Source organism: Rhamphochromis sp. 'chilingali' (assembly GCF_963969265.1).
Source record: "Rhamphochromis sp. 'chilingali' genome assembly, chromosome: 16".
Classification (NCBI taxonomy): domain Eukaryota; kingdom Metazoa; phylum Chordata; class Actinopteri; order Cichliformes; family Cichlidae; genus Rhamphochromis; species Rhamphochromis sp. 'chilingali'.
Window position 1 is genome coordinate 2,708,800 of NC_137943.1, and position 144,179 is coordinate 2,852,978.

Consider the following 144,179-nt stretch of genomic DNA (forward strand, 5'->3'; position numbering starts at 1 on the left):
CAGGCGGCTCTCACACACCAAGTAGTCTCCATGGATACTGACTTTAGGTATATTTTACAGCCTGCTGGAGCAGCTCAGGAGGGTTTCCTACTTCATGGCTGGCTCTCTTTTCAAAGCCATACTCTTTTGGTCTGCAAGAACAACACATATAATGTTGGCGCTGGGGCTTTCTGTAAAAGTAATTGGTTTCATTGGAAAGTGGATAAATAGCTGTGGCTGGTTGTGGAGGGCGTCCTGCCGAGTTTGACCGCTCCTGGGTTAATCGCAGTCCTCTGAGGCTGGAAGCTGTCCCAGTCGGCACTGGCCACCAGCCACCGAAGATCTGACTTACATCATAGCTGGGTTCAGCTGCAGGCAAACGAAAAAGAAAATGTCTGATGACTACATTTAAACCCATTGATGATGACAAAGTTTTTTATTGCCTCACATAGGGTTCGGGAAACATATTCTTGGTGCACTTTTACTTTAATATTTCTACTTTTTAACTTGCACAGCGCAGAAGTTCATTTTCCTTTATAACCGGAGAAACTTCTTTCACATTACTCTTTGCAGTTTGAGTCAGTGATTCTTGGAATTGATTACGAGACAATAAAACACAGGATTACGCGCGGTGAATACATATATATATTTCCATAGGTTTTGTGCAGCCTCTGATTACATCAATGTACACTTTGAGATATGAGTCTGGTTTCTGTACTCCGTGAACGGCACAGCGCAGCACAGCACAAGACTGGGGGATTTTGGGGTTGTTGTTGTTGTTGTTGTTGTTGTTGTTGTTGTTTTGTTTTTTTTTACAAAAAACAACCAAACTGTAACCTAGCTGTTTTGATATAATTTTCTCTTTTTCGCTGATAACTCTGCAGATCATTTAGAGACTAAAAAACTTAGTTACCTCACACTCTCAGTTATGGGTATTTACAGTGTTGGTGCTTTTATTTCACCTCTTCAGCTTATCCAAGTATTCAAAAATCACCGGTACTACACTTTCACCCCCACTGCTTCCCCTTTTCATACAGAAAGAAATGCGGAAAGAATATCTGAATGTGTCCGTCGACGCCAGAGCAATGCCACTTGACAAGCTGTGGATGAAACTGATTTTTTTTTAATCACCACTACCAATACTTTACCTCCAGTCTTTCCAATCCGACCAAAAATAAGCTGCCATTTCAGCACCATAAACTCATTATTTTCTGCATGCAGGCTTTTGTTTTTGATTGATTTGACGTTCGCATAATGCTGACTTTCTCCATCCCATCGGCTGACTGAAACGGCCTTTTTGTGCCACTTGACTTTCTCTCTCACACACAGCTGCATTTGTCTTGCAAATCCATCCCCGCTGCGTCGCGTTCAGGCGAGGAAAAGAGAGCAGTCGGACATCAGTGAAGTTCAAGCCAGCGAACAAGCGGAGAGGCTGTTCCATAGCAGCAGCTTTTGTCGATATCAAAACGGAGAGCTGGTGAAAAATGATGCATGCTTTTGCACCTCTGAATCCTGGCAACTGACAGAGTAAGGGATGGGGTGGAGGGTCCGGGGTATAAAAACTAAAAGAAAAAAACCTTCCCTGGAGGCTGAAAGTGAACAAAGAATCTCGGACTAAACGGGTTGAGTGTCCTCTAGCGCGCGACGGGGATCAGCAGCTCAGAATGTAGGAGATGGATGGAGACGCACACGTATAAACGGCCATGACTGAAATTAGCATATTTGTAATTTATCACTTTTTGTTGAGTTATTCGGGGATTTTTTAAGAAAAAAAAATGATAATTTACGATCATTTGTCAGCTCATGTAGGCTGAGCAATTACAGCTTTTCCTCTGGACATCACACAGCCTCCAGCATCCCAACTGAATTCGAAGACTTTTAGATTTCTCCGAAAACGCAAGAAGTTGGTGCCTTCTTGTCCGTTTATAAGTTTCGATTCATCGTCGCCATGACATTTTCTTCCAAGTCAGTCCAGTCTGCTTCATTTCCATATCTTTTCAAAGGAGCTTCCTTGTGAATAGACTGTAATATTTCATGATGGGGCACGCAAAAGCTGTGCACAATGCCGCTCATATCCACTTTGCTTTCAGGAGCAACAAAGATCATAGCAAGACGTCTTTATGGCTAATTCAGTCAAAGGCGCATCTCCCGTCCTCCGGCGCGGAGGTCAGGCCGCCGTGTTCCGTCCACCAGGGGGGTTTTCAGAGGCCAGAGACGGCCAGCTGGCTCCATCACGCGCGCGCGCGCACACACATACACACACACACACACACACACACACACACATTTATTTATTTATTTATTGACTGGACGACAAATGCCCATAAAACCAAACAAGATCGAGTTTTAGTGACAGCTGACATCCCCGAGCAGGAGGTGAAATAGTGATAAGTAAATTAATGAATAAATGTCTCGTTTTCAACAAATGCGTGTATCATATGGAGATACCCACAGCTCCCATCAAAATGCGCTTTTACGCTGGTTTTGAAAAAAAAATTAACACGCGCTTTGCTTCAGATTAGACACGTGAGTTTGTAGAACATAACAATTCAAGCAAAAGGTCACTTTAAAAACTCTTCCTAAAATGTGTACATTGTGTCTCTTCGGTTGGTGACTGCATTCCAAGTACGTTGTGTGATGCATCGTCTTACGAAAGACACCTGAAATCACACCGAGGTCAATATCAGCTGCCTCCACCAGGCGGATCGCTACAGTTTATTATTCAGATACTTCTCGTAAATATTTTCATGGACTTACATGAGCATTGTCCTTTTCGGCTGAGCAGTAAACGCTCCATTGCGCAGTAAAACCAAACAGCAAAGGTACCCTTTTACGCACGAACCCGACGAAACCAACTGCAGGGTTAATACCTAAAGTGTGAGTTAAACGGGACGTTCGCAAGGAGGTTTTTGGATTCGAGTTTATTTAGTTACAGCTTCTAACTGGAATTGGCGGCTCATTGTACAGCGCCATCTAATGCACTACTCTGACAAATACAGTTTATCACAGGCGGCTGCTAAAGTGCCATTTCTGTGTGACTCGTCTTATTTGACTCTAGCGCTGTAAGACAGTTGAAATTACTCCGCTCGTTTCAGCTCCAGTCTCTGCGTGTACTGTTAGTAATATTCATGCGCCAAAATAACACTTCGACCCCTTTAAATTCTCCACTCTGCGGTCAAAAATGGAAAATAATTTTTCTTAAATGTACACCAGGCGCCGCCACAAAGAAATACAGTCCAGAGGTAATAATTTATCCACTCGGTCTTCTGTATTTGCCACCCTGCTTTCTCAATTGGGAAAGCTGTTCGTGCGCCCCGGAGCCACTTGTTGCCAGCGCATAAAGTTAGAGCTTTTGAGAAGTTAAATATCCAGGAAGGAACACAAGTTAGTATCTCAAGGGCTTTACGGGGACAAAAGACCAGCGCCTTAGCACCATATGCTTAATGGCTACAGCCGTCTAGCCTTTATTAAAGGCAAAAAGTGGTCCTTTAAAAGTTGGAAAGGCTCCTTTATTTGAGTTAGATGGAGCACTTGCGCACAAAACCAGAAGCGCGCATTGCCATTGACTCGGCCCCTTTCTCTTTCTTTCAGGACTCTGAAGCGGCCACCGTCATCGCCCGTTTCACTCCAACATAAGCTTTTCATCACCAGGCTTTGTTCTCGGTGAAAGTAATGCTGCGAATCAAAGACATGACAATATTTTCCATCAGCTTGGAGACCCTGGACAAGAGCCCTCGAGCTCTGGCAAAAATCAGGGCCGGTTATTCATCCTGTCATTCCGCACCTGTGGTCCTGCATTCAAAGTATACAAACCTGTCCCTATTAACATTAATTATTCACAAACAACACAAAGGCTGAAATAGAGCAGGTTGAAGTCTGTTTATGGCTCCTAGATGTTTTATTCCTCTGAAGATGTGCCCAAAGCTTTTTTCTTCCCCTCTCTTGCAACCAAGTGTCCGTCTCTCTTTCAGTCTTGAGTAGCCCTACAGTTTGGATTTTACAATCGCAGCATCTGCTTAATCTCGGGGGATGAAAATATGACACAAAACATAGCTAATCGAGGATTTGTTACATCCCGGTAATGAGTGATCGAAGCGAGAAACAATGGTGCGGGACTATGACAGCCGCATGATTCAGGCCCACTTGGTTTACTCTCTTGTGGGGAAAGCACCAGGTGATGGTAAGAAAATCGTCGGACGAGTAGAGAACGCAGCTCTTTTCTCTCCATAGAAAAAATAGAAGACATAAATTTAATTGGCTTATCAAGGCGCGGCGACCAGGCCTCGCTGTTAATTGACTGCGGGTGCACAAAACAAACGCAGGGATGTGTTTGGCTCGTCCGGCCCGCGCTGCGCTTTTAGCCCAGTGTCACGTCATTGAACTTGTGCTTTATTATTGCAAAACGTCATGCTTTACAGTGGCCATATTGTATCGTGGACAAAGGGCGATGGAACATTAAAGACGTGGAAAACGGTGCCAACGCCGTCTCGAACAGTGCAAGGGCCTCTCTTTTTGCTTGTTTTAAAGCAGCTGCTGTTCAGGGACTAGCAAGGAGGAAATCAAAAGAGACAAAGTTTCAGCTACCAGGTGCATCCTCGGAGAAAACGGCGCAGACAAGTCTCTGCCAGCGTGACAAAGAAAGCCTCATAAAAGATGCCATTTAGACCGAAAGGTCACGTCTGAAAAGAAGAAGCACCGGAGAACGATCTCAGCTACCTTCCCTCATCTCCGCATTCAGAGCCGAGCCAGCACAAATCCACTGAGCACCTTTGACTTACCTTGCGCGCTGATCGGCCACCTTGGCGAATCTATACCAGTGGAAAAGCTCCACAGCCGGCACTCTGATGCCATGCTGAAAGCACAAAAGCTCATAATCCGGTGTATTAGAATGAGTCCTGGGGCTTCATTCCCCGAGCGAGATAATCTGCAGATCAAGCCGATCTGTGGTTCTTCTTTGGCGCTCACATGCGGGTTCAAACCGGATGTGAAAAAAATACAGCGTATTGGACCCATTACTCTGTGTCGGTCGGTGCTGGTAAACTAAAGCTCCGCACTGGTGTCTTTTTAAAACGGCGCCATAAACTGGCAGCAGACTTCTTTATTAATTGTTAATTCACTTTCAACCTTCGGTGCCATGAAATAAATATTCAAAGTCACCCGTGCGTAACAGTGCAAGTGTCCGATGCATGAAGCCATTGCATGATCTTAGCAGACGCAAAGCCAGGAGGATAACGGCTCACTCATAAATGTCCTGGCGAAAACAGTGCTCTGTAGCATTGTGCCATCTATTACAGCAGAGACTGTGTTCATTAGAATTACCCTGCAAACCTTCAACAATCCACTTACAGATGCAAAGAAAACGAGCTATCAAATCATAACTAAAAGTATGAGTTAGCGTACAATAGAAATATGGATCTGTTGTTTATGGCGACCTATCTCAGCAGTGATGAACACGTTCAAAAGTTTTAGTGAACCGTCTTTGCAGCTTTATGGCTTTCGTCCCAGAAAATCAGATTTTTGTGACTGATTTAAATGTTGGAACTCTGGAAAGCATCTGGTTATTTTCTGAATTCTGTGCTATTCTTAGAAATCAGTTTGTCAGACAGCTCGCTTCTACCTCGGACGACTCGCACTCGTTTGTACTGCAGCAGGATGTAAGAGCGCGCCGCGTGCCTGCGCTCAGTCTGCAGATCCTTTCTCAACCAAATCGCTATCTGTGGCTCAGAAAGTTCAGGCCTGCGCAGAACTAAAGGAAATCAAACTTTCCGCGCCAAGCCTGTAGTCGGAATGACAAGATAGCTGGGAGGATTTAAGCCTGGCCGCGACCGCACCAAACGACGCTGAGACGCGCTTTGCGTTGCGACACTAAAAAGCGCGAGTGCGACACTACAACGTCTGAACGGACCTGCAGCTCTTTCCAAGGAGGTGAAGTTGCATTAACTCTCTAACATTTGACTTTCTAATGGCTGCAGCAGGATTACATGCTGCTGTCGGAGGCACAGAGGAAGTGGAAAATCGGCTAAACAGAGGCTGAGAGAAACAACGTAACTGTCATTAAAAGAGGAAAAACGAAGGAAAGACGAGTTGTGCAGCTGAAGAAGAAACAAGCATACCTGCTCTGCTGCAGGTGCAGCGGGTCCTCCTCAGCCTGTGTGCGGCAGCTTTTAGCCACTCATGCTTCATATATACGCCAGCGTGTCGGCAGAGGGGGCGGCCGCAGAGAAGGCCGTGGGGACACATGTTCCTGGGATGCCGCTACCACGGGAAAATCTGTCCCGACAGCACCTGGCAGCACAGAGAGTATTGACTGCTTTCCCACCATACTGTTGCACGCCCGCGTGCGCTTTAAACACCTTCAGCTGTCTGTGGGTGTACAGTGCGCCTCATTAGCATTCATTTGCATATTTATGTCACAGCATTAGAGCGCTTTCTTCTTTCATTCACTCAATCACACTTTCAGGTCAAAGCGCGTCAGCTTCCAGCGGCCACTGCGCAATTCCACGGCAAGGAGGATGCTCCCCTCACCCATTCATCGACTAACACGCATGTGTGTATTTTAAAGATGTGTTATTGTTATCTGAGAGTTCCGAATTCACGGTGATTTTTAAAATCTGACGATAAAAAGTTTGGGCAAACAAGCAATAAAACTGCGACTGGTTGGATTGTTAACTGGTTCAAGAACGGACACATTTGTGCTGCTCTCTACAAAACACATCGTTAGTGTGATAATCCAAAGGCACAGCTCACAGAGCTCACACTTATGCGCAGCAAGCCGTTTTCAGTAAGACTGGCGCTAAACATTTACATTCAATAGTTTCATCTTCTGTGAACACAGAAATGTTTAACGCACACAGCAATAATAATAATAATAATAATAATAATAATAATAATAATAATAATAATAATAATAATAACAATAATAATAATAATAATAACAATAATAATAATAATAATAATAATAATAATAATAATAATAATAATAATAATAATAACAATAATAATAATAATAATAATAATAGTCTTCTTATCAGTTGGTTCTTTTATTTGAAGAGAGCATATAAATAGAAATCATTGTGGACCGATATAAAAATACATTTTGTCTTACAGTACATTTAAATTAAAACATATATTATCACCTGTGAAACAAAATAAATACATGATTGCCAGCTGCTTGAATTACAAAAATAAAATTATCAACATGATAAAACTATGTACAGCACTGAGGCCAGTATGTAAAACTGTAAAATCAGCTCACATGCTGCTCCTTTTCACATTAACAGACAATAGCGTGATACACTTTACAGTCGTCACATTTCCATGGCGCAAGGCTTGTGCTGCTGTTCAGGCCACCAGGTTGAAGGGAGGCTCGTTTTCGATGTCTGTGAGGCCCGGTTTACTGTGCAGTTTTCGGGGGTCCTCCGGTGTCCAGACTTTTGCTGTACGGATGATGTTCTGCTCCCGGAGCTGCTTTTCATCCGACCAAGACAGCGAGTGACCGGCCAGCGGAGGCAGGCCGTAGTCGGGGTCGCTTGGCGAGGGGGACCCTGGAGGGGGAAAAGCAAAAATTAATAAAATTTTCACAATTGTTTATTTTAATTTCCGCACCACTTTTTTGGCTTTGTTTTATTTTGCTTTTTTCGCACCATGACACCATAAATCTGACTCTGACGATTGTCTGATTCAAATTAGATGCGCCCACGAGTCTCTTATTACGCATAAAGGCAGGCTTGGTTCCATTACGACCACTGTAAAAACAAAGGCGCACTCACTTGTTCCTCTGTGGCAGATGATTACTTTCTTGGGCTGCGCGTGCATGTCGCTGCTGGAGTTTCTAATAGGAAGGTCAGACTGCACGAGCTCAGCCAGGAAGTTGATGTAGCCGATGGCCAGCCGCAGAGTGTCCACTTTAGAGAGTCTCTTCTCGTAGGGCAGAGTGGGGATGTGGGAGCGTAGGCCCTCGAACGCGTCATTGATGGACTGCATCCTCCGCCGCTCCCTGACGTTGGCCGCCTGCCTCAGCTGCTGCATCTCCATCTCAGACCTCATCCGCCTCCTGCGCTTCAGCAACGGCCCGCCGTGATGGCCCATCCGAGGAGACAGCTCCGGCGTGCTGTCTGCGCAGCCGTAGGAGAAGACGGAGGACGAAGAGGAGAAGGACAGGTTGCCGATGTCGTAGTCTCCATCGTGAGGCGGTGCTCTGCCGCTGCCGTCTTTGCTGTAATAGTCTTGAAAATTACCCGAGAGGAAGTCCACTTCGTCATCCAGAAAGTCATCCGTCTCCAAGTGTCCATCTCGAGAGGACTGGTCGGTGAAAAACTCGTCATCGTCGAAATAAGGAGGGGAGGAGAAAGAGTCGAGTCCAGAGAAAGGGTCCAGCACCCCATCCATGTTTGTTTTCTTCCTGCTGTTACTGCGGAAACAATCACACCCGTCTTTCCTTTGACACTGTGCTCGCGCTCTGCACTAGCTGAACTTTTAGCTGAAGAACAGGCACGCGAGGGTTCTTTATAGCGACATCCATAGTCGCGTGCCGTTTGCCAGGCGGGCCAACCAATCACAGCTCGGTCCGTGAGGCGCACCTCGAGATAGTCCCCCAAACCACGCCCCTTGTCCCCGCTGTCCGAGCTTGCTCTGACGTCTTAACTGAGCTCCACCAGCTGGACCGTGCTCAACAGCCCCACGCTGTCACCTGTGCACGACAAAGAACGTTTATACAGTGCAACGAAATCTTTTTTTTGGCACATGTTCCATGAACACTCCATTTGCTACAACATGTTTCATAAAATGCGCAAATTGACATCTTAAACCCGTCACAATTAAGCAGTTACAGAGAGAGGTGTCTTCATTCCTTAATTTGTTTGTTCGTTGTCTAATTAAAGAATCACAATTAGCAAAAATAAAAAAATAAAATAAATAAAAACAAGTATTAGAAGATGATGAGCAACAGTCTGTACAATCCAACATTCATGAGCTCCGTGACTGGTTACTGTGCAACAGGCGCGCGCTGTGGTAACGCCACGAATGACAAAAAGATATCTAAATTATTATTATTATTATTATTATTATTATTATTATTATTATTATTATTATTATTATTATTATTATTATCCATCAATCAGTTTTTTTCCACTAACCTTATCAGGGTCGTGGGGAGGGTGGGGGGTAACCCCTGTACAGGTGGCCAGTCTATTGCAAGGCTAACACAGAGAAACAAACAACCTATTGTTGTTGTTGTTGTTGTTGTTACAGTCACAATTTCCTTTTCTTAACAGTCAGTTTCAATTGAATGAATTTCACTTAAATTTCAATTAAAACAGACAGGCAGGCAGCGTATCACAGGCAGCACGCGACAGCGATGATAATCATAATAATATCTTTTTTCCGTCACGCTCCATTTATGGCCCCAGCTGAAAGTCACTTTTAGTCTTCCTTTTTGGACGGAGCTGCAGGGAGACGGTCACACACGCTTGGCTTGTACTTGGTGAGCTTTTTCACAAATGGAACTCTGGCAGGTTTCAGTCGCTTTTCTATTCCCGCTCTAACAATGAGGGGAAACCGTGCGCGCGCGAGTGCGGCTGTGTCATTTATCCAACAGTAAGTGGGCAGCGCTGCCGCAGTAAATAAGTGCACCAGCAGAGCGGTCGATGCGCCACTTGTGCCAGCCAGTGCGGGTTTGACTGGGAGGACTGGTTGACAAATAAAAGCACAGTGGTGGGCCCCGGAGCGCGCGCCTCATTGACACACGCGACAAATGAGCGCACCCCGGTGTACCGAAGAAGACTGCCCGCCGGTCTGTAAATGCGCGTCTATTCACGCCATTCACTGCAAACACTGACTTTGTTCTGCGGACAGAAGGGACCTTCTGCAGGCAGGCTACGTGCGCGCGCACTGCGTGTGTGGACATCGGCGGAGAGATGGAAAGCCGCGGCCGTGGGAAGAAGGCCACTTGCGTCCTCATCGCCTTCAATGCAACACGTCGCGTTGTAAATGAGACTGTGTTGCTGTCTGCGTGATGAAGCTGTGGGCCCGACACTTCCGCACGCGCATCCTCTAAAGTCGTCTGCAGGACGCGCGCGCTCGCTTCTGGACTGAACGTGGGCCTGCTGAGCCGAAAGCCGCACAGCTCCTTTACGCGAAGTCTGTTTGTGAAAATGTGTGAACAAACGAAGACCTGCAACCAGGCATTCCGGCTGTTCTCTAAGCACAACTTTCATCTTTCTTCATTTAGCTGGATCCTGTGTGGAAATCCACGTGACGAGCGTGGATTGACTGCAGTTAGATATGAAATCGAAACGAAATTTCTACTTTGTGCTTTAAGGCTGTTGACGTTGGCGAGTTTCGGCTTCTGGAATTTGCTTGTGTCTCGCTAGCAAAGAAAAAACAGTCCTCCCTCTCGGACACCCCACGATTACCACTTTGTCAGTAAGACAACAGTGCCTGTGTGTTTGCACTGACATACTACAAAAGCGTGTGTGTTTGTGTGTGTGTGTGTGTGTGTGTCACCCCTCCCATTGCTGAAAACCAAATGATGAACCGTGCAGGTTTTTAACGCGCCGTGACCGCGCGCTCCACGCAACGTCATTGATAAACGCAGAGTGGCTCTGAACGGGCCGACCTGCGCGAGCGCAGCAAGTGTTCAAGTTCCCATGCGGTCCCTCGGTCTGCAGCATGCAGCAGACTGGACGGTGCATTAAAAACCGGCCACACCGATCACGATGTGCATGCGAGGAGTAGTGGGTGTACAAAAAAAAAACAAAACAAAAAAAAAACAAAAAAAACGCGCACCTGCTCGTGACGTAAACCTAACAGAATCTAAAATAGAAACCAAATTAAATAAATGACTCGCCTGCTTTTCTAGCGTTTACATCTGATTATTATGAGTCAAACTTCTTTATTATTATTAAACGTCCTTTAAGTCAGCTTAAATAAAAACAGCATTAAAAACGGATTTCTAGCCTTAAAAATATGAAAAATGAATAAACGGTTAACTCTCTATTTATTCATCATTATTATTGTTATATTTGGGGGGGGGGGGGGGGGTATTGTTGTTTTCTAATTTTATTTTCTAACACTTTTAAGTTTCCAAGACAGACACAATTTAGGACATGACAGGAAATCATTCGTTATTAAGAGGAATCACTTTCAGCTGGATCCATTCATACATCACATGATTTCATCCATTCTGTGAGTATCAGCTGTCAGGAAATAATTTCAATCATTGTTACATTAAAAAAATGACAATGTTAAAATAATTTTGTTTTAAGTAATAAAAAAATTGTAATTATAATTTTAATAATTTTTCAAGTTAAATTATATCAGGCCTAATCAAACTCATCCTCTGAGTCTCTTGTCAGACGGTACATGTGTTGCCCTAGTCTTGGTGCCGCAGTGCCAATGAGCAGCGTTCTGAAGGTGAAAAAGAAATCCAGAAAGTGAGCTGTGGCAGATGAATGTGTGGAGCTAATCCTGCCGCACAATGATTCAGTGCTTAATCCTTGTAATCTCTTCCTACAGGGGATTATCCATCTGGATGACTAAAGCAAATTAATGGGATTTACTGAGCAGTAATTTAACAACTTGATCAGTATCTTCAACCATCAGTGACCTTTGCTTTAGTACCCACTTGAAGGCAACTGCTTTCATCTCTCCCTGGCTTACTCGATTTGGAAATCTATTTTGTTTGGAGTTATTACCTCATCAAAATCATTTGTTGCAAATATAAAACTCAATTAGCTTTCAGAGTATATTAATCTCAATGTGACATTTAGATGTTTTTGAAACATCATTCATGGGACATGGGCGATGTCCTCTGCAACATGTTAGAGGATTTTAGTATTTTTAAAGCGGTTAAGCATTTATACAAGCTGATACTGACAGTAAGTTGTTTGGCTAAATATCTGTTTAACAGAAGATTAAAGTTTGAGTAAAATATTAACCCATGACTTGGCATTTGATCAAGAAATGCAGAGACCACAATGTGTGTGTTCTAATAAACAGAAAGTTTAAGTGAACATTGTCAGTGCACCACTTTTCAAATACAACTATACACCAATTTATAACATTTGTTTTGTATTATTGAAGGTTTTTCTACTGCAAGAATTTGGACTTCTAACCTTTCAAAGCAATGAGAAATGGACTGCTCCTTATAAACACATCCCATCCACACAAGCACCTGTAATATACATCTAAGTGCTTTTTTATTTATTACTGAATGTGAGATCATCAAACAAATTTTAGCCTTCGTCAAAGATAAGCCAAGTATGCACTTTATAAATGATTTTGTTTTTTAAGAGGTAAAAAATAGTTATCCAAACATCTAATTGTGCGTGGAAAAAGTCATTGCCATAAAGACAAAAGTGTGACGAATATGTGAAAAGAAAGAAAAAATATTGTAAGGAAGAGGGCAAATACTTTTTCAGCACTGAGCACTGTGTGGCGTGGATCTAGAAGAACCTTTGCTTCATTCGTCTTTGAAAAATAAATTCAATTTCAGTTGAGATGTACTTATTTGTTCATGCAGTCCTTCTCACACAGGTGAAATCAGCAAGAAACCTGTAGCTATTACAAAGTATGAGAAGTAATTGAATCCAGAGAGTAACTTACTGAAATGATAGGACAGTCAGTCAAAGGTGGGATAGGCTATACACCCCCCCCCCCCCCCCCCCCAACCCTGACAAGAAGAAGTGAGGATGGCTGGAATAGAAAAGTCAGATTTCTTCGTGCTCAATGAGATACTGTATTAATTGGCATTTATGGTAAAATCAGTTTTAAGTCATTTGACCAAACAACATCTTTCAGAGAGGACAGTGAAAAAGAAAAGCTATGTGAAGCAGCAGCATTCTTACACATCTGCAAACCAAACACATGTTACAGTCTATGATGCATCCTTATTACCGCCATTCTGTCTCTCTTTCCATCCCACAGGCTCAAGCATACATATATGTGCACAGTGATAAAAGCAGGTCACAGGGTATCAGCATGTGAGCTGCTGCATAAGCACCAAGGAGGCCTGAGAGTCTCGCCACATGTAATCAGAATGGAAGTAGTGCATGGACAGACAACTCTAAAATAATAATAACCTAACATTGCCATGTGAGCAGCACTTGGCAAGAGTGGGAAGGAAAATCTCCTTTTTAACAGGAAGAAACCTCCAATACAACCATTCCCAGGGAGAGACAGCCATCTACAGCAACTGGTTGGGGGTGAGGGGAATAAGCAGACAAAGAGACAAAGGAGAGGAGGGAGGACAAACGATGGGAGAAATTGAATGACATTAGTGGGGTATAAACACATGGGAAAGTATTTTTCCAGGCTAAATGGGGACCTGATGAGGTATTGCAGAGCCGTTTCATCTCCAGTTTATGAGCTTTAAGGCATATGTATATGAGTTACACCAAGAAGTCAAGCATCTCTGCTTTGATGTTTTCTATTTGGATGTCACAGTATTAACAAGACTTCAATGCGTCTGAAGTCACAGATAAAGTGCCAGTGAAAGTTTGCAAACCCTAGAAAGTCATTTTTCCCAGCTCCAGCCATTACACCACTGCCTTTATCTTGGCAGGATCTGCTCACAACTGACCTTTATCCATGATCTATCAGAGGAAAGAGACTGAACATAGAACTCATTTCTTGCCTCTTACATAATTCAAGACTGGGGGGAAGTGGACCTCATGCTCTAAAACAGACCTAAAGAAGAGGATATCATCAAGGTACCCAAACATTCAAAAAAATTCATAAAGTACTTCTCCATCAAGGCCCTTGCAGGCATCACCAGGCTGTACAGATGGCTCGTGGGTAATAGAGCCCCAGGCAGAAAGTCAATGCCACAGTCATAAAAACTTTATGGCTGAAGAGAGAGGGCTAAATCCTTGAATACTTCAGCAAGGTCAGGGACAGAGGTTAGATTAGGCAGCTCAGCAGGGGAGGACTGAGTTATAGCCAATTCTTTTGGCCACAAACTCCAGCCAGATATCCTGCCCTTCAACAAGTCTATGTTGGGATTGTGTGTATTCAACCAAAGGAACCCAAGGACCAGGGGAGTGTTGGGTGCATCGAACAAAAACAGACTATTTTTCCTGGGAGCCTGGTGCCATTCAAGGTGGAAACTTGCAGGGATTCTGAGAGGGGGATAAGAGAAATGCTGAGCTCTTTAACCAATGATCGATCATGTTTTGTTCTGAGTCAATAGGTTCTTGACAAGAGTGAGTGTGAGCGCTTACAATGAGTTTAGCTGAACACATAAGTTGTGCTAGGAAGATATTACTTATCTTGCCTACCAATATTCCTCCAGTTACTGGCGGGCAAAAGATCACGCCTGCCAGGTACAGGAGTAAACAAAGTGTCCTTACCACAGGATAGACACTCATCAGAGACCATCCACCTCCTCCTCGCAGTAGGTGAGCGGTGAGCCCGACCAAGCTGCATTGGTTGTTCTTCACAATCCTAAGGCTCATTTCTTCTGGGACTGGAAGAGGTGGACAGACAACGATAGCACTTAAAGAAGGAAGAGTAGGCAGATTACGATACTTTATGTGACTGATTTTAACATAAATTCTATTTCAGCTAGTTGCTGAAAAGTGGAGCTCTGGAGAGAAATGTGACAGTATAAGAGTCAGTTTGAAGCTCAGGTAGGACTGGCTGTACCAAAGGCAGCAATCTAAAGGTGACCTCCATATTTGGAACAATTTGTCTGAGTGGATACCAGTCAGTGTTTTGAATTACATCTCCAGCTTTGTTTGATTCAATCATAACTCAAATGTATCTTTATTGTTTGGGCTTTAATTTTTGGCTTTATGTTTGACTTTATCCTTTTAATGGTCAAACCTAATAAAAGTTATTATGATTATGATTGGGATTATTATTATGTGAGTATTATTAGATCCCTTTTCTTAAACCTAACCAAGTTGCTTTTTAACTGTGATTAACGGTGCCATTTCCACTGCTGCAAATACCTTCCTAGAACACTACATACCTCCTTTACGGTCACTTAGATTAAACAACTTATCATGATTCAAAGTAAAACTTACTTTGGAACTTAATTGAGTAGCATCAAACAAATCTGGGGTGGCCCTGTTTGTTTTGCTTGACCAAATGACTAAACATGACATTGCTTTAGTAATGAAAGTTCAAGTCTGTGTTTAAGTATACACTGTCTCGCTTCCAGACAATATCAAGTGCATGGCAACTTTATTATAATCCAAAAAAAGTCCTTCAGGGTGGGGTTGCGGGGGGTGGGGTGGGGTATTCATCTACTGTAGCTCTAATTGATTTGGGCATTAATCTGATGTTAGAGGCAGACTAATATGTCAGGAGACTGGAGAGAGAGTACAAGTCTGCCTGGAGGCTGTTGATGACGACAAGAAGGATTGGAGAAGATTAAAAAAGATTTCTGAGTGTTATTCAGAAACAACTGGGCTGAATGGTTTGTGTGTTTGTCTGTCAAAGCAGCCTTCCAGGCTCAGTCCTACTTCTAAATGCACACGTGAAGACATTAAAGATATATTAATGACATTATTTATTTATTTATTTATTGAGAAAATTGCAGGTTTCCAGGGTAATTTCCCTGTAACGCCACATGTTTAAAAATTGTACCATTAAATGCACACATTGCATTTAATGTAAATAGCATACAGAAGGCAAAAGCACACCTTAATCATTTTTCTTTAAATCAATGCTTTAAATGCAGAGAAATGCAAACGATGCATATCTGATTAACTTGATATAACTAATTGTTACAATACATGGATGTCATATTCTTTAATATCTAAACAAATAGATACATTTCGATATCTGCAACATTTAGTGCAGCCTGCACTTTGTACAAATACAGAGCTCAACATATGCGTTTGTATTCTATCATTTCTGTAACCCATGTACTCCCAATGGACACGAGGTGTAGTGTTTGCTGTGTTGTGCTAATCCCTCTGGAGGACAGTCAGGGTAACGCTGCAGCAGAGCGGAGTTATTTAACACTCAGTGGTCTACTGCCATCATGTGGTTACTGGGGAAAACGCAATTCCAGTATGCAGGCTGATGGCTGCATTTTCTCTCCCTTGTCTCACCAAATATGTACTGATGCCCAACAGTGTGACAGTGTGTGGCAATAACATCTCCTATGTTCATGTAAATCTGCAACCAGAAAGTTAGATTATTTTGAAACATGCATAAATGCAGGAAGTAGTTTAAAATTAAAAAATGATCAGGATTATTAACCTGCTACAAATGGTATGACGTTTTGTTTCCAATTGAAACCTGCAGCCAGTGTTCATTTGTTAGAAATATGGCTCTGCTTAGAATCTCAGGGCACCTGGGTGTACATGCCACACGGAGGACTGACCAGCACTGTGACAGTGGTACAGCGAGGCGCATAGCAACAGGAACTAAGTCAAGTCAGATTATTTTTTGGAACATAGAACTTTCTCAATTTAGACATTAATATCAAAACACAAACAGGAAAATCAAAAATGAGCATGCCAGGAGAAAATGGACAGATGAAGCTGAATATGCATCACAGATGAATATTAATCCAACACATGACATCTCTGGTTTCAAATTACTCCTGAACAATAAAGGGTTGAACAACCAAAACTGGTTCACAGGTATCCTTAACGTTCTTATATATATCAGGCATTAGGACATGTTGCCTAGCAACGTCCTACTAACACCTAAAATGAGCTCTTTGTACTTTGCACTTACAATACCTTATAGTTTGTTTTATCATTTTCGCTGATGGTGTACAGACCCTGCTTCCAGGTCCAAGCTCTTACTGCATTCATTAATGTGTTGTAATGCGTGATCTGTGGTACCAGCACCCCAATACACACTCAAAAAAAGGAAATTGGGTGGTTGTTACATTTACAAAAGTCTAACTTGTTATTTGAACAAAACACTTTCATGTTTCTATGGTGAACATAATGAACTCATGTGGGATCTGCATGAAATTCAACAACTTCATTTGTTCTTGTTAAGATGACATGATACAATCTAGTAACAGTGGTTACAGTGGCCTGGACAAAACTGACAAGATCACATGAGATTTCAAACCACAGGAAAATCATTGGAGTTCTAAGAGGCAGACAACCACACACACACCGCGTGTCTGCTACTGCTATTAATTGTGGTTTAACATGTCAAGGACAACACGTAAAGAAAATTCTGCATCAAGGCTTACCATATGGAAAAGAAATAGTAAAAACTTATATGTGATCATGAAAGTGGCCACTTTCTCATTACTTTCATACATTGTTTTAGTAAGTATCCAAAACATACAAGTTTCATTATATAATTTTTCAAGGGATCTTATATCTGTTTTCACTCTTATATGCTTTTCATACAAGTTTCACACAAGACAGATACAAACTTTATTCCATATGGGTTGAAATCATAGCTTTCCTAATTTTGTTCAGGTGGGATCGACAACTCGGTGGCGCGGTGGTTTGCACTGTTACCTCACACTCAGAAGAGTCTGGGTTCAAATCCACAATGCAGCTAGTTTATAGTAGGTTCTCTCTGGGTATTGTGGTTTCCTTCCACAGTCAAAAGTCATACAGTTGTTAGAGTTAGGTTCATCTGTGATTCAAAACTGCCCATAAGTGTGAATGCAAGTTAAATGGTTGTTTGTCTCTCTGTGATAGACCTGCAACCTGTCCAGGGTGTACCCTGTCTCTTATCACATCTGGCACAGGCCTCCCAACCCCGATAAAGATAAGAAGATGGATGGAGCAGAAGTTTTTGTAAATCCATTAACCTTTTATGCTGACCAGACTCTAGACTTTGTTGAACGTTATGCAATATGAAGATAACATATAATGTTTAAGTGACCAAGTAGTATTGGGGTAAAAGTTACTGAATAGTGTTGGAATAAAATGAAAAGAAATTGTGAAGGACTAAAATATTCCAAGAGCTCAAATTACTTCATTAGTCATGTTTTATCAACAAAAATGCACAGGTTTATTAAATCGTTTAAGTTGCTGCAAAAGCAAAACATCTGTGTGCAACTAATGTCCACTATTGAATTAAATCCAACATGTTTTTTTAGTGCAGGAAATTGGGAATGGCTCCCTGGTTAAAAAATCTATTGAACCTACTCTGAGCTAATGTTGACTTTGTTCTGATCTTTGTGACGCAAAGGATTGAGCACAACCTAATCTGAAGATGCACTTATCCCTGTGTCCCTTGCTGACAATAATAGTCCAACAGGAAAGCAGCATCCCTTGGAAATCCAGTCCCCCAGGAAAACAATGGAAAGCCAAATCCTCTTGAATCTATAAGGTAACACGGCAAAAACCAGGAGAAAAAACAAAATTACAAAGAAAATATTTGCAAATTCACAGTTTGGGCAGTGGTTGATCTTCTCAACTGCTCATCTCACAGAAGACATCCCCCCCCCCCCCCCCCCCCCCCCCCGCTTCCGAGATAACATCTGGCCTCATAACTCCTGTGATATCAAATCAATGTTGTTTACATTTAGTCACCTGATGTCCAGCCACCTTACCATCCTCTCTCTATCTACTCAACTTTTCCACAAACATGATTTAAAATGAAGGTTAAACTTCACTACTTCACTTCATTACATTTTCTTCTTTTTTATGTTGTACTTTGTTATGACCTAATCATTCAACCACATATGAAGGTACTTCACTTTGTGCATCATTCAGTTTATGCATTGTCACCTTTAGATTTATCAGTAGGTCAAGTGTCACATGAACAAAGGCCAGACTCTCAGTGAGACAATCGTTAATATATTTTCTTATTCCTTATGTTGATTAAACTCCACCTGATTATATTTAAGAAATTAAGCACGACCAACTATCAGCAAAATCACATGTTGATTATAATTCTGTGTCTAACAAGTACAAAACACAGTTTCTCTCATTCAGAATCATGTACAATGATGGGTTGGTGATACATTTCTTATCTTTCCACCTCTCTTGGCAAATGCTTTGGATCTTGTTTCATTTATTACAACAAAGCCTTAAAAGTAAACAGTGGTCATTGTCAGCCTCTCTGGCTTTTTATTGACACATCTGCAGTGCATCTTTAAGTTCAGTTTTTCAGACCTTACAATATAACTACAGGTCATTGGCTCAGGGTTCACCAGACACCAAATACGTGAATGGTTCAGGAAAAACTCACTATCGGGCTAGCAACGACTTCAGTGGGTAGATGAAGCTGAGGATCAGGAATTTTTCATACAAGCCATGCAGTAGCATATTAATGACTAACCTAGCGGCTTCTCTTCATTGGCTCCCTGTTAAATCCAGAATCCTATTTTCCACCCCCATCAAAATCACTCGAATCAGCAGAGTTCAAACATCATAACAAAGAGTGTCGATGAGGTGATGAAAACTCAGCTCCCAGTTTCAGTTCAGGAGACAGACATCCGTTAGGCTGAAAATGTTCCTTTTTGACAGAGCGTATAGTTGGGGCTGGATTGGATGACCTTGAATTGTCCCTTAGTTATGCTGCAAAAGGTGTAGACTGCTGATGATGCATTCAGTGTCTCTTCTTCACTCACCCTTTTTATTCATTATCAAAATCTAAGTCAGCTTTATTGTCAAAGACCATATGTGCAGTCATACACAGGAACTGGAAACTGCAATGCTCCCATGGCCCTCAGTGTACACTAAGACAATATAAAGATAAACAGATAAAAATAAAATAAATCAGGAGATCAGGAGAGATCTTCTGAGATGTGCACACACAGGGAGTTGGTGCGGCTTGCCCTCTCCACAGCAGCACCATTGATGGTTAGTGGAGCATACATGGTGTGAGCTCTCCTGAAGTCTATGATGATCTCCTTAGTCTTCTCCACATACAGGTTGTTGTTGCTGCACCACTCCGCCTGACTTCGCTCCTGTAGTAGGTCTCATCGTTGTTGCTGATGTGACCTACCACAGTTGTGTTGTCTGCAAATTAGATGAAGAGGTTGGAGCTGTGTGATGGTGTGCAGTCGTGGGTTAGCAGGGTGAAGAGAGGTGACCTCAACACACATCCTTGGGGAGCCCCTGTATTCAGTGCTCTTGTGCTGGAGGTGTTGCTGCTGACCCGTACTGCCTGCTGTCTTCCTGTCAGGAAAACCAGCAGCCAGCGAGGTGCTGATCCCCAGCAGATCCAGTTTATGTCTGAGTTGCTGGGGAATGATCATGTTGAATGCTGAGCTGAAGTCTATGAACAGCATTCTAAGGTATGAGCCTCTAGTGTCCAGATGAGGCTGAGTGAAGGGCAGTTGAAATGTCATCATTGGTCGAGCGGTTTGACCGGTATGCAAACTGAAGTGGATCCAGGTTGGGGGCAAGAGATGTTTTGATTTGATGCATGGCTAACCGTTCAAAGCCCTTCATAATGATGGGGGTGAGTGTGACCGGACGTTAGTCAAGAAAGCAGGGGGGAGATGACTTCTTCGGTACAGGAATGATGGTGGAGGCTCTGAGGCATGTGGGGACAACAGTCTGGCTCAGTGATGTATTAAAGATGTCCGTGAAGACATCTGTGAGTTCTGCAGCACAGTCCCTTGGTGCTCATCCAGGGATGTTATCAGGACCTGGGGCTTTGTATGTATTGATCTTGGCAAGGGATCTCCACACACTGTCTGGGGATAGTGTCACCACCCGGTCATTATGGGGAGTCTTCAAAGCGAGTGAAGAATTTGTTTAGCTCATCCGGTAAAGAGGTGGAACTGACAGCGGTCTGCAGTGTGCGCTTGTAGTCTGTGATGGTTCGTATTCCTTGCCACAGCCTCTGAGTATCTCTGCTGTCACTAAAGCTTTGAGAAATCCTCCTGGAGTACTGACAAGAAAAAGACACTATACCACACTGCATACAGTCATTATTTATTATTAATCTCTGGATCTCTTCTACAGAATGTCTTTTTCCCGTCTTCACCTCACCCAGTTATGGCAGATGGCCCCGCCCCTACCTGAGCCTGGTTCTGCCGGAGGCATCTTCCTGTTAAAAGCGAGTTTTTCCTTCCTACCGTTGCCAATGTGCTTGCTCAAAAGGGGTCATGTGACTGGTGGTGCTTTGTCTATTGTGTGGGGTCTTTTCCTTAGAATATAAAGTGCCTTGAGGCAACTCTGTTGTTGTGATTTGGCGCTGTATGAATAAAATTCAATTGAACTGAACAAAATTAAGTTGTATTCACTGTGTGTGTGTGAATTATGTCTTATGTCTTAGCTAATAAAGCAGGCTGGATCACCTGTGGAGATACTTTACTAATAAAGCTCACTGGGCTTGATTTTCCAGTCCTCTGATGTCTACGAAAGATATCAACACAACCATGATGATGATTTGTTGTAAATAGAGATCAGTCATGGAAGAGTCAATAGTTATTTTATTATGGGCTGATCAATAGTTATGGACATATAATCATCTCTCTACAATACAACATAAGATCATAAGAGCATGACAGACCACTTCAACAGAATTTCATATTTTAGAAAATCAATAAATAAGATCATAAATAAACCAAATACATGTTTTCAACTTAGATATAGATTCGTAAGTACTAATATTGTGTCTGCATGCGTTATGAAACACCCTTATCATTTTCTGTACAAACACCAGAAATCGGTTGCAGGGATAAGTAGAGAGTTAATTTACAGAATGACCCAATGAGGCTACCAGACCGTACAGAGGGAAGGCCCAACATAGAAAACAAGAGACTCAGGAAGCACTTTATAGAGACCTTGCATCCAATGTATCTTCGACATGGTTTTATATATATACAAATGATACACATCCAAATTTCGAATGCACACACACACACACACACACACACACACACACACACACACACACACACACACACACACACACACACACACACACACACACACACACACACACACACACACACACACAGACTGTGATTAACAGATCAACATGTCTGGGAGACCCTGATTTTAAAAATGACCTGTTCTTTCCCGTTCCTTCCTGAGGAAAAACGCAGAGAATCAGGGAGCTCAAATCCGCCACTGGTTGGAGTTGCAGAGATGTTCAGCATCAGTATATCTAAAGTTGAATGAATGTCCAGAACTATTAAAAAACTAAAAAGATACATAAAACAGAAATTGCTAAATCTTTATTTCTTTTCCCATTTAATTCTATATTCTGCTACTTGGCCACACTGTATAGAGAAAAAAATTCAATGACAATCAACTCTTTAAACTCTTTTAAAAATAAAGGTATTTTCAATTTCTTTAGTAAAATTCAACTAAATATTTACAGAATAGGAGTCATCAGTCCTATTTGATTCTAATCTGACTTTTCAGGTCACTCGGTCCTGCTCCTACCACCTGAGGAATATCACTTTCTTTACATTTATGATTCATGGGTTTATTTCATTCTTTTAACAAACCAGAATTATTATATCTGAGGGTTTTTTCTAATTAACGTTTATTTCATTCTAACTTAGTTCCCAGTTTGTCTTAATTGCTTGAAAATATTTGGGTTTATTGTTTCTATTTGTCTGGGTCTTAATTTTAGTCTTCCTAATTATTATTGTATGCCAGGCACATATCAGAAACAAGATTTTAGAAAATCAAAATAGGTGTTACAATAAAAACACAGAGAATTTTTAAAGTGGTGACTCACTCTTATAGAGTCTTAGCAAACACATCCATCAAAGTCTCATCAGGCAAGCTGTGATATCATTTGACCAAACTAACAAATATTAATACTTCTTCTGTATTATTTATTCCATTTTAGTTCATTCATTTTTTGCAGATCTATTTTCAGTTTTTAGTACGTTAAATATAAAACCCTTTACCAGATATCAACCACAAATCAATAAATAGATTCTAAACTGTTCAGAATGTCTGGCTCCACAATGCATTTTGGAACTGCTGTGCATACAAACCAGAGTGCAGCGAGCGCTCCTCACCAGCAACCAGGGAGCTGCTCCCACTTCACGCTTAAAGACAATTTGCTGCACTCCTCAGTTGTAGAATGACCTGCCTGAGCAACTCCAGCACGCTTTCTTTCCTTTTAGAGAATCATTAAAATCATTGGATCTTCTTGTGAATTTTAATATATAGCTTTGACCTGCTAATTTGCACTGCTCTCGAGTGGTTGTCATTATTGAAATTAACTTGTACTGCCAGTGAGTTAGTGCAATGTTAGCAAATCAGTCACAGAACATTCTCCTCTTGTTTGTCATGTCTGTTTGTCACAGATACAACAAAACAGAGATATTTTCTTTACATTTTCTCTGGCAGCCCTGATCTTCCACAGCTCTTTAACATTTTTGTTTTTATCACTTTTAATAATCTTAGTTTAGCTTTTATTTAGCAGTCATTTCTGCATGTCCAACCAACACTTTAATTTGAGAAACGTGCAAATTTTAATACAGGACATTAAAAATGTATGTCTCCCTGCTTCCTGCTCACATTTGTGTCATGTTGTCCGCACTCAACACGTCTCCCCAAACTCACAGACAGTAAGCTTGCTACTGGAATACAAAAGAAATGATTCTGTAAATGCAAAAACCAAAAATCCAAAGCATATTCAATCTGCAGTGGTATGGCCCTTTCATCTTGATAAGAAAGGTGTTTTACGCTGAATATGGCTCACTGTCATTATCATTAAAACACAGAGGTAATCAAATCCTGTACAAAATTACGTTCCTTCACCACACACGCTAACACACACACCTCATCATTACAAAAGAAGAAAATAATACAGAATACTTTCATTAACAACACTTCATCATTATTATCTTAGAATCATCTGCAGAATTCTCTGAATCCTACTGATGATTTCCAGATTGTTGAAGAAATGAATGGCAGTTTGTTAATAGATACATGTTGGTATACATAGCAGTTGTAGTAGTATAAATGTCATTATCACAGTTTAACAACATGAAGTGGCTCAGAGAGAATCAGCTTGGCCCTAAACATTTTCCTTTGTCACTGATGAAGCAGCTTCTTAGCCAAGAAGTCAAATCTAAGACCCAGATGAAATTGGAATGTCTTCTCATTTTAGTACCCAGGTCAAAATGTCTCATTATGTGTAAGCAGTAACAGGCAGCAACTTCACGTCAGTACTGAGTTATTTCTGTTGAAGGAGAAGTCTGCAAAAATGTGATCAGCCCAAACATACTGAACTTAATAAGCTTCAATCTGGTTTTTCTGGGTACTCCAAGACTTTGGCACACTGACATATTTTAATTCCAAAGAGACAAAATCAGAATCAAAGCAACGTGGATTCAAACCTTTACCCATTAGTATCAGACAGTGTCTCTTTGTTAACACCACCAAACGATGTGTTTTTAACGAGCCCAAACTACGATAAACCTGATGACATCATCAGGGTTATGATGCATTTCACCAAACTTTAAGAAAAGTATTCATAAGGTGCAATTACATACAAAGTCTCTGTAATCAGGCAAACTGAAATGCATTTGGCAAAACCCATTAGATGGAATTCAACCGCTGACTGTGAATTCTCTCCCGAAGCTTCCAGACGTAGAAGACAAATTTATTGAGCGCAGCTGGAACCATCTGTTTCAAATATCTGATGTAAAGATAGCAAATTTAAAAAAGGGCATAGAGGGCTTCATGATAAGGTGTGAAAATATGTTTCTTTCTCTTGATTCCAACTATTGTCTGTACTTTTCCTCATCCTGTTGGCTAACAAGGGCTAATATTTGAGTTGCTAATGCAGCTGAATTCACAAGTACTTTCACTTTGCATATGGTGCAAATGCCCCATTGAACTCAACTTGGGGCACCAAAAGGTGAGCAAACAGCTTTTCATGAATGAAGTAGCTGCTAGCTGCTTCTGAGAGTTTCATGACAGAATCAAATGGCTTACCACCTCTCTTCAACCCTCAAATTACAAACTTCTATTTTAGTTTTGCAACTATAATCCAACAAGAATATTTTACATTGTAGATTATTAACCAACCGAATCATAATTTCTGCTTCTGGCATGAATTTGTTGTGTTTTGTAGTCAGAATCACATGCAATAAAGTTTACTTTATGGCCTGGTAACACAAGCTAGAGCGTTAACATCCCACACAAGATCACTGGCTGTCAAATTTTTCTATTAGTCATACACTTGAACTTTGTTTTCACTCACTGTTTGACCAGGCACTAAACCTACTTAGCTACTTGGCTATTTTAGGAAAAGATAATAGTTGTGGTTAAAATAAAATATATATGGCTATCACTGGATGGCTACTGAAAACTAAATTTTGAGCCCCTTCTGTCCAAAAACGTATGATACATTTTTGAACAGCTCAGGTAAGCTTATATCAATGTCATTATTGGTTTTAACCCAAATAAATTTCAGTATTTTACCTCAGTGAATGTAAACAAATGTAAAGGGTGATCAGCTGAACACTTTTAGTGCATAACTACTGTGGCTTTACTTCAGCTTCAAATCATGGCAAGGTCATCTGTTACAGTTGAGGTTAGAAGTTTGCATAAACTCCTCATGGGCATAAATGTAATGGAAATTTTGAGCTTTTCATGATCACAATTCTTTCTTTTTTCTACTGTTCTTTCTTTTCCGGAATTATTTTAGAAAACTAAAAAAAGAATTGAGTGCACAAGTTTGAATTTATTTTGATTTTTTTGTTTTCTCTAATCCAGACAGGGTCATGGTACTGATTGGAAGGTTGGTGGTTCAATCCCTGGCTACTCCAGTCTCATGTCTAAGCATCCTTGGGCAGGATGCTGTCTGATGCTGTCTAATGTGTGTATGAATGTAACATAGAAATCACTTGTATGTAGACGTAGATGATGTGGTAAGTTGTATAAAGTGCTTTAAGTGTTCAAGTAGAGTAGAAAAGTGCTAAGAACCCGTCCACTTACATATCAACTTCTCATTAGTGATCATGTCTGACAGTGGTAGTTGTTCTTTGAAGCATAAACATTATTTTCCAGCACCTACTGGATTGATGAATAGTTAGAGCAATGGTAAAGTCTAAGGAACTCAGTGAAGATCTAAGGAGAATTATAAATTTATACAAGTTGGAAAATCTGTTAAAACTATTTCTAAACCACTACAGTTTCCAAATCATCAGTTCAAACAACTGTACACGAGTACAAGTTATTCAGATGTGTTACCACCTTCACCCTCAAATGAGAGGAAATTACTCAGGATGTTCAGGAACAACCCAGGAACCACTCAGGCTCAAGCCTGGCATGAGCTGTAAACTGCTGGAACACCAGCGTCACTGTCCATGGTAAAGTGTGTTTTAAATAGCTGGGGATCAAAGGCTACTGACCAAGCAAAAAGTCTACTCTCCAAAATTGAAACCTTCAAGCTTGACTGAAATTTGCAGTTGCCCAAATGGAAAACCTTCTGGTGAACGTGGCCAGGGAGACATTAGCTGAGCAATCTGGCCACAATAACGAGAGCTATGCTTGGAGGAGTAAAGGTGATGCTTGCAGCGTTAATAACACTGTACCAGCTGTTAAGCATGGTGGTGGCAGCATCATGCTGCCAGTGGTACATTGCACAAAGTGGATGGAATAATGGAGGACAACCTCCAAACCTCAACTTCAACTCGAACCAACAGCTAGATGGGTGAAAAAAAGACAATGATCCCAAACACAAATCAAAACTTTTTGGAATAGATAAAGCAGGAAAACATTAAGATTCTGGAATGGTCTTCCCAAATCCCTGGACTCGAACCCTACTGTAAATGTGTGGACTAACTGATTAACTCATTTAAATGAACTTTTCCAATTCTGCCAAGAGCAGTACTCAAACATCATCAAACATTGTTTATGAGTACCAAAAGCGTCTGGTCGAGGTGCAGCTTGCTAAGGGGACATTTAACCAAATAACACGTAGGAGTACGCGTTTGAGGTTGCATGTATAATTTTGACCCTGTGTGGATGAAAGAAAATCCAAAATAAACTCAAACTTGTTTTTTAAGTCCATTAAAGATGTATGTGGCACGGGCCACCCTGGAAAAAGAACAGTTAAAAGAAATGAGTAAAAGCCCCAAATTACTGTGATATTCATGCCCATGATGAGTGTCAGTAAACGTCTGACCACAACTGTATGTACTGTATCTCTCTCAGCACCATCAATGCACTCTGCCCAACACTGTTTCAGTACCTGGTAAAAGACAAATCACCTTGAAAGCCAACAAGGAGAAACAAACTAAAGTCAAACCAAAGAAAGGGAGGATTTGCAAACCTGTGCACAGGTGGTGATACAAACACTTTTATGACACACTGCTGCCTTTCTGACAGTATGAGCACTTAATAATTCATGCGAAGGCTTTCTGCTTACACAAGAAGCATTAAAATAAAATTCTGTTTATTTATAAGTTGGTTTTTTTGTTGTTGTTTTGGTCAGCACAGCATTGAACTGCAGAGACAGAGCAACCATGTCAGACAGGCTTGAAACTACTCAAATATGGAAAAGCTCCAGTGAAGTTGTCTGAAGGCTTGTGTTAGCAGTGTCTCTGTCTCTGTTTGTCCACTGAAGGATGTCCAAACTATAAAATTGTATTGAAATTTGCAAAATAACAGAGATCTTCTTAAACCATTTCAGTCATTTTTAAGAGGGTTCATCTAGAGGAAGGAAATACTAGTTGATAATTACGTGGAGATGGAGAGGAAGATGAACAATCGTGATCACGGCATTCTCCAGAGGGGGGAGTGATACGCTGTTTTATACGACACCAGTCTGCAGTGTTCATTCAGCCACAAGACCAAAGAAATTGCCTGTGAGCACTCATGTGTTCATTATGTATGAGTGGCATGTGAAGTATTTTCATGTCACACAAGATTATTATTACTTCTGTGTGTTTATGTAAGATTGTCCATCACTTCTGTGCAGTACTCATTTGTACAAGTTAAAAAGGCATTTAAAAGACACCTGTATGATCTGACCAAATCTGTTCAGCTGATAACCCCAAACAATTAAAAGAATGAATGTTTGGATTTCATAGCGTCACCATTCAGCGGTGCAGATTTCAGGGATCTGACCCCATGCCTTCCCGTCTCCTGTGTGGGATCTACAGAGGCTACAAAAACACAAGTAAAAAACATAAAAGGTGCTAGAATGAGTTTTTCTGTCCCTGGTTACTATTGCAATGCAACATGGCAACAAACAGCATAACCACAGTTACTTCACCCACTGGATTTTGGGCTACCCTTATGAAACCAATCACCACCTTTGTTACTTTGGAGTCAGGAGTGATCGTATTTGAGCAAGTGTCTGTGTGAGGCCTAATATGAACTACCTGATTCAGCAAGTCCTTTCAAAAGTGATAAAATTAGCTAATATACCATGATAACTTTTGGAGAAATTTATTTAAGGGATTTAATGAGAGGAGTTGACACATTTTGAACACGAGTCTAGTGGAGCTAAAGATTAGGTTGGCTGATTTCATTTTTGTGACCTGGAAAGCACAGCCACTCATTTATAGACAGTGCATGAACGTGCTATACCCCGTGGAAGAAGACCTGCTTCCTCTGTAGATATGTAAACTTGTTAAGTCAAACTCGTGTTATGGTTCAACACCTGATTATGAGATAGATCCCACCTGTGAAACTCCAGTCAGGAGAGTGTTCCCTACTATACACTCACTCTGTGAAAACTGATGAATATAAACTGAAATTTTAAAACCAATTTTGGGGTGTCTGCCATGTAGCTGCTGTAAAGAATGTTTAAACATGACCGAGTTTGGACCATGTGGACCATGAGTTTGGATCCAGAGGAAGCATGGTTACATTTACAGGTAACTAAATCAGTCAGGAGACAGGTGAGCATTGGGAAAGGGCACATGTTCCATCAATGTTCCAGCTCTATTTATCCTCAGAGTGCATTGTGCATAATGAAATAATATATCCAGATGCGTCTAAACCCTTTTCCTTTGTGTGGACAACCATACATTTGTTGTGTTCTGTGTGAATGGTGTGTACTGCGTGTCAACCCTGTGTGGCTCTGGCAGTGTCCTCATAGCCTTGTCTGAGCCTCAGGGATGTAGATCTCGATGCTGTCAGCGCTCTCTGTAGCTGAGTTTTGTCGTACAGATGCTGCTCTCTTGGCGGCCATCAGGCGCTTCCTGGCCTCCTGCCGCTGTTTCTCTGAGCTTTCCAGTGAGCGGTCTCTGGCCAGAGGGGGGTGATGATGGGGCCCCTTGGGTGGCTTTTTTGGCACTGGAGGTGGGAGCCGCCTCTCCTGGGAGGGGGATGGTAGGAGGGAAGGGCAGAACATTTCAGGAAAAAGACATACTTATTTGTGTGTGTGTGCGTGCGTGCGTGCGTGCGTGCGTGCGTGCGTGCGTGCGTGCGTGCGTGCGTGCTAATGTATGCCTAGGAATGAGAATGAGTTAAGATGACTTCCATTCTGTAGAATTCTGCATGAGTCACCCACTGATTATCAGAATCTTTCCATTTTCTCTTTCAAATAAGGTTTTTTGGTTGCTGTGTAACAATCTATATGCTTGAAGACAGCTGAAGTCATACCTCTGACAGAGACATGTATTTGTCTGAACAAACAAGGCTTTGGCATGATTGTAAGCTAGATATGTTCAAGTGAGAAAGGGTCCTTTTGTCTGTGTGCATGCATCTTTCCTATCTATCATGTGGCAAGGACTGCTCCTGCACATATGACATTTTCTTTATTTCCTTGCAGGACTGATATAGCTCCAATTTATTCAATATTTAGATTCCACTCTATGGCACCATAAATGTCCTGAAATAATTATTTTATAGCTCTGTGCTTCAGTCTTTTCTCTTCATTTTTACACTTCCTGCTGATCCCAGCTATTAAAATGCGAGTACCGTCTCATTTTAATTGCTAAAAATATGAACTGAAGGCGGGCTTGAAAACAAAACTTTCGACAATTTTGCTAAAATTATTGCTGCTCTTTAAGCTAGCTAAATTACAAAAATCATATAATTGAAATGATACAATTAATGATGGCAAAGGCAAAAAACGTTCCCTTTTTGAACGTGGTCGGGTTGTTGAACTGCATAAGCAGTGAGGTGGGACGCAGTAAGACAGTCATTTGGACTTTCTTAAATGATCCTGGTGGCTAAAAAGTCAAGTGGAAGACCCCAAAAAATGTCTCAGCACTGAGCCAGACAATATAATTGGCTGTCCATCAAGGCATTGGACGATCCTCGACCCAAATTAAGGCCGTTACTGGTGCAGCCCCATAACCATCAGACTGCATTTGAGACTGAAGGGCTTCAAAAACAAAACAAGGCCTCGTCTCCCTGAACGCCACACAACTGACCCTTTGCACCAAACATGGGACACTGAAAGGTGGAGGAAAGTTTTATTCTCTGATGAGAAAAAACGTAACCTTGATGGTCCTGATGGTTTCCAACGTTACTGGGACGACAAGCAGATCCCACCTGAGATGTTTTCTACACGCCACAGTGGACGGGGGTGCCATAATGGTCTGGGGTGCTTTTCCTTCAGTGGAGCAATGGAGTTCAGGGGTGCAGGGGCGTCAAACGGCCACTGGCTATGTCCAGATGTTGCAGAGCATCCCTCATGACTGAGGGCCCTCGTCTGTGTGGTAACAACTGGGTTTTTCAAAAGGACAGTGCTACAGTGCACAATCCCCGCTGGACAAGGGACTTCTTCCAGGAGAATAATATCACCCTGCATGTTCCCCTGATCTAAATCCAATTGAGAACAGTAGATGCCCTTCGTGCGGCCGTCTTCACCACTCACTTCATGGAAAAGCTTGCATCAAGCATGCCGCAACAAATTTCCAAGTGCTCAACAATAACGGTGGAGCTACTCATTACAGAGTTCATGTTTGGAACTTTGATTTCTGTTTGGGGGGGGGCTTACAGGTTTTTTGGAGGTGTGGGCCTAACCTTTTGATCAGCTGTAAAACAGCCTGTTCCAGTTTTAGTGTTGTTTTCAATAAATTGCAGGCTCAAAAAATGTTTTGCTCCCATTTCTTCTTGTTGCATGTTGAAGCTCTACTTGGAACCTTGTTAAGATCCAACCATGCAAAATATGATTTTTGGCCATTTCTTAAGTGGTCTTAAACTTTTGATCGGGACTGTACTAACTAAATGGAAAGATATGCAAATAAAAATCTGCTATTGATTGAAGTAACAGAAGAATGAGAAGACTTGCTGTGTACATTGGAAATAAAATATTTGAATTATACTTCAATCATAAAGGGTTAGCCTGAGCTTCATTTCCTTATAAATGCACCTACTGTGAACTGGTGTGTAGCAGTTTGATGTCCTGTAAAATGTTTTAGCCACACAACAAACAAAGCAAAAAGCCACAGACAGGAAGGTGGCTGTAAGTGAAAGAAGGAAGCAAGAGCAGAGAGCAGCATGGATAGATGGATGGAAAGACAGACATGATGAATCCTAGGAGGCCCACAGGGGTCAAGGCCTTGTGCTGTTGGCATTGCTCTTATGTTGACTGATGTTTGCAAGCACCTTCACTGTCAATACACACACAAAAAAACACACACAAGAAAGAAAAAGACAACAATGAGAGCAAATTAAAAAGCCAGTTAATATTCACAATGATGCTGAACATCTGCAACATTTACAGATCCACTCACACGTATGCACAGGCAACAGTATCTGTATAACCACAGAAACCTCAGCTGTCATTCACATTAATGATAAAAGTTTTTTTCTTGTTCTTTTTTTTCAAGTGGGGAAGGGGGCAAAATTGTCAGATGCTTTTGTTTTTTGTGACTTTTGTTAGGACACCCTGCCAACTTTACATGGATAGAGATTTTAAGCCAAAACATGATTTTTTTTCCTGACATTTTCTCAGTTTTTGTAAACAAGGAAAATCAAAACATGATACCAGAGTGATTGCAAAAATAATTCCACACCTACACTCTTTGGTGAAAGTACAGTAATTATGCTGTTATTGTTATTTAGATAATCTCTACACAGAAAAACCCTTACACAACCTGTGAACCTTAAGGGATGTTCCAAAGTAGGTCACCATACAAAGTAATGAGTAGACGCTCCTATTTCCCCTACTGCTGCCTTCACTGAGTCTGACACTCAAAGACTGTGTTCATTTTATTCTGCTAACAGTGAAACATTAGTGTAGGCTCACCTTACATCTGAGTTAAAGGTGTGAGAGTGTCAGCATAACTTATAACTTCATGACTGGTATGAATGCAATTTGCAATTTGTACACTGGCTGTTTAATGTGTAGGTTCCAGGTTGGACTCTCTGTTGCCTTCAGAATTGCCTCAATTCTTCATGTCATAGATTCAACAAGTTTCCGGAAACATTCCTCACGATATGTGGGCCCCATTCTACCACATGCTATATTAGATTGAGATCTGGTGACTGAGAAGCCCATTTGAGAATACATTCAAATCACCTTTCGTCCACATTCCGATGCTCAGCAGGACATCTTGACCATGTTGACATGTCTACATGAACTGAGCTATGTGATTATCCGGTTAGATATTTGCAAGGAGTTGAACAAGTATACCTAATAAATTGGTTGGTAAACATATATGAAATAAATGGACTGGTTTCTTTTGTTACTCACGATCAAACATATTAATATGTCATACAATTAACATCAGTGGATGCACGTCTGAGAGGGGCTTAAGAACACACATGAATAAGGACCTTAAAATGAACAGTTTGTGTAATAGTAACTGTTAAAAAAGGCAAAGTGCTTTCAGTTTGCAATCTTGTAAACCCTGGACAGATTAAATCAAGTATAAGAAACAGATCCTGGTTGTCACACTGAATATTTTTTCATTTTTATCTGACTGTGTTTGCTCATGTTCAGTATTTAAGCCTTCCAACAACTTTGCAGGCACATTTATGTCACTAAGCAGTCTGACATCATCACACTCTGACCCCTGTGAGTTCAACAGTTAGATGCTTAAAACAAACAGATCCAGCAACATTTAACTTTTTGGATCTTCAACAATCATCATGACTTTTTTACAGAACATGACAATAACAAGGACTGTACTATCATAGAGCCAGATGGTTTTTTCTGATTACAGTCCTGGGGGAGACAATTGTTTTAGTGTTGCTTACTTTTCTCTGATGTCAACACAGTGAACCAAGTTTTTATATTATTTTTATTTTTTTAAATCATTAAGTCGGACATGAAGTCTGACAGAGTCACATGAGGTTTGCTTTAGGCTGTAACAGAGGCACGTCACTAGAAGGTTATCTGTAGCTTTCAGTCATTTGAGAGTTATGGAAAACTGCTTGCTCTAAGATTCTGTGCTGTCATGACTCAAACCTTTATTTTCAATATTTACACTTAGCTTAAGGTTAATTATTTTAATTAAATGCAGGTACCATGTCAAGTCTAGTGTATTGTGTATATATCAACTGAACTTGTGTAAAACTGACTTAAATAGTATTTAAATATATAAATAAATATAATAAATGCATTATTATTATTATTATTATTTTTAATATTATAAGTCAAAATCATGATGTGTAGCCACACATATTAGTTTTAGGAATGTTTTGAGCAGGAATCTTTGACCTCTAATGTGTCAGCAGTGAATGCTTAAAAAGGTTTGAAGGAACCGACAGAGGTCATCTTTTGGCAAGTAATGCAGTGAAAGAGCTGGATCAGCAATCATGTAGCCAATGGATGATGGAAGTTGTGAATGTACCTTTCTGTCTGGGGGATCCAAGGGCCGCCAGTTGTTGGCTCTGAGCTGGTGAAGCTCATCAAATTTGAGGCTTATGTTCTCGATTGACAACTGAAGCATATCCCAAAAACCGGCCAGATCTGAGGCTACTGGACGAGGGTGGGCTTTGGGGTTCTATGACAGTAGATAAGCAGGAAGAATAGAAAAAAAACAAGAAAATGAATAAAAAGTTGTTATACACACTCTCATGTTAAACTTTGTATATATAGTATCTCAAAAAACTTGTCTGTGAATTCTGTCTGTGTATTGTAAATATTCTCATTCTTTTCTATTCTTACTCTATTTCTATTCAAGTACAACACTCCCGTACTTATTCTTAGTTTATCTTATTTCTGTATGGTTGTTTAAATGTATATTTGAATTTTTTCATTTTCATTTTATTATTTTTACACACATTTGATCCAGGAGGACAATATTTCGTCCCACCGCATACTTGAGCGTATATATTGTTGGGCTGACAATAAAACACTACTTGACTTGACTTGAAATAGTAAAAGATACTGGTATGCAGTTATAGAAATATATGATGACATTTTGTATGATAAGCTTGGCATTAATTACCATTTGCCATTACTAATATTTTATTACATTCAGTTGATCAGTCAATCAAATATTCACTGTATAATCAAAGTAAAGGTTTTTTCTTCAGTAAATGAAACAATTTAAAAGGTTAAACATTAGAAAACACAAGAAAAATATTGGAAAATTTGAAATTAAAAAGCTCATTAAAAGGAAAAGGAAGAAATGAAATTAAAAAATTTTTTTTTTTTAGTTAGGCTTAAGTCTGCTACACAGAAACAAAACGCTTTCCACTGCTTCAGACTCACCAGGTTCTCCTCACACAGCTCCCTGAACTGCTCAAACTTCTGGGACATCAGAAGCTGAGCACTTCCCATAGCACTTCTCATCTTCTCTAGGACTATAAGCACAGACACAGAGCTTAGAAAGAGACTCTTCTACATATTGATCTGTTCTTAACATGCACATACTACAACATCACTGATTGGCAACTAACAAATTTGTTTAAGCCTCAGGAGCTTTTCTGAGAGCTTGACATTTGAACCTACTCTGATTGTGGGTGTAACCCTGTCCCATTAAATGCCATTGCTCTTGATGCTCAATTTTATGACTGTTTGAATTTGTTTTACATACCAGAGCTGACTACCTGGTCACACACAATCCTGAGGACTATATTATTATTTACAGTAGTGTAAAATTAGAATATCTTGGAACCATTCTTATTTTTCTGATTTTAACGCAGAAAAGTAAACTGTCACATAAACTACATTCATTACACACAAAGTACAATATAGTCATTGCATCAATGGCTAACAATAACTATAATAAATATAATATATATACAATATATTTACACTACCAGTCAAAAGTTTTGGAATACTTTTCCAATTTTTTTCTTGTAAATTATGCAGTTTAGCGTCTAATTGCACTCTGAAATGAAAGCAAATCACAAATAAGCAATTGGAGTTAAAAATAATCATGGAATCAATTTATAGATCAAAGTGTATTCTAAACTTTTGACTCATCAAAGTAGCCTCCTTTAGTAGATATAACAGCTGTACACACCCGTGGCATTCTTTCTACAACAGAAATCAGATATTCTTCAGAAAGTTCTTCCCATATCTGCTGCAGAAGTTCCCATAAATGTGGACCTTGTAGGTTGCTTTGCTTTCACACTTCTGTTCATCCCAAATCAGCTCGATGGGGTTTAAGTCCGGAGACTGAGACACTCCGTGTTTTCAAGCTTACCATCTTCTTTTTTCCTGAGGTAGCTCTGGCATAGCTTGGACTTGTGTTTTGGTCCTTATCTTGTTGTAGGATGAACCCCTGACCAACTATAGGTGCATACCAGAGGGTCCTGCATGGGCCTGCAGAATGCTGTGGTAGCTGTTTTGGTTCAGGGAGCCTCTCACTCTGTACAAGCTGCTGACCCTGGATCCAGCAAACAGCCCCAGACCATCCCACTTCCCCCTCCATGTTTGACAGTTGATGCCACACGCTGTTGAACCATCCTTTCACCTCCTTGTTGGCGTACAAAAATCCTGCGTGGTGAACCGAAGATTTCAAATTTTGCTTCATCACTCCGTAATCCAGTCTTCAGTAGTGTAATGGCGGTGTTTCATGGCCCAGGCACGTCTCTTTGTCTTATTCTGATGTCTTAGCGATGGTTTTCTTGCTGCAACTCGTCCTGTTAAACCTGCAGCTCGGATCCTTCTCTTCACAGTTGAAACTGAGACTTGCTTATTACGAACACTATTAAGCTGTTATTAAGCAACCTCAGTCCACCTCTTGTGAATCTCTCTCAAGTAATTGACACTTTTCTTGGCAATCTTCCTAAGGCTGCAGATGTCTCTATTACTTGTGCACCATTTGCTAGCAGACTTTTCCCTTCCATTAGTATGCTTCCATACAGCACTTTGTTAACAACCAATCTTTTCAGCAGTGACCTTCTGCAGCTTTAGGACCCAATATACTCGCTATATTGGTCATGTTACCATTTATCGAGCACTGAGGGCAAAAGTACTTTTCCAGAAAGCCTAATCTTATCAAACTGTTTCACACTCTGTGCGCTATATAAATAAGATTTAATTGAACTGATATATCATCACAATGGAGGTAATACACTGTATTTATAGTATTTCAGTAGCAGTTGACTCAAACGCAACTTATTGAATGAGATTCTAGGAAACAATCAAATTTATATGTTGCCTCCTAAACCTCTGGAAGAGGATTCAAGCATTAGGAAAGCACACACACACGAAGGATGGGGTCTGAGAGAGATTTTTTGACATGAAGAACAACAACAACACACACACACAAAGACGTACTGTCCTCAGGCAGGTCATTCTCCCGCTGGTCGAGTTCCATCTGTCGACACCAGCCTTCCATGCGGTCGGTTTCAGCCTGCAGCAGCTTCAGAAACCACCGTCCGTCTCTCTGGCAAACTGATCTCTGCACCACCTGCCATTTAAATAATGAAACTCACTACAGAAAACTGTATACTGTACTTTCTACAGGGTTGATAAGTTAGTTGTAATTCACGTCACAAGAATTTAGCCTTGGCCATGAGGACACTCCTGAAACCCAAGCTGCCCCCATCTGTATGTGCACGATAGAGAAAGTGCTGTTTTATTGTGCCATGTTAAATAAATATATAACATATAAAATCAGAGAAAGTGCATCTACATACATACACAAATAAATACGCAAACAATAATAATTTCCCACTTGCCCAGTTTGGGGGTCACTCCCTCAAGTGCTAAGATTACCAAGGGGACTCCAGTTGCCTTGACCCGCCACATCTTCTCTAGCGTTTCTCTCTGCCCTTAGTATTTGGTAGCGAGCTTCTCAGGATCCTTCTTCCTAATGCTATCACTTAGTATAGATACAACTATCACTTTGGCCATCTTCCTCTGCTTGTCCACTACCACTATGTCAGATGGCTAATCCATCACCAGTTTGTCCATCCGTATCTAGAAGTCCCACAGGACTCGGTCATTCTCAACCACCCTGGGGGACGTCTCCCATTTTTGCCTCAGGACTTCCAGGTCATACTCGACACAGATGTTTCTGTATAATATCCAAGCCACGTGGTTATGGTGTTACATGTATGCCTTGCCTGCTAGAATCTTGCCGTTATGTGCTGGATTGTGTCAGGGTCTTTGCACAGCTAGCACCTAGGGTCTTGCCTGGTGTGGCAGACCCCAGCCTCTACACTTATAGGTTGTTGCTGTTTTACCAGGGTGTCTGCTGTCTTTTAGTCCAGCTTTGTCCAGGAATTAGTAGGATATTTTATATCAACCACTTCTACCTGCTGGTGGTACATGCCATGCAGGGACCCATTGATGGATTCTTATCTTAATAAAGGTTATCTTAATTCAATTCAATTTTATTTATAAAGTGCCAAATCACAACAACAGTCGCCTCAATGCGCTTTACATTGTAAGGTAGACCCTACAATAATACATACAGAGAAAAACCCAACAATCATATGACCCCCTATGATCACGCACTTTGGCGACAGTGGGGAGGAAACATTTTATTAACAACAAGAAACATCCAGCAGAACCAGGCACAGGGAGGGGCGGGGCCATCTGCCAATCAAGTTTAAAGTTTCAAAACTCTAATTTGCAGCAGTCTCCTTAGATTGAAACAGCACCACTGTGAGTCAGTCTGAGCCAGAAAATACTGAAGTTTAATAAAAATAATACTTTTATCGATCTGTGTGTTAAATCAACAGATTAAACATGAATAAATTATTCATTCCATTCAATCTAAAAGACTCAAATTAGGCTTAAAACGTTCCTTTTTGATAAAGCATAGAGTTATGGTGCAATAGGTGTAGTCTGCTCAGGGTTTCCCATGATGCACTGAGTATTTCTTATTTGCTCAACTTTTTTCACTCACTATGTGTTTGCACACAATTCTGTGTTTAATCATTAGTTATTATTAATCTCTTGCTCTCTTCCACAGCATGTCTTTGTCCTGTCTTCCTCCCCTGATGCCATAGAGAAAGAAAAAGATTTATCAAAGGAGCTGTGGGAGAAGATAACTTGAACTTTATAAAACAGGAAAAGGACGTAAAAAGGTATCCAGACAATTGTAGTGTTCAAACTCTAATTAAGAAGTAGAATTATGGTGAAACCAAGCCACGGACAGGTACACCAACAAAAGCTTCAGCCAAAACTGCCAGAAAATTGCAAAGAAAAACCCACAAATAACCACAGCGGACATACAGGACTCGCTGAAAAAAAAAAAAAAAAAAAAAAAAAGAGGGGCACTTGAAGAACAATGGGCTACATGGTCCCCAGATGAAAACCACAACTGCACTAATGCCCCAAAGCAGCCTATTTACAATATGCTAAATAACTCGGAAGCAAGCCTCATTACCGGGATGGATTACTTACATTGGGGATTTGGGGATGTATGAGCTACACAGGCACAGGGAACCTGTCCAAAATTGATTTCAAGATTAATCCAGCATGTTATCAGAAAATACTGGAGGAAAATTTGCACTCCTCAGCCCGCAAGCTGTCAATGGGATGCACATGTACATTCCAACATGACAATAATCCAAAACACAAGACTAAATCCACCTTAAATTCTTACAGGATAAAAAGTAAATATTCTAGAGTCGCCATCCCAGTCTCCTGATTACAATGTCATTGAGCCACTTTTGGGATATCTCAAACATGTAGGTCATGTAAGACAGCCCAAGGATTTACAGGACCTGGAGGCATTTTGCCAAGAAGAATGGACAGCTTTACCATCTGCGAAAATAAAATGCATCATCCACAACAACCACAAAATACTTCAAGCAGTCATTGAAGTTAAAGGAGGCAATACACACTATTAAGAACTAGGGTATGTAAACTTTTGATCAGGGTCATTGGGGTAGTTGGGTAGTTTTTTTGACAATGGTGTCATCCAACCACTAACCATTAGTGAAAGAAAAGCTTTTGTATTAGCATCCATATTCTCTAGAGGAGGGGTCGGCAACCCTGGGCACGTGTGCCAGCTAAGGGTTAACTGATGGCACGACAATAGCTGGATTGGCCATCGGGCATACCGGTGGCCAGTCCATTGTTCAGTTGTTTGGTGGTGACTATGGCTTCCACAGAGGCAGCAGGTGGATGAGGGAAAGGGGAGGCAGGAGGAGGAGAGCCCCGAGGCAGCTGCAGGTCCGAGTGTCAGGTGAACTGAACTTCAGGTAAGAAGTTATGACCTGCAGTCTATCTGGGTCAGATATAAACCAAGTTTAGGTGGAGTTTATTTTCGTTGTGCTGACTTTTTACAGTCAGTTACAATAACTCGTACTGCGTGCTAGCTAGCATGACGGAGTTTCCATACAGCTGGGTGGGTGCGATAATGTTACTGATAGTGAACTTTATTTTATTCATAAGGTTAGTTAGTAGAGTTGCCAAATGTTCCGTAAAAAATGGAATCGTCTCGTATTCAGAGAAAATATTACGCGTTTCATGTTGAGCTGAAAAAGAACAGTTTGTCCCGAACTTCAGCTACAATGAAAAAGACACAAAGCTGGAGTTACTCTGTGTTTACGCTGCACAGCTGCCTCTTCTTCTCTCATTCTCTCCCCTCTCTCTCCTGTTGCTACTTTAATCATGAAACTGATCAATGATCAGCTGATCGGCTTTTCTCTCTTGTTTATTTATCGCCCACTTTGCTCCAGAAAGAGGAAACCAGTGGATGTCGCGCTAAACAACAGCAGCACGTTTAAGCTTGATCAGCTGTTGTTAGAATTTATTTAATATTACTTTCTAGTATCAGCTGATGTTTGCTGGAGCCACAGCTGTAAAGCTGCTGGTCATGATGTCGGTTTGGATATGTGGTGAGAGGGAAACATGAAGATGAAACCAGGAGATGTCCTTACTGAACCATCAGAGCTGAACAGGTGATGGAGAAACAGGTTTACCTTTTAGGTGACATGAATGAGTTGAAGGGAAGTTATGAACTGTTTCTGAGAGACAAATAACACCAGGATCCTTTTTTAAGCAGCTGACAGCTGGTAACTGTGCAGGGGCGGGTCTAGCAAAGTGTTGCCAGGGGGGCAGGTAGGGCATTAACAGGGAAAGGGGGGCACAAAGAAATACTTTCTTATTTTCATTTAAAATGTCTCGCTTTTATTAAATAATTATCTGAAGCTTACAACCAAAGTTTTTATTAGATGTAAAATGTATAGAAATCATACATAGACCAACAAGACTGTGTGCATTACCAGAGCGTTCTCACTCCCGAGGCGTAACATGTCGACGTTTTGTCACGTCCCGCGGCGTTCCTGAGGAACGCGAAAGGAGACCTTCGGCGTTCTTATGGTACGCGGCGGGTTATGGCTGGAATCCAGTGCAATGACGCTCCCGCGGTAGTAGACGTTCCAGCCCTGTATTCCAGCCCTAAACCTAACCTTATCCCTAGCCCTGACCATAACCTTATTCCTGACCTTAACCAGGACTTTAATGATGTTAAATAGCGTGTTTCTAAGCGATTTGAAGAAAAAGAGCGAACATGTGTAGGTTCAGTCCAGACGGTTCTCATATTTCCTCTTTTTCCGAGGTCGTCATTTAGGAACGTGGTGGGTAGCCGAAAACGTAATATGGTGACGATTTGTCACCTAGCGTAAAATGTTACGCTTTGGGAGTGAGAACGGGTTGGCATTACTGTCACAACAGCGTTTGTTTTCATTCAAAGGGTTCGTGGCTTTTCCTGTAATACCTGGTGGGCCGGTCTCTAGTCAAAATCCCCGGGCCGATGTTTTGTCCCAGTCCAGCCCTCGGCACAACAGGTGTATTAGGTGTATGGACCAATGTTTTCTTTTCTAATCAAATCAAAAAGCTTTAATGAGCAGCTGGGTTTGTCTCGCATTAACTGGTTGGACACAGAGGACATCGAAATGCAGCTGATTGAACTGAAAAGCTCGACTCTGTGGGGGCCAAAGTTTGCAGAACTACGAAAGCAGCTGGAATCCACAGCTGTGCGTGTTCATGGAGCTGCATGTTCATCACTACCTGACAAGGTTAACTGTCTTCAGAACATTGCAGAGGCTTTATTGACAGTATTTGGCTCTACATATCTGTGTGAGCAGATTTTCTCTCACATGAGTCCTCAGGTCGCCGTCTGAATGCTGGACACTCGAAGACCTGTGTCTCTGAGTGGGAGACCAGAGATCACATTAACATGTGTGTCTCTGTATTAACAAACATGCCATATTGGCCCAGTTTATTTTTCTTATCATTGTTGTGAGGAGGCCATAAACATAAAAAAAACATAAAAAGTCTTTTTTTTTTCAAAATAGCTGATAACTATTCGCTGATAGCTGCCAACATCTGCCAACAAATATAATTCTATTCTAAGTTTTTCTATATATTGTGTAACTGTTAATATACAGCGTTATTACATCTATTGCTAATGCAATCATATGGCACATTGACTTCTGAGGGAATTTTAGATGGCACTCATCATCAGAAAGGTTGCCGACCCCTGATCTAGAAAATAGGCAAAACTTATGAGCGCAACTGTAAATGTAATGTAAAACTAAAGTTAACCAAATAGTATCACTGAATATTCTCCCACATACCTCCAGTATAGCAGAACTGTTGAAACTGACATCAAGTTGGTCATCTGTTACACTGTCTATCCATGGGTCTGGAGGGGGAAGGATGGATGGGTCAAAGCCCACATCCTCATAGTCATCAGAGGCACAGGCATGGTAGTGGTTCCCTGAGCCCTGGATGCTGACGGTGGAAGTGGTGGCATCGCGGGAATATTGCCGAGGGATGGCACGAGATGACAGTATTTCCATGTCAGTGTCCGGGGAGTTTATAGGTGTGTCTAGTAGGTCTGGCATGTCCAGATCTGCCTGGATGGAATAATGAGTACAGAAATCAGTGGATTTGTGAGCAGTGCAGGTCTGTTATACCTGTTTGCATTTGTTGCTAAATGATGTTCACCCTCATTTAGAGATGAAGTGAAGGGGCCATAAAAAAAAATCAACTGACTTCCTCAGAAACAGATGATGTTTTTTACAAGTGTAATATGTTTAATGAGTATAACGGAGTAGGCCCAAATTTGGTTATTTTTATTAGTTTTTTGGCTTTTTTTACTTTACTTTTGAGGAAATTTTCAAATGAAAAGACGATTTCTACTCGATTAAAACTGCAACCAAATACCACCGCAATCTCAAGCCAAAATTGATCTTTTTAAAGCTCAACATTTGTTCTTAAGTAGCTTTGAGCATCAATAATCAGTGTAGCATCATGTGCTATGTCATAGTTTCAATACCAAAACTGCACCAACCGAATGTCTGTCATGTCAACTAACAGAAAAAAGCACTGATGCCCTCAATAATTAATTATTTTATGACATTTCATCTTAAAAAAACCCAAAACTGCATTTTGGATAAACTTTTAAAGAACGATATCACCATTTGAGTTCGGTGCCTATATTCTTGTTTTACATTTTGTTGCCAGGCTCATCTTCAAGCTGTGATTGATTGATTGTTTGAAGGTTGAGCGCCTTCAAATATTGCACAAATACAAGAAAGCAGTCCTACATATGTGTTTATTATATGCACTGAAGGGAATGTACTGGTCAAAAATTACTCCGAAATTCCTCACAGTGTTTCTGGAGGGCAAGGTAACGCCATCCTGCGAGTATCCAGAAAGTAAGAAACGAAAGAAAGGGTTTTGTTTGGGTATTCCTCGACTACAAGGACTTCAGTAAAAGACTGTTATCCTTTGAATACTAATAGATAAAAAAAGGCTCTCAGAGTAGGTAATCCAGCACAAAAAATGTAGCATTCATAAAGCTCCATAATTGGCTGCAAGTGAATACTATGCGAATTAAACTGTAAATATATATATTTTCTGATTATAACAGAAATAGTGACAAACAAACAAAAGACATATGTGCCTTTTTAAATGTAAATATCTCATAAGCTAAGAGGCATCATTGATCTCAAGCAAACTGCCAACTCTTGGACCATGTTCTGGTTCAGTATAGTATTTCTCATGTTTTTAAAATATGGGTGTTTTGTTAAAATATAGCCAGTGCATTTCTTTTACCTTGCAGCTCTGGTGCAGGTTTTTCTTTAGCACTGCTTTAAACTCAAAGCGACCAGTGTGTCTCAAGGAAGCTGCAAGCATTATTTTGTATGGGTGCAGTCGGTACCAAAACTTACCTGCACAGCTGCTGTCACACTATTGGAGCGCTGGAACCGACGATACCTGAGCATCAGAGGGGGAAAAAAGAATAAATACTAGAATAAAATTTCTGCCCTCTGCTTTCAGAGAACATACGTCTTCACATACACATCTTTAAAATGTTGTAAGTTTACATTTGCACTAGTCTATTCTTTTTCCATCTAACAATTACTACTTTTTTGTTTGGAGATTTGAGGTTCCCTGTGACTCTAGGATGTCAGTTGTGAGAAGAGGTGTAAAATGAATGCTACCAGAGGTTATAAAAGATTTTCTAAATGCATTAGTGCCATCTGAGCTTAACTGTTCAGTGCTCCAATAAAAGAAATAAAAAAGTTGCAAGTAGCGCAAAATAAGGATGAAGTAGCTGCTTGTAAATTAGATGCATCATAATCTGGGCTGGCTTACAGTTTGACACTGTCAGTTTTGCTAAATCAACAGTCTTTCTCCACCATCATGACAGAAAAAGTTATGCTTTTCCAAACTGTTTAGATACAGCTGAATGTTTGTATCTTGGTCACATCCAACCTGGAGACCCTGAAGCAGATAACACATGCTTAAATGGTCTTAAGGGGTATCAAACTAGCACATTAAATGGCTACAAATACACAACCCATGTCCACTAGTAGATGGGATGTTAGGATGCTGAAAACCTGGATTATGAAGGATTCTTCCAGACTCAAAAGACAGAGGATGAATGAATGAAATAACTTGTGTAAGTACTGCTTCCCTTGCTTGCACTCTCAGAGGAAAAGCACACAGAAAAAAACATGCTGGAGAAAACAAAAGAGAACATTTAAAACAGTCAACTGTTTGAAATGTGCTTCCCAGTAATAGCTTCAAAGAAATGTATAAATGACAAAAGAAGTAGAAAAGAGGGCTATTGTGTTATTGTGTTTAGATACATTAGGCTAAATCCAACAAAAAAAGTCTCACCCTCTGTCATCTTCCACTTGCACACCTACAGAGGTGAACTTGGAGGGGTCCTCTGGATCCGGAACATCCTCTGGTCCGTCAACCTAGAGGAGGCAAAAAGAGCAAAACTAAAAATAATCACAACAATAAGCTTCATAAAAATGAATATGCATTTCTTTATGTAAAGGAGACCCAAGACAGATTACAGATTAATAGCAGATCTAGAATTTTTAGAAAAATAGTAATAGTCATCGTAACAAAGAGGTGAAACAGACCCCTACTTTGTGTGAAGCTTGTTAAATATTCTCTATCCAGCAGGGTAACATGTGGTTCTTAGCAGAAATGAAAACACAGATAAACAAGCTCCACATAATTTATAAGTAACTGAAGCTCAATATTTCGTTGACCGTGATCTCACGTATACCTGGATGCCTATGGAGAGACATTTTCCCTTCCTGAACGCATCTTTCCTATAATCATCCCGGTGGTCTTCAACTACTTGCCCCCTGCTCAGGATTGAGGGGATGGTGGTGTTGACTGTCATGGTGCTATTGTTGACATGCTGACTGGCTGGTCCGTGGACCTATGCAAGAATATTGAGAACACTGTAAATACAATATTCAGTAAGACAATAAAAATACAGTGTATTCTAGCTGAAATTGGAAAATATTTGTGGGTGTTTATTACGACGATGCTTACAGTAAAAACTAAAGCACTAAAGCACTGACCTGAGCATTAGCAGCCTCTATGGCAGCTGTCAAGGCCTTCATGCTGTCAATGCTTTCTGTGGAGTTACTGAGCCCTGATTGGATGGTCATGTCACCTCTAGGTCCCTCTTCTTCCATGTAGGCATCCTGGTTAGTTTTAGAATACACAGTCATTTTAAGACAAGTTATATCACACACCTTCATCCATCCATCCATGAATAAAACCATGAATGAGCTGATGAACATTACCTGATGCTGCTGAAGTGAAGCAGAGTAAAGTTACATAGGTCTTATTAGAGACACAGTTAAGCATTTTGCAATTTGGTAGAATTTGTAAAAGTTTAAATTTCTTCGGTATTGAACAGCAGAAATTAGGCATTCTTGTTGGAGGTCATTTTGGGGGAAAAAACCAGCAGCCAACAGCACCATACACAACAGTAGACTGGTGCTTAATAAGCAGGCGAATAATGCAGAAAACAGAGATTTGAGATAGTCAACTGTTCTTGAAGTACAAGAAGCTGGTGGTGGAAGCGAAACGGCAAAAGTTTTTAAAAGCGCAGTTTTTATATTCTTTTGTGCTGGTCCAGTGAATTTTGGTCAGAGAGTGACAAAACCTGCAAAATCTGTGAGATATCGCCCTTTAGCACCCGACGTGCCCGTGTACACGCCGTTGGGTGAACGGGGTGACCGTGCTCTGTGTTTACATCTTTTTAGTGGAATCCGTTACCTGCTCGCATTTGCTGTTTTAGCTGTTTGGCAGTTGTTGAAATAGTTTTGTAAGCTTTAGCCTGAGATTCTGGCGTTTCTGGCAAAATACATTTATATTTAAAAAATTATTCAGGATTTAATGAATTGAAATCGCTTTATTCAAACTAAAATCGATTTGAACCAGGAAAATCCATTTTTTATACCCATCCCCAATCCTGGTACCCCATGCACTTATGGACATCCTTATGTTCGAACATGGTCTTCGTTATGGACAAACTGCACAAAAGACCAGTAATAAAACACCACCAAGATTCAGATTAGTTCTCTCAATCACACCACTCCACATCTCGCTGTTGTTGCCCATGTGAGCGTTGAAGTCTCCCAGTAGCACAAGGGAGTCACCATCAGAGGGGATACTCCCAAGAGCATCCCAATGTACCCACAAAGGCCAAGTCCAGTCTGGAACAGAGTCCAGCCCTTGTCCAGGAAACTAGTTTCAGAGCCCAAGCCATGTGTTAAGCTAAACCTGACTATATCTAGCTGGTATCGCTCAACCTCATGCACTAGCACAGGCTCCTTTCCCACCAGTGAGGTGACATTCCATGTACCAATAGCCAGCCTTGATTGTTGGGGATTGGACTGCAGGGCCTCCTTCATTACATGAAGTTCATCGATCATCAAATTATTTATCTGTTATTGGGGCCAGGTTCTTAGTATTTGTGCCTCTGTGCATCACCACAGTGAATTTTAAACAAGACCCTTAGCTTTAACTCAGGGGATTTACCAAAAGTATTGTATTAACAGATTAGAAACTACATTCCCCTATTTTCAGATACCCGAAAATAATTGGACAAGCATGTTCAAGTGAGACCTACTCCCTCATTAGTTTATAACCAATTCAGAAGATAAGAGATCTGGAAATGATTGCACTCAATAGCAATCATTTATGTGCAGGAACTCTCAACATGAGGTTCATGCACATAAAGGAGGCCATCACTAGGCTGAAAAAACAAAATAAACCTATCAGAGAGATACCACAAAGTTTAGGAATGTATAAATCAGGGGTGTCAGATGGTCTGCTGGAACAAGTAATGCACTGCCCAACTCTGTAACCAGGATGACCAGATTATCCAGAAAACATCTAAAAGTGCAGTTCTGTAAAAATAAAATCTTTAGACAGATGAAACTCATGAACAACTCATTGATTCAGTTCTATTTCTACTGGGTCAATTCACAGCAACAGTCGCCTCAAGTCATGAGCTAAAGAAGATAACATCATCTGTCAACCAGGCAATGTTATGACATGAAGATGTATGTCTGCCAGTGGAACTGAATAAATAGTGTATATTGATGAATTATGTGACTGCTGAGCAGGGGTATAGTCAGATTTAGACTAATGGTACAAAACGGATTGGATGATTTTTCACAGTGGAAATTAATAATGACCCTCAAAGCAAAGAAATAGAATATTCTTCAGTGACAAATCAGTCATCTGATCTCAACCAAAGAGGACAAAACTGAAGGCAGACGAGACCCACAACAAGCAACAACTGAAGGTCACTGCACAAAGGTCTGGCAGAGCATCTCAAGGAAAAAAATACAGCACATGATGATATCCATGGGATCTAGACTTCAGGGAGTCAATGACCTGAAAGGACTTTCATCCAAATATTAAAATTAATTCCTATGTTTTAAATTGTGTTGAAAATGATGGACTGCGTATAAAAACAGTTAATGCAGGTTTTTTCTTTTTTTTACTAAATTCCAAATTATGGACGAAACTGCACAAGACCTAGTGTGAATGCAAGCACTATTACTCAGGAAACAATGAAAGTACGTATGCTTCCTTTATGTTGCTATGAATGACACCTCCATGGTACACATAAGGATGTAACCACACAAAGAGCAGATTAATATGATGGACAAATTCTTTGTGCAGTACCTGTGCAGACTCTGTGCTGCTCTGGGCTGTAATGGAGATGTATGGCTTGGAGGCTGTGGAGCAGGTTGAAGTTCTGGGTGGCACTGGAGGAGGAGTTTTCTTGTAAGTGGTGATGCAAGATGAAACTAAAGGAACAAGAAAGAAGAAAAGAAAACGGGAAGATGAGGAGACAGGATATGTTATAAATTAGTTTGATATACAAATACTGCACCAGAATGACAAGATTTGAGGTAACTATGCCTACAACCAAAGTTGTATTTTTACATTTGTACCCAGATACAATACCCACAGAAGATAACTGATCACATTTTCGATACCAGAAAACCTACATCATCTTTAAGGACATCTTTTATTTATTTAATTCTAAAAATGGATGTGGATATATCAGAACTATGACACAATATTAAGCCACATTTTCACAAAAGTGAAAGCTATTTTTTATGATGCTGAAAGGTGCAAGTTCAATAATGCAACGAAAAACTATAATCCTATATACTCGGAAGTAAAAATTAAAAGAAAAATGAAAGAACAAAGCCAGTGTAGCCAACTGAAAGTGGCTGGGGTAGATGAATATAAAACCTAAGGACATGTTGTGGACTTGTGGACAGGAACATGTGTCCTTATAACTGTGTGAAACAGATTTGTTTAAGTGATGTATAAATAAGCCTCTGCTTTATTACACGTTCCACACAATGGATTTAATGTCACAGGTTCAATGCTGGGTGACAAAACAACAGACAGGTAGACAGTTTTGCAAGGGTACTGATCTAGAGCTATCAGTTTAGTTTTTAATTAAATATAAATAGTGTGCAGGGAGATATGCATTGTGAATAGGCCTCCAAAATATGTAATTGACCAATAATTATGTAATCACAAGGGATAATTAAATGACCAGTCATCTTAAGTTAGTTTATGTAAGAACAACGTTTCCTTAAAAACATGCAGTGGTAGATATTTATGCTTGACACACACTAGGGGAGCAGTTAGGGTGGGGGCACAACAGTCTAATCCCCAGCTACTGAAACTAGGTTTTAGAACATAGAACACCATTTCATACTGTGTTATACCTATTCTAGTTATAACTGAGAAAATATTGCCTTAGTATATTTTAGCCAGAATTATCAGACTCTTCCATCACAGTAGATGGTAAATGGACTGGTTCTTATATAGGAATTTTCTACTCTATTTGAGCAATCGAAGGGCTTTACACAACTTGCCTCTTTTTTTCTATGCAAGTGCTTTCTATCTAACATTTGCATGGATTCATACTCCAATGGATGCATCAGTGAGCAACTTGGGGTTAGTATCATGCCCAAGGCTATTTGGCATGCATACTGGATTGTCTGTAGAAGACGATCAAATCAACTTCCGGTTAGTAGGTGACTTGCTCTACCACCTGAGCTACAGCCACCCCAATAAGATCTCACACTTGTAAGTTGGTGGAATAGGTCTTGGAAATAAAAATATAATGATAAAATACAATCAGCTGTAAGTTTAACCAATAGAACAAATAAGAAAATATCATGTATAAAATGATTCTTACTCTTACTGATAGTCTGACCATGGAGGCTAGGTATGTGTGTCTGTATGTGTGTGGGTGTGTGTTGTAGTGGCAGATTTCCATACTCTATGCATTGATCACGTTTGAACAATATCACTTTAGTAATAGTAAAATCACTTTGTCTCAAAGTTATAGATATGTAGGATGTTATCACAAGTGGGCCTTGTGCTGATTACACTTTCACAGTGGGGCCATTGTATGTAGGTTAGAGACATCCAGGTGCCACATGTAAGGGAGGTGACGGGTGGTTGTAAATTTCCCTTTTGGAGGAAGGGTTTGAGGATGAGCTGAACTGGGAGGTATAGAGCTACGTGATGTGCTGTGGAATTTCCTTTGTCTGAGTTTGGTCAGGTCGTATTTAAGAGTTCAGGGCGGTGCCCATCTTTAGAGACCTTTTGGTGTGTTACCTGAGTGTTTTCTCATGTTCATGTGAAAATAAGGTAATGATACATGCAACTGAAGTAAGATTGCATAAACTGAATAAAACAGAAGGATATACACATGTGACTGAAAGTTCAAATGTGATGGAATTACTGAAAAGTCATGCTAAGAATAACATGGAAAAGAAGATGTTATACAGTCATTTTAAAGTTTGTTTTAAATTGTGTATGTAGAAAAGTCAGAAAGAAAGAGGATGATAAGTCGTGATATCTTCTGATGTCATCTCAGAAGATGTTACATCCAGAGAGAGAGGAGAAAGGATGACCTGGTACAAAAGTGTTGCGCAGAAGAAATAAGCTGCTCTTCCCTTAAGTGAAAATACATTGATGTTGGTTTTTTTTTTGCACTAATAAAGTTGTGGAGTTGTAAAGTATTTTGTCTAGTGTCAATTATATCATCAGTTATATCATTATCGCAAATTTTCAAATGTATATCGTGACAAATATTTTTGGTCATATCGCCCTGCTCTAACTGTGACTACTGGAACAAGAAGGCATAGGTGGGCAAGAGATAAAATCAGGGCACTGTCGGAATGTCACTACACAAGTAACACCAGCGGAAGGGGTTACATGAAGAGGACAGGGGACCTGTGGAATCTTTGATACACAGTATCATGTCTGACGACGAAACAACTACTAGCTCAGTGTTCCAAAATTCAGAAGAAGGGACTGCTATCACAGCTGGAGATCGACAAGGTACAAAACAAATACTATGGCAAGGGGGAGGTAGGATGGGGGGGGGGGGGGGGGATATCATCACCCCCACCCGAGATTGGGTACCAAAGCGACAAGTACGATGGAAGAAGGAGAATTGAGTGTGAGAGAAACTGACCTGAAAGAGAGGATGATTGCAAAGATGGCAATATGGAGCAGGTTACCAAGACTATGTGAAGTACCCTCTGAAGGTCTACTAGAATGTGTGAATGCAGCACTATGGACAATCCCTACTGTGACCATCACCAAAACCAGTCAGCTGATCTATACCACGGCAGCAGTGATCAGTGAGATGCTTGGCTACAAGATAAACCGCCACAAGGAGCAGTACCCTCCATGGAGAAGGAGACTAGAGTACACCACAGCAACCTCCCTAAACAGAAATTATCACAGTGGCAGACATCCAAGAAAGGGTCTCCAGTTTGAAGAGTTGGACAGCACCAGGCCCTGATTCACACCTGCTGGTAAAAGAAGCTGACTGCACTCCATGAGCATCTGACAGCACAAAAGAACCAGCTTTTAATCAACAAGAGACACCCAGAATGTCTGACTGAAGGCCAGACAGTCCTGTTCCCCAAGGATCCCCAGAAGGGACTGGTCCAATCCAACAACTGCCCAATAACCTGCCTCAGGACTGCATGGAAGCTCCTGTCAGGCATCATAGCGGCCAACCACTGCCACTGCCTGGATTGACTACAGGAAGGCCTATGACTCAATGCCCCACACCTGGATCCTGGAATGCCTAGAACTGTACAAGATCAACAGGACCCTAAGAGCCTTCATCAGGAATACAATGGGGATGTGGCGTACAACACTTGAAACCAACGTCAAGTCCATAGCACAAGTCACCATTAAGTGCGGGATCGACCAAGGAGATGCTCTGTCTCCACTGCTGTTCTGCATAAGCCTGAACCCTCTCAGTGACATCATTAATAAGACTGACTATGGATACTGACTACGCAATGGAGCAGTTTTCAGCCACCTCCTGTACATGGATGACATCAAGCTGTATGCCAAGAGTGATTGAGACATTGATTCACTGATCCACACTACCAGCATATCCCTGACATCGGAATATCATTCGGACTGGAGAATTATTTTGAGCAAAAAGTTTAATTTGAGTGAAAAAAATTCATTGAGGTGTGCAAGAAATGTATTTCACTGTTTGCTATTATCCATATACACACACAATAACATGTTGCTCAGTTGTTGGCATTTGCTCTTGCTCAGATCGTAGGCTTCTGTTCTGCTTGTGATCCATTTATTCTGTGCCATTTCTTCTGTTCTTGGTTTAGTTGATAGGTTTGTTTATTTCTTTTGTATTTTCATTCGGTTCCTTCTAATTTGTCTTCTCACTGAGTCTTGACGTCTGTTTGTGTCAAGCATGTGTGTCTTAATCTCGATTTCAATGTTAGTTATTTCCTGTCTTATATCTCTTGTCCTGTGTGCTTTGGGTTTAGTTCCATTTTCCCCAGTTTCATTATCTGTGATAGTTTCAGCTGTGTTCGTGCCTGTTGCCTATTCCCTGATTATCCTGTGTGTGTATAAATTTTCTTCGTTTTTTATTGCTTTTTGTTGTGTTCTCCCTCTTGCTGTGTGCCCTTTGGGTTTTTTGATGACCAGATGAAGCCTCGTAAAACCTTGAAATTTTCTATGACTCCCACCCTGTCACTCATCAAAACCTTTTGTCATTTCAACTATTTGTAACAGCTGCTTTGTTGCGTTGCAATAGTGTCAAGCATGGAAACAATCACTGCCAAGAATAGAGTTAAAAACGCCTTCATTTCATTTTGTGTGGTTCATTCATTGATTTAATCTGTTTTTGATTTCATTTAATTTGGAATAGTTTCAAAATGTCAGAAATTTGCCTTGGTTAAATTGGCAACTCTATTGACATATTTTTTTCAGATAGTCTCAGATGCTTCATACTGTTAGTCCACAGCATGCTAATCAGGTTTATGTCAGAATAAATTTTAACAGCACCAATATACTGGTCTCAGCTGGAGTGCTGTGAGCATGAGCAACAACCTTAAAATAGCAACTTTAATAACAGTGGTCAGGATTATAGCAATACGACTGTCCTCAGTCTGTGTTCTCTTTGAAATTATTGGAAAAGCTTAAAGTATGACCAAGTTAAGTTGTTGCCTTTCTCTGGTTAGTTTTTCATGTTGATCAGTCATTAACTGAAGTCATTAACTTGTAGTTTATAGGTAGTATAAGGAATGTAGTCCTTTTATACATCCTTGTATGTTACTGACAAAATAACCTTAACATTTCCCGTTGGAGACTGGTAGATTGGATGGAAAATGCAGCCAATTTAAAGGAACAAGTTTAACTGTGAAGACATTTTATTTATAATTTAAAAAAATTTAAAATCCTCCAAAATGTCAAATCTTCAACTACATGTTCACATGGTAAAAGTTCTCATGGTCACTGAATTGAAATGAAACCCTTATCACTATCTTCTGCACTTCACTACAGTCGACAATATTTGCTCTTAGAAATCTGTGGTCGATCTTGAAAAATACATCTTTTATCTCAGTAAGAATTTAACCTGGATATATAAAGCACATAGAAATTGTGCAAAAATAATATTTAACAATAATATTTGATCCTTGGATCAAAAGGAGGGAATTCTGCAACACTAAGTCAAAGAACTGGCTAATGAAGGACATAATACACATAGATGATGACCTGTGGGTCTGGATATATTGGTCTTGGGCTCAGAAAACAACACTAGCCTACTATTTGTGTACTTAATTCTCTGCCTTAAGACTTATAACTTTGCTGCAAGCATTCAGGGAAAAAAATAAGAAAATTTGAACTTTTGACCTCAATTTAGGGGATCCAGTTGGCTCTGTTAGCCACTTAAGCCCCACGCCCCGGTACCAGGGGCAAAAAGGAGGAGATCAAGTTTAATCGGTTATAATGTGGGGTGAGAAATTTAAGTCCCACGTGTGGTATCCACAGAGACCTCTGAATCTCAGCCAAAATCTCATATAAACTATTTCTACAACCACCAAACACAGCGAAAACAAGCCATGATTAAACGAGCAGTTGCGTAAATGCGCACAAGTCCGCTAAACAAACAAAACCAAACAAGAAATTCTTCAAACTTCATGTAACCGGCTAAAGAAAGGCTAGTTATCATGCAGAGCTATTACTGACTCCAAACACCAAGTTTCATCATGCTCTGACCAAAGTTCAGTGAATGAGCCACAACCACAAAAACACATAGCTGCGCAAATGCGCTAAGACAGAAATTGGCTTACCGTACCGATTTTCTGCATTATTTTCGCCGGTAGCCACATGATTATCAGCAGCAATACTCTAAACACAACAGGAAAGCCACAATTTCGGTGACTTGTAAACATAAGTACAAACCAATGTTCCAAGCCTGAAGCCAAAAAGACCCTGGAACTTTTTTACTGTAAAAGATGGACCGGTTCACAGCTATTTGGTCCAGTATAATTCGTACCTATCTTCCTTTTATCCATGTTACTTAGGTGTAAAAACAAAAAAGAACAAAAAACAAACAAACAAATACTGATAGATAGCGCAGTGGTAAGACTACAAGCCTTTTGGGTGGGTCGTGGGTTCAACTCCCAGCTAGCGTCTGCATCCAGTAAGGGTCCCTAGGCCAGATCTTCCATGCTCACCAAACCTACCTTGGACATGAGTGAGAGACAGAAAAATGAAACCATACTCGCTTGGACGTTGCCCAGATTAACAAGGTCCACGTCACGTGTTGAGGAACCAACACGAGTATATATAAGGAGCAGGGGCGGAGCGGGGGGGTGGCTTACGGGGCTTAAGCCCGGGTTGTTTTGTCAGAAGCCCGGGGTATTTTGGAGTGTAATTTTTTCATAGTTAGATGCCTGGCTGACAACTGTATAAAACAAAAAGTACACACAATATTCGAAGCACATAGTGCACACTGTGGGAATTTACGACTGTGCGTGAATCCCCCCCTGATATTGGTATGATCCAAGCTCAGGCACTAAGCGACTGAGCGAGGGGGCGGGGCAGCTGCTGCCCGTGAGTGCGCTGTTGGAGAGACGGAGCCAGCCATACTAAGGAGAGCTTAAGTTTGAGCAGGTACCAAAGCAAATCATTCGTACCGTACAAATAATGTAAATATGACGGTGCATCACGAAAGATTGATATCAAACTGATCACTTGACCAATATTACGTTACTTGCTCTTCAAGTGAATCAACAAATGGCGAAATGAAAAGCCGAACAAATGCTATTTTTTTTTAGAGTCTTAGCTTACGTGTGTTTATTTCATATTCTCAGTTCTTACCCTCCCCGACTAAATCGGTTTCAGTTATGTACTGAAACATAAGAATGGACATTAGAGGGTTCTTTCAAAGAAAAAACTCAGGTAAATGTTATTTTATATATTATGCTTTGTATGTTGTTCAGTATATTTCTATGCAAAACAAGAGGGATTTCAGTACACAGCAGGATATTCACATTTGTAACCAGATATTTACATACACTTTAGGGAGAAAACATAAAACATTTTTACTGTACAACATCAATTTAGAGTAAACTTTTGTTTTAGATAAATATTGAAATATATTTTGAATTAGTTAAATTTCAGAATAAAGAGAGACAGAGCTATTTTTATCACTTTCATCAAATTTAGGAGTACATGTACACTAAATTTATTGTTAATTAATAAGAAAACTCCAGACGATTCCATTCTGAGCTGAAGAAGCTTCTGATAGGTTAGTAGAGTCCATGTGAGTAAACTGGTGGCACAGCTGTGGATGCATATAAGGCAAAACACAGAGCCTGTTTCTTTGACATGGGAAAATCAAGAGATATCAACCAAAACACCAGGAAAAGAACTGTGGAGCTCCATAAGTGTGGCTCAAGTTTGAATACAATTTGGTGCCATTTGCAATTAAGAAATACAGATAGTTTCTCTCTTTACTCTTAAAGTTAACAAATATGTTTTTATATTTATCAATCTAAAGAAATAAACATTTAGTCTGATTTGATGTTACAATTAAAAAAGTGTTTTTATCTGAAGAGTAAATATCTGGTTTCAACTGTATATTTGATGATTGTCAGCACAAAGAGGGAGAGAGAGGAGAACGAGGACAGACAGGTCCTCATGTATCTCGTACCTAGTGTTTCTTTTTAGGTTTGTTATTTTTCAAATTCTGTATTTATTAAGTTCTGCAGGCTTGTTTGCACAACAAGGCTAAATAATTATATAAACTTTTCTCAATCTAAATAGTGGACTTTGGTAGAATTAAAAAAATAAGTGTAGTGCAGGTCTATGATGATTTTTAGTGCTATCATCTAGTTCTGATTCTGGTTCTGTCTTGGTTAAGTCCTCAGTAGTCCTGATTTTGAACTGTTGTAGTCCTGTTTTAATTCTGGATCAGTTCTGGGTCTGGTTGAATTGGGGTTTAGTCCTCATGTCTTGATACAGCCCTGACCTTGTTCTGCCTTGCTGCTTAATTAAAAAACTAGTTTAAGGTGTCCTGCACATGTGATATATATTTTTCCCTATATGAAGTCATTCTTTTTTGAACAGAGCCTATTAATCTTTCAGTCATTTCTACACCCCCCCCCCCCCCCCCCCAAAAAAAAAAAAAAAAAATCCCACATGCATACTACTCTTTGGGCTAAGCCCCAGGTGTTTCAAATGTCTGGCTCCGCCTCTGATAAGGAGGACATTATGTGCTGCAAGTGGGTAAGTTATGTACATTATATAAATAGAAATAGAACAAAATAAAACAATCTGGAAATTTACAGCTTGTGTACATTGCGTGAGGAGGGTGTTAAAGTGTCTTGTGCTATAGCGAGGCCAGAAGGATTCAGGATGATATGAGAATGTGGTAATGAGTCCTGTCTCAGTCACTTAAGGATGATGGGGGGGCTGATTGAACACACGAATGGCCTGAGGATAAAAACTCCTCTTGAGCCTCTCTGTTCTTGTTCGGATGGTGTCGAACCTTCTGCCTGATTTCAGAAGCTGGAACAGTTCGTTGCTGGGATGGGACGGGTCCTTCAAAATCTGTATCCTTGACACAGCTATTTCCATACCAGGATGTGATGTTCTGTGTGAGGATGCTCTCCACAGCGCCTGTATAGAAAGTCCTGAGGATCACTGGAGAGACTCTGAACTTCCTCAGTTGTCGTAGGTGGTACAGGCGCTGCCTAGCCTTTTTTGTCTGGACCTGAATGTGGGCAGACCATGTCAGATCTGAGATGTGGACACTGAGATACTTGAAGGACTGCACACTCTCCACTGGAGCTCCATTAATTACAATGGGCTTGTAGTCTCTGTGCTGACTACTTCTGAAGTCCACCACCAGCTCCTTGGTCTTCCCGACGTTCAGCTGGAGGTAGTTGTCCCGGCACCACGATGCCGGATTCTTCACTTCATCCATGTAGGCCACCTCATTGTTGTTGGAGATGGCGCCCAACACCAATGTGTCGTCAGCAAATTTCACAATGGTTTTGGAGTCGTGGGTGGCCACACAGTCTGAAGTGTAGAAGGAATAGAGCATTGGCGAGAGGACACACCCCTGTGGCGCTCCCGTGCTGATGGTGATGCTGTTGGAGATGCACCTACCCACCCTCACCACCTGAGTTCTGCCAGTGAGAAAGTCCAACACCCATGCACACAGACAGCTGTTGAGTCCTAGATCCCTCAGCTTTGTGAACAGTCTACCGGGCACTATTGTGTTGAGCTGTAATCAACAAACAGCATTCTCACATAGTTACCCTGTTTCTTGTCCACGTGGCTGAGGGTAGTGTGCAGGACGTGGGCGATGGCGTCCTCCATGGATCTGTTGGGTCAGTAGGCGAACTGGAAGGGATCTGTGGTGTCTGGGATGAAAGAGGAGATGGTTTTCTTCAACAGCCTCTCGAACACCTTCATAACCACCGAGGTCAGTGCAACTGGCCGGTAGTCATTCAGGCATGAGGGCTTGTTGTTCTTGGGGACAGGGATGATAGTAGATCTCTTGAAGCATGTGGGGACCACAGACTTAGCCAGGTACTCGTTGACAATCGAAGTGAACACACCTGCTAGCTGGTTAGCACAGCACCGCAGCAGACAGTGATGCCGTCTGGCCCAGCCGCTTTCCTTGTGCTCACTCTCATGAGCGCTGCTTGAACGTCATGCTCTGCAATGCTGATCGCCGGTCCCTCTCTGATGACATCACTGACCTCAGTTGTCAGGCAGTCATTAGAATTAGCCGCCTGGCTAACCTCGAAATGGGCTGAGAAGTGGGCTACTAGAACAGGAAGGCATACGTGGGCAAGAGATGAATATAGGGTGCTGCTGGAATGCTACTACGCAAGTAATCCCAGTGGAAGGGGTTACATGACTAGGATAAGGGACCAATGGAATCTTTGATACCCAGCATCCAGATTGAAGTAGTAGCTCAGTGTTCCAACATTCAGAAAAAAGAACTGCTCTCACTAGAGATTGACGAGGTACAGCACATATGCTATGGTGAGCCAGGACTGCAGGTCAGGGGGGACTCGTCACCATCGTCCCCACCCAAGATTGGGTACCAAGCCCCAAGTGCAATGGAAGAATGATCGTTGAGTGCGAGAGGAACTGACCTGAAAGATAGGATCATGGCAAAGCTTGGAAAGGCCAAAGAGAAAGACAGCCGTAGTGATAGACAAAGCGACTTTTCCAGATTACTTACAACCTCCTCTTTCTGCATAAAAACAGTGTTGGAAAAAACATAGATACCATACCCCCGTAAGCATCAGTAAAGCAGTATTACACTGCAAAAATGGCATAAAAAAGGTAATTAACAATGGAAGAAAGACAGACCATCATACAGTCCCGATCAAAAGTTTAAGACCACTAGAAAAATGGCAAAAAATCATATTTTGCATGGTTGGATCTTAAAAAGGTTCCACGTAGAGCTTCAACATGCAACAAGAAGAAATGGGAGTGAGACAAAAGATTTTTTGAGCATGCAATTTATTGAAAACAACGCTTAAACTGAAACAGGCTGTTTTGACAAAATGTTTTGTCTCACTCCTCTTTCTTCTTGTTGCATGTTAAAGCTTGACTTGGAATTTCGAGCTGCAGGTTTGACAAAACAAGTTCCAGCAAGAAAGCCATTGGTAAGATGTCAGAATAAGACAAAGAGGCTTGGCAGGGCCATGAAACACTGCTATTGGACTACTGAAGACTGGAAGAAGGTATTATGGACTGATGAATCAAAGTTTAAAATCTTTGGTTCATCATGCAGGATCTTTGTACACCGTCGAGTAGGCGAAAGGAAGGTTTCACACTGTATGGCATCAACTGTCAAACATGGAGGAAGAAGTGTTATGGTGTGGGGCTGTTTTACTGGATCCAGTGTTGGTGACTTGTACAGAGTGAGAGGCACCCTGAACCAAAACAGCTACCACAGCATTCTGCAACACCATACAGTATCCTCTGGTGTGCACCAGTTGGTCAGGGGTTCAACTTACACCAAGATAATGACCCAAAACACAAGTCCAAGCTATGCCAGAACAACCTCAGGAAAAAAGAACAAGATGGTAAGCTTGAAAACATAGAATGGCCAGCACAGTCTCTAGTAGGGCTGGGTTTAAAAAATCGATTTCTGGATTTTAGTCGCCAAACAGCTAAAACAGTAAATGAGGGCAGATAAACGGATTCCACACAAAGAAGTACACACAAAGCACGGATCCCCCCATTTACCTGATGGCATGTACATGGACACACCATTGGGTGCTGAAAGCCAACACCTCACAGATTCTGAAGCTGCAGGTTTCATTGAAGATTGAGCCCCTCCCAAATGACCAAGCTCCTGATTCTCTTTCTAAGGTTGAATCCAGATACAAGAAGCAGAAGAAATTAGTTTCTGCTACTTGTATGTGTAGTCTTATTTGTTTGATCACTACAAAAATGGAACATGTAAATTTACAGAAAGAAAAGCCTCCCTCCTCTTCCCTGACTTTGTTGGGTCAGCTTTTCAGAGCAATGAGCCTGTCTCCGCTCTTCCACTTCTGTTTGGATATAGCGTATTTCAGCACAGATTTTTCGGGTTGCTTTTAGATGGGGTCAGGGCACTTCATCAGATGGTTTTCAATGTATCAGCAGAATGCTAAACGTTCACTGATGTTTGTTTTTAGAAGCATACTCTCATTCTTTCTATTCATACACTCATTCATTTTATTTCTTTTTATTTATTAAGTTACTTGTGTTGTACGTAGTGCCAACGTAGGACAGTTTTCCAATTTCGTTGCACTATTGTACTAGGTGTGACTGTGCAATGACAATAAAGAGTTATCTCTCTTATTTCTTATCTTTAGCCTCTTGCTGTTAGAAGCCAGTTCTTTTGGTTGATCCATGACTTCGGATAATCTGGATTTCTTTCTTCTACATGTTTAGGGATACAACAAACAACGTTGCATATAAAAAAGAAAATGTAGATTAGGGCTAGTAGGGGATAAAATACGTGGATATTTATTTCTCCTCTGCACTTCAAAATATACATAGTGAATGTTGTATTGACAGATCTGGTGTTTTGCGAGGTATTAAAATCTACAGTAGTATACAATGCAATCAATACAATGCAATGCAATCAAATTAAAGGATACCCTAAACAAAATCCTATCTCTGGTACTGGAAATGGGTAATACTGTAAAAGCTCTTTTATAGCTAAGAGCAAAACAAAGCAAAAACATTTGTAACAAAATTTTCTTTTACTAGTACAAAACATCAATTTAGCCATCCTTTTTATTAACCACTTCTAATATAATCTTAGAAATATGTTATTTAACCAGATGTTTACTTTGGATAGTGTTATTTTGCCCTCCAGTAACACTGTGAGGAATCTTAATTTTTGACCAGGATATGTTGTAAGTGTCACAGAGATGGCTTATGTATAAAGAAGTTTAATAGATAGTTCCAGCAGTTAAAATGTTCTTGCTTGTACATTTCTGTGGACAATATTGTAAAGGTGCGTCTTCTTGTACAAGCGACATGTTTATCTTGTCACAAAGAACAAGTTTTTGTTACACCGCTATTATCGCGAGGTTTGGGGTGTGATAATATAGGCTGTGAGCCCACGTTTAATAATCATGCTAAGGAGTTCAGCGAGCTATCTGCAAAAGCCTGGTTAGTCTACCAGCTGTTCAAGGTAGTTGATATAATTGTATTGTAATACTGTGAAAATTTGTAATGTATGGTGTTCTAATTATCCTGTACATTCTAATTGAAAACATAAAAATGTTTTCAATTAGAATGCACAGGACTGTAAAGTTATTGTTCCAGGACCTCTGAAGTGGCAGGCGGCCACTAGGTAATTTTTTTTGTTGTTAAAACACAAGAGTTACTTTTGATAGACTGAAGCGCTTAAAGCCTTTGTGTTTTATGTTTGTAGTTTTCACGGCGTTCAATAAATGCAGCGAAGCACCCGTCTTGAAGAAGCTGTGCCTGTGTTGTCATTTCGGAGTTACATATGTCCTTCAATGTGCATATTAAACAAATATGTAGGACCGCTTTCTTCCATTTGCACAATATCTCTAAAATATGAAACATCCTGTCTCAGAGTGACGCTGAAAAACTAGTTCATGCATTTATTTCTTCTAGGCTGGACTGGGCTTGAAATTCATTGTTATCAAGAAGTCCTAAAACCTCCCGTTCCCATGTTTCATTCCATGTCTCCCCTTTCTGTGTTGTGCGTTCATGTATGTTCTCCCCAGCCCGTCATGTCTCTCTCTCTCTCGCCCATGGGTTGAGTGTAATAGTCTGTCATGTCACACGTGTGTCTCTCGCCCCTCTGTGTCTTGTATCCACGTTTGTATCTCTCTGTGTCCCTCTCTCTTGCTCACTCATCCCTGTCAAACCCACGTGTCTTAGGTCTATGTCTCAGGGTTTCCTGTTTTACTTTGACAGTATTTTGTCCTGTGTTCAGTGTGTTCAGTTTTGCTTCCTCCTGGGTCATTATGTTTATTCACCCCAGCTCTGTTCTCCGTGTGTTCCCTCTTTCCTTGTCACCCTTGTGTGTATTTATGGTGTGAGCTGTCATTTGTTCTTCGTCAGCTTGTCTGTTAACATCTGTTAACGTAGCTCTGTTTCCATGGTTCTTCTACATACTCCACGTTTCAGTTGTTATACATTTAGTTTTCCTACTTCAGGTTTTTCAAGAGAGCGCAGTTGCAGTATTGGTAGTGATGGCCAAATGAAGCTTTCTGAAGCATTGAAGCTTGTATTGAAAAACGGTTCATTACATAAAGCTTTCAACACAGTACTTTTTGGGGACATCTGATGGCCAAAAATATGAAGAGCAGCTTAAATCTACAACTTAAAATAAACTGCTTCATTATAATTGCCCACTTTATAGAGCTGAATTATTTACAACTCATGTTTGATATCATGTCACAGTTCTGTCTGATATCAGGCTGATATGGTGCTTTTAACATGTATTATGTGTGTGTGTGTGTTGCACAAATCCTGCCAATGATTCACTTCCTTATAAACTTCCTTATACATTTACTTCCTTATAAACCATTAAATCAGGTACTGAAGCAGTGACATGCCGAATGAAAATTTGGACGTCACTGGTCACGTGACTCTGTTCAGACAAACCAAGCCACAACACAGTGTTTCTGAAGCAGCTTCAAATGTGCCATCACTAGCTATTGGGCACATGATCCAGAGCATGGAGGGTAAGCTAACACGTAGCAAGAGGCACCTTGCAAACTGACTCGACAGTGGACGTCTAGGCATGGTTTAAGTTGTATGCGTCACTTACTATGAGTACACATTAATTCCTGCCTGGAAAGGACAGTCTTGAACCTTTTGTCATTTAGGGAATCAGCTTGTGTAGAAGTGGAGTGTTTATTAATCTGTTCACTATGTGGCTAGTTCATGCTGCTAAGGCTAGCTGTTATGTTACACACTCCTAAGCTGTAAGCTAAAATGAGTTTGGTGTTCTGCGATGTATTGGGTGTATTTACAAAATATATAAGGCACCGTTTGGTTTGGTGAGTAGACTAGGAAAGTTGTGCACAAAAATGATAAAATAAAATAACAAAAAAATGATACGAAGACCCCATTTAACGAAAAATTCAAGTTACGAAGGCACTTAACGGCAATATTTCTGCCCTGCAAAATGCCCGCGTAACGAAAATGCCCGTACATTAATTAACGTAAATGTAAGTTTTAGTTTTAATGTTTAGAATTAAATTCCTTAATAATATGTACATGTACACGTACGTATGTATACTTTCTTCAGCCTCCACCACCTCCGCCACCTCCTCCTCCACCAAGAACTTCGTCTTCAGCCAGCATCGCCTCAGTCGACTTACGAAAATTTTGACTTACGAAAGACGCTTTGGAACAAATAAATTTCATAACTTGGGGCTCCACTGTACAGGAATTTTCATTTATATTTCTGATTATACTGGAAGAGAGTTAATGAAGCATAATTCATGACTTGAATGTTTATTATAATCAGCACTCTGTATATGTTTTGTTTACAGCCCACACACACACCCACTCCCACACCTACAAGTTTTTGTATGACACACCTGTAAGCCTGTGGTTGCATTACTTGCATTAACACAACATTATCTGTTGTGTTAAAAAATTACAGTAAAGAAGAAATAACTTTATTCCTGTGGTTCTGACGGACACTCTAAGGTGAACACCACTGCTATTCAACCTGTACAGCGTGTGACTCTTGTATGTTCACGTCAAACAGAATTTCTCAGAAATGTTTAACTTCTGAGCTGGACAGTGTTGGACAGATTTTTTTGTTTTTGAACAGGATGTTTATTGTGACTGTGTTTCTGAGTGTGATTATAATTCAATGAATTTTTGTTTTTACAACTTTCTAAGTTTATTTTTGAGTCTGATAATGAAACCAGTGAGGTTATTGCATCTCAGGACTAGATAATTTTCAAGGTGATTGTTATGACCTTGTTAGGCATGAGATTGAGTAACAAGTCTATAAAAACAGAGACGGAGTTCTTAGTCCCCTTAGAGACAAGAGACAATGGGACCTTATCCCCCACGATGAGGTAGCTAATCGGTACCTTATCATCCCAAGGATCGTCCCAAAGATTGTCCCAAGGATCGTCCCAAGGATCCCAGGTTCTTATTGTTATGTTATCTTGGGCCTTTTTGCCCCCTGGTAGGGTCTCCCATAGCAAATTGATCCCGGGTGAGGGACCAGACAAAGAGCGATTCAGAAGACCCCTATGAGAAGACGATCGAGGGAAAAGTTTACCCTGCCCGGGAAAGGGTTACCAGAGCCCGCTCTGGAGCCAGCCCGGGGAGGGTGCCCGAGGGTGAGCATCTGGTGGGGGGGCCTTAGTCCATGGGGCCCGGCCAGGCACAGCCCGAAAAAGGGACATGGGCCCATCTTTCTGCAGGCCCACCACCCACAGGAGGCAACGTAGGGGTCAGGTGCATTGTGGTCCTGGCGGACTGATCCCCAGCCACAGAGACTGGCAATTGGGACATGGAATGTCACCTCTCTGGTGAGGAAGGAGCCTGAGGCAGCACACCTCCGGGTTGGGGAACGGATCCTGACTGTCGTCTGCGCTTAGTGGCAGTTCAGAGTACCCAGCCTTCTTCGAGTCCCTGGGTGGGGTACTGGAGGGTGCTCCGCCTGAGGACTCTGTTGTCCTACTGGGAGACTTCAGTGCTCATGTGGGCAACAACAGCGAGACCTGGAGGGGCGTGATTGGGAGGAACGGCATCCGGGATCTGAACCTGAGCTGTGTTTTGTTATTGGACTTCTGTGCAAACCACAGTTTGACCATAACGAACACCATGTTTGAATATAAGTGCATGTGGCACTAGGACACTCTAGGCCACAGGTCGATGATTGATTTTGTAATCGTATCACCAGACCTGAGACCATATGTTTTGGACACTTGGGTAAAGAGAGGGGCTGAGCTGTCAATTGATCATGACCTGGTGGTGAGTTGGATCAGGTGGCGGGGGAGGATGCTGGACACACCTGGCGCGCCTAAAAGTACAGTGAGGGTGTGCAGGGAACGCCTAGCAGGGGCCGCAGGTCCGCAAGATCTTCAGCGCACACCTGCGGCAGAGCTTCAACAGCATTTCGAGGGAGGCTAGGGACATTGAGTCTGAATGGACCATGTTCAGCATCTGCATTGCCACAAGATGGTTGGTGCCTGTCATGGTGGCAACCCCCGAACCAAATGGTGAACACCAGAAGTGAGCTGAAGAAGGAGTCCTATCGGGCTTGGTTAGCCTGTGGGACTTTGGAGGCAGCTGCTAGGTACCGACAGGTGCGGCCAGTGGCTGAAGCAAAAACTTGGGTGGTGGAGATGTTTGGAGAGGCCATGGAAAAAGAATTTCGGACCGCCTCGAAGAGATTCTGGCAAACCGTCAGGCGACTCAGGAGGGGAAAGTGCGCTACCTGCATAGTGTATAGTGGAGGTGGTGGACTGCTGACTTCGACTGAGAAAATTGTTGGGCAGTGGAAGGAATACTTTGAGGACCTCCTTAATTCCACTGGCAAGTCATCCGTGGAGGAAGCAGAGTCTGGGAACGAAGAAGATGACCCGCTGGGGCGAGGTCACTGAGGGAGTTAAACAACTCCTTGATGGCAGACCCCTACGGTGGATGAGGTCCGCCCTGAAGGCTCTGAATGTTGTAGGGCTGTTCTGGTTGACACGCCTCTACAATGTTGCGTGGAGATCACGGGAGGTACCTCTTGGTGATTCCCATCTTTAAGAAAGGGGACCGGAGGGTGTGTTCCAACTATAGGGAAATCACACTCCTGAGCCTCCCTGGGAAAGTCAATGCCAGGATCCTGGAAAGGAGAGTCCGTCCGTTGGCCTCAGGTACAGGAGGAACAATGCGGTTTTCGTCCTGGTCATGGAACACTGGACCAGCTCTTTATCATCTCAGGGATACTTGAGGGTGCATGGGAGTTTGCCTAGTGTGTTAGTCTACATGTGTTTGTGGACTTTGACTGTGTCCCTTGGAGTGTCCTGTGGGGGTGCTCCAGGAGTATGGAGTGTTTGGCCCATTGCTACGGGCCATTCACTTGTTATACAACCGTTGCAAGAGCTTGATCCGCATAGCCGGCAATAAGTCGGACTTGTTCCTGGTGGGTGATGGGCTCTGCCAGGGGTGCCCTTTGTCCCTGATTCTGTTCGTAATTTTTATGGACAGAATTTGTAGGCATAGCCAAGTGGTGAAAGGCTTTCACTTGGGCGACCTTAGAATCTTTTCTCTGCTTTTCACAGATGATGTGGTTCTGTTGGCTTCATCGGGTGATGGCCTCAAGCTCGCACTGGAACAGTTTTGTAACCGATTGTGAAGCGGAGGGAATGAAGCCATGGCTCTCGGAATAAGGGGGATTGCCCACTCGGGGTCAGGGACAAGTTCCTGCTCCAAGTGGAAGAGTTTAAGTATCTTGGTTGATCTACGTCCCTACCCTCACCTATGGTCACAAGCTGTGGCTAGTGTTATGGCCCTGGGCCTTGGAGGGAGTGAGACTGCCTTTTTTTTTTCATGCAAATCCAAGTGTGCTATGACTCGTGGGTGATTGGTTTCTGGGAGACCCATGCCAGCCCTCTTTTATGCAGAATGAAGTGTGCCAGACCACGCGGACGATTGGCTGCCTGGAGATCCCATGACACTCCAAGAGAAAATGACTGGCTGTTTGTGTGCACCTGTGGGTATAAAAGGCTGAAGATCCTTCACACTACGGGGACTGCTGCTCAGAAGTGAACATGCAGTGTCCTCGTCTGCCTCGCGTTTCAACTTTGTTTGTCAAACCTGTTCGCTGTGTTGCACTTTGTCTGTTAAACCTGGTATCAATGTTCCCTCTAAGCTGATACCAATTGTGCACTGCTGGCACGGTCTCTGCGCAGAGAAAATCTGCGTTGCGCACAAAAAAACCCAAAAACCTCACCCGAATTGAAATGAAAATTAATACTTTAACAATTCTGTTTTGCAGAGAGACTTCCAACTGCCCTCCAAGGTGCTCAGGAACTTTTACTCGTGCACCATAGAGAGCATCCTGGCGGGAAACATCTTAACCTGGTTCGGGAACAGCACCATGCAGGACAGACGAGCTCTACAGAGGGTTGTGCGGTCAGCTGAGCGCACCATCCGCTCCGAGCTCCCTGACCTGCACTCAATCTACAGCAGGCGGTGCTGGACCAAGGCCAGGAAGATGGTGAAGGACCTCAGCCATCCCAACAACAGACTGTTCTCTCTGTTGAGGTCAGGAAAGCGATTCTGCTCCCTGAAGACCAACACAGAGAGACTGAGGAGGAGCTTCTTCCCGCAGGCGATACGGTCTCTCAATCACACCACCACACAGTACTGACCCACACATATGGTTCTTACACACACTGGACTTTCTGGACATTGTTTTTGCACAACACTGGTCACTATATTCTTCATTTCCAGTTAATACTTGTACAGCTGCTGTTATTGTGTATATATTTATTTATATTTAGATTTCTTCATACATTCTTATATAGTTCTATATTGTGTATTTTGTTGTACAGTTATTTTATTTTCAACTTTAATTTATATATTTTATCTTATTCTTCCCAGTTAAATTTACCCTTCATTCTAATTTGTGTTGTACAGTTATTTCATTTTTAACCTTAATTTATATTTTATTCCTTCCTAGTTAAATTTACCCTTTTTAATTTTTCATATTTATTTCCTATCTTATTCATAGCCTTTTCCTTTTTTGTTTTCTTTAGGTCACGAGCAGTTGTCCAAGCATTTCACTACATATCGTACTGTGTATGACTGTGTACGTGACAAATAAAATTTGAATTTGAATTTGAATTTGTTAGTCAGTAAGTGACTGGCTGCTCCTGTATGGGATTAGAATGATGTCACCTTATCCCATAGTCCAGCCAATGATGCGATTCACACTCGTATAAATGCTGCTAATCAACGTCGTTGACAGGCTATGACAACGTCCTTATGTGTCGACACTGTTTTAGCTAGCAAAGCGGCTGATGAGGAGTGAAGCCACGTTAATGACAACGTGTACAACCATTGGAGATGTGAGCAGGACAGACGGAACAATTGACGGAAAAACTGTGGACTTTATACCAGTTTTTAAATTGTGTTGATAGACCACGTAAAACCAGAGTTATGATAAAAATGTTTGTTTTTTTCCTGAATACTATAGTTGTTTATATTTACTGCGGGAAGAAGTGGTAAAAACTGTTTTATGAGGAAAATGCTCAAAAGCTCCGCCTGTGAGCAAAAACAAAACCAAAAAAACCCCAGCCTTTCCTATTGGTCGAAAAATGTACAATGTCGACCAATCAAAAAATGATATGGCAACATGGCATGTAGTTGTTTAGGAAGGGAGGAAGTTTTAGGAGTGACGGCGGTGTTTTGAGATGTGGGAGATTTGCGACGTTTAGCGCAAATCTTGTGTAGTTAGTGTGTAGTGTAGTCAATAGTTTTGTTTTGTGTCAGAACAATGAGGCGACTGCTGAATGTTACAGGTGTTACAGTAGTGATACATCTCCTGTTGTCAGGCCTGCAGGTATCAGGCTGCTGTTCTCCTTTATCTCATAGTGGACAGAATTTTTTTTTTTGGAGTGGCACAAATAATTTGTGTGGCATCAAATTTGATGCAGAACAGCTGATTGTTCAGTAAATAGTTTGAAATGTTTATTTAAAAAATGCCTTGGCTGCATTTTTAGGTAAACAGCTGCAAAAAACTTTGTTGTTTGCATAACTCAGTTACTTTTTTGAAGAAGTGACTATATAATTAACTGCCCAACATTGGTCATTATTTACTATTTATTTACTGAGTTACAGGACTCTCTCCCAGACCACAGACTCATACTCATTATACCAGTCAGAGCTTTATTAAAAAAAAAAAAAAAGAAAAAAAAAAAAAGAAAGTTGTATTTTCAAAATTGGAGTTCAAGTTATTTTTACTTCCAATAGTGTTAACATACTACACAGGTCATGATTTGAGGTCTTCTTTTTAATTTTCACTGTACGTGGGCTAAAGCAGTTAATTAAAAGTAGTTTAACATAAATGTAAATGCTCCAATTTGATTATTTTATTAAACCATGTAACTTGGATGGATTCGATGCTGGTGTGACCACAGTGCATACGTCTACGTTCACTCAGACACATGAAAAATTAGAGGGAACATTGCCTGGTAAATAGCTGAACTTAGTTTCATTAGAATTTTGTGATGCTGGCTTGCCTTTGTTAACCCTTAGCTTTTACTCTTGACCGTTTTTTTCTTTATGTATTTTGCCCAGTGGTCTGTTAAACAGCCCTGTTGGTTTTCCATTTAAAGTTTGTAATAAAACCTGTTATTTTACTCAGTTTTTGTGTGGGGGTTTGTGTATGTTACTCCACTCACACTAGTGACCAAAAGAATCAGATTGCAGATACAAGCAGCAGAAATGGGCTTCCTCTTAAGGGTGGCTGGGTCTCCCTTAGAGATAGAGTGAGAAGTTCAGCCATCTGGGAACGGCTCAGAGTAGAGCCAATTCTCCTTCACATCGAAAGGAGACAGCTGAGATTTTTCCTTCCCACTGTCGCCAAAGTGCTTGCTCATAGCGGGTCATATGATTGTTGGGTTTTTCTCTGTATCTATTATTGTACGATCTACTGTACAATATAAAGCGCCTTGAGGTGACTGTTGTTGTGATTTGGCGCTATATAAATAAAATTGAATTGAAATTGAATTGAGGTGGTTTGGGCACCTGACAAGGATGCCTCCTGGGCACCTCCTGGGTGAGGTGTTCTGGGCATGTCCCACCAGGAGGAGGCCCCGGGCAGACCCAGGACACGCTGGAGAGATTATATCTCTCGGAGATATAATCTACCCTGCAACCGTACCAGTGCCTCGAGTGAGGGTGGCTGGGACTCAACTGGTCTGGGATCGGGAACAGGGACTCTCACTTGTACCTGTTCCTCAGGTGGGGACAACGGGCACCCAGTCGTCACCTGTGCCAGTCCCAGCTTCCAGGATAAGGGCAGCCATGACCCAGCTTTTCCTTGCACCCTTACCAACTCCTCGGGTGGGAGTGGCTGGTGTCCATGTACTTGTGTCATCTTAGTCTAATACGTAAATGTTTCAGATCATCAAACAAATTTAAGTGTGAGAAACATACAAGGAAGGGGGCAAACACTTTTTTACACCACTGTATCTTTACAAACTCAACCTTCCATCCTTCATGAAGGTGTTTGCATTGTTTTAAAAGAACTTGTCATCCAATTATCACACTTGAATGCAAATGCACTTTTTTTTTTAAACTTTTTAGGACTGTTCCTTAAAGTGAATAGTTTGATGTTAAGAATGCAAATGCCTGAAGTTCCTAATCTTTGCAATTGTTGTCTATGAATTACTTTGTCAGCTATAAATGTGTTGAAGAGCAAAAGCAGTCAGCTCCATAGTTAGTTCATGGACATCCATGTTCATTTCCAAAAGTTGATTCTGTTCATCTGGACGTAGCGTTTTCAGTGGGAGAAACGTTTCGTCACTCATCCAAGTGACTTCTTCAGTCTCAGCTGACTGCAGGTTTCCCCACTCTTATAATGACTGAAACCAGCCCACTGAAGGAACAATGGGCTTTTTTCTTTCTGAAATAAATATTATATCATTGATGTCATGTGTAACCTCAGTAGCTCAAAAGAGAACACAGAGAAGGCTAATGGGAAAGTTTGGCTATGGGAGGAAGTACAAAGAGAGGAGGTGATTAGCTGGGCTTACACAGCACATCAGCCTCCTCTGCTTAACTCAAACTGACCTCATTAAATTTTTTTCAATCAGGCCTCTCAGTCTTCTGTTCTCATTCATTCAACCACAATGATACTTACTTGAACTTCTTCTTTGTCTTATTTCACTGTCTTATTTACTACAAACATTATCGTGCTTCAGCTGTCATATTGCTCTCTTGCTTAAAAGACAGCATCAGGGAACTACAGCACAAAACCTTTAAAATGTAGACTAGTGACAACTCTAATCATCTGAACTGTCAGCACTGAAGTGATATCATCCGATTTTAAAATGCTATTTGCTTAACATTAGGTTTCAGGAATTTTAAAAAAAAAAACACCTGACCTGGTCATTGTATCCCGACATTTTCGCTTTGCTTGAGCTTTCTGCCTAATTATCTAAGCCATGCTGACTAGTAATATATTAGTGATATAACACATCATACATGTGCTGCAGTCCTAAACTTGTCTAGACATTATTCAGTAGAGGCTCTTCCATTTAAACAGTCTCTAAAATTTGAAATGTACCGTCTCAGTGACGCTAAAAAACTAGTTCATGCATTTATTACTTCCAGGCTGGACGACTGTAATTCATTATTATCAGGAAGTCCTAAAAGCTCCCTGAAAAGCCTTCAGTTAATCCAAAATGCTGCAGCAAGAGTCCTGACAGGGACTAGAAAGAGAGAGCAGATTTCTCCTGTTTTGGCTTCCTGTTAAATCCAGAATTCAAAATCAAAAAGATTATGTAGTTTAGTTAGTCGTAGTTTTTCCTTCTAAGTGAAGTATACTCCCGGTTAAGATTATCAATGAACACAGAGCACGAGATGAAAAGGTCCAGAAAAATAAAATCATTAAAGAACTAAACTGTCTAATTAGTTATCTTGGTGTTTTTTTTATCTTGTGGTTACAGATGTATGTGTTAGGTTCTATTGTGTTTTTTTGTTTTTTACTCATTCTAAATAATGTTTTTATTAATCCATGTATGTATTTATTATTTTGTGGTGGTGAGGAGGAGTGCAATGGGTCTGTGTGGTCTAAACCCCTCTCTCCAAAGCAAATTTCTCCCAAGGGAGACAAACAGAGAGACTATGACTTTTGGGTCCTCCTCTTTTTTCCACACGATCTGCCATTGCATATCATGACACTACCTTACAATATAAAATGCCTTGAGGCGACTGTTGTTGTGATCTGGCGGTGTATAAATAAAATTGAATGGAAAAGAGCCCATGTAAGAATGCATGCGTGAGAATTCAATATTACAACAAGAAAGCCCCTAGAGTTTATGAGTTCAAATGCTAGAGTAACTTTTATCATAACCACCCCAGCCATGTGGAAGTGATGCTGATCATCCACTGTACTGAATTTAGAGAAATGCATTAAAATGTACTTTAGGGAAAATATTTACATACACACTTTTGCATGTCTGTGTTTGTGTCCATGCATCCTCTCTGTTAACTATCGGAAATCCCAGAGCAGATTCAAATGTAGGTTAACTCCAGTTAAACATAAAAATAAAACACACATGAACACAGCCTTTTACAGTGTTATCCTTGTGGGATTTCTGGTTCATTGTTTCATTGCTGCAGTTCATAAAAAACTGCAGTTGTGCACATAACTATATCTCAAAGCATTTTCGTGTGTGTGTGTGTGTGTGTGTGTGTGTGTGTGTGTGTGTGTGTGTGTGTGTGTGTGTGTGTGTGTGTGTGTGTGTGTGTGTGTGTGTGTGTGTTAGATTGCACTACGGTTTATTAGACTGTGGGTTCTTGTTTTCAGTGGGCTGCCTCTGAAAACAGACCAGGACAGCGACTAAACCAGAGCACATGATGGAAACAGCTCCTTAACTGAGCAATTTTAACAATTTAGTCCATGACACAATTTGGAGTTTTTCATTTTCTCATTTTCATGATAAAGCATTTATCTTTTTATTTGTTAAATTATACACAACGTTGTTTAATAACAGTGGTAATAAAAAGTTCTTTTCCCTGACTGATCCCTGTTAAACCAATAGCCTACATTGTTTCTAGAGGAACTGTGTGTGTGTGTTGGGGGAAAACTCTGCAAAAGACCCAGGAGAAATAAAGACACAATGAGACAGAATTACTTTTGATGCTTTAACGTGCACACGGGTAAGCTGTTAAAAACAACTCACACCGTGAACAGAGGCTTGGCACTTTTTATAGGAAAGACAGTGAGAACAGGATAAGAAAATAATAAACAGATAAAATAAACAACTCCATATGTGGCGCTAGTCTCGTCAGCAGAGAGCTGGGAGAGATAAAACAATCTAAAACAATATGTCCCAAAACAATATGTCTTCGCTGGGAAAGTCTAAAAGGATAATTCTAAACTAATCTAACCATAGACAAAGGGCAGAGAAAAGGCATCTTTGTACATTTAAAAGAAGGTAAAGAAACATAGAATCATTTTCCACTAACAGTGTGTGTGTTTGTGTCTTAGTTTATTAACTATACCCCCTCTACACAAGCATTATCTACAACAGCTTTTGGACTGATTAATGTGGAAGTGCCTCTGAAACTTAATTTAAGATGGAATTGTCATGTTCAGAATAACATGGCTGTGGTAAATGGAAGCTTGTCCTACAACTCCACAGAAAGTTATGTGAAAATGGAGGTCAGATAACTGTCATGTCTGCAGAGAAGACAAAGGAGCTGATTCATTTTGCTCAGAATTTTATCATACATCTGAACAGTATTCCCATATGAAAGCAGTGTGGCTATTTCTCATAATGTACCAGCCAAGTAATTAACATGTAAACAAAAAGAAACACGCGATGATTAAAGAATGGAGAAAAAAGAAAAGTGAGAAGGTCTAAAATAACAGGGTGTAAGTCCATGAAATGTTATTTTACTTTCATATATCATACCATATTCATGTGTGCCCAATCAGATGCACATTTGTGGTATTTAGTGCACACTAAGTTCTGAACAACTGAACAACTCATCCCTGGCAATTGTTGTTGTTGCAGTCTCTCACCCTCATTTTGAACCATGTTTTATGACAAATGCTCATACACCTGGGGAACCAACCTGGCCTTCACCTTGTCTGCTCCAGCATAATACCCACTCTGATAATAAGGTCGATAATAAAATAAAATAAATAAACAAAACAAAGATTAACAAGAGGAACCTACAGAGTCCCATAATGCTCCTCTTGACAAAGTGAATGTGCTTGGCACAACAGAGCATTCAGATCATGATTCTGCTTGATGAAACTGCCGGGCAGGACAGTTTAAACAAAAGAAAAACATGATCGGCCCAGTAGAGGTAGCTCATCTAAAGCCCATACTCCACAAAATGTATCTCCCCTTCATAAGGCTTTTCAACCGATGAGTGTTTATTTTATGGAACCAAACACAATATGAAACAAAAACCTAAGTAATCAACCAAAAGTTGACGATTGGACTTTATTTCCAGGATAGTCATAACAAGTGTAGACAATGATTGTTAGGTGCACTGCATCTGTAGAAATGTACAGTGGAACCCCGGCTTACGAAGACCCCACTTAACGGCAATATTTCTGCCCGTGGTTCGGCCAAATGTCCGTGTAACGAAATCCGCTGGCTGAGCCCAGAATGCCCAGAATGCCTTCTGAATCATGTGATAACTCCTTGGCTTTCGTACTTGCGTTTCGCTGCTCCACGTGAAAGACGTATTGTTGTTGCAGTGCTATTTTGTGTGCTTTTCATTTGCAATTAGCCTATCGTTCATTCATAATGGGGCCAAAAAAACTTCATGCAAGTGATTCGAGTGAAAAGAAGAAGCGTAAAGTGCTCTCGATGGAAACAAAGAGAGAAATTATAGATAAATATGAGCGAGGTCCTCCACCAAGAACTTCATCTTCAGCCAGCATCGCCTCACTCAAAAGGCGATGGAAATAGGTGCCTCGACTCATGAACACTTTGACTTACGAAAGACCCTCTGGAACGAATTTATTTTGTAAATTGGGGTTCCACTATTTCTAATCTTCCTAAAATTCTCATTTGTGACTTGTGACAAAGCGTGAATAACTTCTGGGGGGAAAATTAAAAAGAAACAATATATATCCTTCATGAAATCATCTCTGTCGATGAATAGTGATGTCTTTCTGTTTCTGGGGATTTTATGCTATGGCAATCTTTGTCCAGGGGGACCTTTTAAATGCCAACGAGAAACTATGGTTCTCGTGGACCCTTTCTGTCCCTCAGTGTCAGGTTGGTTAAACTTACTGACAACCTTGGTCAGAATATTGAAAGGCTATGTTCATCACAGCACTCTTCAGGTGTGGTTTTGCAATAATATGCCTCTTTTTACAAAAGGTGTGACAAATCTGAAAAGTGAGAAACAGATGCTAACCCATGACCAAAGATTCAAGTGATCCTGAAAATTCCTGTTTGGTTATGATAACATGAAAGATATGGCATTGTCTAACATCTTTATAGTTTTATGACAGAGCCTTTAGTGGTCACAAATGTAGCTTCACTATAGCTTTATTGTAGGCAAAATTTGGTCTTGTTCTGATCCATTTTGACTTTAATATGAATATTTTATAGATATCATAATTGGGCTTCTTAAAGCTTTGTGTGATATTTCACCGTAAGTTCCTTCAGATTTAACTGTACATGGGAGAGGGGCACAAGTGTCACCTACCAGCTGAGATGGTTAAAGCCACCTCCCATAGTTCTAGACTGGACTGGAAGGCAAGATCACTAGTGATGTGCGATACCACTGATTTTCCAAGTAAAATTCAGGGTTGTATCGACGATACTGATCCAATACCGATACTTTGTACAAAACGTATTTTATTTATTGTATCGTTTCTTGTATCTCAAATTATAGCTTCATAACGATTACAGGACATCAGATTACTTGTTCTTATCGCTTGACAATGCAGAATTATCATATAGAAATAAGAACCTGAAGTTGTGCTATTTGAACACGTTGCCTGCCTGCAGCACTTAAGGACTCCGTGAGAGACGTCTGTCTCGCCCTAGCAGCACCTGTCCGTCTCCTCCTCTTCAGTTCACCTCAACATACGCTCGTCATATTCTGTGATATGATTTACTGTGAGGTGTTTGATGAGGTTAGTGGTGTTGCCACAACACCTCACTGTCTTGCCACATGTATCGCAAACCATGTCTCGGCTGTTTGTGGAGGTAAAATGCGTCCACACATGACTCGATTTACGATCAGTCATTGTTGTGAGTGCGCAGGCCAAGGGGCTTGTTAGGTAATAAATATATGATCTTAAATGCTTATATGCTGATTTATATAAGAGAGGCCCAGACTTCAGTGTAAAACTAGGTTGCAGGCTGACACGAAATTACATGCTTTTGCAGAGCGTGCTTTTGCAGCTAGAAAGTGAAACCAACTCGGCTGTTTGATTGAAACTTGAAGTGTGACGTAGAGAGCAAGTATATAAATGACTAGGCTCCCGTTTGTGCTTCAGACCTGGGGTTGTGTGTTTTGTGTTCAGGTCTCCATATCCCAGATATGTATAATAAGGATCATTTTTTAAAGTAAAAAGACCACTTTTGAGCCGTGTCTTTCTTGGCCCTAAAGAATCCAAAAGAACCAAATTTAATACTTGGTGCCAGTGACCCGGATTCTTGTGCGGCTGAGGGGACTAATATGGACCTTAAGGTACGATCTGATATGAGGCGGACAACAGACCGGTCTAAAGGAGTATATGTAAGCGCAAGCCTGTAGAAAATTGTGCACATTGGATGAATTCTAAATTGGTGTGTTATGTGTGTGTTACGTCAGCCAAGAAAAGAGATTAGATTAGGACATTTGGTCAGGGAATTTTATTCCCACATTGATTATAGGGTGCGACCCGAGCATCAGATAATAAACTGGCAGTTAGAGTCCACAGTGATGCTTCCAGAATTATTTAAAGTACTTAGGACGGGAAGTTGGACTTCCTAGGGGTGCAAAATGTTCTAAGTGTTATGACTCCATCTTGCGGCGGACGCGCTGCAATTTCCTGCAGGTGACAGGTTTAATTCAGGTGATACCCGCGACAGGTAGGGTTAATCAGTGGTCAAGCACCACTTTTCTTGCACTGTTTGACCGACAGGGGCGGGGCCCCCGGGCATGACCATTTTAAACGTGGCTCACATGTAAGCTTTACGTAAAGCTTCAGGCACCAGCAGGACGCTGGGCGTTCATGAGGTACATGTCGAGCTGCGGGAAGCGCTTATAGATTAAGATAGGACTTAGTAATCGGGCCGCTGTCCCGGACAGATAACGGCTACAATTGACCAGCAAGGTGGGCGAACCTCTGCTTAGATGCTTTTAAATTAGTCGAAATGGTAGGATGACTAGTACTAGAGGAAGATGAAGCGAAGTTGTGATATGGTAATGGAAATAATTTATCTTGGCAGGCAGTGGCAATTTTTGTTCTATATAAATGTGTGAATGTATAAGTGAAGTGTAAAATTGTTATTTGGATGAAAGATTAAAGGTGCACATTGTGTTGAGAGAAAAAGGGCATGGTGTGTGTGTGTGTGAGACAATTTATTTTATTTTATTTTATTTTTTAAGGAAGTTCAGGGAGGAGTGTAACATGCTGATGAAAGTATTGTGTGGATGATGCTACAAACTGAGCTGAAAGAATGGTCCTGATGTCTGAAAGAGCTCTGCTGAGCACGTTGAAGACTGTGATGTGAATGCTTGCAAAACCAAAGAGTTTAGTATATTTAAGTGTGTGTGCGTGTAATAAGGGTGCATTGTTTTTAGATCAAGACTTAGAGGGTGTGTAGACTGTAAATACAAACAGGAAAATATGAGTCTGCGCGGCTGTGTGTGTGACAGGAACTTTGCATGCCCATAAAAGGAAACTGGCTGGTGTGTGAAGTGTGCACCCAGAGAGAAACAGACAAGTTAAAATCCAGGCAGAGGAAGCTAATGGATGTTTTAAGAAAAGAAATGAAAAGGATATTAATTGAAGGTTTTAGTGTGTCAATACAGGTGGACTCTACTCAACCTGAAAACATGAGTACAGCGGCAAAATGATAGATTAACAGAATTGGGAGGAAAACAGGCCAGACTTTGGCTTAACATTTGACAGCTTCACCTCTCATTGTCTCCTTATCCTGAGAAGAACATCGTGTACTTGAAGAGTTAACAGCAGGCAAAAAGACAGTGCAACTGAACTATAACACTGACGACTCCAGCAGAGGCATGTAAGAAAACATTTGATGGAACATGCACTCTGAACTCTAAACAACTGTGTGGAAGCACTAGACACTGATTTTAAGATTTGCCATGCTGGGAGTAATCCTCAAAGGAAAGACTGAAAAGATCAAGAGAGAAGGAATGGAGAGAAGAAACAGCTGATTTGGGCCTGTGTTGATCTGCGAGGCCCCACAGGAAACTGTGAGAACAGTGAGAGGTGAACCTGGACGTGATATAGTGAATGTATATGGGAAAATTGGATTGAAGGCTGAACTTATGAAGGTTTAGAAATGTTCACCACATCACAACAATGAGGTTAAAAAGGTAAAAAAAACACATATACAAATGGTTACATTTGAGATTATTTTTGGGGAGAAGCAGAATTGAGATAGTTTGAATCCACAGCTCAGTGCAAAGAGGCATGAGTTAAACCTGATGATAAAATACGTATGCAATGAAGAAGCAGCTTACACTCCATTAACATGACCACATAACATGAACGCAAGGAAGAACACGCTTATATTTATCAAGGTGAATACATGAAATAAATTGGTTTTTTTGCAGGAGAGAGAGAAGTGAGTCGTTTAAGCACTCATGATAATAATGAAAATGTCTCAGTTTGTCATTTTTAGGTGTAAAGCAGACCTGGATCAATTTTCCACATGCAGTGGTCAGAAGAAAGTTATAGGTTAACATCACTGGAAACCTTCAGGCCAAGTTTCTGGTTGAATTGGCTGAAGACAAGGAATGCTGTTATTTAAGGTGGGAAATCAAAATTTGGGTTTGCAAACTTGGGGAAGAGAAAACTGACTGGTTAAGTGGGAAAATTATGAAGGAGTCTGAAACACTGCAAAAAGAAACATACAAAATCACACACACACAGAAGATGCATTAACCTTACAACTACGAGAGAGCTCATGAGGATTAGACGGCATGTTGAGCCTGTGAGTCTGTTTATCAGTGTTAAAATAGTGTGAACACACTTAAACCCTGAAGTTGAGGAATAACTCAGGAAAGTTTCATGACAAGAGAGTGACATTGATGAAAATGAAAAGTGATTAAAAGCTTAAAGTAGTTTTAAAACAGTGAATTGGAAGTGCTCTTGTGTCGAGTGAACAAAACAAGTGATTACTCTAGGAAGGAAATAAAATAATTTAATAATGTGGTAAGATTTAAATCTGTCTTTCTCTTGTCATGGTAACTCCTTGAGATATGACTCAGTATGCAAATTAGCTGAAATGAGTGGTGAGAAAGAAGCTTCCTGTGTGTCTGTGTGACTGAGGCTTTGAATGGAGGAAACAGAGCAGTGACTGAGGAGGATTATTTGGTGAAAGATATAATGGTAAAGTAACAGGATAACTAAATAAGGTGGTCAGGTCTGTTCAGAAGGGCAGATTTGGACAAGAAATGTATAATTTAGTGAGGACACATTGTTATAACGGGTTTACATGTTATGCTAAATCTAAGTATGTTAAAGCGCTTAAAGGGGAACATTACTGTGTGCAAACTGTGGCTTTTAACAAGATTTTTTTGTGTATTTAGCAGGTGAAATTATGTCAGTGACCTCGGACTCTCAGGACGCTGTGGAGTCTGAGGCCGCTGAGATATGATGTGGAGAAAAATGAACAGAGGGAGTGATTTTAAGTCTGATCTCAGACTATGTAAGTATTAATTAAACCAAGAGTAGGGCAAAGCTTTGTGGCCCTGAAGTTCTAATCCCAACAACATATTTATACATTAATAAGCAAAGTTGTTCTGTGTTTAAGATCTTTGGGGTTGTTGTTTGAGTGATGGGGTGATTGTGTCAGTGTGGTTTGGGTTGTTTTCTTATTTTAATAGAGGGAGTTTAAACATGGACATGTCTAGAATTGGGCCCTTTGAAATTGTAACAGTGCACTTGATGAGCTAATAATCAGCTCTCTTTTTTCTCATTTTTTGTAAGCAGGCCTGCAAGATTGAATTAACAGCGCTGAAAAAATTTTCGGGACAGCAAATATAAGGTGAGCTTTTCCAGATTACAACTGGCTGAGGAGAAGCCACCTGTGGGAACCTGGAGTTCTCGTCTAAAAGGATTGCTGCGTGTCAATCCAGACCAAAAATGATAGACAAGTGTTTTTATTTTGGGTGAATGTGTGTGAATGAGTGAATGAGGGTTAGCATGAATAAAAGGGGACAAACAATTGACGAGGTTGGGGAGAGAAAGGGGATGCTTTGCAGACTTAATGTTTTGGCTGCTGATTTTGGGTTGCTGATGTTTGCTTTAAGAAAATTCTGTTTTATTGACTGGGTTTAGATTATGGTACTAGATTATACTGTTGGGAAAATGCCAAATGCTAAAGGGGAGAAACGTTTTGATAGAACTCATGCCATTAACAAAATAGGCCACTGTAGAAGTCAATTAAAGTTTATAGAGGAAAATAACTAACACAAAAGTAATATTTATGAGTCACAGAGGAGATTGCTAGACTTTTCATATAAAATGCAGTTATAGAATAACAAACACTTGTCGAAGTGACCAAGGTTTTTCCTTTAAAACAGGAGCAAAGTAAGGAAAGCACATATATTCTGGTTAAGTCTGATAACGTATAATTAGAATGTAACGTTACATTAAGAGAAGCAAAATGAAATCAAAATATGCTGAATCAAGAACAGGTTATAACGTTTTAGTAGCTGGCTTTAGTGTATTTGACACATGAGATGTGTCAAGAAGGGGGATTTTGGGTTTAATTTGAAGAGAACAATTGATGAACAAAATAAGTTAGGGAGGTGTAGTAGGGAAAGGTGTTTGTTTCCTTTGCAGGAGATTTCGGGACCACAGCGACCACGGGGGTGGCGAGACTCCAGGGAGCACCGGACCGAACGGAACCACCAGAGAGGGGCACCCAGAAGAAGCACACAGCTCCACAGTTCAAGAAAATGTGTTGTTTAGGAGATTAAAGGCTTGTTAGGGTTAAATGTGGCCATAAAAGTAATAAAGAGTAATGAGAGGGACTCTAGGAATAGTTTGAAGGATTTCTATTTTATGTAAATTGCCCAAGAAATAGTGTTAAGACCAGATTTATGTGACCCGTAGAGGGGGTGGGAAAAGTTAACTCTATAGAGGCTGTTTCCAAAGAGTGATAAATGTAAGTAGGTCCTTTTACCAGGAAAAACTAATTATATCTGTTGTTAGTAAACAGTAGTTATTGAGGGAGTCAGTTCATTAGTTTAACTAATAGAATTAGTTAAAGAGGGGGTCTGTTAGGTAATAAATATATGATCTTAAATGCTTATATGCTGATTATATTGGTTTATATAAGAGAGGCCCAGACTTCAGTGTAAAACTAGGCTGCAGGCTGACAGGAAATTACATGCTTTTGCAGAGCGTGCTTTTGCAGCTAGAAAGTGAAACCAACTCGGCTGTTTGATCGAAACTTAAAGTGTGACGTAGAGAGCAAGTATATAAATGACTAGGCTCCGTTTGTGCTTCAGACCTGGGGTTGTGTGTTTTGTGTTCAGGTCTCCATATCCCAGATATGTATAATAAGGATCATTTTTTAAAGTAAAAAGACCACTTTTGAGCCGTGTCTTTCTTGGCCCTAAAGAATCCAAAAGAACCAAATTTAATAGGCTGCAACACATTTATACAGCCGGCTTATAAATTTGAATTAAAGAATTCTTGATGAGAATCTGTAACTTTTCAGGAATCTGGCTTTTAAACTGGACTCAAACACGTCAAAACACGTGTTTTTCACTTTTCCTTGGAAAACAAATCAAAAACAGTTACTTAAAACCACCATTATCTTCTACTAAGGGTTGCAAAACACAAAGGTTTACTTGAAATTGATTCAAATGTCTTTAACCATTTCCACGTTTAACTTATTACATGTATCATTCTGTACACCCCTAAGAAGCTTCTGTGCCCCTTCATAACTACCAAGATGATCATAATAAGCTTTTTCAAGAAAAGTTGCTCTAACTATGTAAACAAATCATTATCAAACCATCAGTTTATTCAAGAAAATGAATGCTTGTTAAAATGTTACTTTACTTTTTAATTTTACTGAACAGCACACCGGTAGAAAAACCCAATTTAAAAACACTTGTTTATAAAAAAAACAAAACAATGAGAAACAATGAAAACCTCAGCAAACTAAGAAGGTTTTTATTTAAAAAAAAAACTTTTAAATGTTTATTAACCTAAACTAAAACAAACTTCTAGTAAAGGTTTGTGTAAAAATTGTTGTACTTCTCCAAAACATTAAACACATTTGCTCACATCTATAATGTTAGGCTCAAAATCAAAAAGGGCTGGCACTAAGTCTTTGGCTTCTCTAAACCTAAATATATGAACTTTGGCTGCTCATGGATCTGGGAAAAATCCCTCCAATCCCAGAATTTCTAGGAAAGCTGTTATAAAATGTACTTACCAGAATCTTTTACATAAATGACCATAATAGTGGACAAAACTTTATTTTTCCAAAGAAAAAAAATAAGAATGGCATTTTTGTTTGGGATGGGCAACCTCACAGTCTTCGCAGATTTTGAATTATTTAATTAAATTTTTTTGAATTATTGCATTAATAACATATTTATCTGTCAGTTCGATAAGCTCTAAAATCATGGTTGGGAGTAGACTACCTGCCTCTTCTCAAGCATTAACATTCCCAGAAGTCTGCAGTTGCCTCTGTGGGTTCAGCGGTCTATACGTGGGGTTTTCAGATGCCCACATTTTCCCCAACTGAAGCCGTGTTTCAGGCCCAAAGATGTCTCCATAAACCCTGTATGCTGAAAATCAGGCTGAAGGTCTGTTACAAGGGAGTATCATCGCCCCCCCACCAGCTTTTTAATATTGATCAGCAGCAGCCCCACATAAATGCTTTGTCATTGATCAATGTTATGAACATCCCCTCTTTGAAATGAGAGGACTATTAATTTGTTTGTTTATTTGTGTTTTTGCAAAACACTTAAGAGTTACATGGAACAATGCCTAATAATTATTTAATGAAATTTAGTGACAGTAGGGGAAAGGGCGCTAATGCTCGAAGTGAAACTAAACTCTCCAATCTCTGTCTGCTTTGGACTTTTTCATGTCCAAACAAACACAACAAACACACAGTGTGTAAACTGTTAGGACCTCCTAGACCAGGGGTCTCAAACTTAAATGAACTGTGGGCCACTGCTGGCACTGTCATCTCATGTGAGGGCTACTTCAGTGTTCAAGTAGTACAAAAAACCCAAACAAACAAGAAAACAATCACAAACATTTCCAAAAATGTAGTGTTTTCTTTGTTTGTTTGTTTTTATTTCAAATATTGTATAACAAGACAAAACTGCAAACGTGAACGCATTGTTTTTGCCTTACTCTTAACTAACTGAAGTCTTTCATTGAACTACCAAACTGAAAACACATCGGTCCTCTCTTTCTGCCCACACACGTGACAGCACTTCTGCTATCATTTTGTTCGTATGTAACAAAATCAAAATGCAGACATAAGTGTACACATTAGTTTTGGACCGTCTCACTCAACTAACACAGACAATCCCTCAGCATGTTTGTACTCTCTGCTCATGTTACCTTCATATTAAATCATGTTTTGCTTTTAAAAGAACTTATTTGAACATTGCAGTTAATTCAGTTCAATTCAATTTTATTTATATAGCACCAAATCACAACAAAAGTCGCCTCAAGGCGCTTCATAGATACAGAGAAAAACCCAACAATCATATGACCCCCTACATTTAGTTAAATTACTTATTGAGTAATTAAGTTACTTTTCAGACACAGTAATTAGATAAGTATTTTAAATACAATATTGATTAAGTAAATAGTAATTAATTACTTTTTTAAAGTAACACCCTTGTACTAGAAGCTACAGTGAGGTTGACAAATAAAAGACCACAATAAAGCTATTAAGTTGTCTGCCTTGCCAGCATGTCACCCCACATAACTAACCACAACAGACTGATTACAAAATAAATCCTATTAGCTATTTTTTCTACCAGTCTTGAAATCAAAATCTTTTATATTTTTGTGATAGCAAAAAAAATAACAATAAGTAAATTGTGTGACACTTCCACAGCAATGCAGAACAATTTTCAACGCTGCACAAAATTCCCTCTAGTTTCCTCCAAGCCAGGATTTTTGTGAAAATGGGAAAATATATTACCTTGGTCAAACAAAGGTCACCTCAGTGATGCACTTCAAAGCTTCACCACAAGACACCACTGACCTTAAAGCAATTCTTCAGCATCCATTTTCCCTTTATGAGTGATATTTACTCTTCAGCAGCATTTGAAGTGATTAAATCATATCACAACAGATTTCAACAAACAGTACAAAGAGATTCACACTTTTTCATTAACATAAAGGCTCAAAGCCAAGGACTGTAGGGTTTTCTCCCAGTGGTCCCTTGTATGGAAAAAAAAAGGTAAAAAATTCCCTACCCGTGCTGCTCTGGATGGTCCTGACGGTGGTTGCAGATGTACGTGGTGGGGAGGACGGTAACAGAAGCAGTGGTCTCCCTCCTTCTCCTTCCTCCTCCCCACAGCCCTGGTCAATCGCTCTTACATAGCTGTGGCTCCGCATCCGGAAGCATCCCGGCATAGGCAGTGTGTCCATGGTGTCCATGCTGTCCATGGCAGCCTCCATGGCCTGAGACTGCATCTCACTGTACACCTGCTCACACACCTGCTCAATCTGCCCATTTACTTCCACCTCACTCAGCTGATGGAAATCAAATGAAGAAAAGGACAAACAGAGGGAATAATTTAGAGTTTAGATTTAGAGGACAATGAGGAAACCTCTATACAAATCAATTTCAAATCACTGAAATTATTAAAGTATCGCATGGTTCAGGGTAGTATTGTTGATCCTGCAGAAAAGTTTATTTGCTGCCACTTTTAAATGGCAGTGCAATCAGTAGAACAGTTGCCATGGGTGCAGCGATTGATTGGATGTTTAACACCATTACTGTTTAACCATGTGAGATCTAAGTCATCACTTGTGATGAACCCAACCATAACCTAGTCTAAAGTCTTAAACTAGTTAATCACAAAAACCAAAATAACCATGTTAACCGATTTACATCAAAACTATAGCAATAAAAAAAATCTGTTTTCCTTTCCTCTAAAGGAAACATCTAACCTCTGGGAGGTTAGGTGTGGGTTTAGGACCTAATGATGACTGTGATCACCATTGCTTGTGGAGCAATGGGTCTTTTACCACATGCTACCACTGGGTAGGGAATCTTCCCACCATATGGTGCATTTGACATCCATGGCAAAAGATACTCCTTCAAGGTTTAACGATGGGGCTCTAAAGAAAATTTAGGGTATTAGATCCTTAACATGATATACAGTTTGTGAACTATGAGCATGACTCTTGGTGGGAAATGGCAGTTTGCTAACTTTCGTGAAGATGTGAACCAGAAGCAGAGGAGAGTTGCAGAAACAGCAGGCTGAAGTATGCTGAAAAGGAAACAATGGAAGCAACATGAAAGACATGTATGTGTGCGCACATGTGTGTGTGCAAGCATGTGTGCATCAACTGCAAGGGGAAATAAAACATGGATCATCTGCAGAATCCCTAGAGCTGTCGGGTACTTTTTCACACTCTCATTTCGAGTACTGCATTTGGGTCCTACTCCTGTTGGCCATGTAGCCAGTCTTGACACCAAGTGCCTAATGATACAAAAACACAGATTCTTTGCTAAGTTTAGACAAAACATCAGTTCATCTCTTGGGTTAGGTGCCTTGTTTTGTTTGAACTATTTGAGTATAAACGAGTGAAAAAGCAGACAATGTCCAATGATAAACATTAAAAGATCTCCAGAAAGCCTGAAGAACTATTGCTCAAGACAACTTTTGAACCTATGAAAAGTCAGCCAGTGGAAAAATATGTCCACGTGTCCGTGATGTTTTTGTAACAGCAACAGTGAGATCCTAGGAAACCGCAATGGTATACAGTAATGGAATTAGGATGTGTCAACCTTCAAAGATGAGTCTTTGATGGTTTGACATCAAAACTGTTTGATGTGAAATGACTGAATAGGGTATACAGTAAATATAAAGACAGCAGTGATGCCAACCAACCTGACTGATGGTGCTCATGGCTCTCATGTAGCTTTCATTGCGTGAGCGGTATTGGGGTGAGGACAGCAGTGATTTGGGGTCGAGGAGGGTTTTGGGGTCCAGGGTGTCCAGGCTTCTATTGATTGAAACCTCACTCACCGCACGCAGGTAACTGTGGCTCCTGATCTGCAGTTTGGGGGAGTGCTCAGCTGAAATCCTGCAAACACAGGTGTTATATACAATGTCTGACTGTTATAGGTTGACTTGTTTCCTTTCACCAACTACACTAGATACACACACCTATGTACACAGATAACCTCATATAGGTGTAAGCATGCAAACACACAATATAGACACAGGCCTTAGGGAGACGCACACGAGAGACAAGCACATACCAATGGACACATAACAAACTTCTGTCTTTGGACACGTTTAGAGGCTTAAGAAATCTTTCTGTTTTCTGTAAATAGAACTGAGCCTAACGTACACATGTCAAGGTTAGGATAGGGGAGCATGTGAGACATATGTGGACCCTGCGACTTGGAATATTTTTGGAAAGGAGACAGCAGGTCTGAGGGGAGTCGAGGTCAGGAGACCCCCAGCAAGAGGAGGCTCTCTTAAATATAATCATATGTGGCATCAGATGCGGAGAACCAACAGGTATAAATGTAAAGGTAGAGAAGCTGTGTCTTTGTCTGACTCTGTAGCATGGGAAAGAGAAGACGTATGCGTGAATAAATATCTCAAACCACCTTGGAATAATCTTCATTGTCTAAACCACCATCATGCCACTCCCTTTAGACGTGGCTTTGGCAGATGATCTGCCTCCATCTCACCCATCCCCAGCATCCTCTTCTGTCAAACCAACGCTCTGCATGTCCTCCTTCACTGCATCCGTCTATCTGTGTAGTCTCTGTCTTTGACTCCTGCCTAGCAGCTCCATTTTCAGCATTTTTATCAACTATCCCTTCTCAGCATACTTTCAAACCATCACAGCCTAACTTTCCCTCCAAGCCAGTCACCCTAAGCTAATATTATGCAATTTATTTGCAATACAAAATGACAGATGATATAAGAAAAATTACACATGATGTAGTAGATTTCTTTAAGAAAGAAATTTCAAAAAGTATCTTAAGCACTGTTATCACCTGTTTCATAATGTCTAATAAGCTTCATACAGTTGAGCATAATCACTACATGACAGAAACACAAGCTTCATCTCTCTCTTAATAAAAATAGTTTACATGTATGCCTGAATAAAAACAAACAGGTGAGATGTTGGAACGCTTTTATTTTTATCTTAATAAACACTCTAAACTTACAATCGACAGCTGGGGTTTACAAGAGAACTGAACTAATATTTAAAATATAATCTGATCAATTTTGGAGCCTTTATGATCTTCATATATCAACATGCTGTTTTTGGATTTGATGGAGAGCATTAACAAGCCGCTAGCTGCAAATAATCATGTGCAGTTTCACACGATTAACAGACAAAGAAGACATATTACTGATGCAGAAACAGTTTTCAACAGGCCATGAGCAAACCATGGTGCTCACTGGATAGTTTCAATTTTGGATCATTCTTTGTAAACTCTATCCCAGTAGTTTCTGAAATACTCAGGCCAGCCCATCTGGCAATAACAGACATGCCACGTTCACTTCACAGCTGTTTGCCAGTAGTGCGAGTTTCAGTCATTATGCAAATATGTTGTTTAAAAGGTTGGGGAAACCTGCAGTCAGCTGAGACAGAAGAAGTCACTTGGATGAGTGACAAGACGTTTCTCCCACTGAAAACGCTACATCCAGATAAACAGAACCAACTTTTGTGGATTTCCTTACTTGGATGGTTGAGCATGCATCAAGACACTTCGTATTTGGAGTTTTGTAAACATTTTATTGAATTAAATGATTGGAACAGGTGTGCCCTTGTAGAGAAACAATTGTCTAGGAAATCACCATCACAAACTATAGACACATCTGGGGTATAAGCTGCTGTCCTTGAGGGGTGCAACCTGAACTCTACTTAAGAAACTCCTAAGCTGCTTAAAAATACTCTTCCCCACTCCTAACATTTTTTGTCTCTTTGTTTGTTTTACCTTTTTCCAGGGGTGTCAAACTCCAGTCCTCGAGGGCAACCCCTAACTCTACTCAAGCGAATTTAAGTAATTGTAAGTGAATGGCTGAATTGCCACCTCAGCATGCAGTCAAGTTCTATAGAGTTTTGCTAATGACCTACTAATTTTATTCAGGTGTGTCGCAGCCGGGACACAGTTAAAAGTTTTAGCACACCGGCCCTCGAGGGCTGGAGTTTGACACCCGTGCTTTCGAAGCAAGATGCTTTATCATTACCACAATTTGTTCTTAATTTTCAGGTGAAATTCGACGATTTCTTGTTCTCACTATGTGCAACTCTTACTAATGGAAGCCTTTGCAAGTACAGGTCCTTCTGTTTCTTATAGTATGTCACCCATAAACCAATGAGGAATGGAGGGGCTTACTGTAGAGTGGTCATCTCAGTCAGTGATGGCTGTGTGGCTTTCAGGTAGCTGGCCCGCCGAGCTTGGATCTTGGGAGAGGGCTTGGGACTTCCATCAGAATCTCCGCTGTCATCCTCAGCCATGGCTTTCACATAGCTGCCGCTTCTCATCCTCCGACAGGGGATGTCATCTTCCTTCCCTAGAGGAGAGAAGCTGCTCCATTCATCCTGAGGTACCTGATGACCACACCAAGAGGACAAAGAACAGTGTTAGGAGGATCTGCTCCACTGCTGTTCAAGTCCCAGCCACTACACTGACTAACTAAACTGTCCTGATGGTACATGAAACCAAGCTAGCATGCAGAACAACATTTAATACAATAAAGAACAAAACATATTGACCAAAAACACAGTTGTACTACACTGATGGATAGCATTTCCTTTTTATATCTCTCTCTAACACACATCATCCATACAGATTTCTCTCACTGCAGTAGTACAGTCTGTTGGGTAATCAACATGGGACAATATGTGTAGAGACTGGTCTGGCATTTCTCTTTGGCCAAACCACGCATCTGTCAACACAGAAGTGTGCTAATGCATAACATAACAGAGTGTATATGTGCCTTTAAGTGCATGTGTGTTTGTATGTGCCTGACCTGAGGGCCTGCTTGCTCACTGAGAAGAAACTGTAACACAAAAAAATAACTGGGCAAAATATGCAAATTTACAAAAAAGAAAGAATCTTTCTGAAATCAAAATATTAACAATGGTTTGTAATATTGTTTTAAAAGTGCTGAGGATGCAGTAGAACTTGACTGCATGCTGAGGTGGCAACCCCTAACCCTGTTCAAGTAAATTTAAATAAATGTAAGTGTTTGGAAAAATGTACCTCTCTAGCACCATGTTCATCACTCATGAGCTGCTGTAACATGAGTAGGTCTTGCTAATGATCTACTAATTTTATTCAGCTGGGACACACGTAAAAGTTTCAGGACACCGGCCCTTGGGGACTGGAGTTTGACACTCCTGGCCTAGCCAGTCGAAACAAGTCCTTTTGTCCTTATTTAATACTCAGTCTCACATACAACTCAACATAAACCATTTTCTTTGCCTTTGTTACCTCTTTCTTTGCCATACACCTAGCCTTTCAGTACTCCTTTGTACTTTCTTCAGCTTCCTTAATATCCCACGTTTTCTTTGCTAACCTCTTCCTTTGAATACTTTCTTGTACTTCCTCATTCCTCCACTAAATCTCCTTGTCCTCATTCTTCTGTCCAGAGGATGTACGAAACAGACTTCCCCGACCTGTTTAGTTTCTGATAACTCTTCCCTACCACCCAGAGTCGGTCTCAACTCCTCCCTGAACTCTGTGAAACATTCTTCTTTCTTTGACTTCCACCATTTCATCCTTGATTCTACCTTTACTTTCTTCCTCTTCGTGATGTCCAAAGTCATCCTAAAGTCTACCATCTGATGTTGCACACCTACATTCTCCCCTGACACGACCTTGCGGTCTCCTAACTCTTGCAGCTGTAATTTACCTTCGTGCACCACCCTCTGTTCATCCCTCTTCTGTAAGTGTTCACCACAGTCATCTCCACAACATTTACAAAATCCAATACCATCTGTCCCTAGCATCTCTCTTATTAACACTATACCTTCCAAACACCTCCTCAGACCTCTATTCATTTCAACTACATTAACTGGGTTACATTTTAACTACTTCATTTTAACAAGTTCATTGGAATCTGCTCCAATTACCACTCTCTCTGCCCTTGGGACTCTCTCTACTACTCTCTACCACTTCATTCATTCAACCTTAGTCTTTAGCCAACAGTAGGACAGTTTCCACCAGCACATTGTTGGCCAACAGCACCGGAGGTGGTCATTATTAACCTGGGCCTGAACTGATAATAACACTATGTATGAAAGATATAGCACCAAAATGTCTCAGGCAAAGTGAATAACATTGATTGTTGCATTAAAATGCGATGACATCTGAAGTAGGGGTGTGCAGACCCAGCATACCTCTGCATTGCACAAGCGCCTGCTGTATCAAGGAAATGTGCACATGACTTAGAGTTCAAAGCACTGACCTGGTGACACCCACCAATGTCCCTGTGCCAGAGGTCAGAGGACATCCAGAATGTGTGCCCCAAATGTTGTCAACAAATCTTTTGGTGGCGCAAGCGGGAGCTACACAATATTAGGTAGGTGGTTTTAATATTATGGCTGGCCAGTGTAGATGTAGTGTGGCGCTGCATGAAACTTGTGTTTACCACCTTCACATTTAAGACCAGAGTGTGAGAATTTGAAAGACAATAACAGAGACAGACAGCAGGAGAAATGTACTGCTACTCTGACTAATTATATATGAATCACACAGGGAAAGAGGCTGAACAGATCTGCTGAGCTAAATATCTCTCTCTCTCTCTGTATGTGTGTGACGTCAAAGACACACAAATGAGCAGTTTGGCTAAAAAAAGAGAATGCGAGGAAAGAACCAGCTGCAGTCAGCAGCAGCAGTGCTTCTCACCCACGCACAGACTTCACTTCCAGTGCAGCTCAACACTCATTCTGCTGTAATGGCTGAGGAATAGTGAATTGCTGCAGTTGATAGTTTAGACTGCGCTTAATGCAGATGCTGCTTGTCAGAAATGTGATGCGTCTCTAAGCATTTACAATGAAATCACTAACATAATAAATGAATAAAGAAGTCCCTGTTCATGTGATTCCGTGACTCAATATGTACTGCGTGTCCTAAGCATCGACTGTGGGGTTTTTTTTTACTGCGAAATGTAGACTGTTTCCTTGGCAACACTGTTTTGATAGATTAAGACAGCAGTATTAGAAATAACAGGTACTGTAACAGTGCAAGCAGCACCCAAGCTGAACAGAACATACAGCCAAGAGGAATGGAGACAGCTTTAATGTGCTCTTTTGACACAGCTAACTGAGCAGCTCTGATAAGCTGTTTGTAGCTGATACTTAACAGCAAGACTTTGCATGTAAGACAAACGTAGCTTTTCCTCAGTTTCCCAGTCATGCTAATCTTTTGCCCTTGTCTCTAGTTTGGTTTTGACTTGATTCGGCTTGTCTACGCTCATGAAGCACATTTGTAATCTTCCTTATGTGAAAGTATTGTAGCTATGCACGAATATTAAATTCAAGCTGACTTAGTCCAAAGTTCAAACAGGAGTTCCTGTAAAATCCCACTTATTATCTGTGAAATCTAGCTCAGCAGGAAATGTCACCCGTGTGGACTAGGTCTGGGTATTGCACTACACAAAATTATATTTTTTAAAAAGACACAAGCAGAACTTTCATGAAAACTGCTCCCCTTTCTAACAAACCTATAGGAAGATGGTGCACTGAGGTCATATACTGTTTAAAGTGCATAGCACACAGCACTGGATAGTGGCCCTTTTTATGAATAGAAGAGATGGACAATGAGCTCAGGGAGGCTGACAATAGCCAAGTGATCAGCAGTAGCTCAACAATCAAGGTGATGTTTAGCCCATTTCCACAGGTTAAATTAGTAGCATCATTTCATTCGGATTCATAATGAATTAAATCTGCCTCTCTAGAATTTCATGTTGTATTTCCACAAATATTGACACTTGCAACAAACACGTGTCTAGCCGTGTACAAGCTTGCACTTTTGTGTTGGATCCATTTGTGGGCATCCATCGTCATTATCAATTTGGAAAATAGGAGAATCTTTCTAATTGTTGTTTTGGGGTTTTTTGTTGTTTTTTTATTAGACCATAATGTGATCATGCTAGGAACATGCTCTTTAGTTCAAATGTGAGGGTGTGGGGAGGGCACAGTGAAGAGTGCAGAACAAACCAGTGAGGCATCTGGACAAGTTGTTAGAACTTAAGGTACAAAAAAATAAAGCACCATAAACATCTTATAATTGAGTACAGTTTTAGCTGTTATTTATCCAGGTATGCTACCTAATTATGGTCAGCTAAGTCTTTCATTGTTGCATGTCGATGAGTAAACTTCATGCTGGAAATGAGAAATAAACTCCCACTGTTTGTGTTCCTCTCTCACATACATGTGCTCGTATTTTATTTATTTCTTTTCTCCACACTCCATAAAGCACAATGTGGCTTTATGGAGTGTGGATAGTGCTACACTAATGGCTACACGTTAACCTCTACAGCAGGGTGTGGTTTGTGGTTCAGCTGCAGGGGAGGGGTTGAACAACGGGCTCTGGGGACAGTGCCAGGGAAGGCTGGCTGGCACAGCTTTATCCATTACACTAACTATGCCTTCTCTATTTCGGTAGTCGCCAGGGCTCAGAGAAGGGAGCTGTATGGTGTGTGTAAGCTGGAGAGGGCAGCTGCAAAGCTGCGTGTGCTTCATTGTAAATAAAAATCACTGACATCAAACTCCCAAGCATCGGGTCCTTCTTGCTACAGTTGTGCCGAAACCCAGCTCAGTATGATGGATCAGCAGCCAGTCCGGGCAGTGGAGGCATTGGCACAGATGGTGGGAGAGTTGGCAGTGATGCACCAGGAGCTGGAGGTGGTGCTGAATAAACTGCGGGTCCAGGCCGAGTGACAGACATTAGATGCAGCTGCTGTCAGGCGAGGGCCAGGTGGCCACCCTCAGCCTCTCCACCCAGGCAAGGGCCTCGTTTGAGAACATCTGGGGTTGGGAGACAGGCCCCTCACCTACGCCGGGTGGCTGCATGATGCCACACACTGCAGGCTGCAGCCCAACCCCATGCTGAAAGAGGTGTGACTGCTGGATGTGGTAGTGCATGAACAGTTCGTGAAGGGGCTCTCAGCAGAGCGGAGTGGGTCGGCTATCACTGGCCAGCGAGCCTTGAAACTGCCGTGACCCTAGCTGAAGATCACTTGGTGGTGCAGCTGGGGCAGTCCCGAGAGTAGCTGTGGCCAGTGGAAGTCGACCAGTCCCGCCCCTGAGGAAAAGATTTCATGACAGGACACATTTGCCAGGATTGCCCAGTAATGGAGGTGGGACAGATGTTCCTTCTGACACCGTCCTCCGGTCCCAAGAGAGACAGACTGCATACTGGTAAGGTGCCAAGGGAGTATATGCCAGGCCTTGGTGGCCTTGTGGTCCACCAAACCCTAGTTAGTCCAGGGGCATTACTGGAGGCAGAGTGGGTGGTGGTTAGGTGTGTGCATGTGGACATTCATAAATATCCCATGGGACCGGTTGAAATTAATTATGTCAGGCACAACACATAGACTGAAGGCTGTAGTTAGCTCAAGCCTGATGCACCCTTTGAATTTTGGAACAGATTGGATCGAGTTCAGTAGGTTAATGGGGCAGTGCGAATGTGGCCAGTAGGGACATGCAGGGTCTGTTGCTGTGCTCAGCAGTGATGTGAGGTCATCTAACGCTGACTCTGGGGAGGAGGAAACAGCGGGGCCTTCATGGGAGAACCCACCAGTTCTGATAATTCCCTGGAGGATTTTCCAATGGAGCGGTCTTGTGACGCTATTGCGATGACCATGTCAAACCATGCCATGGGCGACCGTGGCTCAGGGGGTTGGGAAGCGTATCTGTAACCGGAAGGTCGCCAGTTCGATCCTCGTGCTCTCTGTCCTGGTCGTTGTGTCCTTGGGCAAGACACTTCACCTACCGCCTACTGGTGTTGGCCAGAGGGGCCGATGGCGCGATATGGCAGCCTCGCTTCTGTCAGTCTGCCCCAGGGCAGCTGTGGCTACAACCGTAGCAGTGTGTGAATGTGAGAGTGAATGAATAGTGGCATTGTAAAGCGCTTTGGGTGCCTTGAAAAGCGCTATATAAATCCAATCCATTATTATTATTAAACAATTGCAACAGCATTTTGCAGATGTGTTCTAGCCCCTACAAGTACCAATCTCGTAGAGCACCCTATTAAAGTTTGACGCCTACCCAATGCCCCAGGTCGATGAGCTCCTGGACCAGTTAGCACTGCTCGCCTTTTCGCAACACTAGATTTAACTGTGGGATAATGACAGATTTCCTTGCCTCCACAGCCCAAGGAAAAGATGACCTTCTCTACTCTGTATGATTTGTATCAATTCATCACACTTGTTCGGCTTGTTTGGAGCCCCAGCCACTTTCCAGCACTTCATGGACTGGGTGCAGCATCCACACAGTGCATATGCTGGTGCCTATCTGGGTGATTTGATCATCATCAGCCATCTTACTTTTACATTTTTTTTGGGAGGGGGGAGGGTGAGGGTTCATATGGATTTTTAAAGGGACATGCAATTGTGATTTCATTATGTCATATAATGACAATAAAGCTATTCTATTCTATTCATCCACTGTGACACCTGAGTGGAGCATATGCAGTGGGTGGCTGTGGTCCTGGAGTCCCTCAGGCAGATGGGGCTTACAGTCAACCTGAAGACAAGTGCAGTTGGATGGAGGGAGGTACAGCATCTGGGGCACCAGTTGGAGAAAATCCAGTGGATGGCTGACTCCGTTCGTTATTACCTCCTGGTCTGCCCTTTCACCCTCTGAGCAGTGGGTTCACCTGTTATTCATCACACTAACTACACCTTACCTATTTCAGTAGCCGCCGGGCCTGGAGGAGAGAGCTGTGTGGTGTGAGTGAGCTGTAGGGGACAGCTTAAAAGTTGCATGTAGATTAAAGAGCAGAAAGCATTGCAAATAAAAATGACTGTCATCAAACTGCTAAGCATCAGGTCCTTCTTGCTACAGCCTCCTCTGCCACCCAACAATACTGGTTATCTATAGTCCTACCGGGGGATGATAGGACCATCCTGACTACGGAGCTGATTGGCCAGTCCTTATTTAAGGTCTGTTCCTGTTGATAAAAGTGAGCCAGCACACAAAGCTATGTGGAATATCTACATCTAGAAAATTGCATCTAATGTAATAATGCTGCAATACTTCAAAATGCACCTGTTTAGCCTACTGATGTTTCAGTATTTTCTTTACTACTAATCTTCAAGTTGATTAACCAGAAATGAATGGCATGTGTCCACAGTGGGTTTGGCTATGAGCTGACCTCTATCTTTGCATAATGGTTTTAAAACGGTGATTTGTCTCCACATTTGTCTCCTCAGCTTGGGTCACGATTGTTCCTCTAGAGAACTAAGATACATTGTGTTGCCAGGAATTATTCACTGGTTTCTTGAAAAGGTAATGGGCAACCTCACAAAGGATTACAAATCTAGAAAGCTCTAAAAATAAAGTTTGTGATTGTGGGGTTTAGTATTGTATTTAGCAGCGTGAATGCTCACAACTTTGTTGGTAATTCTGTCAGACTGTATAATGCAGCCGCAAAGAGCTTGCATCAACACACACACACACAAACACACTTGCAGATTATACCACATTGCAAAACAGAATAACACATAAACACAAGCAGGTACTGGGGAGGTTATTTAACTAACTATCAGTTACACAGTGGAACTTTGAAGTGGGTCTACTTCTGCATACCTTATTTTTCATATTAAGCAGTGGCAGTCAGACCTTTTACTGATGTTGAGAGGGAATTACTGAGACAGGCATAACACAGTCACCTGAGGTTTTACAGGTCACTCATCTCTGTCCCTTTGAATTACAAAAAGCAGCCCAGTGCCAATCACATCAACATTTTAGATTTTTCGTTGTCAAACAATGTCTATGGTTAGGGTTAGCCTAACCCTAAATTTACTTAGCCATATGCTGGGTAGCTAAATTCAACTCATGTTGCACTCTGACATTTAGTCTGTGCAGATGGAAATTGTAATAGACATATTTCTGTTAACACTGGTGGACACTGTGTCCAGTGTTTTAATGCCAGGTATGAAATGCCTTGCATGCTCAACCATCCAAGTAAGGAAATCCCAAAAAGTTGATTCTGTTCATCTGGACGTAGCGTTTTCACTGGGAGAAACATTTCGTCACTCATCCAGGTGACTTCTTCAGTCTCAGCTGACTGCAGGTTTCCAACCTTATAAACTGTACATTTGCACAATGACTAAAAGTGGGTTGGCCAAAGACGTTTTAGATGTTTTAACCCACTTTGGCAAGGACTGCCTAAAGCTTGTACGTCTCTCCCACAAAACGCTACGTCCAGATGAACAGAATCAACTTTTGGAGATTTACTTACCTGGATGATTGAGCATGCATCAAGACTATTCAGTTATCATAGTTTGCTTCTCAAGCTTTTTGTTAGCAATATTCATATGTAACATGTCCTTAAGCCAAATTTTTAAAAACTCGTGGCGTACACTATAAGCTGTGGGCTGTGAGTATTTGAATGCTTCAAAAAAGATTGCTGTCTGGTTAACTAAGATTTTGATGTGCACGTTATGCTTACGATCACAACTTTGGAGGTCCCAGTCATGCAGCAACACGATTAATTAATGACTAGGCTTGTGTTGTGGTTAGATCATCTTTTGTCTGTTTCTGATGTCTTCATCCTGCCATAAGATGTCATTTGTTCTGCTCTTCAACATGAAATGAAATGAAGGCGCAAATAGCTAATGATATCCAACTTGACACTGAACAGCATATAGAAAAGTCATCTGCAACATTGTTCTCTGGCCATTGTGGGTCTTTGATGTAGACGTGTCTGTAGACAGGTACACTGAATGCTATGTTTGTTTATCACTTGAATATCCCAGTTCATACACTTTGGAGAATGACTGCCACCAAGAAATCTGAGTACACAACTAGTATAGTAAAAATGATCGGAAATATGATCGTATATTCGATGCAAATAATAGAAAGTGAAAATTGCACCAAACCAAGTGCTTCTTGGATGGTGTCAGATTTTCCAGCAGCACAAATCCTGCTACATATGTTTTTTTTTTAGAATGTACTGTATATATCAAGTAATTACATTAAAACATTTTCTTGCAGCACCATTAGGTAACTGCCAGACACTTCTACTCCCTGTGTGGCGTTAAATACCTCCCCAACACTTAGTTTAACACGACACTTCAAATAACAGCAAAATTAATTTATTCATCCAACAAAAAATATTGAGAAAGTCAGGGTAACTGGTAGCGAGGCAGGAAGGGAAACACTACTAAATTAAAAATGAACTCTACAAACAGGAAAGGATGTTGTTCTTCATGAGTTCATGTCATTACCTAGCATTCAGAGAGTAAGGCTGCTATTGGCTCTGCACTTACTTCTCTCTTCAACGCAAAAGGAGGATAGAGGAGGAAGAGGAGAAGGAAGAGGGAGGCTCTCCAAACCAAGAGGAAGTAAAGGAAGTAGAGGTGGGTTGGTGGGTGGCAAGAAGGTAGGTGGAAGCGTGGGAGTGGGTTGGGTGAGTGGAGGAAAGGCAGAGAGGGAAGTGGTAGAGAAGAGGAGTAGGTGGCAGTGGGGTTCTTGGGAGACAAGAGTAGTAGACTGGTGGTAGGGAGTAATGTTCCCTCTAAGGGTCTGGACACACTAGAACAAATCCATATCACCTGACTCTGAGTACATACTGCACTGTTACTAGTGAGTGTGGGGTTTTTCTTAATGTTGTTTTTAAGTGCTCCTATTATGTGCAAAGATAACCAGGCCCAAACCCAAATTAAGACTGCTAATGAAGTACTAAAGCAGTGACCTGCGGTTGATTTGTCTTTGGTGGTGTTCCCTATCTTCCCAATACTCACATACGCATGTGTGCTCTTTTGATTTTCTTTTAATGAACATTTTCCTGAAGTAAACTTTCTAAAGAATCGTGTTATGTTGTATATTGCTGTCCCGGTCTGCAACACATGTTTGATAGAATATTGGTTGGGACAAAAAATAAACATCAATGCCAGAGTACTTTTTGTCTTTTTAGCAGTAGATCTTCACAGTTTTCAGTCTGATTTTGAAATCCTTGTTGCTTTTTCATTGGTTTGCTTGTTTATTTACTTTTAAAGCCCAGCATGTAAATGGGTGGTGTTTGGTGTAGCTTTTAGGGGGGGTTTCTAGCTTCCACTTGTTATTGCTTTCAATGTGAAAGAAGCAAGTAACTATAGCTCTTATGTGTCCTGAACTTATCAGTATGACGATGCAGTTATCACCACTACTTGCATTTCTGTGCAAACACTCATGAAGTCAGATTTCTCAATTTACAAATAATATGTTCTAAAACACCTAATCGTATTTGTAAGAAATCAGTTTTAATTCAATAAAATGATTTAATTATTTGTATTTAAGTCATTGATTTAAAAGAAGAAAATACCAGGGTTATCTAAATATAATAGTATAAGTGGTATAAATATGATATTTTTTTACATTGTCAAAAGGTTCTCAGAGTTGTAAACTGATGAATGTGGCGAAGCCTTCATTATTCTAGTGTGCCATCAGTTATAGTCAGTGATATTCAGTAGTACTTTCCAGTCATGTAAATCTGCAGTTTTCACTCCAACAGAACACCAAACAACATAGGAACATACAAACTCTCAAAGCACCTAAGCAATCGCTTACTAAACCCTGTCTCCTAAACTGAAACATATTTCATCCTGGGTCATGTTTCTTTCAGCTAACCTGCATGAAAGGCCCTTGCTGAAGTCCTCCATCACTGCCGTCTATTCATCATTTTGTGATGACTGGGTTTCCCATGGTAGGAGCATTCTTAAACTGTCCAGAAATATCTGTCATTAAATCTATTTTCCAGTTTATTTAAGTTAGTTTCAGTCTTTGATCACTCTACTGCTCTCCCACTTTTGAATACAAATAATCAGTCATACAGTGCCTGATTGACAGAGCACATATTATGATAATTAATTACATTATTTATTATTAAGTTAGATATCTAAGAGAAGTGTTTATGACTTGTGTGTTAATCTTTTAAGAGTTCATGAAGTCTTTGTAGTGATTTTTCTCAAAAGGGCTGTCAAGTGCCCAGTTGTTTTGGCATTGATAGAGCAAAAACCTGTCACATATCTGCTAAACTAAAAACAAACTTATGGACTCCACTTGGTTTGCCCTTGTCTACCTGGAACTGTAGGACTGGACACCACTGACTTAGAGGAAGCATTGATGGAAAAAGTAAGTTGTGGAGAAAAGGGAATCAACAGAGGGGGGAGAAGGTGAATTGACTGGATTTGAATGGGGGTTGGGGAGGAATTATTTACCTGTAAGAAATGGCAAGCGCGCTCCTGCTGCTGACTGCCCTTAGATTTGACTAGAGCTCTATCTAGGTTTAGGTTACCGGATCCTGCGCTGGCTCGTGGCTGGTTGTGGCTGCTGTTGTTGGTGTAGACCTCTTGGGCCCTGCTCACCGTTAGGCTTGATGACCATGGCCCTTTCTTCACAAGGGGCCCGTCCACAAGACCCACTGGAAGCAAGGAGCCACTTCCTCCACCGATACCGCCACCGCTGTTATTGCTGCTACCACTAATTGGCACACATGCTGTCGACGCTGCATACTTCACATCGTTGTTGCTCCGGGAGGCTTTGAGTGCAGAATGGTGGTGTGTGTGGCCATGGTGTGCGTGGGTGTGTGTGTGCTCGTTTAGTGTGCCGTAAGGGTCCATCATGAAGTACTGCTGGGACTGCGAGGAGGAGAGACTGGGGAGGGGAGTCTGGGGGAACTTGTCTGGGTTGTTGCCGGGATACCGGCTTATTGTCATGGCAATAGGCGAGGGGGAAATGGAGGGGGAGGGGGAGGGTGGAGGTTGGTGGTGGTGAGGGTGGTAGAGACACAGCTCCCGTTCCAGGTAGTCATCTGAGCTCCAGTATCCAGAGCCTGGAGCAGATGCTGAGCCGTGGAGCTGGTGGTGGTGGTGGTGGTGGCTTCGATGCTTGGGCTCTGCTGATCTACAGCGCTCACGGCTCTTACTGCGTTTCCGATGGCGCACTCCCACTGGTGGAGTTTCACCTTCTGGGCTGGCCCTCGAGCCACCACCACCACCTCCTCCACCGCCACCACCACCACCATTAACACTCCCATTATTGGCCCCCTTGGAGGACTGTGTGTGGTGTGGCCCTTCCAATGAATGTGACTTGGTGAAGAGTTTCTGGACTGAGTGGACAAGATGGCGAATTCTCCCTGGACTGTCATTGTTGTTGTTGGCCCCCATCCCCCCACTGTGGGCCTGCACCCCTCGTTTGTATTGCAATGTATGGTAGCCATCTCTGGAAAATGATGGCTGACGTTCAAACGGGTCCACAAAGTTTGCTGGTACCCGAGTGGGTGTTTTACCCCCATAGCCTCCTCCACCTCCTCCTCCTCCACCACCACCTCCTCCTCCTCCTCCTACATATGGTACCATGGCCATACACTCATCCTTTACCTCAGGATGGTGAGATGAGGAGGTAGAGTGGCACCTCCTGGGGAAGGTTCCATATGGGACGATGCTGTTGCTGTCAGAGGGGTATGAGGTACGCTGAGCATTGTAGTAGGGCAGCTCAGCTGGATGTGGCATGGGAATGGGCACAGGCATGTCCATCTGACTGATCAAATATGGCTTGCGGTCAACATGGTGACCCAGTGGATCATATGATGGTTCATAGGAGACCACATGATGGTGACCCCGGCTACTGGACAGGCCTTTCATAACGGGGAAAGATGGGTGAATGGAAAGAAGAAGGATATGGATGAGAAATGCCAGGTAGGCCTGTGATCACAGAAGGGCTGCAGAAGACTGTCCCTGAGCAGAGAGCTACAGACTCTGAAAGAAAGGGAGAGAAGAAGCAACAAAAGATCAGTTAATAACCAGTTAAGCCACCAGGGGCTTTCTGAGCTTCCTGCTCAAAAAAGACATGCCCAAAATGAGTGGAGTGTTTCTCTGCAATTACAAACTCTGTGTAAACAATCTTGGTATCAAAACAAAGTTAACATTTGTGAGATTTCATCAGAGGTGTAAATACTACAACGGATGTTACTGTGTCAAAGTTACTGAGGCTGGAACACAGAAAAAGTAAGTAGATTTTTTTCCTCAAGTTATTTGTTATTTTTTTTTAGCATATAACCACTTTGAAAATATACTTTGGTTCACATTTAAATTCATAAAACCAGTAATCAACATATGAAAAGTGCAAAGATTTATGCTTCTGAAGTGAAACAGTGAAAAATTTTTGCGCTTTTAATAAATAAATAAATGTTCAGACGTTGTCTAGTTTGTCCAATTTTGGCACACTCTGACACCACGTGTGAATTTAAAATTTTGAGGTATTGAACAGCAGACACTATTTAAACTCAATTGCATGTCTAAAAATGCTTGTTTTTTGAATATTTTTGAAGAATTACCCACACACTCACATCCAACGGCCTATTCTGCCATGCGCCATAGACAGTTTAAATAGGTTTTGGTGCCTTAAATTCTGAGGGGCTGTAACTTCAGCTTCTATTGGCTGATTTGCATGATTGACACCTCTTTTTAATAGTTTGAGCCAATAGAATCACTGTAATTATGCCATGTTCACATCAGTTCCAATCAGAAGTTGCAAGTCGAAAACTCCACATGACCCTAAAAGTAAGACACAATCCAGTAATGTGACTGTAACTTGGCTGAAAATGGGGATTGTTGATGTGGCTCTGATGCATTGTGTTAGCACCGCCATTATCAGTTTCTACAGCTATCGGCTATTGGTGGGGAACAGCGCAGGAAAACGCTCAGCTAAACGGCTTTCTGCTTTAGCACATATGGAAAGTTATGCATATTTGTGGTCTTCTTTGCCACTGGTTCAATGAACTTTGGTCGGAGCGTGGTGAAACTTGCAGATTTCGAATCTGTGAGATCTCTGGTTGCTAACTAGGCAATGTCTATCCGGTTACACGAAGTCGAGTGAGTTCTTACCTCCATTGTTTGTGTTTAGTGAACTTTTGCGAAATTATGTAACTGCTCTTTAGCGTTTGGTCGTTGTAGAAATGGTTTATATGAGCTTTTAGCTGAGATTCTGAGGTTTCTGTGGATACCACACAGGTCGATATCTGCATAAAAGACCTGACGGAGGGTTAAACTGCAGTTCATCCCCTTTGCTCCCCGGTGGCCTTGGGGCTCAAGAAGAAATCCAACATAAATTATTGCTGTTTAAGCCACCAGAACTCATAAGTCCCTGTTGGAAGAACATATTTTAAGGGTTTTCAAAAAGATACTCTGAGCTAAAATTGATCACGTTTAAAGTGAGTCTAATTTTTATAGCAAACTCTCAAAGCTTTATATGTACAGAGTTTGCATATATAGAATTACTGATAGAAAAGGTAAGGGCTGAGTTCACCTTAATACACCTTACTATAGCTTATTAAACCTACCCTTTTTATATACAACATATTGCAAATGTCAGCAGTTTCAGACAGTTCTAAACTTTACCAGCAGACATGACCAAAAAAAAGAAAAAAAAGACAAAACTAATTTTTCATGAACAATGATAATTATACTTTAAGTTTGAAAGAAGATTGTTTTTCTTTGTACATTACCAGTGCAATGTTGAAGACAAGTAAGTTTAAGTTTTGTAGCAAGACGGTGGGCTCATAATAATCCAGTCCATTTATAATTGTTGTAAATTTCCTCTGTACCATTTAAGCTGTATTTGTGGGGGTTTTATGTTTGTTAGTTTCTTGTTAATTTTGTAATTCTGTTTCTCTATAATGCCACAGAGTAGGTTATATATGGGACTAGGGACCAACATTGTATATATAAATAACTATTTAGATCAAACATCTCTTCAGTTTTATATGATATGGTTTTGGACATTTTTGCTTTTACACCTGTTTACATTGAGCCTTCCAACATAATATATATTCAATTAACACACAGAAATTTGGTTTCATACTCTGAATATCATTCATCATAATTTTGACTTTATTTTTTTATTTCCCTGTTACTTTATTTTGCTGTAATGTAGTGATATTTGATTTACATCAAACCATTCAATTCCCGTTCCACTGCATTTAGAAACCATTTGAACCTTTTCCAGAGCAATATACAGTTTAGGGTCCAAAATCCTTGGTGTTTGGAGGAAGAAACACTACGTGCATCATGGGAAATCCCTAGCAGCCTGTGCCTATTGCAGCGCAAATAAAGGAGAATGCAGGGTTACCTGATCCTGCCACTGTTACTTTAGTTCTGTTTTAGAACCTTATAAAGTACATTTTTCTTTTTACATATATCCTCTTTTCAATTGTGATCCATGACTTTTCCACACATGACTGTTTCCTTCTGAGTTTTCTTACTGGACAGATTTTTTCCTCTTTTTTTTTTTTTTAATCTTGAGACATTGTTAATGAGGACAACAAAGCCCCATAGGCTCATCATTAATATAAACAGGTTACAGGTTTATTTCATTAGATCTGTCTTATGGGCAGTGATGGTTTCTGGTGTTCTGTGTCATATGACTTTACAGATACGCTGGGGTAATAATTATTTGATCATCTGCTGAATTTGTAAGGTTGCTCACTTTCAAAGGAATTATATTTTTTTTATGGACAGAGACAAAATATCAACAACACAAAAACACCACATTACATAAAAGCTGTAAACTGATTTATGTTAATCTTGACTGTGAGGATGATGTTCCTTGGGCCATGCTCAGCATTTCTCTTCCTCCAAACAGGTTGAGTTGATGCTGAAAAGCCCCATTTTCTCCCAAGCCTTCTTTGAATCATTTTGATGTTCAGAGATGTTACCAATGGTGTTCTTGGTGACTGTGATCCCAACTGCCATCCTGTGTAGTTTTGGGTTGATGTGCCACCTTCATCCTCACCCCATGAGGCAAAATCTCCCTGGAGCTTCAAAATGAGGGTGATTGATGTCATTTTATATTTCTTCCGTTTCTGAATAATCGGAATTATACCACCAGCATCTCAAACCATTGATACAAAGCAAGGTACATCCATGTTTCCAAGTTGTTTACACTAGATTCTCACTGCATGATCCAAATGTTGCAGAAATCAATAGACACCAGACCAGACAAGATTTGTTTGTTTTTTGTTTTTTTCCTGTCTATACAATCCACATAGATCCACATTTTCAGATGAAAGTATTCCTTTTTTGATGAAAGTATTCCAAGATGTTAAGACAAACAGCCAAGTCATCTATTAATTGGAGGTTTGGTGGTTCTGTCCCCGTCTGATCCAGTCTGCATGCCAAACAGGGCAAGATACTAAGCCTCTGCGATGCATCCATTGGAGTATAAATGTGTGTGAATCTTAGATAGAAAGCACTTACATAGAAAGAGCATAGAAAAAAGTGCTGGTGTGAATGGATGAATGAGGCAAGTTGTGTAAAGTGTTTTGAGTGGTCAGAGAAAAGCACTATATAGGAACCAGTCCTTTTACCATTTGCTATTCTAGTATTTGTAGCTTCTAGGTCACAGATCCTCTCAGTCTCTAGCTTTAGTAGTTGCATAAGTTTGGTGTTAAGCACGCATCATATCACATAAGGTTATCATATCTAGCAGAATAATCTTTTTTAAAGGGTTCTTTAGCTGTTTAATTTCCTGCATAGGCTCATGCTTCATAGCTTTCTGTTTACCTTATTTCGCTCATCTGAGATCAGAGATTTACTCATCTCCTGCATTATTAGCTTTCTCTGTTGGGATCTTAATTTGTTTTTCTGTTGTTTTCAGTATTTTTTTCAGTATTTCACTTTGTTTTGCTGGAGTAGCTGCACTTCATAGGGTTTTTGAATTTGTTTGTTTATTTGTTTTATTTAGCCCTGGGAACTGTAGTCCAAAGTAAATTTAGATCAGGCTTTTCCTTATCTAACTTCTCTTACCATAGCATCAGTAATCCTACTAAGCAGTCACATAAACATAGCTATCCCCGTGATAAGTCAGCCGAGGATTTCCAAACTGAGCTACAAGTATATTCTCATGATAAGGGTGTCATTGACAGTGTATGACCAATTAAAAACATGCACAGCTCTACTAGTAGAAGAGGAGCATGATTTCTGACTGCCAAACTGTCATATGAATTCGATTCATATTTATTTTATTTATATAGCACAAAATTACAACAACAGTTACCTTAAGCTCCTTTTTGTTATAAGGTAAAGATCCTACAATAATTCAAAAACCTTACAATAATACTAAGACATGCACACATAATACAAGCCAAGACGCACTGAATCATCAATGTGTCTTTTAGACAAACCCCTCTGTTCTTTTAAGATTGGTCTTAAAACTTTCTTGTCTGACACAGCATTAGTCATGGCTGGATCAGGTGACCCTAAATCTTCCCTTGTGTATGTTGCATTAAGTCTAGGCTTCTGAGGGTTTCATATGATTCTGAGCATTTCTTCTTTACTCACCTTCTTTCACTTACGTTTATACACCACTCTGCATTTAAACATTAGTTATTATCATTATTATCTGGCTCTCTTTCACAGTGTATCTTTAGTCCTGTCTTCTTTCCCTCACACCAGGCTGGTCGAGGCTAATTGCTGCTTCTCCCTGAGCCCAGTTCTGCCAGAGGTTTCTTCCATTTAAAAGGGAGTTTTTCCTTCCCACTATTGCCAAAGCGCTTGCTCATAGGGGTTTTCTACTGTAGGGTCTTTACCTCATAATATAAAGCAGCTCGAGGCAACTGTTGTTGTGATTTGGTGCTATATAAATACAACTGAAGCGAATTGAAAGCGATATACTGTAGCTGTAGCAGACCACTGTGTGAAAGGCAATGAATGCATATGGATTTGTGTATGCTTTGGTTCATAACTAAAAATGTGCTAAGAAATTAACAAAGTCTGGTTAATTTGAAGCTAAGAAGAAAAGCAGTGTCAACTGTCTCAGCTGTTTGGTCATTTGGAAATTATTGTTTACTCACTGTAAATACATGCACTGTTCTCTAACTTTGAGCGCACCTGTACGTAGAGCTTGACATAGCTTCTGTCTGTAGAGCATGAACATGGCTCTACAACAGGGATTAAAAAACGCGATAAGACTGAGTCCGTCCGCTATCACGCTGTGACTGAAAGAGGACAAGGTAAAAATTACATCTGAAATGTTTGTAATAATACAGCAAATTGATTGGGTCTTTTGAACATCCTTTGCCTTATAAATTAGAGGGGTAGTGCCAGAGCTGGGGGCAGACTGGCCACTTGAGATAACTTGAATATTTCCCAATGACCTGAGGGTAACTTGCTTTCCGTGAACAGTCAGCTTGATTAGGAAACAGTTTATGACCCACACTGAATGCCCACATCAAACGGGGAAATTTATAATTCATAACCAAACAAAGATGCAGTTCATACATTTCAGCAATGACCAGCATTCTACCAAGAGCGTCGCAAAATTTGCAGCTGAAAAGGGGAATGAGTAATGTGTGTGTAAAACCTGCACTTACACTAGTATTTCTCTCTGAAAGCCAAGTGCTTGTTCATACTGCATACACGAGAGGAGGCTGAAGAAGCTATGTTCATGATGTAAGGGTTAGACAGAAACTGCTAGAACTGTGTGTGGTTCTGAGAAGTGAGGCTTATTTATGCATCTCTCCTTATTAGAGGAGAAATGCATTGTTTAAAAACTATTCCTCCATATAAAAATGATATGTGTGTAACAGCTGACCTGTGCAATACGTAATAGAACAAAAAATATTATTTGCCATCATATCCCAAGCAGTGCATGTGTTAATGAAGATACTGTTATTGTGAGATGTGTTTATTGTTTACTAACCTCTGTGCAGAAATGTGACTAAAAGCGTGAAATACTGGAACCTGTTCTGTTCACTGGAAAAAGGAAATCAAGATGTATCCGTTTGTGCATCTTACGTTGGGATTCTCCTGCTCCCTACTGCTGACGAACTATGTTAAGTTCAGTTCTGCCTTGTTTCAATAACATCCCAGTATTATTTCAGAGCATAAATATGTCTGGATCTGTTCAAGTACTGGCACTTTACAAACAGCTTTTAGACATCCACCACATGTCACTCTTGTTCTGATAACATCTCCACCTCTCATTCTATATACTGCATTTTCTGCAATACAAGGTGAACTTAAAATCCTTTAATTTTCTCAAAAATTGATAGTGCAAATCGTGGCTCAAGAGTTGGCAGTTTGTCTTGTAATCGGAAGGTTGCCGGTTCGAGCCCCGGCTCCGACAGTTTCGGTCGTTGTGTCCTTGGGCGAGACACTTCACCCGTTGCCTACTGGTGGTGGTCAGAGGGCCCGGTGGCGCCAGTGTCCGGCAGCCTCGCCTCTGTCAGTGCGCCCCAGGGTGGCTGTGGCTAAATGTAGCTTCATCACCAGTGTGTGAATGTGTGTGTGAATGGGTGGATGACTGAATGTAGTGTAAAGCGCTTTGGGGTCTATAGGGACTAAGTAAAGTGCTATACAAATACAGGCCATTTACCATAATCTGGTGCACCTTATGTATTAATTCTGGTTGTGCTTACTGACCTTGAACAGATTTTATGTGGTACACAGAACTCAAAAATCAGTCAAAAAATGTTTTAGTACGACTTTGGTAAGCTATGACGCCGCACTGCACTGCTTGATGGATTATCGGAGCCTTGTGGCTACCGTAGTCAGGAGCCTCGCGGAGTAATCTGGGTCCAAACTCCGCTTCAGGTCCCAAAGTCTAACGAACACTGCGGCATCACTGAGAGTTAAAAACTGTCTAAATTCTTTCATCTTTAATAAAATGGTCAGTGTTGCTGCTTTACCAGGTGTAACATCCAGGCATCCATGAAAACAAAATTTATTAAGTTTAAAGGAGTTAGAAGTTAACAGGAAGTTAGCTCGCTAGTTTCCACCTGAACCTGATATAGCATGTTCTGAAACAAATTAAAACGTACAGCTCTCCTATCACTTCCCAACATGAATGAAGACACAAAACTAAACAGCAGTGACGTTTGTAGGGTTACTGAAGTTGGGCTAGCTGGTATATAAGGATGTGCTACGTGATCGCTAGCGACACAGCTATGTTAGCATAACATAAACACAGTGAAGCTGGAGGATGAACTTTTTTTCACTCGATAAAAGTTAACGTGAGGGTTCCTGATGGTTAGGGACAAATGCAATCGCGTGGCAGGATGCTGTAAACAGACAAGACCTCAGTCAGGAGAACAACTGAGATAATCCATCCACAATATGAGGTTAGTCATTAATATACTGTAACAACATGGGAATAGAGCAGCTGCAAGAACATTAATGAATCAATGGTAGGGAAGTGGAGGAAGCAAGAAGAATGAGTTGAGTATAGTTTGACTCATCTGACTGTTTTGTTTTGCTTAATGCACCTTATAATCCAGTGCGCCTTGTGATCTGAAAAAAATAAACGGTAAATGAAATAATTTTGCACACCTACCATGAAGAGATGGATACCACAGCATATGCTCATTGGTTCTTTGGACGGTTCTTTGGATTTGACAGTATTTTTGCTTGGAAGCAGATAGTATTGTATGGTGGATCAAAATCTGTTGGAAGTTTTTTGCTTTCCTAATTCCATCGATTTTGCTAAGATCCCCAACAAAGTTGACTAATATGCAGCCCAGAGGATGACAGAGCCTGATGCATAGTTTGATATTTGCTCTCTGCTATAGGTCAGGAGGTAGAGCAGATTATCTACTGATTGGAAGGTTGGTGGTTCGATCCCTGGGTTCCCCTAGTCTGCGTGCCAAATATCCTTGGGCAAGATATTAACCAAGTTGCTCTCCGATGTATCCATCAGAGTATGAATGTGTCTGAATGGTAGTTAGAAAGCACTTCACAGCATAGAAACAGTGCTTGTTTGAATGTGGCACGTTGTATACTGTGTGCTTTGAGTAGTCTGGGGGAGTAGAAAAGCGCTGTATAAGAATCAGTCCATTTACCACTCCAGTTCAGTTCTTGTGTAATATAAGATGCACAGGCTTTTCTTCCTGTTTCCAGGCATTTTGGCATCTTGTCAACAATCAAAAAAACAAGACTCTGAAAACAATGTGATACAAGGACTGGACTACAAATAAGAGAAAAAGCAGCCAATGTCCAAAGAAGAATTTTGAGAGACTTTCAGAAAACTGGAGAACTATGGCTCAAGGCCATTAAAAATATGCAAGAAAGTCCGGCTCATTGAAAATAAAATATAAAGAAATAAGAGGTGGTTTGATACTTTTGCATGGTACTGTATTTGTAGTGTGACATGTTATTCAAAGGAAAACGCTACCAGGCTAATTGGGTTTTTGTGAGTGTGTGTTTTATTTTTTTGGGCAGGCACACAATGTAGCTACTGTATATGAAAGTCAGCTTATATTCCAGATATTTGTTTTTGCAAACCACAGTCTGTCACAATTGAAGTTAACAACATATTAGTAAATTAATTCTCAAAATTTAATTTATTTCTTCACTCATAACATTTGTAATGTGAAAATCTTAAGTTGTTCTCTCATCTTAACAGTAACATATCTAAATTGTTTAACTGACAGACCAATAGTGAAAAAATATTTTCCTTTTGTGACAATGTTGCTGATTCAGTCACTTACACTGGATTAAAAGGTGACTGGTTACAGAAAAGTAATAAACTGTACACACGTTGCGTTTCAAGAAGAGTAGTACTGCAACCAAAGCTAAATAATTATAAGCGATTTCTTGCAGAATCAATTAGAAAATGCATAGCTTGGGTTTTTTGTTGTTTGAGTCAAATGGAGCATAAATCATAGATCAAATGTATAAAGTTACCATACATATAGTATAAACTTTAGCTCATCACATAAACACTCTGTAAGGCTCAGTGGGTAATTAAGAAGAAGCAGTTATCTGGGGTAATATCAGCCACACAAATGTCAAAGGAAGCATAGTTTGCATTTCTATTTAGTGCTACACTATATTAGTACTACACTAACACATCCCTCATTTATCACTTCAGATAACAGTAATTAAAATGTCCCCACTATGATCTTATATAACAGTGGAAAATTCTAAGACTGCTAACCAAGCAGTGCTAATACTGAACAATAGAGAGACACAGTGGTGGCAGCATGCATAGCTGGGTGTATTTGTACTTGTAGTGGAGATGTTGAGGTGCATTAATGTGTGTTTATGCGTGTGTTAGCTCTCTCCTACTTGGCCAGTGACATCACTGCTTAACACAATTTGACAGCTCCACTGGTGGAATGACTGCTAACAAGCTCCCACAACTCCCACTGACCTGTGACTTGTCACACTGACTACTCAAGTAGAAGCCCCTGCTCTAAATCTGCAGTTCAATGAAAATAAATCTTGGTTTTCTAAACCAAATAATGGTCTTAGTAATTATGTTCAATAAAACTGAGTTGGTCTGTGTAATGCACCAGTTAAAAGTGTTTCTTTGAATAGATTCTCTGGAGCTTAAATGGAGTGATGAATGCCATTTGCCAAAAACATAATCCCTTAATTTTTGTGTTGATTGTTTATAGCATATTAATAACATTTTTCATATTCACCAAACTATTCAGCAAGTATGGATGGAGTAGATTAATCCTGAAAAGGACCACTCCCATCAGAAAAGAAGTGTTTCATCAGAACAACACTGATTTGCTGTGACCTTTTCCTTTAAAGGAGCAAAAAGATCCAAACCATGCCCCACTTCACAACAGAGCCACCAGATCCACACATTGTAGGACTCTGTATGTTCACATATAAACATATACATACAACACAATGCAACATGGTTATTACCCTTTTTGTAGTGGAGTTGGACTAGATAGTCAAGCATCTCCACTGCCTCTGTGAGACTTTTTCAGCAGCGTTTTGGATTCAAAACAAATTTTAAACACATCACGGAACAGCTGTAACTCACAAGGTCGAACACGTCATCCACTATTAGGAAGGTCAGTGGTTAACTGTCAATTGGACGCATGCATTGATGTGTGAGTGTATGACAGATAAAGCACTATGTGGATAAAATAAGTTCAATTCAACTGCGTTTTATTTATATAGCACCAAATCAAAATAACAGTTGCTTCAAGGTGTTTTATATTGTAAAGTAAAGACCCTGCAATAATACAGAGCAAACAGAAAAACCCCAAGAATCAGATGACACCCTATGGGCTTTGGAGACAGTGGGAATGAAAAACTCCATTTTAACAGGAAGAAACCAGGCTCTGGAACCGATTGGGGGTGAGGGGAGGAAGACGAGACAAAGTCACATTGTGGAAGAGAGCCAGACATTAATAATAGTTAATCATTAAATAAAAAGTGGTAAATAATTTGTGAAAAAGGTGAGTGATGAAGAAACTTGTGAGAAACCCTCAGCAACTTTGACTTATTGCACAATGACAACCAAATGACAGTTCAACCCTATAACTATATGCTTAGTAAGTATATGCTATGCAAAAAGGAAAGTTTTAAGCCAAACCTTAATACGAGAGAGGGTGTCTGTCTCCCAAATCCAAACTGAAAGCTGGTATCACAGAAGAGGGGCCTAGAAGCTGAAGGATCTGCCCACCCATTCTATTTTTAAATATCCTTGGAACCACAAGTAAACCTGCAGTCTGAGAGTTAAGCGCTCTATTGGGGTGATATGAGTAGAGCACCATGAGGTCTTTAGGATAAGATGGGACCTGATTATTCAAGATCTTGTAGGTGAGGAAAAGGATTTTACATTTGATTCTGGATTTAACCATTAGCCAATGAAATATCAGAGAAATATGCTCTTTCTTTCTCATCCCTGTCGGATCAACTGAAGGCTTTACAGGGACTGTTTAGGACATCCTGATAATAATGAATTACAGTAGTGAAGCCTACAAGTAATAAATGCATGAACCAGCTATTCAGCATGAAGTGAAATGCCCTCTGAGATAATTTGACCATGTCCTGGTCAAAAATGACTCCAAGGTTCCTCACAGCGTTACTGGAGGCCAAGGTAATGCCATCCAGAGTAAGCATCTGGTTAGATACCATAATTCTATGCTTGTTAGGGCCAAGTGCAATAACCTCAGTTTTATCTGAATTTAGAAGCAGAAAATTAGAGGTCATCCAGGTCTTTATGTCTTTAAGACATTCCTGCAGTTTAACTAATTGGTGAATGAATAAATTGGAATCTATTAGAGTCTATTAGATAGATATGATACAAACCAGATACAGTGCAGTACCTCTAATACCTACAGCATGCTCTAATGGCTCTAATCGAATATTATGGTCAACAGCCTCGAACGCTGCACTGAGGTGTAGCAGGACAAGCACAGAGATGAGTCCACTGTCAGAGGCCACAAGAAAATAACTTGCAATCTTTACTATTAGCCTTGTAATGTGTCAAGCAAGTCTTCCATGTGTGGGACATTGAGTCATAGGCTGTCTGGTTTTAGAATCCTGGTGTACTGGTCTATCAACCAGTAGCAGGTTCTTTGGCCCTCTGGTGTTATTTCCAATGCCCTTCTGAGCTGCATTCACCTATTGACTCGTATACCTGCTCTACTTGGTTGCTATGATGCTTAAGAGGACTTTCCATGTTGTGTAACTAAACCATGGTGTCATAACTTCATGGAAATCCTTCATGATCACAATTTATTGTTTTATTATTAGGAGCCCCCTTATTTTTGCTGCCAGCCTGTCATCGAGTGCCGTTAAGTTCTTCAACCAGTAGGTGTGGATAGCATCAGATCCTGTTGCTGTTCAGTTCTTTATTCTGGAGACTCACTGTTGGTTGTCTTCTATTGTGATGTTGACTGGCTCTTGTTTTCGGTTGGGTTGCTGTCGTCTGCTCAAGCCTAGTGGATGCAAGTATTGAGCTCATGTAGAGCCCAGGTTTAGTGAAGAGAGTTTGACATAACAATATACCAGCCATATTTAAGTTGATCAGCGCTATTTAATTAAATTGGCTAAAATAGTGACTAACCATTGCATCTGCTAGCACACAAAATGACAACTGACTGGAGCACGATAGCACAAAAGAAAGTCTGAAAGGGACAGTAACGGAGAGCACAAATTTAAACTAATGACCAAAGAAGGAGGGCGAGAAGATGATTGGAATAGAGTAATGATGTTAATATTGAGACTGCCAGTGTGGGAACGCGATAATCAAAACCAACAGATAGCCAAACACCCACAAAGAGCTCTAAATATGAACTCTAATAATAATGTGTGTTTTGATAGATAGATAGATAGATAGATAGATAGATAGATAGATAGATAGATAGATAGATAGATAGATAGATAGATAGATAGATAGATAGATAGATAGATAGATAGATAGATAGATAGATAGATAGATAGATAGATAGATAGATAGATAGATAGCTGTATTAAAACTGGTAACTGTGGATTCAGCCGTCAATCTATCATATTTAGATATAAAATATGATAGACTGACAGTTGAATCCCCCCACCAGCAGTCACCTCCTGCTGCATTTTTCAAAGAGCCATATGTGCCAGCCAGGCTGGGTTCTTGCTGTGTGTGTAGGCAGAAGGAGAAATGAAAATAGGGCTGAGATCAAGTTATTTTAGGCTAAATGGAAGCTGGCAAATAAAAAGCCTTTGAGTCACCCTCTGAGGGTGGATACCAGAAGTGGAGGATGACAGGATAATGTAGTCTGATGGGCATATATGTTGATACCAGAGATGGCACAATACCACTTTTTATGTCCGATACCGATATCATAAATTTGGATATCTGCCGATACCAATATGAATCCGATATAGTTTTTTTTAATCAATAAAACTGTTTTTTTTAATATCTTGCTGCATTTTGCCGAAGTTCATAATCAAGTTTAAAAAAAAACAACAACACTAAAGCTATTCTGTTATACCTGTATGCGAAAAAATATTTCATAGTTCAGCAATACTGATCAATCTAATAAACTTAAACCTACACCATCCTCCCTATTCTGGTATTTTAAAGAGTACTTAGTGTAAATATTAAGCAACCTAACTAATAGGGTTAGGTTGGTAACAGCAACAACAAAAAAAAGAAAATAGGGAACCACCCCTCACGCGCCACCTCATGATGCTTAATCGACGTAATCAACCTTAATTTGATGCAGTGTGAGAATCAATTATTGCACAGAAATCAATTATTTTTCAAGAAATATTAAATAGATTCAACATCTTTCTTCAACAGAACTGCAGACTGCACAGATGGTACCTTCCCAAAGGAAAAAGTACTATAGCTTACTAGGGTATATATATTAGACTTAATAGTCACTATATACAGTAATTGACTTCTATTCATTTTACATCAAATTAAAACTTTGGGTGTCAGATAATTATTTATTAAAAGCTAGACATTTTAAATGAGAATAAGAAAGAAAAGTATGTCTTTGTGCCCCCTTTTCCCTGTTCATGCCCTATCGTCCCCCCTGGCTAAACTTTGCTAGATCCGCCCCTGCACAGTTACCAGCCGTCAGCTACGTAGAAAAAGATCCTGGTGTAAAAAGTAATATTAAATAAATTCTAACAACAGATTATCAAGCTTAAACGTGCTGCTGTTGTTCAGCCGCTGGTTTTCTCTTTCTGGTGCAAAGTGGGCCAAAAACAAAGAAGAGAGACGAACTCGCCACAGAAAAGCCGATCAGCTGATCATTAAGAAGTTTCATGATTGAAGTAGCAGCAGGAGAGAGAGAGAGAGAGAGGCAGTCGCCCCATAAATCACTTGAATGCTTTACAAACATTCAGAGATGAACTTACACACTTGCTTTACTTCTCTCTGGGATAACTTTCTCAGAGATGATAAGGTTGTGCTAAGGTTATGAGGCGAGTTACCGCGTGTCGCAAGTTTTGTGAGGTGCTTTCGTGATATTTCATGGATCGGATTACATTTTTTATATCTTTCCGATATCCGATCCAGTAATTTAGGTCAGTATCGGACCAATACCGATACCTAATATCGGATTGGTCCATCTCTAGTCGATACCCGGGCACAGATATTTTGTCATAGATATGAGACACATGAAGTTGTGTAATGTACCAAATTAAATTTACATACAAACACTACAACTTTTTATCTAAAACAAAACAAAACAAACAAAAAAAGGTTCGTAAAGACTCTAGACAACCTGCTGAAGTTGAAACTCAGCATCAGAATGGAAAGAAAAGTGATATATGTGACATTGAGCACGGTAAGTTTGTTGGTCCAGAAGCCGCTTAGTACCAGCAAAACAGGGCTTAGTATCAACTGAGCATTGTTTACACACCAGAGCCTACCTTAGTATTTTGCTGACCACGCCCATTTCTTTATGACTACAGTGTAATTTTGACAAAGGTCAAATGATCTGAAAGTGGTTTCTTTAACATATCAATGAGTTCACTGTACTCAAGTGGCCGCCACAGTCGCCTGATCTTATTCCAACAGAGCACCTCTCTGATATTGTAGATTGGGAGATTCACATTATGGATGCGCAGCTGAAAGAACTCCAGCTACTGTGTCATGCTACAGTGGCTTGCAAAAGTGAACTTTCCCACATTTTGTCACATTACAGCCACAAACATGAATCAATGTTATTGGAATTCCACATGAAAGACCAACACAAAGTGGTGCACACGTGAGAAGTGGAACAAAAATCATACAGGATTCCAAACATTTTTTACAAATAAATAACTGCAAAGTGGGGTGTGCGTAATTATTCAGCCCCCTTTGGTCTGAGTGCAGTCAGTTGCCCATAGACGTTGCCTGATGAGTGCTAATGACTAAATAGAGTGCACCTGTGTGTAATCTAATGTCAGTACAAATACAGCTGCTCTGTGACGGCCTCAGAGGTTGTCTAAGAGAATATTGGGAGCAACAACACCATGAAGTCCTTGCAGGAAAAGGTGGTTCTACAAAGTACTCAGGGGGCTGAATAATTACGCACACCCCACTTTTCAGTTATTTATTTGTAAAAAATGTTTGGAATCATGTATGATTTTTGTTCCACTTCTCATGTGTACACCACTTTGTGTTGGTCCTTCAGCATCATTCGGAGGGAGATTGGGGGCATTGAGTTCGAATGGACCAAGCTCAGCACCTCCATTGCCGAAGCCGCTGCACTGAGTTGCGGCCGCAAGGTGGTTGGTGCCTGTCGTGGTCGTAACCCATGAACCAAACAATGAACACCAGAGGTCAAGGGAGGCACTAAGCTGATGAAGGAGTCCTATTGGGCTTGGTTAGCCTGTGGGACTTCGGAGGCAGCTGTTAGGTACTGACAGGCCAAGTGGAACATGGCACGGGCAGCGGCTGAAGCAAAAACCGCCTCGAAGAGATTCTGCCAAACCATCAGGTGACTCAGGAGGGGGAAAGTGGGTGCCGGTGGAGTGCTGCTGACTTCGACTGAGAAAATTGCCATACGGTGGAAGGAATACTTCAAGGACCTCGTTAATCCCACTGTCACATCTTCCGTGGTGGAAGCAGAGTCTGGGGATGAAGGAGATGAATCTCCGGGGATGACGTCACTGAGGCAGTTTAACAACTCCTTGGTGGCAGAGCCCCTGGGGTGGATGAGGTCCGCCCTGAGTTCCTGAAGGCTCTGGATGTTGTAGGGCTGTCCTGGTTGACACGCCTCTACAATGTTGTGTGGAGATCACGGGAGGTACCTCTGGATTGGTAAACCCGGGTGGTGGTTCCCAGCTTTAAGAAAGGGGACCAAAGGGTGTGATCCCACTATAGGGGGATCACACTCCTCAGCCTCCCTGGGAAAGTCTATGTCAGGATGCTTGAAAGGAGAGTCCGTCCGCTAGCCTCAGATACAGGAGGAACAATGCGGTTTTCGTCCTGGTCATGGAACACTGGACCAGTTTCAAGTCAAGTCAAGTCAAGTCAACTTTATTTGTCAATTCTGCCACATGTGCAGGACATACACAGAATAGAAATTGCGTTACTCTCAAACCCTAGTGATTAGAAAAATGCAAATAAAATAATTAAAAAGTAAAAATTTAAATAAATACAATACAATTTTACGTATAACAAAAAAAAGCTATGCAATATACAATATACAATATTCAAGTAAGAAGGCATAGTGGTGCAAAATAGGCAAATAGTGCAAATGGGGATTTAGTAGTGTACGGTAAGAGATAGTGTAACAACAAAGTCTTATGAGGTCCAATGCTTAAGCAGTCCAATGCTCCACAAAGTGACTGGAGCAGGCCAGTGAGTGCGTCAGAGAGTGAGTGTGTGTGTGTGTGTGTGAGACAGAGTTCAGTGAGACCGTGGTGGAGAAGAGGGGAGAGGGGGGCAGAATCGGGAGGGAGTTTAGCTTCCTGACAGCCTGATGGATGAAGCTGTCCTTCAGTCTGCTGGTCCTGGCCTGGAGACTCCGCAGTCTCCTCCCTGACGGCAGCAGCTTGAAGAAGCTTTGCATTGGGTGCGTGGGATCAGCCGCTATGCAAAGGGCTTTTTTAGTGAGACGGGTGCTGTAAATGTCCTGGAGGGAGGGGAGAGAGACACCAATGATCCTCTCTGCAGCTCTCACTATGCGTTGGAGGGTTCTATGGCAGGACGCATTGCAGGCTCCAAACCAAGTTTCCAAGTTTCCAAGTTTCTTATCATCTCAAGAATACTTGAGGGTGCATGGGAGTTTGCCCAGCCAGTCTACATGAGTTTGTGGACTTGGCATTCGACCATGTCCCTCGGAGTGTCCTGTGGGGGGTGCTCCGGGAGTATGGGGTGTTTGGCCCAATGCTACGGGCCATTCAATCCTTATACAACCATCGCAAAAACTTGGTCCGCAGAGCCGGCAATAAGTCGGACTTGTTCCTGGTGGGTGATGGGCTCCGCCAGGGATGCCCATTGTCACCAATTCTGTTCATAATTTTTATGGACACAATTTCTAGGCATAGCCAAGTGGCGGAAGGCTTTCACTTGGGTGGTCTTTGAATCTCATCTCTGCTTTTCACAGATGATGTGGTTCTGTTGGCTTCATCAGGTGATGGTATCCAGCTCGCACTGGAACAGTTTTGCAACCGAGTGTGAAGCAGAGGGAATGAGAATCAGCACCTCCAAATCTGACGACATGGTCCTCCGCCGGAAAAGGGTGGAGTGCCCACTCTGGTTTTTGAGCGAGTTCCTGCCCCAAGTAGGGGAGTTTAAGTATCTCGGGGTCTTGTTCACGAGTGACGGGAGAAGGCAGAGGGAGATCAACAGACAGATTGGTACTGCGGCTGCAGTGATGTGGATGCTGCACCGGTCTGTTGTGGTAAAGAAAGAGCTGAGTGTAAAAGAGAAAGATCTCTATTCCCTACCCTCGCCTATGGTCACGAGTTGTGGGTAGTGACTGAAAGAACGAGATCTCGGATACAAGTGGCAGAACTGGGCTTCCTCCAAAGGGTGGCTGGCCTTTCCTTTAGAGATAGGGTGTGAAGTTTAGCCATCCGGGAGGGGCTCAGAGTAGAGTCGCTGCTCCTTCATATCAAAAGGAGCTAGTTGAGATGGTTTGGGCATCTGACTCTGACTCTGTGCATTATTATAAATCCTCAAGTGATAATCCCCCCTTAGACTGTCTTGGTGCAAAACCAAGACATAAATCATGTCTCCTGGAAGGGGGAGGACGTATCACAGGCAGGGCACAGCGAGCTGAAATCTCTGAAACCGACTGGCCTTCACTTCCTACGAGACAGAGAAGCTCTTCTACCCCTGTATACGGGAGGAAACAGGACTGGACAACCGTGAATAGGAAGGTTAACAACAAACCTCCAAAACAACTGAATGTGAAACTGCAGAACAGATTTGCTCCACTATCAAAGGACCCTGGATCTATATCGGACAACCATCCATCTAAAAGCAGCGAAATAAGGTCTGAAAATCTGTTGAAAAGTGAAAGGCCACAGGGAAAGCTAAAGGCTAGGCCTGAAACTCTGATTGTGGGTGACTCTGCCGTAAAGGATGTACAAAGGATGTGCGGTAAGAACACTAAAGTCCTCTGCTTTCCTAACGATATGGTCAACAACCTGAAGGAGAGAATTCTTCAAATTGCAGATGAATATCCAACTGTGACAAACATTGTTCTGCATACAGGGTCAAACGATGTGTCCAAACAACAGTCGGAGGTTCTGAAACGGGACTTTACTGGATTATTAAACACTGTAAACTCTCTGAATGCAGCTGTATTCATCAGTGGACCTGTACCGCCGGTCAGAGGAGGAGACGAGAGATTCAGCAGGTTGTTTACACTGAATAAATGGCTTATATCAGCATGTGCTGACCACTCAGTGCACTTTATCGACAACTTTAATATTTTTTGGGAACGCAGGCATCTGTTCAAAGCAAATGGATTTAATTTTAACAAGTCAGGGGTGAAACTGTTCACCTCCAACTTGTTTTATTCCATACGTCATCCATCCGTGCTTGGTGCCAAGGCTGAGATAAACGAGGAGTTATCTCATAAAGAGGAACAAACAGTACTCCAAGAACAGACAAAGCCCAGCAGAAACCTTGAGGAGGAGCTCCATTTGCCCCCACCCGGGAAGAGCCTCAGAAAGGAGAGACATCCATGGCATCTGAGGAAGAGCCTCAGAAAGGAGAGACATCTAAGGCAAGAAGAGGGGTCCCTATTTGCCTCCAACTCTCTCAACAACACCAACGACCAGGACAAGGGACCACGACCTTCCCCAGTCCCCCAAACCCCTGACAGGCCATCACCCTCCTCCCCCTCCCTTTCTCCCTCCTCCCCACACCTGAAATTCACTGAGGAGATGATGGAGCGGGTCAATGCTGGGCTCAGATCTACCCCCCGTCCCAATCCCTTTTTGTCCCCCATAAACCCCCCACCAGAGCGGCCAAAGGTTCGCCATCGAGCCCCACCCTCAACAGAGCAATCGAAGTCACATTGCCCAGCCTCGCCCCCCTTAGTTCCTCCTTACCACCTTCATGCTCTGTCTCCACAGTCTGATGCGTGATGTGTGAAGGGTCCGGGCTGTGAGGATTATGGCAGTGGTGACTTTTCCCAGGAGAAGCTGGGACCCTGTTTACTAGAAGGTTTTAAAATTTCTGTACTTTTAGGTGACAGGAGACATGTGGCCTGGTCAAAACACAGAGAGCTGCACTCTAAAAGATCTTTAAACATAGTAAACATACCTTGTGTGCCACAGACTGCTCCCAAACACGAGGGGACAAGTAATACCTCTAAAACACTTAAGTTGGCTTTATTAAACATTAGATCTCTAGCTGGGAAAACATTTTTAATTAATGATTTAATCACTGAGCACAGCCTTGATTTTATGTTTTTAACTGAAACTTGGTTGGACCAAAGTAACAGTGGAGCTGTTCTCATCGAGACGACCCCTCCTAACTACAGTTTTATCAGTGAGGTCAGGGCGAGCAGGAGAGGAGGAGGGGTTGCTGTCTTATTTAATGAATCATTTCAATGTAAGCAGCTATCTCCTGGAAGTTTTCAGTCTTTTGAATATGTGGCTTTACAGCTGAAGGCCCCATCCAAAGTTGTGTTTCTTAATGTTTACAGGCCTCCCAAATACTGCACAGACTTTTTTAATGACCTCAGTGAACTGCTGTCTGTGATCTGTGTTGATTTTGACTGTGTAATTATTGTTGGGGATTTTAACATTCATGTGGACAACCCTCAGGACAAAGGGACTAAAGACCTGAGTAACACTCTGGGCAACTTTGGGCTGACTCAGCATGTAACAGAGGCCACACATAATAGAGGACACACTCTTGACCTACTGATCTCCAAAGGCCTGAGCATTTCAAAGGTTACTGTGTCTGATGTGGGCCTGTCTGATCATTACTGTGTTTTCTTTGAAAGTAAAATCTCAGCCCACACAAATATATCAACAACAGTGATCACAAAACGGTGTATAACTGAACACAGTAGTGCAATTTTTAACCAGGTCTTCCCATTAACACCTGACCTGCCCAGAGGGTCAGTCAATGAGCTCGTCAATAGCTTCAATGCTAACATGTTAAATGTAATGGACACTATTGCTCCCATTAAGGTGAAGGTTATCTCTGGAAGGAAAAAGTCTCCATGGAGAAACTTCACACTGGTGAAAAATGAAAAAAGAGAGTGTAGGAAAGCTGAGCGCAGATGGAGAAAAACAAACCTCCAGGTTCATTATGACATTTATAAAGAGAAACTTCACAATTATAATTTACAACTGAGGAATGCAAGGAGGTCCTACTTCTCTGACATCATCACTAAAAACAGCCATAATGCTCGGGTCTTATTTTCTACAGTTGACAGGCTAACAAACCCTCCTGTGTCAGTGGCAGCTGAACTTCATTCGACCATGGCCTGCAATGACTTTGCCAAATTCTTCACTGAAAAAATCCAAAAAATTAGACAAGCAATTGGTACATCAACAGCAGATCCAGGATATGTACTGTGTCCACCAAAAAACTGTTTAAACACCATGAAACAGTTTCAACCTATTAACAGCAAAGACCTGGAGGACATCTTAGGTCAACTGAACTCCTCCTCCTGCTGTTTAGATGTCCTGCCAACAAGTTTTTTCAAAAAGGTCTCAAAGACTTTAGAGTCAGACCTGTTACAGATCGTCAACTTTTCTTTATTATCAGGTGTGTTTCCAGAATCACTAAAAACTGCTGTAATCAAACCTATACTGAAAAAGGACAATCTTGACAAGACACAAATGAACAACTACAGGCCGATCTCAAATCTCCCATTTTTAAGTAAGATCATTGAAAAAGCAGTTTCTCAACAGCTCAGTTACTTCTTAAAACAGAATAATTGCTACGATGCCTTCCAGTCAGGTTTTAGACAGAACCACAGCACTGAAACCGCTCTGACCAAAGTGTTTAATGACATATGTCTGAATACAGACAGTGGAAAAATGTCAGTCCTAGTTTTACTGGATCTCAGTGCAGCATTTGATACAGTTGACCACAACATATTACTCAAACGACTGGAGAACTGGACAGGTCTTTCAGGAACTGTACTAAACTGGTTCAAAACATACGTAGAAAACAGGAAATACTTTGTATCAATAGGTAACTTCACATCTGAGCAGACAAGTATCACATGTGGAGTTCCCCAAGGTTCCATCTTGGGACCCCTTCTGTTTAACATCTACATGCTCCCACTGGCACAGATTATAAACAACAACAAAATAAACTATCACAGCTATGCAGATGACACACAAATATATATCACAATGTCACCAGGAGACCGAGGCCCTGTACAGGCTCTTGGTAAATGCATTGAGGAAATCAATGACTGGTTGTGCCACAATTTTCTCCAGCTAAACAAAAACAAAACTGAGGTAATAGTCTTTGGCGCCAAAGAAAAACGATTACAGGTCACCAGAGAACTTCAATCTATACATCTAAAAACCACAAACCAGGCGAGAAATTTGGGTGTAGTGATGGATGCAGACCTAAACTTAGAAAAACACATTAAGACAATAACAAAGTCAGCTTACTATCACCTCAAGAATATATCAAGGATAAAAGATCTGATGTCTCAACAGGACCTGGAAAAACTAGTCCATGCTTTCATCTTTAGTAGGCTTGATTACTGTAACAGCATCTTTACAGGTCTACCTAAAAAATCAGTCAGACAACTACAGCTCATTCAGAACTCTGCTGCTCGAGTCCTCACTAAGACCAAAAAAGTGGACCACATCAGTCCAGCTCTGAGGTCCTTACACTGGCTGCCTGTCCGTCAGAGGATAGACTTTAAAGTTCTGATGCTGGCCTATAAAGCTCTGAATGGTTTAGGACCAAAATACATCAATGACCTCCTGACCCAGGATGAACCTTCCAGATCCCTCAGGTCATCTGGATCCGGTCTTTTATCAGTTCCCAGAGTCAGAACCAGACACGGAGAAGCTGCATTCAGCTTTTATGCTCCTTATATCTGGAACAAACTCCCAGAAAGCCTCAGATCAGCTGAAACACTCAGTTTATTTAAATCCAGGTTGAAGACTCACCTGTTCTCAGCTGCATTTGAATAAAGCACCAAATCCACACTTTAAGCTTAAATTTCAAAACTTACATTTAACTACTGATTTTATCTACTGTTCTGATTTTATCTGTTTTGATTTTATATACTGTTGTTTGTTTGTTTGTTAATTAGTTAGTTAGTTTATTTGCTTGTTTTATTCAATTTTAAATCATGCTTTTTATTTGTTCTTGTTTCTAATGTCTCTGTAAAGCACTTTGAATCACCTTGTTGTTGAATTGTGCTATACAAATAAACTTGCCTTGCCTTGCCTTGCCTTGACAAGGATGCCTCCTGGGAGCCTCCTGGGTGAGGTGTTCTGAGTATGTCCCACCGGGGGGAGGCCCCGGGGCAGAACCAGGACATGCTGGAAAGATTATATCTCTCTGGCCTGGGAACGCCTTGGTGTTCCCCCAGACAAGCTGGAGGAGGTGGCTGGGGAGAGGGAGGTCTGGGATTCTCTGTTTAGGCTGCTGCCCCCACAACCCTGCCCTGGATAAGCGGATTAAGATGGATGGATGGATGGATGGATGGATGGATGGATGTCTTGTGTATTCACCATTGGGAACGGTGTGAATGCGCATTCATTTACAGGCAGACCTTTGTTCAGGGATTCTATAATTATAACAGAATCATAGTGTTGTGCCTTTCTATATAATAGTGATTTAGATATTTGCCTGCAGCAAATAAACTGGATGTTGTGCACATTTAATAAGCAAGACAGAAGACAGAAAGTGATGCTTGCACACTGTGATTATTGCTGACTTGTGTTCCTGAACATGAAAGCATAAAAACATTATTATTAGTAGATCAACTTTACACTCATTTTGTAGCATCAATTTCACTGCTTAATAAAACTCGTCTATGGTGTACAAATGGACAAACAGAAAAGAAAGCAAAAACACTGGAAGTTACTCTCACCTACAGAATGTGGTTATTATAACTGCACTGCCAGTATTCTTATACAAAATGCAAAAACTGAAATTGAAATGCTCTCCAATTATGCAACAATGTGTGTGTATTTTTTACAGAAATATGTGAAACTTTATTTTAAACATTTCAGGTGATTAACAAGGTCAGTGACCCTATTGGTAACCCTCACCATTATTGGCAACATCAGTTATGTCTGCTTATTTAGGTTGTCTGCTGCTAATCTTAGAATATCACTTTTGTGATTTGTTTCAGCACTCTGGAAAAAATTCTGCGCTTTAAAAAGGGACATATATGGACATTCCAACTCGTACATGTCCCACAAATGTCCAATCTACAGTATCTATTTAGTTATTTAGATAGGTGTAAGTACAACAACTCTATGTGCTGACAGGAAAGAGAATTAATAGTTATTAATAAATGACTCTGCAAACAGTAAACTCTTTAATAACACAATTTATTAAATATATTATGTAGCTATCTTAAAATTAAATGTCTTAACAGTAGTTTTACCAGTAATTTATATATTGCATAATTTTAAAATGCAGTAAATTGCCTGCTGTGAATCACCTTGTGGCGGGGCGTGGCCTGCGGTGCCGTGCAGAGGAGGCGGACGCACCTGCACGGCATCCGCAATCACGCCCCGCCGAATTAAATATTGTACTGGGTCCTGTGGTTGTGTTGTTGTGATAGTGTTGAGCGGGCAGCGGGAGAGCTGCAGCGCTGTGAGTATTGTGGACAGCAACCGTCAAAGCTTTAATAAAAAGCATCAAAATGCCACTGGGTCTGCCGTGTATGTTTACAGTGGTGCCGAAACCCAGGACGGGAGGCACGGCAGATCCAGGAGTGGGCCAGCAGAGGGAGGAGCTGGCGAGAATGGTGGCCGAGCTGGCGGCCACGCAGCAGGAGCAGGCGGCGGTGTGGCGCCGCAGGCGGGAAGAGCTGCAGGACCAGACTGAACGCCATCTGCAGAGAATGGAGAATCTGGCGGCGCTGATCCGGTCCTGCCCGACACCACCACCACCCCCACCGGCGCTCCCCAATGGCGCTGGAGTGGAGGAGATCCAGTCCGTGCAGGCGCCAGTGCCGGCCCCCAGGTTGCGACCAGCTAGCACGCAGCCTGCCACAGCGCCTGTCCCCACACCTCGCGTAGGAGCCGCTGGGGCTCTGCAGGGCCCGGTGCCCGTTCCTGCGCCCCGGAAGAAGGCGGCGGAGCCGGCAGCGGTGGAGGCGGCGCCCGAGGAGCCGCTCCAGCCGGGAGAGACAGCGGCGATGGCGGCGCCCGAGGAGCCGCTCCAGCCGGGAGAGACAGCGGCGATGGCGGCGCCCGAGGAGCCGCTCCAGCCGGGAGAGACAGCGGCGATGGCGGCGCCCGAGGAGCCGCTCCAGCCGGTAGGGGCAGCGGCGGAGGCGCAGCGAGGGGAACGTGAGCTGCTCCCACCGGGAGGGGCGGAGAAGCCGCGGGATAAGTCGGTGGTGCCCGTGCTAAGGGAGTCCGCGCCACCGAAGCCCGAGGTTAGCAGGGTGAGCAGAGCGGCCTCACCTCCACCAGAGGCCGGTGCCTGCCGGACATCTGCCCAGCTGCCTGCGAGCCGGGGCGCACGACCGTACCGACCGCGCCGCGTCCACCTGCCACGTGGCTGACCTCTGGACCAGCTTCGCCGAAGCTGCTGGGTTCGCGGGCAGCCACTTGAACTCACAACTCCCCGTCGCTTGGCCAGGGCCCGGGGGCGCCGATGGTTCGAGCGGATCCCCTCTCCCGCTCGCGGTGGGGGGAGTACGTTCGGCCGGATGGTTCCCCGTCCTCAGTCGGGCGATGGGGGTATGTAGCGGGGCGTGGCCTGCGGTGCCGTGCAGAGGAGGTGGACGCACCTGCACGGCATCCGCAATCACGCCCCACCGAATTAAATATTGTACTGGGTCCTGTGGTTGTGTTGTTGTGATAGTGTTGAGCGGGCAGCGGGAGAGCTGCAGCTCTGTGAGTATTGTGGACAGCAACCGTCAAAGCTTTAATAAAAAGCATTAAAATGCCACTGGGTCTGCCGTGTATGTTTACACACCTGTATTTTTTTTTTTTTTTTTTACTCTGCCCTCTGGACATCTCTGGTAAATCGCTGCAGTAATTTTAAGACCAAAGGTAAGAGTGCACAGACTGTTATTAGCATCACAGGAGATTCTTTTGTCACACATTAGGTGACCATTCAAACAGCTCTCCGATCCCCACAAAAGGGCAGTGACTTCCAAATCCTGGCCCAAATATCCTCAATATGCCTGTGATTTTTACACATCTGTTGACAAGCAGCCCCCCTCATCTCTACCTGTCTCTAAAACGTTCTTATTGAATGCCACAAAAGATTTGTCTGATTCTTAAATTACTGTTACAATCCAGTTTTTTAAAGTATGCATTTCAGAGTATTATTATTAAAATTGGTGTTAAGGCATCTGCCAACTTTGTGAGGTGATGTTGAATTTATAACAGAGTAACTTAAAAATGCCGCTTGTAGCCGCAATCTCTTTCTTCAGAATCATCATACTTTATTAAACCCTAAGGGAATTATGTGGATTATAGTTGCTATTATGTGGGTTACAATTATATAATAATTCATAGTTTTTTCGGTCACTACCCATAGCTCGTGACCATAGGTGAGGGTAGGGATGTAGCTCGACCGGTAAGTTGAGATGTTTCGCTTTTACAACAGGCCGGTGCAGTGTCTACATCACTGCAGCCACAGCACCAATCTGTCTGTTGATCTCCTGCTCCCTTCTAACGTCACTAGTGAACAACACCCCGAGATACTTGAACTCCTCCACTTGTGTAAGTACTCGAAAACTGTAAGTCATTCTCACAATTCAAATAGAAGTCTGAACATTTTCCATTTTCCACCAGTCTCAGAAATAACATCCACATGTGGAAATTAATACACAAGAATATTTTTTTCTGTATATTGTATCTATTTATTAGATTAGATTGAAATGGATGAATGAAGAACTGTTCACTGTTCTTCATTTATGGTGATTACAGTATAAAATGTATCCATCTATTTTTCACTTTAAGATTTTATATTTTAATGGGTGAAGAGGTTCATGAGTGAAAGCTTTCAAAAGAATGGGATATTCAAGGCATTTCATTTGATCTATATTAATATTTATTAATCACAACAAAAGTGCCCTCAATGCGCTTCATATTATAAGGTAAAGACCCTACAATAACACTGATAAAATCTTCTACAGCTAAGTATCCAAGCCAAAGTTTTTATGACACAGCACTAACTCTTGGTGCCAAGAGAGCGAATCCCCTTTACTTTCTCTTTCCATCTTTGCTCAGTGTAACTTGATTATGACAAACAAATTATGCACACTATGTACACTTATACACTTATTCTTTTTGTGTGACGTGTCAGACTGTATTATTGTAAGCTCTTTACCTCACAATGTAAAGTGTCTCAAGGTGACTATTTGGTAAAATATATAAATAAAAATTAATTGAACTGAACTGAATAGAGATCCTAATCTCTGCCTACCAAGTCACTAAATCAGTTTTTTCTTTTCTGTATGTTTACGTGTTTCTTTCTATATAGAAAGCACAGTACAAACTGCTTAAAAAAGCAAAAGTATCAAATACAGGAAATAAAAAGACAATTCAAAGCAAATCAAAATCTTTGTTATCATAAAAGTGTGCTTTAAGATATGACTTGGAGAAAGTCACTGACTCCACCGACCTGATTTCCTTGGGCAGGTCGTTCCAGAGCCTCGGGGCTCTGTCCCTTTTAGTTTTCAGGTGGACCCCTGGAACAGACAAAAAACCTCTACCTGAGGATTTCACGGATATACAGGTGCATATGAGAGCCTATAGGTACTAGTTAATATCAGTAATACAAATTGTGTAATTTAGACATTACTCTAACACAATCCCATTAATAGTTGTGTGACACTGCAAACCCATCGCGCATTGTAAAAACTAATTTGGCTGCTTCTAAAGCAAGACACATACTTGTGTCTGGATGCCTATGTCAGGATTTTCCTCCTTCACTCTGACACTCCAGGTTCAGTTCAGTTCAGTTCTGCAGATTGAAGACTCAGTGTAGTATTACAGGAGTGAGCCTAACACTGTGCTCACAACTTTGAGACATCTACCACTTGTTGTGATAAACCTTCCCCCTTTCATTCCAAATATATTAAAAATCCTGACAAACTACAAGAAATAATGGCATGTCACAAACCATAGAAAATCTGCTCTCTGGGCCTATGTAAGATGGTGGTAGAGGTGGGAATGGTGGAATTTGGCATCACCATCTCTCCACGCTTTTTAGGAGGTTAAGCTGATACCCCCTTTGTGGCTCCTCCCCTGTCTGACTGCGCCACTTCATACTCAACATTACCCACTCGCCGTGTGACCACAAAGGGTCCTTGTTAGTTGGTGAGTAACTCTGCACTAGTTTGGTGGACCAGGGTCTGCATACAGCCCAAGTCCACCATAGCCTGACGTGTACCCCCCCAGGCACCTGAACAGAACAAAGCCATCCCTTTTGGACTGAGGGAAGGTATTGGGGGCCCGGCGACGCAGAACACCTGACCCACCTCCAGTAACAGACACTCATGGAGGAGGTGTCCCGTACCATCAACACTCATGCCCTGACATCTGTACAACCATCAGTGAGTCAGGTGCAATGCCCGCAGCCGCCGGGACCTGGGGAGAGGCAGCAGAGAGGAATGGATTAGTATTACATCGCAGGCACTCCTCAGTGGCCGGAGGTGTTGGGAGACTGCTGGGAAGCCTTTTCCTCTGGGCCAGAATTTGGCGTTGCCTCCCACCCCACCCCCATCTATAAAGTGCTCCAGCATGATCAGGTCGAGCAGCTGTGCTTCTCCCGGTGAAAGGCCAGGCTGCAATCACTCCATCCCACAGCAATTGGGGATAAGCAAAGGGTCGGTTTTGCACCACCATATAACCCCCCCCGGCGCTGCTGGACCTCCAGGAACAGACCCGCCTGGTCTGGGATAGCCTTGCAAACACCATTTAAGTCACACCTCAACATCGACGACAGGGTGATTGCAGTTGTGACCTTGAGAACCTCCAGAAAGGATTGTGGATCACCCCCCTTTGGTCATCCTGTGCAAAAACAGCGGAGAAGAGGCACCAGAGCGACCAGGTTTTCGAACACTTGTGTCTGCCGCTCAGCCTAGTCATGCAGCACCTCTAGCTGCTTGCACTGGGCCGCTCCCTGCTCCCGGTGCATAGCCCCCAGCTCTGCCAACAACTGAGCCAGGGCATGCACTGGCTGCACAGTCTGTGGATCAGACATCTTGCGGCACCACTGTGAACAGTTAGGACCCAGAACACACACAGCAGCTGTGAGAACTCTTTTATTGTGTGTTGTGCTTTGCCGCAGCTTTCGAGCTGTCACATCCTACACTTCCCTCTCCTCTTCGGCGTCACTGAAGTAGCATGACCGCAATTACTTAAGTGCTGTCAGCTGCCCTAACAGCCTCCCTGGCACTGTCCCTCAAGCCCGCTGCACCTCCCCTCAGAACACACCTCCACCGCAACTCCATTGTCCATTCATTTCAGACACTGTTTACTGTGGGCAAAATTGGCCTTTTAAACACCAAAATAGGGTTTGATGTTGTTAGTAAATTTGGCCATATTGTTCTTCTATTGGTCTTTCTACTTCTGGTCTGTCTTCCTGTTTTGTTTTACTTAGGAGGTTGTGTGTTTCTTCTACTCTTTTTTTATCTTTATTTTTTATCAGTGATTACAGGTTTGCCTTTATTCATTTAACCTGCCTCCATGACTACTCTCCAGTGGAAGTGGCAAGCTGTAACTAGATGTAGAGCAGTGAGTCCACTTCAGCTGATCTCAGATATTTATATTACTCCATCTCTCAGAAGGTCTGACCATGATCTGTGCATAACTTTATGACTGCATTACAAATGCTTCACATAAGGAATGCAGTCTAATATGAGGCATTTCCAGGGAGAACCCACGGTTGCTTGGTGCTTTCACTGTTAGATATAGCTTGGACTGTTCAGGTTTCAATTTCCTTTAATATAGATAAAGATAAAACCAGCTAACTATAATCAGGATTCTGTAGTTTTCCCTTTGACAATGGGCTGGTGTACAATCCTTATACAAGACGCAATATACAGGGACCACAATATGCATAAAGTATGAATCAATTACACTTAGTCATGCAATGCAAACTTTGCAATAATAATTCAAATGTATATAGGCGTTTAGCATTTTAGAATTCATTTCTATAATGCTAAATCATATAAAAACTTTGTCTGTCTTGTTGCTTTGGATGAAGCAGTGGAATAAATTTCAGAGCACCATAGCATCAGCTTGTTCTTTTATCCAAAAGACATGATGATGACTTTAACTTAGTAATTATGGAAGATAGCTGAATAATTGTAGGAAGTTCAAATTTGGATAGAGAAACAAGGACACCCAGGCCTCCCTCTCCCCAGCTACCTCCTCCGGCTTTTCCAGGGGAACACCAAGGTGTTCCCAGGCAAGTCAAAAGATATAACCTTTCAGTGTGTCCTGAGTCTGCCCCAGGGGTCTCCTCCTTGTGGGACCTGCCAGGAACACCTCTCCCAGGAGCAAGCACTCCACCCTTTTCCAGCTGAGGACCATGGCCTTGAACTTGGAGGTGCTTTGAGTTGTGACAAGTTTCTGAGATCAAATAGACACTTTCTGCCACTTGGCTATGCCTAGAAATTCTGTCCATAAAAATAATAATAATAATGGATAGTTTATTGATCCCCATGGGGAAATTACTTGTTTTTTCTCTGCATTTGACCCATTCACTCAGTGAAGCAGTGGGCAGCCCACTAAGCAGGCGCCCGGGGAGCAGTGTGTAGGGACGGTACCTTGCTCAGGGGTACCTCAGGGTAGCCGTTAAGTGGATTCGAACCGCCGACCTTCCAATCATGGGGCGACCACTTTACCTACTGAGCTATCCCTGCCCCATGAACACAATCATGAACACAATCGGTGACAAAGTCCATCTCTGGTGGAGTCCAACACCCACCGGGAATAAGTCCAACTTATTGCCATGGACCAAGCTCTTGCAATGGTTGTAAGGATCAAATGACCCTATACTCACCCTAAAATGAGATCCGATGGCTCTCTGACCTTAGTATTTGTCCCTGAATACAGGTTCTCACGCAAAAAGCCCAGGGACTTCTAACTCTTCATGACCCACGTCAGGGCTGAGGTATGCAATATGTGACCAGCAGAGAAAATATCTGACAAAGTCTTAATATGTAGCTAATGTATTCCTCCATGGGCTGGAGGGATTTAGTTCTGTACATTGCCACAATGAATAAAAATGACACTGAAGAGCTGTTTCATTGTTTCAGCTTTTTTTGGAAGTGCAGTCTATTCTATCTATGTTTTAGGCTTATGAGTGGCTTGCAACTTTCAGTGAATCTTTTGTATTTCCTTTCCTGCAGTCTTCTTTTTATGGTAGACTTGGATATCCACTATATTCACTTTGTTGGATGTTGTGAAGCAGTTTCTCATCACCATTAGGGCTGGGCTATATCATACCGTTCACAGTAATACCGGTATAATGTTGGGCAATAATAAGAAAATGAAATATCGCAATAGAATTTGGGTAAAATGCACATGCGCAGTGCCTTTGTTTTCATACGCACATGGCGGAAAATGCATGGCGGCGACGGAGAATAAGAAGGGCGAAAGCGGATCGTTGAATGAAACAGATGAACCAGAACTGGTTTGTAAAAATGCTGCAACTTCAGTGGTGTGGAACTGGTTTGGCTTTTGTCCATCAGATACACAACAAAGCACTATTTTTGGTAGCGCATGTTAGCAGGCCGTCGTTATTACCATGTTTTTTGGAAAATACGGCACTTAAAATCAATCCTTTGATTTTTCTGAAAGTCGACAGATCCCCTTATAATCCCGTGTGCCTTATGTATGAACTCTGGTTGTGTTTACTGACCTCGAAACGATTTTATGTGCACGGCGCTCGAAAATCTGTCAAATGTTTTAGTACGACTTTTTCTAAGCTACGAACCCGCACCGCTTGATGGATTGTCGGAGCATTACGGCTATCGCAGGCAGGAGCCTCGCAGAGTGATACGTACTGTGCTTCAACATAATATTACCGTATTGTGTGTGTATAACCTCTTTTTAAGTGTTGTGGATATTATACATGGTTATGCTGAGGATATGTCGGCCAGTTTCCACTGGAAATGCCTTTTGGTTGAACTGTCAGCGAGAAATTTGCATTTGCACTGTTAAAGTTTATATAACTTTAATGTATAAATATTTTTGGTCATATCGCTCTGCTCTAATCACAATGGATATGAAGATGAGATGACGCTGCATACGGATGTACGGATGCACCACAGCGCTTCTAATTACTGTGCACTTTTTGTGTTTTTGTTTCCTTTTTGTTGTATCTTCCTGAAGTGCACTGATCATCAGAAACTGATAAACATCAGCCTTAGCCTGAACCCGGACTTTACTTCAAGTTGGATCAACAGTATCCCACCCAAGATTGCGAGACCACTGGGTGCACCATGGGTAATTGTCTGGAACAGCAAGTGACGCAGACGGTGCAGGGAGAAAAAATAAAATGCAGGACTGACTATCGCTTCCAGCTGCGAAAACAAGAACCCGCTTCCATCTATCATCAACACCATATCCCTTGCAAACAAAACAAAGGAGCGACAATCAGAGCTTTACTACAACCTCTTTGTCTAGGAGTGTAACTGAATTCTGGCTAAAAAATAAAAATAAAGGGCTATTCTATTTTATTCTTCGATTCTGTTTTGATCATCCACCAAATCAAATCAAATCAAATCACTTTTATTGTCACATCACATGTGCAGGTACACTGGTACAGCACATGTGAGTGAAATTCTTGTGTGCGAGCTTCACAAGCAACAGAGTTGTGCAAAATACAATAATGTAAACAAGCAAAATACAAGAATGGCTACATCTGAAACTAATAAATATATGTACAATATATAATAGTATATGCATTTCTGGATGTGTATACTAAATATTTTTCTACGTGTGTGTGTGTGTGTGTGTGTGTGTGTGTGTGTGTGTGTGTGTGTGTGTGTGTGTGTGTACACATATTTTACAAATTAAATAGAGTAAACAATAAATAGAATATATAAAATAAATAAAATAAAATATACAGAGTGAGACGTGCAAAACAGTGGCATTACTGTACAGTATGGAGTGCATAATGTTAAAGTTCCAGTAGTGAAGCTGAGGTGTCTATGACGTGTTCAGCAGTCTGATGGCCTGGTGGAAGAAGCTGTCTCTCAGTCTGCTGGTACGGGACCGGATGCTGCAGAACCTCCTTCCTGATGGAAGTAGTCTGAACAGTTTATGGCTGGGGTGACTGGAGTCCTTGATGATCCTCCCCGCTTTCCTCAGGCACCGCTTCCTGTAGATGTCTTGGAGGGAGGGAAGCTCACCTCCAATTATCCGTTCAGAGCACCGCACTACTCGCTGGAGAGCTTTGCAGTTGTAGGCGGTGCTGTTGCCATACCAGGTGGTGATGCATCCAGTGAGGATGCTCTCAATGGCACTGTTATCTTCCGTGGACATTCAGGTCTTTTTGCATTGCTGAGTTTAACATTGCTTGCTTTCTTTCTCAGGATGTACCAAACTATAGATTTTGTCACTCCTAATATTGGAGCGGTATTGCAGTTTCTCAGATGGCTTAAGGACGGCTTGTTTCACCTACATGGAGAGCTTCTTTGACTTCATGATGTCTGTTCACAGCAAAACCATCTAAATGGAAGCACCACATCTCAAATCAGCGCCAGGCCTTTTAAGGCCAGTAAGGTTTGCTGTCCCACCTCTAGCTATTCACTGTTTGGTTACTTATACCTGCACAAGCCACATCTGTAGTAGGAAGTAAGGATAAGTAAAAGAAATGCTGTTGCTTCTGAAGTACTGAAGTGGACAAAAACTTCATGCCAATTCATCCAAAGTCTGAAACCCCTGGCTATATATGAAACCACCAAAGAAGTAACCGTACTGTCACAGTATAGCTTATGCATTAAAAAAATAAGTAAATTGGGTGGTTGTTACATTTACAAGAGTCTAACTTGTAATTGGAACAGAAAAATTTCTTGTTTCTAAGGTGAACGTAATTATATCATGTTAGAGCTGCATGAAATTCAGAAATGCAATTTAATCACGTGGAAATCCTTTCCATGATTTTTGTTTATGTTCATTCAAATTGTTATTTTTTTTGAGTGTGGGGATCTAAATAACCAGTTTTCTCTTGTTATTCTTGTTTATTTCTCTTGTTGCTGTATTCAAAAGAAATGTGAGGAGCTCACACACATGCTCACTCTATAGCCTTCCTCCTCCTCTAATAATGTACACAGAATCACAACAGTATGCCCGGTTGCCCCAAGTTGATGTTCTGAGGACCAAATCATTGTGCATTGTCAATGCAACACCATATATATTACACTGTTTAATCCATCTGTGCATCTTTGTTTGACATAATGTGCTGATTATTGTGTTATTAAAGTCCAAATGAAATACTTTACAATCTTTATTTAAAAAAAAAAATTGGTCAAAATAGTTGACTAATTGTGGTAGCTAAGTGGTATAAAAGGCAAAAACACATAACACAAAGCCTTCACGTAGCAATAACAGCATTATTAATAAAAAAAAACCATTCTGTTGGTTTACTATGAAAATGCAGTTGCTGCTTTGCACAGCTAAAATAAAATGTCAGCTAACACATCAGTGTTCATTTACTCTCTGTTTTTGTTTTGGGGGGGTTTTAATCTATAAGAACTACTGTTATTGCCCTGAATATGTTCCACAGTTCTTTACCAGAGTAGAGTCTTTATTGCCAACACTCAGTGTAGACATTTGCTTTAAACAGTTAATTTCTAAGTCATACGTATGTCTAATATGTATGACATATGATGTATGTTTAAGTCAGCTTCTGGAAGAAAGTCACGACAATTTCCCCCAGCTGGACAGATTTTACAAAGAGACAGCCATTAAAATCCAATAGAGAGAGAGAGAGGGAGACACCCAGAGCTGTTGGAAGCTATCAACAACTCCCTCTCCATCACTTTCTCTCTTTCCTATACTCCCATTATCCTACTTCATCACATCATCAGATGACCCCCAGTCAGCTAGAGATGTACGTCAGAATCTGCGTGGAAAGGATTTTTTTCTCTTTCTTTTCGCCCACTTACTGTTATGATTCAATTCACCCTTTAGAGCAAGGTTGAGAAGAGAAGAGCGTGGGCCTACCCTGTTTCTCCCTGAATTTCTCTCTTTATCTCACTACCTGCTTTCCTTCTGCACAGAGCTGTAAAGCTACCCTTTTTTCTTCTGAAATTAAATCCTGGGTTAGTGCCTGCCTATGAAACCTACAATAGACAGACAGAAAGGAACAGCTCAGCAGTGGGATGTGTGAAAGAGGTGGGGACGGAAACAACCAGCTGACTGTAAAAGAAGCATGAATCATATCTTCAACACCTATCTTCTGTCATTTTCCTCATAAACTTTCAATTTTGATGTAGCTTTGAACTTCTGCAGGTTTTCCTGAACACCTCTACATGCCTACATACATTGAGTTGTTACCGTGTGATTGGGTGATTAGATAGAGAAAGGTAAATAGATGCACTTAACAAGGTCACTTCACACTAGAGCAAGTATTAATTGTGCAAAGGGTTTATCAAGGATTACATTTTATTCACACCCTAAAGGAGTGTACATACATTGAAAAGATTCACTGATAATGTGGAAGATGCTATTAAGTGTGCATATAGCATCATCTATACAGTTTCTTTGGTTTTATACTGTAAGAATTACTCTTTGAATTTTTTCGGGGTCATTGTTCAATTTCACACTTAGTAATTTCACTCACATCACTAAGTAATGACAACTACAATATCATCCTTCCGGCACACAAGGGTAGGTGCACGGTTTGTTCTTCACTTGTATTCCAGTCACTGAAGTGACAGGACCACTCTCAGCATCGACCAAGTGTTTGCTTTTGGAACTGTGTCTTATTTCCACCTATTTCACATACAAGGGTCAGTACTACAGGCAGAAACATGGGTGTGCCATGGGCTCCCCAGTTTCACCCATCGTGGCCAACTTGTACATGGAAGAAGTGGAAAAGAGAGCTTTGCTATCCTACCCTGAAACACCACCAAGTCATTGACTCAGGTATGTGGATGACACCTGGTTGAAAATCACATCTCAGGACGTACCACAATTCATAGTTCCCATTAACTCAGTGAACCAACACATCAAATTCACCAGGAAGGATATGAAAAGTGGCAGGTTAGCTATCTTAGACTGAGAGATTTCCATCAGTAATGGGGGACATCTAAAAGCTGATGTGTACCATAAACCTACCTACGCATATGGATCCATATAAACTGGGTGTCATCAGGACATTACAACATAGAGTGAACACCATCCCCACAGACACAGCGGCCAGAGAAGCAGAAGAACATCACACCAAGAAGGCCCGGAGTAAATGTGTTTATCCCAGCTGGACATTTGTCAAAGCTGTGAAGGTGCCTAAAGAAAGCTCCAGCTGATCCAGAAGAGAAGAACAACCGCTGCCTAAGTGAAAAGGAGGCCATTTACATGAAAAGGGAAAGACCATCTCTGAATCAAGGAGGGGGCCTAAGGATACATCTGTCACCACCATACTGTGATTGCAGCCATTCTCTCTCTCGCTGTGAATGGTACTCATGGCAAATGATCTGTGATCAGTGGTTGTTGATCAATGGTCATGACAATTGGCATATTCACTAGCTGGGCCCACATCCTCATTTTAGGTTTGACAGCGTTTGCAACAAAACATCTAACACAGGACAGCTTTGATGTAAGAAAGGGAGAAGTTTCTAAAAATCACTGGACCGAAGAATCCAGACCCAGCTTTATCCTGATGGTCTCACTCACTTTCCCCCAGGGTGGATGTAGCTGTCAATAATAATATGGAATCTGGGTCCTGTTGTTAAAAGAAAAAAGCAAATTATATTTCTACACAATATTTTGTTTGCTTGTTTTTAAATCTAACATTTACCGTATTTCCCGGACTACAAAGCGCACCTGAATATTAGCCGCACAAGCTAAAATCAGGGGAAAATCCTGTTTTGTACATACATTAGCCGCACCTGACCAAAAGCCGCAGGTGTTTCAATATTGACTTATCATATGTAAGAGAATATGCACAAAGCGAATTGTCAGGAAAGAGATGGCTGTTTGGAGACACACCCCTTTTATTAATATTTTGAAAATCAAGTTATGGGTACATATTTGCACATGTGCTGTGCTTCATAAATGAGTAACAAATGTAGTACATAACAGTAACCTACAGCACACCAGAAAAATAGATTCGGACTACCTTTTAGGCTCAGGTGCAGTGACACGGCTTTAACAAGAAGAAAAGTCAGTCATTCACCACCATCTTCCTGCGCACTAAAACCACCAAAGTCCTCTTCTCCAGTGTCGGATACGAACAGGCTCAGGATGGCTACGTCATCCACTCTCAGCTTCTTTCCTTCGTTGTCACTTTCAAAACCAAAGATAATCCTCATTGTCATTGTCAGTGTCGGAGTCGAACACCCTCTGAAGGGCCGTGGCGGTGTCCTCCTCTTCATCATGCAGCAGTCCAGCCCTTCGAAATCCGTTGGTGATCGTGGATGTTTGCACACTTTTCCACACTGTCAGAATCCACCGGTGGAGTTGAGCACAACTTGCTTTTCGCAAGTTTATCGCCGCTCGTCATCCATGACTCCCGCTGAACGCATAGCGCTACTTTGAAGTTTGTTTTTCGCGCTACTTGTACGGCACTATGTTGCCTGGCGGATGGACATGTGACCAACATACCACTCTTGAACCCCGATCCTTCCGCCAGGCAACGTAGTGCCGTACAACAGCGGAACAAACAAAACAAATCGTCTTACGATATGACAAAAATCATGGAAAATCTATAGAAAAGCCGCACCTGACTAAAAGCCGCAGGGTTCAAAGCTTGTGCAAAAAGTAGCGGCTTATAGCCCGACAATTACGGTAATATAAAATGTTCTTTTTATATATTATAAAGTGCTCAGTGAATACCTCAGGCAGCAGAAACCCAAGAATGAGGAGGAAGAGGAGGCACTATCATGGAAGGACAGGCCCCTGCACGGTATGTACCACCGGCAGGTGGCTGATATTCATAAATCCTACCAGTGGCTGGACTGAAAGACAGCACAGAGGCACTAATGCATGGTAGCACAGGAGCAAGCTCTGAGCACAAGATCCATAGAGGCCTGGGTCTATCACACCAGGCAAGACCCCAGGTACAGGCTGTGTAAAGATGCCCCAGAGACAATCCAGCACATAACAGCAGAGTGCAAGATGCTAGCAGGCAGGGCATACATGAAACATCATAACCAAGTAGCCGGCATAGTGTACAGGAACATCTGTGCCGAGTATAACCTGGAAGTCCCGAGGTCAAAACTGGAGACGCCCCCAAGGGTGATGGAGAATGACCGAGCTAAGATCCTGTGGGACTTCCAGATACAGAAGGACAAAATGTTGATGGCTAACCAACCGGACATAGTGGTGGTAGACAAACAAAGGAAAACGGCTGTAGTGATCGATGAAGCAGTTCCGAATGACAGCAACATCAGGAAAAAGGAACACGAGAAGCTCGAGAAATACCAAGGGCTCAGAGAAGAGCTTGAGAAAATGTGGAGGGTGAAGGTAACGGTGGTCCCAGTGGTAATCTGAGCACTAGGTGCGGTGACTCCCAAGCTAGGCGAGTGGCTCCGGCAAATTCCAGGAACAACATCGGAGATCTCTGTCCAGAAGAGCGCAGTCCTAGGAACAGCTAAGATACTGTGCAGGTGTAGCCCAGTGGCAAACAGATGCAATTAGAGACTGTTTATTGTAATTATTATTAAAGGTGTTTTATTCTGTTCAGTTGAAAACACTCATAATTGGAGAGAGACTCTAAAGAAAAAAAATCCAAATTATTTTGTACGGAATTGCATTATTTGTGTTATTTATTTATTTTTGTTTCTCAAAGGTTATTTTTTGACCTGGATACAAATGCGGTCCAACCAATGGGATTGTTTGTCCCGCCTTGTGCTTTCATGTTTGGTTGCGCTGCTAAGGCTGCCTAGACCACACGCGCCATAGCTGTACCTGTGGGGAAAACGTGGTAGCTGTTGAAACAGCGAAGCTGTTGGTGTCTGCTTGATTAGCCGCCAGATTTGGATAGCCGAAGCTAGTTTTATGAATACGAAGTGCTTTGCACTGGTGAGTAACCAAACTGTTATAGCCGCTGATCGGCATCCTGAAATGTTGACGTTGTTCGCTTCAAAAAACAAACGCTAATGGTGACGGTACTATGCAAGTAGCTAGCGGGTACTAGCTAAACGCACACTCCCGTTGTTAAGTGTTAGTTGAGAACTTATTAGCTGTTGTTAGGGGAAAAAAGTATGTCTCTCTGTTGCATTGAAATGTTTTATTATGTTACTTTTATTCATCACTGTTGTTACTTTCAAGATGGCAGCGCGCACAGACGCAGCGGCTCACTGCTCCTCATGTTCAGTGTTTTGTTTTTTACTTTTTCTAAGTGTATCTGTGTGGATGTGTGTGTTTTTTATTATTATACATCAAGTAGAGTCCACCTACAGTCGTCAGGACCTTCTGAGTTTGTTTCCATAGTTTCTATAACCAACAAAATCGACGAACTGAGATTACAAATTGCAGTCAACAAATGTGTACGGAACAGCAGCATAATATTATAACTCACAGAGACTTGGCTGCAGCCATCAATTCTGGACTCGACTATTGAGCTAGCAGGCCGCACGGTCCACCGTCACAACAGGAATGGCCACTCCGGTAAGATCAAAGGAGGGGGTTTATGCATCTACACCAATGACAGCTGGTGCAAAAACACAAAGACTGTAGACAGCCATTGTTCCCCAGATTTGGAATATTTGACTGTGAAGTGCAGACCCGTCTACATACCTCGCGAGTTTACTGTTGTCATGGTAACGGCTGTGTATGTACCACCAGATGCTAATGCTAACTCGCCCATGGAGGAGCTGCACAAGACAATAAGCAATCAGCAGAACTCCCATCCAAACGCAGTGCACATTATAGCTGGGGACTTCAACCATGCTGATTTAAGGTCAGTATTCCCCAGATTTGAACAGCATATTAAATGTGCAACGAGAGGGAAAAACACATTGGATAAAGCCTACAGCAACATCCAAAAAGGCTACAGAGCAACCCCTCTACCACATCTAGGTTTGTCAGACCACATGTCCATGCTGCTGATCCCTGCATACACTCCCATTAGGAGAAGAGCCCCCCCCCCCCCCCCCCAGTCACAAAACCTGTGAAAACCTGGCCAGAAGGTGCATCACATCAGCTGCAGGACTGTTTTGAAAACACGGACCGGAGCGTGTTCGAACATCAGGACCTTGAAGAGCACACAACATCAGTGCTCTCATATTTTAACTTCTGTGTCAACAGTGTCACTGTGGACAAACGTCTCCGGGTGTATTCCAACCAGAAACCCTGGATGACTAAAGAGGTCCAGGTCCTGCTGAAGCAACGTGACGCCGCTTTTAGATCCGGTGATGGTATGCAGTACAGTACAGCCAGATCTGAGTTGAAAAGAGGCATCAGAGAGGCCAAGGCAGCGTACAAGAGAAGGATCGAAGACCACTTCACAACGAACAACTCACAACAGGTATGGCAGGGAGTTCAGCATTTAACCAACTACAAACCTTGCAATACCACATTGACTGAGGGTAACGCGGAGCTTGCGGAGGAGCTGAACCACGCTTTGAGGTGAAGGGACCAGAGGCAGCAGCAGCAGCCCAAGCCTCATAGTGCAGGAATATGAGGTGAGGCACACACAGAGGGCAGTGAACCCCAGGAAGGCCGCCGGACCAGATGGGGTAACCGCAAAGGTCCTAAAAGAGTGTGCAGACCAGCTGGCTGGGGTCTTCACCAAGATCTTCAACACTTCACTGTCCCAGTCCTGCATCCCGCCGTGCCTAAAGTCAGCCACAATTGTCCCACTGCCAAAGCGTACTAACATTAGCAGCCTCAACAACTACCGACCAGTTGCTCTAACACCTGTTATAATGAAGTGCTTCGAGAAACTGGTCCGACGTCACATCATGTCCTGCTTGCCACCCACACTCGACCTGCTCCAGTTCACATACAGAGCTAACAGATCAACTGAAGATGCCATTGCTACAACGCTCCACACCACCATCTCTCACCTGGAAGTGCAGGGCCGTTACGCCAGGCTGCTCTTTGTTGACTTTAGCTCTGCTTTCAATACGATACTCCCGGACAGACTAATAGTTAAACTGCTGGAAATTGGACTTCCTTCCACCACCTGCCGCTGGATCAGAGACTTCCTCTCAGACCGTGTATAGAGAGTTAGAGTGGGGCCTCATCTTTCCTCAGCCCTCAACCTCAACACCGGCTCTCCACAAGGCTGTGTACTGAGTCCCCTACTGTACACTCTATACACACATGACTGTGTTAGTTCCCACCCAGACAACACAGTCATCAAGTTTGCAGATGATACCACCGTGGTGGGGCTCATCTCAGGGGGAGATGAGACTGCGTACAGAGCTGAAGTTCAGAGGCTGTCAGATTGGTGTGTAGATAACAACCTGGACCTCAATACCACCAAGACAAAAGAACTGGTAGTTAACTTCAGAAGGAGGAAGTCCGAGCTGCAGCCTGTCAGCATCAACGGGGAGTGCGTGGAAAGGGTCTCCAGTTTCAAGTTTCTGGGTGTGCACATAGACACAGACCTCCAATGGAGCTCTAACACCTCTGCGGTCTTAAAGAAGGCCCAACAGCGTCTCCACTTTCTGAGAATCCTCAGAAAAATGGACCTGAAGAAGGAGCTGCTGACCGTCTTCTACCGCTGCTCCATTGAAAGTGTGCTGGCATATTGCATCGGTGTGTGGTTCTCTAGCTGCACCACAGCACACAGAAAGGCACTCCAGAGGGTCATCAATATGGCCCAAAAAATCATTGGACATCCTCTTCCCTCCCTGAAGGACCTGTACAGCACTCGCTGTCTCAAGAGGGCACACAGCATCGTACGGGACTGCACACACCCAGGACACTGGGTGTTTAAGCTGCTGCCGTCTGGCAGGAGGTTCAGGCTGCTGAGGTCCCGAACAAATAGACTCAAGGACAGCTGTTACAACAGGGCAATAGCCCTGATCAGTGTAAATAGCTGACCTGACTGGATACCTCCCTGGACTTTTTTAGGGGGGAGGTAACAATGTTTAAAACAATAACAATAATAATATTTATATTTATAACAAGGTGCAATAATAATTAATGGTAAATGGCCTGTATTTATATAGCGCTTTACTCGTCCCTAAGGACCCCAAAGCGCTTTACATATCCAGTCATCCACCCATTCACACACACATTCACACACTGGTTTGTCACACAATTAATGTGCAATAATAACAGTGTGCAATACAAATAAACGTATTCTTCTTTTTTATACTAAGTTAATATACTGTGTTGTGTTGTTTGTTGCGTTGTGATGTGTCATATCGTGTCGTGTTGTGTTATATGTAGTGCCGACGTAGGACAGTTTTCCAATTTCATTGTACTACTGTACTATGTATGACTGTGCAATGACAATAAAGAGTTATCTTATCTTATCTTATCTTATCTTACTTGACAGTGAGCAGAGTATATTGAGTTTGCTGCTTTTAATGAGCAGTGTGAATTGCTTTAATGATTGTTGATAGCTACATTGCCATGTAATGAAAATGTTTAGAATTTGATTAGTTGTACAACATTAGAAATTGAAACATATTTTGTTCATGCTTTATACTTTAAACAGAAGTGTTGTTAGTTAAGTGTGAACAATGTTCATTTGAAGTAATTCTGACCTCACTCTTAGGTCAGGTTTTTTTCAGTTGGAGAATGAGCTGAGACTCCCCGGAGAACATTGGATTACAGACTTTGTGGAAATCCGCAGAAGAGGAATAATTTTCCATTGTAATGGATGGCGAGCCACAGCCCATTTGGAATTTAATCTTGAAGTGTGGTTGCCTGAACTGTGGTAGGACAAAACAGTGCAAACCATACATCGATCGTGGACTGAACTCACACCAATAACTCACCAGATCACCAAACAGGCCTGATCTGGATCCTATTGACACTTTAAAAGACCCGGGTCTAACATTCGTTTCTTTTTTATTTTGGGTATCTGTGCGCGCACACACAATTTTGGTTATTATTGTAAATGCAATACAGTGCAAAAATTTCAAATACAGTTGAACCATTGCTTCATCATTTGCAGTTGTGTTTTCATTGTGGTTACCCATCCTCTGGGCTCCTGTCGTTCCTGAAGTCTTCTGATTTGCCCATTGTTTATATATTTTGTTACATACTGGTTACACAGGACCCTCAAGCTCCTCTGGTAGAGGACCCAAGCTTGGAGGATAGACCGTCCACAGGGGCGAGCAGGGAATGATAATAATAATAATTATTATTTTATATATATATATATATATATATATATATATATATAGATATATAGATATATAGATATATATAGATATATAGATATAGATATAGATAGATATAGATATATATACATATATATACACATATATATACATACACATATATGTATAATGAAACCAATTACATAATTATAATGTAATAACAATTTGACCTGAACCCATAATTTGTCTTTCTCAACAGAACAGCTGCAGGTTTTGCTGACAGTACATCATATGGTAGTTTAGCCTGTGTACTTTATTTACTCCAGTATTAAAACAAATAAGTGTATTCAGCATAAAGTGTGGACATATAAGATGATGCTGTCACTAGCTCATGCTGAAGTCTGAATTTGAATCAGCTCCTGTGATCACAAAGAGAAAAGAATCATCACAAACTGTCAAACACGTACTCCTCAAAGCTGACAGAATTCAGGTTTGGAAGTTTTCTTAACTTTTTCCAGTCTATAGCTAAGATGTGGCCTGTTTGTTAAGTGAAGAAAAAACTTTATATACCAACAGTAGGGCTGCCACGATTACGTCGACTATTAAAATCGTCGACGACTATTTTAATAGACGACGCGTAGTTTAAAACTTTATAAGATCCCAAAAGACGCAGGAATAAGTAGTAGGATTTAAGAGTGTAATAACGGACTGAAACAGAAGATGGCAGCACTGCATGTATAAAGATGCCAGCTGCCGTCAAATCTCGAAGAAGAAGAAGAAGAAGCAGTAACTGTGTCCAAATTCAGGAACCGCATCCTCCTGTGCCCGCATTTGTAGGCCGATTACGTTACAGCGACACGACGATGACTGTCCAAATTCGAAGACTCCGACAAATGCGGCCGACAAATGCGTCCTTCATTTCCCCAGATTTGAAGGATGGGTCGGGTGTATACTTCGTGGCCCATTCTATCCCAGAATTCATAGCGCGGCCATCCTCAGTTTCCAACAATGGCGGGCAGTAGCGGTTTTTGATACGGGCGACACGGGCGGTTGCCGGGGGCGGCATCGTGGTGGGGGGGCGGCATCACGGGCATCGGCAAAAAAATTAATAAAAAATAATAAAAATTGCTCGTATTCATGCTGCCCTGACGTCATGCCAGCGCATACTGGGAATGGTACAGGCATCGATCGGTTTTCTATCGCCCATTTGCTGGGAGTAAGGGCGCCCTCCGTTTGCGAGGTACGCCTGCTGCTTGCGGCACAGGGAGGAGAGGGCGGGGCGGTTTTAATATTAATTAGTCATTGTCAATTGTTGATTTGTCCCGTTCTCATTGTATG

At 41.5% G+C, this 144,179-nt stretch overlaps 2 protein-coding genes across 2 annotated transcripts; both read right to left on the reverse strand.

The window, feature by feature from the left end:
* Positions 1–7,018: 7,018 nt before the first annotated feature.
* ptf1a (pancreas associated transcription factor 1a) lies at positions 7,019–8,440 on the reverse strand. The gene is made up of 2 exons (XM_080861351.1): positions 7,749–8,440; positions 7,019–7,523 (listed from the first exon to the last, which is right to left on the reverse strand). The coding sequence occupies exons 1-2, from the start codon at positions 8,365–8,367 to the stop codon at positions 7,321–7,323; spliced, it is 822 nt and encodes a 273-aa protein (XP_080717477.1). The 5' UTR covers positions 8,368–8,440; the 3' UTR covers positions 7,019–7,320.
* A 20,465-nt stretch (positions 8,441–28,905) lies between these two features.
* On the reverse strand, positions 28,906–100,260 carry dlgap1a (discs, large homolog-associated protein 1a; the record flags this gene model as incomplete). Its single annotated transcript, XM_080907884.1, has 14 exons — positions 98,821–100,260; positions 87,783–87,997; positions 85,303–85,498; positions 83,656–83,935; positions 47,608–47,732; positions 44,979–45,104; positions 44,675–44,833; positions 44,272–44,354; positions 43,317–43,362; positions 41,715–41,996; positions 36,451–36,583; positions 34,432–34,523; positions 33,566–33,718; positions 28,906–29,130 (listed from the first exon to the last, which is right to left on the reverse strand). Exons 1-14 carry the CDS (start codon positions 100,243–100,245, stop codon positions 28,906–28,908), a joined length of 3,540 nt encoding a protein of 1,179 aa, XP_080764010.1. The 5' UTR covers positions 100,246–100,260.
* Between the last annotated feature and the right edge of the window lie 43,919 nt (positions 100,261–144,179).

Coding starts and splice junctions, on each gene's coding strand:
- ptf1a (XM_080861351.1), bottom strand. CDS start 8,367: ATGGATGGGGTGCTGGACCCTTTCTCTGGACTCGACTCTTTCTCCTCC. Junction 7,524..7,748: donor CATCTGCCACAGAGGAACAA/GTGAGTGCGCCT, acceptor TTCCCCCTCCAG/GGTCCCCCTCGCCAAGCGAC.